At 45.2% G+C, this 144,179-nt stretch overlaps 1 protein-coding gene across 2 annotated transcripts; it reads right to left on the bottom strand.

Moving 5' to 3' along the window:
* Positions 1–59,777: 59,777 nt before the first annotated feature.
* Positions 59,778–131,806, bottom strand: SCYL3 (SCY1 like pseudokinase 3). Of its 2 annotated transcripts, XM_063426980.1 has the most exons (13): positions 131,632–131,806; positions 130,859–131,190; positions 116,172–116,357; positions 102,225–102,338; positions 97,375–97,477; positions 96,869–96,974; positions 92,197–92,274; positions 90,942–91,081; positions 90,528–90,715; positions 89,171–89,342; positions 66,964–67,152; positions 60,238–60,908; positions 59,778–60,028 (listed from the first exon to the last, which is right to left on the bottom strand). In XM_063426980.1, exons 2-13 carry the CDS (start codon positions 131,021–131,023, stop codon positions 59,966–59,968), a joined length of 2,175 nt encoding a protein of 724 aa, XP_063283050.1. In that variant the 5' UTR covers positions 131,024–131,190; positions 131,632–131,806; the 3' UTR covers positions 59,778–59,965. The 2 variants fall into 2 exon arrangements, with proteins under 2 accessions (XP_063283050.1, XP_063283051.1); XM_063426981.1 differs by lacking the exon at positions 131,632–131,806 and having other exon boundaries at positions 130,859–131,267.
* Between the last annotated feature and the right edge of the window lie 12,373 nt (positions 131,807–144,179).

Here is a 144,179-nt window from a genome sequence, read left to right as displayed (position 1 = left end):
ACCTTGGCCTAAAAAGGGGAGGTGATTCAACAATTAAAAATCTCTGCCATTTACACGTCCACTGATAGGAGACGCGGAAGGTATTAAACTGATATGAACAATACTAAACTCACCACTCCTATCTGGTGGCACATTAGCTTGCCCGCGCAGTGCCCCAAATTTCAAGTAAGAGGACCGACCAAGCATCTTCTTCCATCTCCCTGTTACATAAATCAATGCCATATCCATCGAAAGTGTAGAGAATATCCAGGATAGTTTTACAGGGCCAAATCATGTCGCCTGTTGAAAGAGGTGACCTTGCTCGGGTCCCAGGTGTGCGGTTCCTAAAATGGCTGCCATATACATGTCCACTGATAGGAGACGCAGAAGGTATTAAACTGATATGAACATTTGCTAAACTCACCACTCCGAGTGCTGTTATTTATTTAATTTTTTTGTGGTGAGGCTTTACAGGACAGAGTGCTTCTCCACGGGACATGTTAACTCACGGGCAGCTGGCTCATCAAGGAACCAGAGCAGCTTGAACGAGGTGACCTTGCTCGGGTCCTAGGGGGGCGTTTCCTAAAATGGCTGCCATATACACGTCCACTGATAGGAGACGCGGAAGGTATTAAACTGATATGAACAATACTCCACTCCTATCAGTAGGTCCGTCCCATTGTGATTTATGCCCCCCACCCACCGCGCAGGGATGGGGGCCCGGGGGGAGGAAAGTAGACCCCCCCATTGTGATTTATGGCCCCCACCCACTGCGCAGGGGTGGGGGCAGAGGGGGGGAGGACAGTAGGTCCCCCCATTGTGATTTATGGCCCCCACCCACCGCGCAGGGGTTGGGGAGGACAGTAGCTCCCCCCAGTGTGTATCATGGGCTTTGAGGACAGGTGTCAATCCATACCTGCCAAGTGACCCTATGTAGGGGTAACAGTCCCTATTCTGCTCTGTGTCAGTGTGTATCATGGTCTCTGTGGACGGGGAACAGTCTCTATTCTGCTCTGTGTCAGTGTGTATCATGGTCTCTGTGGACGGGGAACAGTCTCTATTCTGCTCTGTGTCAGTGTGTATCATGGACTCTGTGGACAGGGAACAGTCTCTATTCTGCTCTGTGTCAGTGTGTATCATGGTCTCTGTGGACGGGGAACAGTCTCTATTCTGCTCTGTGTCAGTGTGTATCATGGTCTCTGTGGACAGGGAACAGTCTCTATTCTGCTCTGTGTCAGTGTGTATCAGGGGCTTTGAGGACAGGTGTCAATCCATACCTGCCAAGTGACCCTATGTAGGGGTAACAGTCCCTATTCTGCTCTGTGTCAGTGTGTATCACGGTCTCTGTGGACGGGGAACAGTCTCTATTCTGCTCTGTGTCAGTGTGTATCATGGTCTCTGTGGACGGGGAACAGTCTCTATTCTGCTCTGTGTCAGTGTGTATCATGGACTCTGTGGACAGGGAACAGTCTCTATTCTGCTCTGTGTCAGTGTGTATCATGGTCTCTGTGGACGGGGAACAGTCTCTATTCTGCTCTGTGTCAGTGTGTATCATGGTCTCTGTGGACAGGGAACAGTCTCTATTCTGCTCTGTGTCAGTGTGTATCAGGGGCTTTGAGGACAGGTGTCAATCCATACCTGCCAAGTGACCCTATGTAGGGGGAACAGTCCCTATTCTGCTCTGTGTCAGTGTGTATCATGGTCTCTGTGGACGGGGAACAGTCTCTATTCTGCTCTGTGTCAGTGTGTATCATGGTCTCTGTGGACGGGGAACAGTCTCTATTCTGCTCTGTGTCAGTGTGTATCATGGTCTCTGTGGACAGGGAACAGTCTCTATCCTGCTCTGTGTCAGTGTGTATCAGGGGCTTTGAGGACAGGTGTCAATCCATACCTGCCAAGTGACCCTATGTAGGGGGAACAGTCTCTATTCTGCTCTGTGTCAGTGTGTATCATGGTCTCTGTGGACGGGGAACAGTCTCTATTCTGCTCTGTGTCAGTGTGTATCATGGTCTCTGTGGACGGGGAACAGTCTCTATTCTGCTCTGTGTCAGTGTGTATCATGGACTCTGTGGACAGGGAACAGTCTCTATTCTGCTCTGTGTCAGTGTGTATCAGGGGCTTTGAGGACAGGTGTCAATCCATACCTGCCAAGTGACCCTATGTAGGGGGAACAGTCTCTATTCTGCTCTGTGTCAGTGTGTATCATGGTCTCTGTGGACAGGGAACAGTCTCTATTCTGCTCTGTGTCAGTGTGTATCAGGGGTTTTGAGGACAGGTGTCAATCCATATCTGCCAAGTGACCCTATGTAGGGGGAACAGTCCCTATTCCGCTCTGTGTCAGTGTGTATCAGGGGTTTTGAGGACAGGTGTCAATCCATATCTGCCAAGTGACCCTATGTAGGAGGAACAGTCCCTATTCTGCTCTGTGTCAGTGTGTATCAGGGGTTTTGAGGACAGGTGTCAATCCATATCTGCCAAGTGACCCTATGTAGGGGGAACAGTCCCTTTTATGCTCTGTGTCAGTGTGTATCAGGGGCTTTGAGGACAGGTGTCAATCCATATCTGCCAAGTGACCCTATGAAGGGGGAACAGTCCCTATTCTGCTCTGTGTGAGGAGGAGGAACGGGAAATGAGTAGCTCGGCATCCAACCTTGTGCAAATGGGGTCTTTCATGCTGTCGTGCCTGTTGAGGGACCCTCGTATAAAAAGGCTGAAGGAGAACAACCTGTGCTGGGTGTCCACGCTACTAGACCCCCGGTCTCTATTCTGCTCTGTGTCAGTGTGTATCAGGGATCATTAGGATAGGTGTCAATCCATATCTGCCAAGTGACCCTATGTAGGAGGAACATTCCCTATTCTGCTCTGTGTCAGTGTGTATCAGGGGTTTTGAGGACAGGTGTCAATCCATATCTGCCAAGTGACCCTATGTAGGGGGAACAGTCCCTATTCTGCTCTGTGTCAGTGTGTATCAGGGGTTTTGAGGACAGGTGTCAATCCATATCTGCCAAGTGACCCTATGTAGGGGGAACAGTCTCTATTCTGCTCTGTGTCAGTGTGTATCAGGGATCATTAGGATAGGTGTCAATCCATATCTGCCAAGTGACCCTATCTAGGGGGAACAGTCCCTATTCTGCTCTGTGTCAGTGTGTATCAGGGATTTGACTATCTTTATTCAGATTGAAAAATTACAATTCCAGGAAAAATGTAACAAACATTTACAAGAACATGTTATGCACATCATAGAAACAACGTGAACCTCTTTAAAGCCACAAACTTAAGACAAAAAATATGTACACACAATGTGTAAGGGTTTGAAAGAATATTCTGAATCCTTACATGTTTACTTTATCGTTTGTTTGATTTTTGTGAACCATATATAAACTACAAGCAGCGTGAAAACTGATCAAATTAAATAGTATGCTTTACACAGCGTATAAGGGTGATGTCACAGCACAACGGGATTCTAACAGGGGAAGAGGTGAAAGTCATCCTCCCCCTCCCACGACCCCGCCATATCTGCCAAGTGACCCTATGTAGGGGTAACAGTCTCTATTCTGCTCTGTGTCAGTGTGTATCATGGTCTCTGAGGATGGGGAACAGTCTCTATTCTGCTCTGTGTCAGTGTGTATCAGGGGCTTTGAGGACAGGTGTCAATGTTAGGTGATTTCTGCCCTTTATGGATTAAAAGCAGACTCTGCATCAACTGTGTAATTTTCCATGGGAGTTTTGCCATGGATCCCCCTCCGGCATGCCACAGTCCAGGTGTTAGTCCCCTTGAAACAACTTTTCCATCACTTTTGTGGCCAGAAAGAGTCCCTGTTGGTTTTAAAATTCGCCTGCCCATTGAAGTCAATGGCGGTTCGCGCGGTTCGCCGGTTCGCGAACATTTGCGGAAGTTCGCGTTCGCCGTTCGCGAACCGAAAATTTCGGGTTCGCGACATCACTAGTGCTCCTTACAACAAGAAGTTAAACAGTGATCCCAGAATAACTTCTAATCCAATTCATATATGATTGTCAAGATCGGTACTAGAATCACCAATTGGCTGTTGAACAGGGCTGTTGTTCCATAACAAAATTAAACAATCTGCAATTGCTTAATTACAATTAAAACGGCACCATTGGATTGGCTGCCAGTTAAGGACCCATGTGGGGCTTCAAGTTCAAAAGTTGATGCAGAGTCAGTGTATCTCTTTTCCCCTGACGAAGTTGTACACGCAGTACATCGAAACGCGCGTTGGGCTATTTTCTTATCTCACAGGGTCACTTTGGTGTACTATACCATGCATATTTAACATGGTATAATTTTAATAGCACTTAACCTTTCTTTTCTTTTTCTAATCTCTGACTGTCTAGTTACCTTAACAGGGAGAGAGGCTGTATCTTATCTCTATGCTGCATTTTCTTTAACTAAAAGTGCTGCTTTAGACATTACTAAACTAAGATACTACTATTGCTGCTTTAGATATTACTAAACTAAGATACTATTATGTGGTATATGCCCAATGGCAAATATCCACTATCTTTGATGTGCATCAGCCTTACTTATATCCTTACTTATATACACATATCACAGTGAACATTTAGTATTGAAACTGACTATCTCCCTTTACCTTGCAAACTGGACTCAATTAACCCTTAGGATGCCCCATAACTTGGCCAATTCACAATAAAGCCTTTATTGTAGGAATCCTAATTGAGTTAGTTTACAGCCAGACAAAAGCAACTTTGATTTAGCAATTACCCGTACTCTTATACTTTTGGTTCTAAGTCAGATCAACATTGTGTTAAGCTTTCCACATTATCCAGACTATATCAGCATTTATAGGCAATCTGTTGGGATACAGGAATGTTACAAGAGATCAACCAATCATAATACAATGCATCGTTTGAATTTGTTACCGCCCAGCTTGGAGATAATGAATCCAACGGCTTTGACAATACAATTATCTCCAAGCGCCTAAATACCAAGCGCCTTGTTTCTAGTACTGGATACAATCTTGCTGCAGAGCCTCCCTATTTAGCTCCTGGGAGGTCTGCTTAATTTCCAAGTTCCTGGTATCCGCATAAGCTGATTCAGGGTCTTGGTATGTGGCTGCACAAATGCTGGTGCTCAACACCAGGGGGCGTGCAGTTACCCTGCACCAGACCCTGCTAATCCACCTCCACACTGTGACTCCTCCTCTCAACATCAGGCATACTGGGTCCCGGTCCTGCTCCGCCGCCTGGACACTGTGTTCCGGACACCGGACCGCCACCCTGACACAGAGTTGTGCACGAATCCCCGCTCTCTGGCTGGATGTTTCAGATGTTCGGGAGCCGACCATAGACCGCCGTGAAGGGAGTACTTAACATGCGGTTAACCGCAACATTCCACATTCTAATTGAGGCCACACGCCAGGCTGTAGGTGGTCCCCGTTCGTGACTCTTTCGGTAGTTAGATGATCGGGAGATAAGGCACGACCGGGAATGCCCTGAGGCCGTCAATTAACCTGCGGTTAACCGCAAACCGCAACGCTCTGGGCGATCAATTGGTAACACACTCCTCCAGTATGGTGGTCGACCGTTCGGCAGTAGGAAAGGTGACCGGGGTTAAGTGGCGGCACACGCCAGGGACCGGGTGGTCTGTTGTTCGTTTCACGAATTGGTGCACATAATCCTTTCGTGAGTACAGTATAAAGTGTAAAGTACCGAAGCCTCATATAACAAAGAATATCACAATGTTGGTCTGTAACGGTTTTGTGACAGTGCTCCCTTTTTGTGGAACACTCTGGCAGACACCGTCTGACCCCTCTTCGGTGCAGACTAAGGCTGTCCAGACTGATTGTTATGCTCAGGGCCGTCTTTAACACAGGGCAAAAGGGGCAGCTGCCCCGGGCCCAGTTACTCCTGGGGGGCCCAAAGCAGCTGCCCTGTGGGCCCACACTGCCCACAACAATTTGGAGGGGCCTATCAGGTGGCTCATGCATTTAGGGCCACCCGATGGGTATCATTGAACAGGGACCCGGTGAATGGCTGCAGCTCGGATAGTTTTTAGAAAAACCACCCCACTCAATGCCCCTGCCCTGATTTCCCCCACTTACTGCTTATCTGCTCTGTGCCCCCACTTACTGCTTATCTTCTCTGTGCCCCCACTCTCTGGCCCTGCCCTGCCTTCCCCACTCACTTTTTCTCTCCTCTCTGCCCCTGCCCTGCCTTCCCCCACTCACTTCTTCTCTTCTCTATGCCCCCACTCTCTGGCCCTGCCCTACCTTCCCCACTCACTTCTTCTCTTCTCTGTGCCCCCACTCTGTGCCCCTGCCCTGCCTTCCCCACTCACTTTTCCTCTCCTCTCTGCCCCTGAACTGCCTTCCCCACTCACTTCTTCTCTTCTCTGTGCCCCCACTCTCTGCCCCTGCCCTGCCTTCCCCACTCACTTTTTCTCTCCTCTCTGCCCCTGCCCTGCCTTCCCCCACTCACTTCTTCTCTTCTCTATGCCCCCACTCTCTGGCCCTGCCCTACCTTCCCCCACTCACTTCTTCTCTTCTCTATGCCCACACTCTCTGCCCCTGCCCTGCCTCCCCCCACTCACTTCTTCTCTTCTCTATGCCCCCACTCTCTGCCCCTGCCCTGCCTTCCCCCATTCACTTCTTCTCTTCTCTGTGCCCCCGCTCTCTGGCCCTGCCCTGCCTTCCCCACTCACTTTTTCTCTTCTCTCTGCCCCTGCCCTGCCTTCCCCCACTCACTTCTTCTCTTCTATATGCCCCCACTCTCTGGCCCTGCCTTGCCTTCCCTCTTACTTCTTCTCTTCTCTGTGCCACCACTCTCTGCCCCTGCCCTGCCTTCCCCCACTCACTTATTCTCTTCTCTATGCCCCCACTCTCTGCCCCTGCCCTGCCTTCCCCCACTCACTTCTTCTCTTCTCTATGCCCCCACTCTCTGCCCCTGCCCTGCCTCCCCCCACTCACTTCTTCTCTTCTCTATGCCCCACTCTCTGCCCCTGCCCTGCCTTCCCCACTCACTTCTTCTCTTCTCTGTGCCCCCACTCTCTGCCCCTGCCCTGCCTTCCCCCACTCACTTCTTCTCTTCTCTATGCCCCCACTCTCTGCCCCTGCCCTGCTTTCCCCCACTTACTGCTTCTCGGTGCCCCCACTCACTGCTCCTGCCTTCCCCCCTCACTGCTTTTTGTTTACCCTGTGCCCCCACTCACTGCCTTTCTACTATGTGCCCCCACTCACTGCTTTTTTTTTTGTTTCGATGAGTTTTATTATTGCTGCAGTTGCATTTAAGCACAGTGTTTATTTTATGTTTTAATTCTTTTTTTTTGTTGTGCATTACATATAACAGTACCAGCTTGCCTTGCCACAGCAGCATCAGCATTTACAAGCTTTGTGCCTCCTCCAACTCTGCTTCTGCCCTGCTGCAAACATAAAAATTATCACATGTATTTCAGTGTGTGTGTATGTGTGTGCCAGTGTGTAACTGTGTCGGTGTGTATCTGAGTGTTTATGTGCCAGTGTGCATATCAGAATTTGTGTGCATGTGCCAGTGTGTGTATCTGTATGTCAAGGTATGTGCATGTGTCAGTATGTTTATATGTGTGTTGATGTGTATGTAACTGTGTATGTGTATACATCCCAGCAATCAAAAACAACATGCAAACACATCCCTGATAACACAAACATTGCAGACAAACACACCCCTGATTTCAAACTCCAAAATTATATATAAAACACACCCTTTACTCAAACACTAATACTATACACAAATGTTTAGAAGACAACACTACATCCTATAACTACCCTGAAGGCAAATATTACATACAAACAAAACCCAGTATTAAAATGCCAAAATGATATGCACAGTGGCGTACACACAACCCATGGGGCCCCGGTGCGAAAACTGATCCGTGGGCCCCCCCGCGCGCGCGCTTACTCTGCGCGGGCTGGGGCCACAACACATGGCGGCGGGCACCGGATCGCAGGGCTGCGACCTGTGTGACCGCGGTATGTACGCCAGTGCATGCATAAACACATACACTTAAAGGACCACTACAGACACCCAGATCACATCAGCTCAATTAAGTGGTCTGGGTGCCAGGTCTCTGGTTTTAACCCTGCAGCTGAAAACATAGAAGTTTCAGAGAAACTGCTATGTTTCACTGAGGGTTAATCCAGCCTCTAGTGGCTGTCTCATTGACAGCCGCTAGAGGATTTTCTGCGATTCTCACTGTGAAAATCACAGTGAGAAGACGCTGAACGTCTATAGGAAAGCATTGAGTAATGCTTTCCTACAGGGAGTGCAGAATTATTAGGCAAATGAGTATTTTGACCACATCATCCTCTTTATGCATGTTGTCTTACTCCAAGCTGTATAGGCTCGAAAGCCTACTACCAATTAAGCATATTAGGTGATGTGCATCTCTGTAATGAGAAGGGGTGTGGTCTAATGACATCAACACCCTATATCAGGTGTGCATAATTATTAGGCAACTTCCTTTCCTTTGGCAAAATGGGTCAAAAGAAGGACTTGACAGGCTCAGACAAGTCAAAAATAGTGAGATATCTTGCAGAGGGATGCAGCACTCTTAAAATTGCAAAGCTTCTGAAGCGTGATCATCGAACAATCAAGCGTTTCATTCAAAATAGTCAACAGGGTCGCAAGAAGCGTGTGGAGAAACCAAGGCGCAAAATAACTGCCCATGAACTGAGAAAAGTCAAGCGTGCAGCTGCCAAGATGCCACTTGCCACCAGTTTGGCCATATTTCAGAGCTGCAACATCACTGGAGTGCCCAAAAGCACAAGGTGTGCAATACTCAGAGACATGGCCAAGGTAAGAAAGGCTGAAAGACGACCACCACTGAACAAGACACACAAGCTGAAACGTCAAGACTGGGCCAAGAAATATCTCAAGACTGATTTTTCTAAGGTTTTATGGACTGATGAAATGAGAGTGAGTCTTGATGGGCCAGATGGATGGATTGGTAAAGGGCAGAGAGCTCCAGTCCGACTCAGACGCCAGCAAGGTGGAGGTGGAGTACTGGTTTGGGCTGGTATCATCAGGCTTGTGGGGCCTTTTCGGGTTGAGGATGGAGTCAAGCTCAACTCCCAGTCCTACTGCCAGTTTCTGGAAGACACCTTCTTCAAGCAGTGGTACAGGAAGAAGTCTGCATCCTTCAAGAAAAACATGATTTTCATGCAGGACAATGCTCCATCACACGCGTCCAAGTACTCCACAGCGTGGCTGGCAAGAAAGGGTATAAAAGAAGAAAATCTAATGACATGGCCTCCTTGTTCACCTGATATGAACCCCATTGAGAACCTGTGGTCCATCATCAGATGTGAGATTTACAAGGAGGGAAAACAGTACACCTCTCTGTACAGTGTCTGGGAGGCTGTGGTTGCTGTTGCACGCAATGTTGATGGTGAACAGATCAAAACACTGACAGAATCCATGGATGGCAGGCTTTTGAGTGTCCTTGCAAAGAAAGGGAGCTATATTGGTCACTGATTTGTTTTTGTTATGTTTTTGAATGTCAGAAATGTATATTTGTGAATGTTGAGATGTTATATTGGTTTCACTGGTAAAAATAAATAATTGAAATGGGTATATATTTGTTTTTTGTTAAGTTGCCTAATAATTATGCACAGTAATAGTCACCTGCACACACAGATATCCCCCTAAAATAGCTATAACTAAAAACAAACTAAAAACTACTTCCAAAAATATTCAGCTTGGATATTAATGAGTTTTTTGGGTTCATTGAGAACATGGTTGTTGTTCAATAATAAAATTAATCTTCAAAAATACAACTTGCCTAATAATTCTGCACTCCCTGTATAGGCGGTTTGAATGCGCGCGTGGCTCTTGCCACGCATGCGCATTCGTAGCTGAGAGGCGGATCGGGGCGGAGAGATTCCCAGCGCCAAGGGAGTCCGGCGCTGGAGAAAGGTAAGTGCTTAAGACACACACACTCTCATGAACAGGCGCACACATTTACTGACAGACACACACTCAGTTACAGACATACATACACACTCACTAACAGATGCACACAAACATACTCAGTAACAGACACACACACACACTCACACTCTAACACACACTCACACACACTAACATACACTCACACTCACACACTAACATACACTCACAAACACACACACTAACACACACACTAACACACACACTAACACAAACACTAACACAAACACTAACACACTCACTAACACACACACTAACACACACACTAACACACACTCACTAACACACACACACACACACTAACATACACTCACACACACTAACACACACTCACACTCTAACTCACACTAACTCACACTCACAAACAATACCATATACTCACAAACACACACTAACATACACTAACACTCACTAACACACTCACTAAAACACTCACTAACACACACTCACACTCTAACACACACTCATACTCTAACTCACACTCACAAACACACACTAACATACACTCACACACACAAACACATTTTTATTTAATCCCCCCAGCCTCCTTACCTGTGGGAGAGCTGAGGGGATTCCCTGGGGTCCAGTGGTGTTGCTGGCCCTGCTGTCACCCGGCTGGCCGGTCCTGCGGGCGCGCGAGGGAGCACTGTCTCCTGGGTGCTTCCTCTTCAGCTCCCTCGTGCGCCGCGTACTGATGCCGGAACCGGAAGATGACGTAATCTTCCGGCTCCTGTATCAGTGCGGTGCCGGCTCCTGGGCCCCCCAGGAGAAGAGGCTGGCCCAGTGACATACATACCTGGTCGCAGGGCGGCCCCGGTATGTACGCCACTGGATATGCATACACCAACTCTACTCACAGTTGCTCACCTGCATTTAAAAGTCCACCATACATACAAACACACACACACCACTGCATTCAAACGCAAACATTACACACAAGTACACCTCTGCATTCCAATTGTAATAGTAAATACAAATACACCTCTACATGCACACATATACTCTATAGAAAAACAGGCTTACATTCAAATGCACAAATACAACCCTACAAGAATGGGCAAAGTATAGATCCCTAGCATAGCATTGTGGGAGTTGTATGACAGATGGGGATGTATCTTTTCGCCACTCTTGTGCTAGAGGGGGAGGCCCAAACAACTTTCTTGTACCAGGGTTTCTCTGCATTAGTTCTGCCACTGGGTTGGAGTGTAAGGCATGATTGCATGCCAGGGAGAGGGAGGGCAGCAGGGTCCAGGGGGCCCAATCAAATGCTTGCCCAGGGTCCAATCACTATTAAAGACGGCCCTGGTTATGCTGGGCTGAGGTCTGTTTGTCTGGACAACCCGTCAGTGTTGCCATTCTGTTTTCCAGGTCTGTAGGTAATGGTGAAGTTAAAATGCTGTAGTGATAAACTCCACCGTAAAAGTCTGCCATTATCCCCAGAGACCTGCTTTAGCTACAACAACGGGTTATGGTCTGTAACCAGGGTGAACTCTTGTCCATACAAATAGGGAGTCAATTTCTTTAGTGCCCACACCAGAGCCAAACACTCCTTTTCTACCGCGGCATAGCTGACTTCGCATGGTAGGAGCTTACGGCTGATGTAGGCAACCAGGTGCTCCCCTCCATCTTCACCTACTTGGCTGAGGACAGCTCCCAGCCCGAACATGGAAGTGTCTGTATGGATGATAAAATGTTTGTTAAGGGCTGGGGCCACCAAGACAGGAGCATTCACAAGTGCACTTTTTAGAGCCTGAAAAGCTGTTTCACAGTGGGGAGACCACAGGACCTGTCGGGGTAAGTTTTTCTTCGTTAGGTCAGTCAAGGGTTTGGCCAGTGTGCTGTAGTCCAGTACGAACCGTCTGTAGTACCCTGCAGTACCCAGGAAGGCTAGGACCTGGGTTTTAGTGGTGGGGGTGGGCCAATTGGCGACGGCTTCTGTCTTAGCCGGCTCTGGTTGCTGTTTCCCACACCCCACTCTGTGACCGAGGTACTGTACCCCGGCCATCCCAAAGTGACATTTTTCTGGCTTCAGAGTCAGGCCGGTGGACGGAATCTGGTCCAGAACCATTCCCACATGAGCTAAGTGGTCCTCCCAGGACTCACTGTGAATCGCTATGTCATCCAGGTATGCGCAAGCAAAACTCTGGAAGCCATCCAGGAGCCTATCCACCAAGTGCTGGAATGTAGCTGGGGCATTCTTCATACCGAACGGCATTACCGTAAAATGGTATAAGCCGAACAGGGTAACGAATGCCGACTTGGGGATAGCCTCCTGTGCCAGGGGAATTTGCCAATAACCTTTGCATAGGACAATGGTAGTTAGATAATTTCCCCTGACTATTCGATCAAGTAGCTCGTCTACTCTGGGCATAGGGTACGCATCGGTCACGGTTTTCTCATTGAGTTTCCGATAGTCCACACAAAACCGGGTGGTCCCATCTTTCTTGGGTACCAGAGCCACCGAAGATGCCCATGGGCTATCGGAAGGCTCAATGACCCGTAGTTGGAGCATCTCATCAATCTCCTTCTTCATTTCTGTCCATACTGCCTCTGGGATTCAGTAAGGGGCCTGCCGTAAGGGGTTTTGCCCTGGGGTATCCACCTGGTGGGTGGTTAAGGTAGTGTATCCAGTTTTCTGTGAAAACGTGGGGCTTTTGGCTTGAAGTAGCTGGTGAAGCTGCTCCCTTTCAGTGGGGCTAAGTCGGTCCCCTATCTTAACCTGCAACACTATGTCTGTGTGGGAGCTCTTTTCCAATAAATCTGGTATGGGTAAACTGTCTGGGTCTTCCTGAAGAGGACAGCATACCGCTGTCACATTCTCTGGTCGCTCAAGGTATTCCTTGAGCATATTTACATGGAAAGTTTTCCTAATACTGTCGTCGTGACAGCTAGCTATCACGTATGTGGTGTCCCCCTTCTTCTCTACTACTTGGTAGGGCCCCTGCCATGAGGCTTGGAGTTTGTCGGTCTTGACCGGCTTGAGTACTAAGACTTTTTGCCCTATAGTAAAAATTCTCTTCCGTGCCCCCCGATCATACCATACCTTCTGTCTCCTCTGGGCCGACTGGAGGTTAGCCTGAATGGATTTGGCTAATTGCTCCATTCGGTCCCAGAGTTCCAGTACATACGGTACAATGGGGACGCCGTCAGTCTCCATCTCTCCTTCCCAGTGCTCTCGGATCAGGTTTAGGGGTCCTTATACCTTGCGTCCGTATAGCAACTCGAAGGGAGAGAACCCTGTCGTTTCCCGAGGCACCTCCCGATAAGCAAATGTATTCCTGGGTGAACGTTTTGAGCATTTGTTTGAGGGTCCCATTGAACCTCTCACAAAGCCCGTTCGTTTGGGGGTGATAGGGGGAACTCAGGAGGGACTTAATCTTGCAGACTTGCCATAGCTGCTGTGTCAATTCGGTTGTAAACTGAGTGCCTCGGTCAGATAGGATTTCTTTTGGGAATCCTATCCGAGAGAACTCCTGAACCAGCGCATTAGCTACCGTATCTGCTTGGATGTTAGATAGGGCTACAGCTTCTGGGTACCTGGTAGCATAGTCCCCTACGGTAAGGATGTATCGCTTACCAGAGGGACTAGGGGTAGCCAGTGGTCGCCTCTCCTCCCTACTCGCTGGCACACATCGCATGTATTACAGTAGGTTCGGACATCAGCGTGTACCCCTGGCCAGAAGAATGTGTGAGTGATGCGGTGTAGGGTGCGGGTTGTCAGGGTATTTATATCCGCACACATATTGTGCTATGATAGAAATTAAAGTGTATATTGCCTAAATCATTCTGAACAGAGCAGACTCCATTTTGTTATCTTCAAGCTAACAAAAGACACAAGATTTCTATCCCTTCTGTAAAACTAACCACTTTGCCAGAAACTAAGGAATGCTTTGTATATACAAACCAAATTGATAAGAAATGAGAACGGGGGATGGACAGACTGTCTAAACCCAGACATTTATGACAGAGAAGATTAAATAATTTAATTTTACTTTCGATATTGTATAACGTCCCATTGTAATTTAGAGGTCATATTAAGTTTCTAACTGTCATATTAGAAATTATAGCAGAATTTGCCAGACATATAGTCTGAAGAAAGCCCAAAGAAACTCTTTGAACTGACAATAAACTTAAATTATAAATAACCATAAAGATAAGCTAAATGACATCAAAATAACCATCAGGAAAAGTTAACTCTTTCCTGGATAGGAATGTTTAGTGGGACGAGACTGCCCTCTATAGACCAAATACTTGAATTGCTATCTGGATATTGCTATCTGGAAGGTAACCACACCTCCAGTTTTCTATCGGTCTATCACCTAGTGAATTTTCCCTTTAAAAAGTTAAGACAAAGGGAAGAGAGGGGATGCAAAGGAAGCAAAAAAGCAAAGAGGTGAGCAGTCGGGGGCAATGCAGAGAAATCCATGACAGATATAGAAATAGTGGACAATTCTCAACTGTTTACTATTATTATCCCATAAATATCCCCACAGGGTCACAGCTAGGTGACCTGCTAACGGAATGTTGGGCCCTACCTTAAGTATCTCTTGGCGGTATTTGTGTGGCACTACTAGTTGTCGCCTATGCTGTCCCTTTTTCTCGGTCAAACAATACAGCTTCCCTTTTTCCCATAAGAAAGTTTCATTATCTAGCCCGCCCCCTCCGGTCTCTGCCCTTTCTCGGTCTTTTTGTAATGTCGGGTCTCCCTTAGATTCGGTCTCAAAGGTAGCTGGGGTGTCCCAGGGGATGGGGTCTAGAGGATCAGTCCAGGTAAGTCTTACCTGTGTCTCCCACACTGGTGAGGGTTCTCGCTGCATCTGTGCTTGTGCTCGAGTAGTCACCGGATTCGCCTCATTGTTGTATACTGGAGCAAAGGCAGAGGTCATGGGGCCCAAATCGTTGCCCAGTAATACTTCCGCAGGCAAATTGTCCATTATGCCCATGTTCACGGCCCCTTTCCCTGCTCCCCAATCAAGATGCACTTTAGGAATTTTATAGACATCTCCCCCCGCCACTCTAACCGCCACAGTCTGTCCTAATCGTTTGTGTTCTGGTACCAAATGGCTCTGGACCAGCGTAATGGTAGCACCTGTGTCCCTTAGCCCCTCGGTAGAGCGACCCTCAAGCCATACCTTCTGCCGGTGATGTTGGCGATTCTCTGAAGCAGTATATACAGGATCAGCTTCATGTAGTGGTCCCAAATATTCCTCCATAGGGGCCTCTTGGTTAACACAGAGGGCCCTGGCAGGGCGGGATGACCCGGGCGGATAGTTATAATTCCTGGGTGTTTGATGGGAATTGAGCGGGCAGCTTGCCATGAGATGCCCTGGTTGCTTGCATCTGAAGCACGTTGGTCGGGACGGTCAGAGTGGTTGTTACCGGGTGGTCCCGAGTACCGTATCGGCCCAGCGGGTACCGGAGCTCGGAAATTGGTAGCTCCGGTAGTTGTCTTTGTGTTCGACTCATGCCGCTGTTCGGTAGTTCGTAGGTTAGTGCAAACGGGAATCGTAGTGTTCGTCGGCTAACTTAGCTGCTTCTTCCAAGGTAGCAGGTCGTCTGTCTCGCAGCCATTCCTTTCCCTGTTGTTCCATTCCATTATAAAAATGTTCCAACAAAAATAATTGTAATATTTCCTCTGTGGTCACGGCTTTACTCCCATGCATCCAGTGGTTGGCTGCTCTTCGCATTCGGTGCGCCCATTCCATATGCGTATCATTGGGCTTCTTTTTCGTGCTACGAAATTGTCGGCGGTACGTGTCGGGAGTTACAGCATACCGCCACAGAAGTGTGTCTTTAACCAGCGTATACTGGGTCACTTCCTCAGTACTCAAAGTCCGAAACGCTCCAGTGCTTGCCCGGATAACTTTCCAGACAATATCGTTGACCACTCTTGGCTGGGGATCTGGTGCAGTGCACATTGCCGCACGAAATCCGCCAAATACTCATCAATTCCTGTCTCGTTCTCCAGAAAAGGTCTAAAAGCTGCATAGGGTATCTTTGGCCTCCCGGTGTTCTCTGCAGGAATTACGATTGGCACTGCTTCGGCGTTGCGGTGTGCAGTCACTAGACTGAGCTCGTGGGCTCTAGCCTTCCGGATGTCCTCATCTGCTTCTGCCATCACTTGCTGCACTAGTTCCATAGAGGGGTTCGGCCCATATAGCGAGAGCCTCTCCAGAACAATCCTGGTCTTTTCCTCACTACTCGTGGTCGGGGTTTCTGCCATCGTGAAGCTCTGATCCAGTTCAGTTAATTCTGCGATCAGTTCCCTTCTCGGACGGTTGCTGGCGTTCCCCCCCCTCGGCTTTCGAGTAAATCCTTTATGGTCGTGCGTTTCAATTTGTCGTAAGCGCTCTCCAGGACAATCCCGCCGCTGCCACCAAATGTTACGGTTACTCCCAGGCTAGCTGGAAGCTGGTCCGCTTGGATAATCTGGATCCCAGTGTAGAGAGTGAGAAGAGCCGCTGCAGCTAGTAGTCCATACGAATCCTGCAAATGTAGAATGTAACGGATCACCTTCCGTTGACGGATGCTCCTAGCGCTTCCTGAGGACTCCACGCACTGCAGACGACACCACAACCACCGCAGACTCCACAACCGCCGTAGCTTAACTTGAGCCACGCCGTCTTCCTTCCACCCTGAATGAACCTCCAGCATTCAGGACCGTGTGGGAAAGACCTCTCCTCCAAGGAGAGCGTAACAGGAACAAGAGTTAAGTGATTAAAGCTCAAGGGAGTATGCAGAGCATAGCAATCCCCAGTGTGATATAGCAGTTCCCTCTAATAATGAGACAAGGCTACGTATTGTCTTTGTCTTTTCTTTTCCCTATCTTGTGTCTTTTGCCTTTTTACGTTAAATCCGTCCATTCTAAGGCCCGGTAATACGTCTTAGGTGTTTACTTTATATCTACTTAAGTTCTGCGTGTTGGGCGTCTACAGTAATCCTGACACTATGGCTGTGGCATCTGTGGGGCCTGCAAGAATACTAGTAGTAATAAGTGAGTCATTTAAAGAGTTTTCACACCCAAAAAATAAAAATAAAAAAAGCTATAAAATCAAGGATATTGGGGGCGGAGCAGACACGGGTTGTGTGAGCTCCTGCCCGATGGGCGCAATCAGTCAGAAAAGCGGGGATTAAAAAACCTAAAGACATCTCAGGGTGCACTGCCCATGCTGGGGGGTGCACCACAGAAGCGAATGCCGCAATCCCGACGCCCGTCGGAGATGGGGGCGCTAAACGCATTCCAGATAAGCGTCAGCATATAAAATACATAAAAGGGGGAAAAACCCAATGGTGCAATAACGTAGGTTAACTGCAACTACAGACTACACTGAGGTCCTAAGAGTGCCAACTTACAATTGGGAGAGCTATAACCAGCTCTGAGTAAAACCGCATACAGTGGTATTTAAACTCCCCACATGTAGGATATCCTTTTAGCGATGCTTGCAGTGCCGGTCTTATGAAAATAAAATCACAAGAGAGGGCCCATAGTTTTTACCGTATAAAAAATAGCAGTAAAAGGTAAAATGAAACGTACTTACAGTGTTCAGAGCAGCCACACTGCTCTATGAACCAGGCGTAGGTGGAATAATCCCCACCAGGGATTTCTTTTGTAGTACTGGATCAGCCAGGATAAAACAGCAACAAATAAAAGTAAGTGTGCAAAATACTTTTATTGGATTCTTATAAAAACAACGTGTTTCGCCAAAACAGGCTTTATCAAGTGACTGCAAGCATCGCTAGCATTGCTAGAAGGATATCCTACATGTGGGGAGTTTAAATACCACTGTATGCTGTTTTACTCAGAGCTGGTTATAGCTCTCCCAATTGTAAGTTGGCACTCTTAGGACCTCAGTGTTGTCTGTAGTTGCAGTTAACCTACGTTATTGCACCATTGCGTTTTTCCCCCTTTTATGTATTTTATATGCTGACGCTTATCTGGAATGCTGTAAGAAGTCTTGAGGATACACCTCCAAGTGTCCAGTTATATCCTACATGTGGGGAGTATTAAATACCACTGTATGCTGTTTTACCTAGAGCTGGGCATAGCTCTTTAAATTGTGAGTTGGCACTTCTCTACTTCTATGTTGTGCGTGATCCAGCTTTCCTAAAACGGTTTTGCACTATTGATCTCTATTTTTGCTTTTGTATTTCATATTTACCACTGAGGATTCAAATCAAGGACTGAAGAATATACACTCCAGGTCTTCGCTGTACTTTAAGAGACTCTTTATATTATTGCTGATTTTTGTTAATTATCTCTCATTGTCCTACTTAGCGCACCCTGTATTTGTTGTATCTTGTTCTCTCCATTCTTTGAAGGGTTTGAGGGTTACCCTTCCCCTCAGGTGTGCAGCTCTATTCTCCCCTGTGATCAGTACTGTAGCGCTGTTCCTCTCCTATTTTTTTTTCTTATAGCAATGCCTAATAGGAATGCTAAGCTAGGTATCCTACTTACTATTATTTACTATAGCCCACTATAACAGACAGGCACACATACATACATACATACATACATACATACATACATACATACATGCACACAGACATTCATACAGACACATACACACATACAGACCGACACAAGACACACATACAGACAGACACACACATAAGACCCACATACATAAGACACATACACAAACATACATACAGACAGACACACACAAGAGCACATACACAAAGGCACATACACAAACACACACACAATATTTTAGTTACCCTCCCATTTCCCTACATTTTAGGTGCAGGAAGGTGACTTTCCCTGGGGTCCAGTGGTGGCTCAGGTGGATGGGAGTCAGAGTTCCCACTCTGAGTCCCTCTGCTTTCTCCCGCGCGGTCTGTGTGTTAGCTGGGAGGAGTGACGTGCAGTCACTTCCTCCCAGCTCACCGGGCCTCCTTACAATCCACATCCATCTGGTGGCCCTGACAGCATGGGCCACCCGATGGACCCCTTGGACGGTGGCCTCAGCGGCAAGTGGTGATGGCGGTACCCGGTCGCAGGGGTACCGCCGGCTCGCACTCGCCCGCCCAATCTCTAAACAATGACTTCAAACTTTGCCACTTTTTATGAGAAGTAAAAAGTAATTTATAAGTTTCCTATCTTGATTAGGTATTGTGATATGATATTATTTTTATGTATATATCTTTATGTATATATTTTAATTATTTTTTTCTTTTATGTGTCCTCTTCCCAGATAACTGGCTTGTTATAATCTACACTTCTGACCTCACACTTATAATTTCACAATAGTGCTCTGTCTAATATTCCTACATAACTATGTATAGCACAATAGTGCTATGTTTATTACTGCTACATAGCTATGCACTATTCCACTCTCTTTTCTGTTTTCTGAGTATCCGGATTTTCACACAGAAGAAGATTGGTATTATCTGTAAATACCCCTGCGTTTGTGACTTGAGCCTATCCTCCTCAGGCTCTAAGCCATGTGAGTTTGTTGCCTATAGATTTCCACATTATCCATTTAATTCAGACACACTGAACCATATTGTGTCTATTTGTCTCTTTTTCCTAGATATCTGATATATAACTTGTTCCCTTATTTTAAGGGTAAGTGTTTTAAAATCAGCGCTCCACTGGGTTTTTCTTTGATATGATAGATCTTTTTCACTCAAATCACTCCACATCTGAGTACTTGACTGAAACGTGTAATTGAGCTGCAGGGGAAAATGAGCATGTTAATGGACTTGAAGCTTGCAGCTTGAAGGTGATCCCATGGAGGAATCTAGAGGACACTGTTCTACGTAAGACAGCCATTCAATGTGTGAGCTCACCATTCTTAAATGTGGATTCTAACTCAGTGAATTAAACTTGTTTATATGTTCCGCTCCTCTCTTTCTGCTCTCCCCCTTCACCCATGGTACCTGAATAATGCCGTGCATTTATGGGGACTTGACTACTAGCTGCAATGGTCCTGCCTCTATGATGTTAGCCAGTTCACAAATTTACAGTGACAGAGGGTAAAGAGCCTCATAACATTTTTAGAGTAACCGATTAGATATATTTTAAATTGCTTTTGTAAATACAGTATTACTATAGGTTGGTTGTGTGGTGGTGTGTTGTTTTTTTTAGCTACCGTATATGCATTTCAAACGAGAGATTGAAGATCAAGAAGAATCTGATAATTGAATACAAGTATTTTTATCATGACTGAAGCACACAACTTGTAATTCTGCCCCGCTAGAGGGCTTCTGTATAAACACATGTATCAAACTCAACAGCATAGGTTAAATAGGTAATTAGGAACACTGTATTATACAATATAGTATATAACAATCTAAACGTTTTAAGGTTATCACCACATTGAGTCAGTTCTTTCATTTGGATTTCCAAGAGACTGATTTGTTACCCTCTACATTTTGTTTCATTTAGGTTTATATACACAATGAACTGAATGCGTTAAAGGAATACTCCAAGTACTATAACAACTGTAGCCAGTTGTAGTGATTATTGCTCCAGGAATGCCCGGTACCATCCCGCTGTAAGATGTAAAACATTGAGCACAGTTTGAAAATTTACTTGGGTCCATCCAAGTGCGGGTATACGCAAGCAGTGTCCAGTCTTTTTCAGTGGGAGAAGCCAGATGTCTCTGTAGAGTAATGCACAGCAGTTATCAGGACCATACTCTGCCAAGAACGGCTCTCCTGCTTTGCTCTATAAAACAATCCATCTTTTCCTGGAAAAGACCAATTACCGCTGACATGCTGCTGTCACCAGCTAGGTAAATTGTCAAACCATCTAAGCACGGGACGACGCCATGGCAATAACCACTACAGTGGGCTAGAGTGGTTATAGTGCTTGAAGTGTATTTAATGTTTGTGCACTTGTTTTATGTTTTGATATTTGTTTGTTGTTCTTTAATTGTGAGAAGTGTAAGCTGTGTTTCTCTGTCTTTGTGACAAAATCATTGTTGCTCTGTACTTTGTACCATAGGTCTGTAGAACAATGAACAAATATGAACACATGTTTTAAAAAAGTTACCATTCTGTTTTAACTTTTACATGATGTTTAGCCAGGAAACTCACAACTATAATTGCAGTAATATTCCAATACCTTTTATCCATAACAAACGCTGAACGCTCATGCGTGAGATGTATTGCGTAAACTAATAACTGATATTGATTCTCTGGAAAGAGTTCAGAGAAGGGTTACTTAACTGGTTCATGGACTACAGGAAAAAAACATGGATAGCTTGGAGGAGGAAGGACAAGACACGTGGGATATGATAGAAACATTTAAATACATATTTAATATAAAACTATTTTTAAAAGAAGAAAAACTACCACAACAAGAGGACATGGTCTTAAATTAGAGGGACAAAGGTTTAAAAATAATATCAGGAAGTATTACTTTACTGAGAGGGTAGTGGGCGCATGGAATAGCCTTCCAGCTGAAGTGGTAGAGGTTAACACAGTAAAGGAGTTTAGGCATACGTGGGATGCAGGCATAAGGCTATCCTAGCTATAAGATTAGGCCAGGGACTAATGAAAGTATTCAGAAAATTGGGCAGACTAGATGGGCCAAACGGTTCTTATCTGCCGTCACACTCTATGTTTTTATGTAAAGACAGACAGTAAAAGAATGAATGGCTAACATTCAGACCCAAGAAGCGTATCTGGATTGGTGGAAAATGGTTTGCAATAGATTAATCTGCAATGTCAGGTTTCATAGAACAAAATTCTGAAAATCCATTGCTTTTAGAAACTGTTTGACTTTTCTCAAACTGGCGTCAGAAGTCAAGTCACAAGTCTAAGTAGATAATGCTTAAAGCGGCACTGTCATGCCGAATTTACCTTTCCTCAATCTCTTCCTCTTCTCCCCCTCTCTCAGGATCTGTTCTTCTTTTCTTCCTGTCTTCTTTAGTTTTCTTTAAAACCATAAGACAAAGTAGGGACTCTTTGTCTTATGGGATTCCTCCGCTTGACCAGCTCTGACCAGCGGAGGAGCAAAGTGTGCTTCATTTCCGCTGGTCAGAGCAATTTTCCCATGATCCCTAGCTTTCCTCCCTGTTCCCACAATGCTTCCTGTCAGTATTGCCGAACGTCCTGTCACTTAGACAGAACGCCGGCAAAACTGCCGAATTGCATCCTAACAGAATGAGCACTGTTTCTCCATTGGTGTTAGGATGCAATTCGGTACTTTGTTTGTATCGGAATTTCATTCTAATGAATAAAACTCCGATCCTATTCATTGCCGCGGCTGCATCTTGCAGCCGCTTAGTAGATAACTCCCTAATTCCCACGGTATCAGGGAGCTATCTACTAAAAGGCTAAAATACCTGAATTGGTCTTTCAGCCAACTTTACTAATACTAAGTGTTAAGACCTGCAGGGGAGATGTTACTGCAGTCCCTTGTTCCTTTTTCAGCTGCGGAGTATAAGTGACCATAGCTCCAGCAGGGGGTAGAGATGAATACAGCTTCACGACAATCCTTCCCAGTAGTTAGAGTATCCTTTCCCCAAACATGAGCCAAGACTTCATGAAGGGTGTAACAGAACTAAAGCTTTATTGAAACAGGCTGGCTTTTATGGGGGTCCTCATGCAAGAGGACCTCCCAAAACAAACAAACATATTACCAATCACTGTACAGTATTTTCTTACTACACGCCCCTTCCTCTGCCTGGAAGATAGTGAGATAAGTTAAAGGTTAAATCAATTATCTCCAGGCAGAGGGCACACATTTTACCCAAACATTGGAACACCCCTTTCCCCACCAGGTATCCCCACAAAATACATATCCCCTGATAGCCCCGATCTGGGAGGCAAACATATCCAAATTTCACCCAGATCGGTTCAGGGGTTCTTAAAAAGTGTGGAAGTCTTAGTTTACCGACCACACACGAGGCTCCTGCCCAAAATAGTTCCACGAATTCCGTGTGTGGGGTCGGTCGCTTGGGAAAAAGGGCGAAAACTGTCAAAAGTCCCGAAAATACCCTCCTGGCTCATAGGTGCGATTGTTCCCCTGGTCCATACGGATATAACTACCGAATGCCGCTCTTCTGGGTGTTCGGCAAGTTGGAGAACCGGCCGTCCGGTAGTTTTCAGCGGTACTTCGCACGGTCGAGTGTCCGATTTTAGTTCCAGACACTCGACGACCAAGTCCCGCTGACTCGCCTCGTGCGGACAAGATGGCCGCCGTTTTCTTTTCCTCGTGGCGTGCGGCTATACAAACAACGGCCACCCAGGGAACACTTAATTGTCGGTGATGCAAACTGCCGAACGGATAAGCTATTGTTGGCAGAAAAAAGGGAATTAAACACAAAACATAGAAGAAAAGGGTAGCTGGGGTCTCTTTTCTTCACATTACTCCCCCTTAGTTCCATGGGTCGGCATACCCGCCTAGACCCTGCCGGGTTGGCTAGGGGATGTCCGGGTGGTAGCATTAAGAGTCCGAGTCTGTCTGACGGGAAAGTCCATCCGCATTACCGTTCTGTTTGCCCGGACGGTACTGCAGTGTAAAATTGTATGGTTGCAACGCTAAACTCCAGCGTAACAACCGGGGATTGTCTCCCGAGACTCGGTTGAGCCAAATGAGAGGGTTGTGATCAGTTAGTAGCGTAAAAGCTCGGCCGTAGAGGTAGGGTTGAAGCTTCTTTAAGGCCCATACCAACGCCAAGCATTCCTTTTCTACGGTGGCATAGCTAACCTCCCGAGGTAGTAACTTCCGACTGAGGTATGCCACCGGGTGTTCCATGCCATCTTCCCCCACCTGGCTCAGCACGGCTCCCAGCCCAAACATAGAGGCATCTGTGTGAACGAGAAATGTCTTATTAGGGTCTGGGGCCGCCAATACTGGAGCTTTGCTCAGAGCTGCTTTGAGACTTTGAAACGCTGCTGCACACTCCGGGGACCACGATACCTGCTTGGGTAGGGCTTTTTTGGTTAGATCGGTGAGGGGCTTGGCTAGGGTGCTATACTCGGGGACAAACTTGCGATAGTACCCTGCTGTGCCTAAGAAAGCTAGGACCTGAGTCTTAGTGCGGGGTTGGGGCCAATTTGCTATGGCCTCTATTTTGGCGGGCTCGGGCCTCTGTTTACCCGAACCTACCCGATGCCCCAAATACTGGACTTCTGCCATGCCCACATGGCACTTCTCGGGTTTCAGGGTAAGGCCGGCTTCCTGTAATTTGTGGAATACCAAAGCCAAGTGCCCCAGGTGAGCTTCCCATGTGCCGCTGTAGATGGCGATGTCATCCAAGTAAGCACATGCGAAGTCCTGCATTCCTTCCAGAAGTCGGTCCGCCATCCGCTGAAATGTAGCCGGGGCATTCTTCATCCCAAACGGCATAACCTTAAATTGGTATAGCCCGAATGGGGTGACGAAGGCTGACTTAGGGATGGCAGCCGGGTCTAGGGGAATTTGCCAATAGCCTTTACACAGATCTAAAGTAGTCAGGAAGTGTCCACTAGCCATGCGATCGAGCAATTCGTCGATCCGCGGCATAGGGTAGGCATCTGTGATTGTCCTGTCATTTAGTTTCCGGTAGTCAATACAGAAGCGAGTGGTGCCGTCTCGCTTCGGTACTAACACTACCGGAGACGCCCAGGGACTTTGGGAAGCCTCAATAACCCCTAGTTCGAGCATTTCCTGGAGTTCCTTCCACATGCTCGTGCGTACTGCTGCTGGTATACGATAGGGCTGTTGTCTCAAGGGGTTTTCCCCCTGGGTCTCTACCCGGTGTACTGCGGCGGACGTGTATCCGGGTAGAGAGGAGAATAGCCCACCGTATTCCTGGAGCAGGTGCTTAGCGTCGGCCTGCTGAGGGGGGTCTAGCTTGTCTCCTAATCCCACTTGTTCTACCGTCCCGGGGTTAGCCGCTAGTAGGTCTGGTAAGGGGAGTCCCTCACTATCGTCTGTAGATGGGGCGCATATGGCAGCCACATCTTCCGAGCGCCCGTGATAGGGCTTCAACATGTTGACATGAAAGGCCCGTCTTACTCTTTCATCCGAACATTTGGCCACGATATACGTGGTGTCACTAATCTTCTCGACTATTTTAAATAGCCCCTGCCAGGCTGCCTGGAGCTTGTTCTTTTTGGATGGTCTGAGGGCTAACACCCTTTTCCCTATGTCCAGGTTCCTATCTCTGGCCCCGTGGTCATACCATTGTTTCTGGCGTTTCTGGGCCGCCCGCAAGTTCTCCCGAACGGACTCGGTGAGAGCTTGTAGGCGGTCCCGAAACTCCAGCACGTATGGCAGGACTGGGACTCCCTCCTCTCCTGTGTTGCCCTCCCAGTGCTCTCGTATGAGGTTCAGGGGTCCCCGGACTTTTCTCCCGTAGAGGAGTTCGAAGGGGGAGAACCCAGTGGACGCCTGAGGCACTTCCCGGTAGGCAAACAGGAGGTGAGGTAGAAACTTCTCCCATTGACCGTAGGACTCTGTGAACGCCGTGAGCATTTGCTTAAGCGTGCCGTTAAATCGTTCACAGAGGCCATTGGTCTGTGGGTGATAGGGGGAGCTGAATAAAGGTTTAACCCCGCAGCTCTGCCACAACTGTTGCGTTACAGTTGCCGTGAACTGGGTCCCTTGGTCGGAAAGTATTTCCCGTGGAAACCCTACTCGGGAAAAGATCTTAACTAGGGCCTCTGCCACCGTCTCCGCCTCAATGTTGGAGAGCGCCACCGCCTCAGGGTATCTGGTGGCATAGTCCACCACCGTGAGTATGTAGCGTTTTCCGGAGGAGCTGGGTTTGTTGAGAGGCCCCACCAGGTCTACTGCTACCCGGTAGAATGGCTCGTCAATGATAGGTAGGGGTCTTAATTTGGCCCTAGGGTGATCCCCCCTTTTCCCTACTCGTTGACAGGTATCACAGGTTCTACAGTAAGACTGCACATCGGTGGATATTCCTGGCCAGAAGAACGTCTGGGTAAGGCGGTCCTTAGTTTTCTTGATACCCAGATGTCCGGCTAGCGGGATATCATGGCTGAGCCTTAGAAGCTCCGCCCTGTATTTCCGGGGTACTACCAGCTGCCTCTTTATCACTTGTGCTGCCCCCCTCCCCACTCCCCCGGTAACCCTGTACAGCAACCCCTTATCCCATTGGAATCCCTCGTGGTTATTCCCTTCTCTGGGTGTCCCTACTGCCTTCCTGTAACCGGCTAAGGTGGGGTCTGTTTGTTGGGTTTGGCCAAAATCTTGGGGGGTACCCCAGAAGGGGATAGGGTTAGGGGCGACTACGGGGTTTTCAGTTCCTACCTGTGGTTCCTCGGAGTGTGTTGGTCCAGCTCGGCGGGCTTGCGCCCTAGTGGTCACTGCGCAGGCTCCGGCAGGTTCGGATTGTATCAGCTTTGAAGTTAGGCACCCTAAATCATTCCCCAACAAAACGTCGGCTGGTAGTCCCGCCATAATGCCTACTTCCATCGGCCTGTCACCATGGCCCCAATTCAGCTGTACCCGAGCAGTGGGTATCTTGTGGATGGCACCCCCGGCCACCCGTACTGCTACAGTTTTGTTGGTGCGAGCCTTGGCAGCTACGGTATGCGGCTGTACTAGTGTAAGGGTGGCGCCCGTGTCTCGGAGCCCCTCGGCTTCTTGACCGTCTACGGTGACCAACTGTCGGTGGTGGACTCGATTGTCTATTTCAGCTTGGGCTAGGTCTACCTCATGTAGGACAGCTCACTGTTCGGAGTCGGGTGTTGGCTCGCCCACCGGGGTGTGCTGATAGTGGTGAGCGGCCGCCCTCGGAGTTTGTGGGGGCCGTTCCCAGCTGGTTCGGCTCCGCTGAGGACAGTGGATCTTGAAGTGCCCGGGCTGATTGCACTGGTGACATACCGGTGGAGGTTTCCGTACAAAACCAGGTTGGGGTGTGGGTGGTCTGGGGTTGGTCACAGGTCCTGGTGGTGGAGCACTGGACCTTACCAGAGGACGGTTCCCACTAGCTTCCCCCTTTCGGCCTTCGTGATGCTCGTCCGCCAGCTTGGCTGCGGCTTCGATGGTAGCCGGCTTTCGGTCTCTGACCCAATCCCTGGTGTCTGTCGGGGTGTGCTCAAAAAAATGTTCAAGTAAGAAGAGCTGTAGTACCTCTTCCAATGTGGTGGCTAGGCAGCCTTGTATCCAGTTTTGGGCCGCTCGATATAGCCTAAAAGCCCACTCAGTGTAGGAGTCTCGGCCACCTTTCCGTAAGGCCCGAAATTTCTTTCTGTAAGTCTCTGGGGTCACAGCATATCTAGCAAGCAGAATTTCCTTTACCTTGGCATAGTCATGTATGGCTGTGTCAGGAACTGCTCTGTAGGCCTCGGCTGCACGGCCCGTGAGCTTGCTGCTTAGGATCGATGCCCATTGCTCTGATTCCAGACCCTCCAAAGCGCATTGACGTTCGAAATCCTGCAGATATGCGTCAATCTCTGTTTCTCCGTCCGCAAAGCTTTTAAATGCAGCATAGTTAATTTTCTTTCGCTGTCCTCCATTTATAGATCCTGTTAGTGATGCGTTGTCTGCTTGGATCAAGCTGGCCTGTAGGGCACTGCGTTCTGCATTCACCTGTGCCAGGATTTGCGTTATCGCCTCCGGTGGTGGGTTTGGCCCATATAAATTTAGCCTCCACATCACCTTCCGCTGGAACTCCGCTTCCTCTCGGCTGACGTCCGTCACGCTGCTGGTTTGGTCGCCCTCCATTAGTTCGGCTATGAGGGTAGCTTTTCTTTTGTTGCTTGCCACCTGGCCTCGGGCTTCCAGTAGATCTTGTAGCGTCGTCTTTTTTAGTTTCTCGTACTGCTGGGCCATTCATCAGTTGTCTTTCTGCGTTCCATTCAATCCCGTCGCTTGTCACCAGTTGTTAAGACCTGCAGGGGAGATGTTACTGCAGTCCCTTGTTCCTTTTCCAGCTGCGGAGTATAAGTGACCATAGCTCCAGCAGGGGGTAGAGATGAATACAGCTTCACGACAATCCTTCCCAGTAGTTAGAGTATCCTTTCCCCAAACATGAGCCAAGACTTCATGAAGGGTGTAACAGAACTAAAGCTTTATTGAAACAGGCTGGCTTTTATGGGGGTCCTCATGCAAGAGGACCTCCCAAAACAAACAAACATATTACCAATCACTGTACAGTATTTTCTTACTACACGCCCCTTCCTCTGCCTGGAAGATAGTGAGATAAGTTAAAGGTTAAATCAATTATCTCCAGGCAGAGGGCACACATTTTACCCAAACATTGGAACACCCCTTTCCCCACCAGGTATCCCCACAAAATACATATCCCCTGATAGCCCCGATCTGGGAGGCAAACATATCCAAATTTCACCCAGATCGGTTCAGGGGTTCTTAAAAAGTGTGGAAGTCTTAGTTTACCGACCACACACGAGGCTCCTGCCCAAAATAGTTCCACGAATTCCGTGTGTGGGGTCGGTCGCTTGGGAAAAAGGGCGAAAACTGTCAAAAGTCCCGAAAATACCCTCCTGGCTCATAGGAGCGATTGTTCCCCTGGTCCATACGGATATAACTACCGAATGCCGCTCTTCTGGGTGTTCGGCAAGTTGGAGAACCGGCCGTCCGGTAGTTTTCAGCGGTACTTCGCACGGTCGAGTGTCCGATTTTAGTTCCAGACACTCGACGACCAAGTCCCGCTGACTCGCCTCGTGCGGACAAGATGGCCGCCGTTTTCTTTTCCTCGTGGCGTGCGGCTATACAAACAACGGCCACCCAGGGAACACTTAATTGTCGGTGATGCAAACTGCCGAACGGATAAGCTATTGTTGGCAGAAAAAAGGGAATTAAACACAAAACATAGAAGAAAAGGGTAGCTGGGGTCTCTTTTCTTCACACTAAGTAAAGATTACTTAGTATTAGTAAATAATATGCCCCTACTCGCTATACCGCGAGTAGGGGCATGTCTAGTAAGCAGTGAGCAGCCTGTGGCTGCTCACTGTAAAAAAAAAAAAAAAAAAAAACTAATAAACACCCCCCCTCCCCTGTGCGGGGGTTAAAGATTGGGGGGGGACCTACTGTCTTCCCTCCTGGCCCCCACCCCTGCGCGGTGGGTGGGGGCCCTAATAAAACAATAAGGGGGGGGACCTATTGTCCTTCCCCCCCCTGGCCCCCACCCCTGCGCGGTGGGTGGGGGCCCTAATAAAACAATAAGGGTGGGGGACCTACTGTCCTCCCCCCTGGCCCCCACCCATGCGCGGTGGGTGGGGGCCCTAATAAAACAATAAGGGGGGGGACCTATTGTCCTTCCCCCCCCTGGCCCCCACCCCTGCGCGGTGGGTGGGGGCCCTAATAAAAACAATAAGGGTGGGGGACCTACTGTCCTCCCCCCCGGCCCCCACCCCTGAGCGGTGGGTGGGGGCCCTAATAAAACAATAAGGGGAGGGGGACCTATTGTACTCCCCCCCCTGGCCCCCACCCCTGCGCGGTGGGTGGGGGCCCTAATAAAAACAATAAGGGGGGGGGGACCTACTGTCCCCCCCCCCCCGGCCCCCACCCCTGCGCGGTGGGTGGGGGCCCTAAATGAACCCCCCCCATCAAGGTGACTAGGGGTCCCAAGCCCCTAGTCACCCCCCACCCAAAACATTCTATCCCCTACCTACCCCCCTCACCCTAAAAATAGTGAGGGGGGAATAAAATAACTAACCTGTAAAAAAAAAAAATTAAACTTGCCATTTGACGTCTTCTTTTTTCTAAATTCTTCTTACTTCAGCCCCCCAAAAGGCCAAATAAAAATCCATAAACCCGTCGCACTTTAAAAAAAAACAAAAAAAAAAAACGAGCGCAAACAAAAATTAATCCATCTTCACCCATGGAGGGCACGCCGCGTACTGAGCTCCGCAGTGCGGGTCAAGGCTTATAAAGCCTTGCCCCGCCCTGCAATTAGGCTTAGAACACAATGATTGGTTGGTTTAAGCCAATCAGAGTGCTCTGTGTCATTTTACACAGCGTGGGAAAATTCAAAAGAACTTTCCCACGCTGTGTAAAATGACAGATCACTGTGATTGGATGGTTTTCAAGCCATCCAATCACAGTGCTCTGTGTCATTTTACACAGCGTGTTTATGGATTTTTATTTGGCCTTTTGGGGGGCTGAAGTAAGAAGAATTTAGAAAAAAGAAGACGTCAAATGGTAAGTTAAATTTTTTTTTTTTACAGGTTAGTTATTTTATTCCCCCCTCACTATTTTTAGGGTGAGGGGGTAGGTAGGGGATAGAATGTTTTGGGTGGGGGGTGACTAGGGGCTTGGGACCCCTAGTCACCTTGATGGGGGGGGTCATTTAGGGCCCCCACCCACCGCGCAAGGGTGGGGGCCAGGGGGGGAGGACAGTAGGTCTCCCCCCTTATTGTTTTATTAGGGCCCCCACCCACCGCGCAGGGGTGGGGGCCAGGGGGGGAGGACAGTAGGTCCCCCCCTTATTGTTTTATTAGGGCCCCCACCCACCGCGCAGGGGTGGGGGCCAGGGGGGAGGACAGTAGGTCCCCCCCCCTTATTGTTTTATTAGGGCCCCCACCCACCGCGCAGGGGTGGGGGCCGGGGGGGAGGACAATAGGTCCTCCCCCTTATTGTTTTATTAGGGCCCCCACCCACCGCGCAGGGGTGGGGGCCAGGGGGGAGGACAATAGGTCCCCCCCCCTTATTGTTTTATTAGGGCCCCCACCCACCGCTCAGGGGTGGGGGCCGGGGGGGAGGACAGAAGGTCCCCCCCCCTTATTGTTTTATTAGGGCCCCCACCCACCGCGCAGGGGTGGGGGCCGGGGGGGAGGACAATAGGTTCCCCCCCCTTATTGTTTTATTAGGGCCCCCACCCACCGCTCAGGGGTGGGGGCCGGGGGGGATGACAGAAGGTCCCCCCCCTTATTGTTTTATTAGGGCCCCCACCCACCGCGCAGGGGTGGGGGCCGGGGGGGGGGGGGACAGTAGGTCCCCCCCTTATTACCATTTTTTTTTTTTTTTACAGTGAGCAGCCACAGGCTGCTCACTGTTTAGTGGACATGCCCCTACTCGCGGTATAGCGAGTAGGGGTATTGGGGAGATTTTAATCTCCCTTGTGCTATTATGGGGGTCATATTGACCCCCATAGAGTGAGGGGGGGACATGGGGGGCTTAGGAAGTGGCGAGGAGCACTGCTCCCTGTCGCTTCTATAGTTACATATTACAAGGAGGGAGCTGCACGCCGGTAGCTCCCTCCTTGTAATAAACTGAACGAACAAACTAACACTGATACACAGTGTTAGTTTGTTCATCTGATTTTTTCTATTCATTCATTCGTCTGTCTGATGAATAAATGAATAGGTGAAATTCCCGTTCGCATGTCCAGGTGTTTCACTGGGCATGTGCGGGAATCTCACAGTCTGTGTAGTGTGGGTAGATGACGTGTCCCACAGGGACTTCACCTACCCACACAAAGATGGCGGCGCCCTGAATATAGATCGGGGAAGAAGATAAAGAATTAAAAAGAGGTAATGTGGGGGGCTTAGGGGCATTTGGGGGTGACTAGGGGGTCGATTGGATGTAGTGGAGGCGGGAGGGGGGTTAAAAAAAAAAACGGGATTCGGCATGACAGTGCCGCTTTAAAATCAGAAATGGTGTCATTAGTTTTATGTAGTGTTAATTTTAACTTTTGTGCCTATACAATCTTATAAATAAACGTATTACTTAAAAAGAAAAATAGGAAAAATAGCCACATTGGCAACTTTTCAAACCGTGCAGCTACCCGTACTGTATGACAGAAAGGTGATTAGTTATTTTTATGCATGATCTGCTTTAAAACAAGTTCAAATTTCACTTTTGTGAAAAATACTTCTAATTTGCTGCAGAGGGAAGGATTTATGTTTTATTGAGGTTTTTCCAGATGTAAATGAGGGAGGGGAACAGAAAAAAGAGAGAGGGTGGGTTGGGGTTGGGGGTATGCATCTTTGCAGTGCGTTACATGACAGCATAATATTTGAGGCTTTAAAGAACCTTCTTATTTGGGAACCGGATGGCAGCCCTTGGGGGGAACCCCATGCGTGCTCGACCGTAGTACGTTTCAGAGTAGCCGAGGAAAACCTTTCGGCAATATTCTCAAAATATTGTCTGATACTTAACAGACATTTTCCTTTGTTACCATTTCCTTATGTGCACATTGCATTGTCCCCTTTATACACCCTCACCAGATCTCCACGTCGTGCTCGTGCCCTTTTAGAGTGTGTGAGATTGGGAGACTAGCGGTATGCTAGAAGTATGTTTCCGGCGTAATGGGTCAACAAGCCAATACTGTGTTTTCAGTTTTCAACTAGAATAAGAAGTTGAGGGTAATAACTTGTTCTGGCAGGTCTGGTCCTCAAATGAAGATTCATGGATAGGAGAGAAAATTACTTTTCTCATTCTAAGGTAATAGACCTGGGTCTGTCAAGGCACAGAGATGGGTTTACACTCAGTGGGTGGTATTCTAGGCTAGATGTTTAGTTTTAGGCGCTCCGCAGGGTGTATTGAGATATACCTGTAGGATCATGCAGTAAATCTACCAGAGAGGTCTGCTTGGGTAAGGCCGGCATGCCCTGTGGGGGTAGTGGGGGAGGTTTGTATGTCCCAATATTCTACCCATGGTGTCCAAAAAGTCCGGAAGCGTGCACTTTTTGCGGTGGTCATGCGTTCGTATATGTAGTATTGTTGAATTTTGGACAGTAGTTGGGGTTTAGAAGGACATTGCGGTTTGTAACGGATCACCTGGCACCCCGACTGGGTACCTCTGTTGAAGGATGCTCCTAGCACTTCCTGAGGGCTCCAAGCACTCTAGCAGACACCATAACCACCGTGGACTCCTTTAGAGAACAGGACAGGAACAAGCTCTTACAAGAGCTTAGCAGTGAATATAGCAAGAGAGTATGCAGAGCATTGCAATCCCGTGTAGCAGATTCCCCCAATAAGAGACGGCACTCCAAATTGAGGGTGAAGTAGAACTGACTGTACTGGCCCATAAAGCCTCTTTTATTCACATTGTACAAACATAGTACTGACCACAGGGTTTTGAAGAACAACCAATAAACACGTACAATACACTCAGACACTCCCACACAAAATCCTCCCCTCTGCCTGTGATACAATTACCTTACACAATGGGTTAATATAATTATCACAGACAGGAAAATACACAGTTTTACACAATATTCATAACTTTAAAAGTATGCATCACATTCACTTTCATTTTCAGAATCAGCATACTCCAAATACCAACATACGTCAAAATCATACAAATTGGTCCAGTGGGTCAAAAGTTAGATTAACGTCCTTTGTGACTAAATGAAGCATGGATTTTCTGCCCAAAACCAGTTCCACAGAGTCTTCTATCCTGGAGATAATTGGGAAGTAATCAAATTATCTCCAAGGACAGAGGCAAAACTCCATTAGCCACATGGTAGCAAAATACAATAAAATACATAAAAATATATAACTGTGCAGCTATTGCATAAAACCGGTACATTCAACATATCCCCAGATAACTTAGATCTGAGCGCACATTATTACTGAATGGCGCTCAGATCACATACATACAGTTCAATTGCCATGGAGCCAAAGTCTTTCCCATAGTCTTTCGTTATACGAATGGGCTCCATGGCATAGCTATCTGGGGTAACACTTCTCACATAGGGAAAGTACCGAAAGACCTGGCTTTCGGGTCTTTGCAGAGGAAAATCAAGCATTTCAACATGGGGCCATAGTCACAGGGCAGGAGGCTGGCAATCAGTCTTCTCCAATGCCCAGTGGCGAGGCTGGTTCCACCACACGGTTGTTTCCACTGATTCACGATTAGGTTTCTCGCCGCCACTGCAACAATTGCAATTATGCGTTTTGTGGACACCAGTGTTGGTCGACGGTAAGTGAGGAACAGCCCTGTGTTTATGTCAAGGGGTGGTTTAGTAATGCCGATGACCTGCAAAGTGTTCTGTGCCTCTTCCCATAGTGGACAGATAAGTGGGCAGGCCCACCAAACATGAGTCATTGTGCCATTGTCAACCCCGCATCTCCAGCAGTACAGTGAGACAGCTTTGTACATCTTGTGGAGTCTGTGGGGTGTTAGGTACCACCTGTAAGTTAACTTCTTGTGCGCCTCAACATGGGAATAACAGTGTGTGAGACCTTTGAGGGCGGTAAGGGACGATATCGACAGAAGTTAAGTTTCCAGGGACCGTACAGGTGGTATTACGCTTTTGAGTTGCATGTATGGGAACACGGAGGAGTTAGGTAGGTTAAATTCTCTCTGCATGTCTGGGAATGGCTTGATGCAATTGAGGTGCATAACCCGGTCTAGCGTAGATATTCCCAGTGTGACCCAGGAGGTGAGTGAGAGCCAGTGTGATACTGCTCAAAGGGCCATTAGTGGAGAGCGTGGGTAAAATTTGAATGTGGTGCCTTGCCTGAGGTGCAGTATGTCCCAATGGTGAAGAGCTAGGGTAGTGGTGGAAAAGAGGGTTGTATCCTTAGGGTGCAGTGTCTTAGGTGTCCACAGGAGATTGACCAGGGGTGTATTAGCGGATTTTGTGTTCTCCATGTCACTGCCGTTTCTAAGTTGGCTGCTTTGTAATAGGTGTAAAGGTCTGGTAGGCCTTTTGGAAAGAGAATAATTTTTATGGTATTGATTTCTGCCCAACCATGAGAGTTTTACCGATTTCCAGCAGAGGCATTCTGATTTGCAGAGGTTGAGTAGTGGCTTGTAGTTATGGTTGAATATTTGGTCAATTGGGGTGCGAATTTTACCCCTAAGTAAATTATATAATCATCTCTCCAATCAAAGTTATATGTTTGTGTAAGGTTTCGAGTGAGGGCAGACGGGAGGCCTAAGGGTAGAGCTTGTGTTTTAGTTTGGTTTCATTTATAGTATGCTAGTTTGCCATATGTTTCCAGGAGCCGTAATAACGCGGGCAATGACGAGGGAACGTCGCTTAGTGTTAGCAGAATATCATCCGCGAACATGAAGAGTTTGAATTCTGTTGTGCCTAGCTTGATGCCCTTAATGGTGGGGTGGTGTCTGATAATGTATGCCAGTGGTTCCAGAGACAGGATGAAGAGTAGTGGGGATAGGGGGCACCCTTGTCTGGTTCCATTAGAAATGTTGAATGGGGTGGGCAGGAAGCCTGCATTAGGTACCTGTGCTGTTGGGGCATTGTAAAGGGCCATTATGCCAGAGATTATTGTTGGAGTGAAGCCAAAAGCATGTAGGACGCGTTGCATATAGTCCCAGTTCAGTCTATCAAAGGCCTTCTCTGCGTTGAGCGCTAGGAGAAGACCCTTGCTTCGTGTGGTATATATACATGTCAGGATATTTAGAATTTTCCTGGTATTGTCTGAGCCTTGTCTTATTCGGACGAAGCCTGATTGGTCATTGTGCATTAGTCTTGGGAGGATGTTGCACAGTCGGTTTGCAATAAGTATGGCGTAGACTTTGACATCCCCATTTAGGAGGGAGATGGGTCTGAAGTGTTGGCGTTGTGTCAGGGCCTTGCCTGGTTTTGGTAAAGTGGAGATGTGGACCTGTAGCATCTCTGGGGGCAAGGTTCCTTTCGAGAAGCAGTTGTTGAAAAGCGTAGTTAGATGTGGGGATATGATGTGTGCGTAAGTTTGGTAGTATAGGTTAGTTTAGCCATCTGGGCCAGGTGCTTTGTGTTTGGGTACGTTTTTAATTTTCATTTGGAAGCTAAGTGTATGTACGTTATCTTTGAGTGGTTTGTGCGTGCTTTGAGCTGTGCTGCCAGCAGTGCTCCTGCTCGATTTCCATGTGCAAAAAAGTTATGTTTGTAGCGTCTAAGCATGTATGTCGTTTTCTCTAACTCTAAGTACCGGAGCTTGGTGTGGAGCATGATGAGTTTATTTTGAAGGTCTTGTGTAGGGACTGTTTTATTTCTATGTTTAAGGTCTGTTATATCTGATATTAAGTCAGTGTACGTTTTAAACCGTTTTTTAGCATAGATGAACAAAAAAGATAGAGCTGTGTAAACCAAATTCCAAAACTGGGATAGGAACACAGAGGTCAGTACGGTGGTACCAGATCCACCAAATGGGCTTGAACCCAGAACAATAAATGTAAACTTCCCCCACTACAGGCAAAGGAACATGGAGACTTAATAACTCCCTGCTAAAAGACCCGAAAATTAGAGCAGATCTCACCTCCTACTTCCACACTAATACGACCCCAGACATCGACACAACCACAAGAGGCCTCCTAATCAAAGCAGGAGGCTATGCTAAAAAACGTAAGTAAAAAATGAATGCACCCCAATAATAGGAGGAACTCAATGCTAAAAAGAGGGGGAGAGTGGAAAAGAAAACTGCAACATATAATAGCTAACTTAGAGCTGAGGTAAGTGGGGAAAGAATTACAGAATCCTCAGCTATATGTTTTCCATGGTATCTAAAAAATCAATACTTTATTAGGTATAAACATTGCAAAAATGATACAACTGGAAAAGCTGCTGGGAAACCAAGATAAAAGGAAAGTGGTTATGTATCATTCACAGTCCCATAATCCTAGTTTAATGGCTAAAAAATTTCAGCCATCCTCAATAGGGGCTATAATCAAGCTTAATAGTGGCTGCTAAGCCCAGATAAACTGGATTGCTACAAGGGAATATTGACTAGGTAGTGAAATAGCTGATACATAGAAACCTTGGAGGTAAGTGATAATAGCAAAGCTATAATTATATATACATAGGGATAAACAGCTATGCTATGATTGCTGTAGGGTATAGACACCAAAAGCATACATAGGTATAAAATTCTTCCTATAGTGGGAAACAATGCTGTAATCAATATGCTATTGCCCCTTAAATATAGCTAAATAGCTATAAACTGTTACAAAGATGATGGATAAACAAATGAGGAAAAGGAGCTGGTGTCCGCATACACCACTTAATGGTCAACAGGTCTGCAGTAACTTTAAACACTATTCCTACTACTCCTAAAACAACACCTTCGTGGGTGTTCTGAGCTAAAGTCCCTAAAGTCTATATGATACCAGCCGTTACCTACAAAATACCCCACGAAACCAAAAGTCTAAGAGAAAATAAACATAGTGCTAAACACCCTGTGCCTCCATAAGTGAATTAAAATACAAAATAGGAAATTACCCGACGCATGTTTCAGTGCATATAGCTGCACCTTCGTCAGGGAATAACCTTACATCTATGTGAGTGAAGTATATATATCCCAACGGGCCAATCTGCAAAGTGCCTCGTTCCTCTAGATCAGATTGCTATCAGGTGTGGAGGTGGGGACGGAATGGGGGCGGTGGAAGCCACTGCCCAGTCAACCCGGAGCTCTTCCCATCCTCAACCATCCTACTCCGACAGGTTCACTATTCCTGTGATGTAGGTGTCGTCATTAGTAGGTGTGTCACAACTCTGTCATTAGGTCCGCATTTCCTTACACGCCCTCTAATATGTATTATCAAACCGTATCCTGTAGAGAGGACGGAGTGTGTGTGAAAAGCACATCCGCGTTTAAATAAGTGCTTAACAGTTCTGCGCAAATACCGCAAGGTGAGGAGGAATATGTTACAATGCCATGGCGTGGTGGAGCACGGATCTTTTCTGCTAGGGCTCAGTGGGCAAGGGACCCTGCCCAGGCAGTATGGTTAGCGTGCGTCAGCCCATGGCTACTCGGTCTATTGTTAACCATAGCGGAGAAGTGTAAGGGGGTTAACCCATGCCTCCCGTATTGGGGATTGTAACCAATTGGGGGGCTATGGCTCCTGTACTGTAGGTTAGGAGATGTGTGGACTTGAGCATAAAGTAATTTTGTCACTTGTGTAACCCTGTGATGTTGAGTACACCCAGATTGCCTCGGGGTCAGTGTGTGGGGTGGGAGGTGGAAAGGGGGACAACAGAAGCATACAGTTAAAGAAAACAAGTGAGCAGTCAGAACTATATACAGAAAACCGATGGTGGAGGGGACTTGTGGCTTGGACGGTAAGGACACGACTCTAGTGAGGAGATGGTTAACAACGGGTTATCCAACCCTTAGTAGTTTAAGGGACTCGTGTATTCCCCAGTCCTTTGCGTTTCCCCAACGCCCGGGCCCAATGCTGGGGCCCAGTCCATGCGGCAAAGCCCGGAACTATCGGCCAATTAAATTGAACATATGTTGGTAGGAACAAAAAAAAACTGTCAAATTGTCCGGTGATCCTAACTGATGAGGATAATGGGCCGTCAGCCTTTGGTGTGTAAGGTATGATTATCGTGTATGTAGTAAAGTCGCTTAGCTGTGGAAACTATGCTCCACTCGTTCGGTGTTCTCCACTAGTTCTTTGGTGTTCTTTCCCTCCGATGAGGTTGTGCTGCTGAGTTATGGTAATGTTCCATTCTTTAAGGAGTCTCTTGCTGTCTTCCACATTAGTGATGTGGCGGTCTGTACCATTGCGTCGAATGATCAGGTGGGCTGGGAATCGCCATTTGTATAGGATGTTAGCGTCTCTCAAAGCTTTTGTGATGGGAGTTAGTTCCTCTTTTCAGCAGTGTGGATGCTGAGAGGTCGTTGAAGAGATGAACTCCTGGGAATAAAGCCGGTGTATTCCTGGAGTCTTTCATTATTTTTTCTTTAGTCGTGTAGTAATGGAGCTTCGTGATTGTGTCTCTTGGGACTGAAGCCGGTAGGGTTTTCGGTTTCAGTAACCGGTGTATGAGGTCAATAAGAAAATCTTGGTGTGTGAGGTCTGGCATCAAGGTTTGTAAGAGGCATGTAGCGTACGCCTGGAGGTCTTGAGGTAGGATGTCTTCCGCGAAGGCGTGTTATTACGCCTGTCAGTAAGGCGTTCTAGTTTCGCTTGTATCTCGGTATAAGAATAAGCATTGTTTCAAAGTGGACAAGTTCCTCACTCTATGAATTTTGATTTGCCATAAGTAGAGTTGAGCGGACACCTGGATGTTCGGGTTCGCCAAGTTCGGCCGAACTTCGTCAAAAGTTCGAGTTCGGGCTCGAACTTGACCCAAACTTGACACCGAACCCGAACCCCATGGAAGTCAATGGGGACCCGAACTTTTGGGCACTAAAATGCCTCTAAAAAAGTCCTGGAAAGGGCTAGAGGGCTGCAAAAGGAAGTAAAATGGGGGTAAGAGGAGGACAAGTGCCCTGCAAACAAATGTGGATAGGGAAATCACTTAAATAACATAAAATACATAAAAATTAAAAATACAGCTGAGCCATAAAATAGGACTAAATGGAATCTTTGATTTTAGCTTTGAAAGAACATAAATCAAAATCTAAAGCATGACTGTCAGGGGGATCACCAGAATTATCCATTTGAGAGAGGGTTGGAGTGCAGGGTATTCTCTTTCATTGTTCAAACTGAGCTCAACTCCTGATGCATGGAGAAAAGGCCTCTGCTATTATGTACATAGTTTATACTAAGTGACCCATAGGTTGAGGAGGCAGTGACCGCGGAGGTGTAGGTGGAAGCGGCAGTGGAGGAGGAGGAGGTAGTCAACACTTTTATTTGTTTGTTTTGTTTTTTTAATTGGGGTAGCCCCTAAAATATTGGGACATATAAAAAAAAGAAAACAAAGAATAAGTCCACTTGAGTAGAACAATGGCTGGGTGAGGCCGGTATAAATGTCCATTCTGCACAAGGTACAGACAAGTCTGGTGGGATCCATGCCTGGTTCATTTTAATAAACGTGAGCTTGTCCACGTTGGCTGTGGACAGGCGGCTGCGCTTGTCTGTGATAATGTCCCCTGCCGTGCTAAACACACGTTCAGACAATACACTGGCTGCAGGGCAGTCCAGCACATCCAAGGCATAAAGGGCAAGCTCAGGCCATGTGCCCAATTTGAAGACCCAGAAGTTGAATGGGGCAGACCCATCAGTCAGTACGTGTAGGCATGTGCACACATACTGTTCCACCATGTTGCTGAAATGCTGCCTCCTGCTAGGGCGTTCCATATCAGATGGTGGTGCTGGTTGTTGTGGCTTTTCCACATTTTGGCCATGCTAACCCTGCCTTCTGAGGTGCTGGCGGTGCCCCAGCTGCGTTGGCGACCTCCTCCTCTGCCTTCGCCTTGTGCTTCAATTGAGCCTCCGGAGTCAGTTGGGAATGCCCACAGCAGCGCGTCTACCAATGTGCGCTTGTAGTCGCGCATCTTCCGATCACGCTCCAGTGAGGGAATTAAGGACGGCACGTTGTCCTTGTAACGGGGATCCAGCAGGGTGGCCACCCAGTAATCAGCACAAGTTAGAATGTGGGCAACTCGGCAGTCGGTGAGCAAGCACTGCAGCATGTAGTCGCTCATGTGTGCCAGGCTGCCCAGAGGCAAGGACAAGCTGTTCTCTGTGGGAGGTGTGTTGTCTGTGTCCTCCGTATCCCCCCAGCCACGCTCCAGTGATGCCCACGAGCTGCGTTGGGTGCCACCCTGCTGTGAACACGGTTCCTCCTCCTCCAGAACTTTGCCCTGGCTGGACAATTGTGTGCCTGGCCTATGCTGGTGCAGGAACCCACCCTCCAAGCCGCTTGTGAATGACTGGCCTGATGACTGTGGAAATGACCTGTAAGGAAACCAAGTTTAGACAAACCGCGTTCGGTAGTTTCCTCCCGAAAGGTCAGAGTCTAAGGTAGTGCGAGCTTGCTGTGATAGTTACAGGAACCGAAATCCATACGGAATAAAACAGCTGCATAAGATAATTCCCTTGTTACAGCATACGAATTCCAAATAACAGTCAGAGTCCAGGTTCAGGATACAAGTAGAACTAACGTTTATTCACACACATGGCTTTTTATGCAGGTCCCCATGCAAGGGGACATCCCACAGGGAGGAGTAACATTTATCCAATCCCGAACAGTAAAAATATCAAACACACCCAATACAAACAGGCAGTTCCCTCCCCTAGTCCTGGAGATAATCAGGTCTGATATAGTAACAACCTAATTATCTCCAGGCTGAAAATTCACTATTTTCCCCAATTTCTGGAACACCCCTTTATACCTGGGGTATCCCCACAAATGCTATATCCCCTGATAGCCCCGATCCGGGTGACCAACATATCCAAATTTCACCCGGATCGGTTCAGGGGTTCGCAAAAAGTATGGAAGTCCTTTGTGACCGGTCCACTGGGGGCGGACTGCCCGAAATAGTTCCAGAGGTTCGTGTGGTTTTGCCGGTCACTTCAGAAAAAGGGAAGAAATGCATAAAAGTACCGAATGAATTCCCCTGGCTCCTAGCAGCGATTGTTCCCCTCATTCGTGTGCGTATTTGTACCGATTAGCGCTCTCCTAGCTAATCGGTATCACTAGTTCCAGCGTTCGCATGATGGGGACCGGTGATTGGGAAGTCGAGTGTCCGATTTTAGTTCCAGACACTCGACGACCAAGTCCCGCTGCCTTTGTTTGGCGAAAACAAGATGGCCGCGGTTTTCTCTGCCACGTGGCGTTCGACAGTACGAACGCTGACCGCACACATAGAGGGTGAAAGTGATGCCGGCTTTGAAGTTAAGTGAGCCAGGGGTGGTCTCTGTTCGGCAGTCCCATCTGCCGAATGAAAAGTACACAAAAAGGCAAGGACTATGCAACAAAATATCTAATAATATAGTCATTTCTTCACACTGCTCCCCTATAAGTCCATAGGTCGGCATACCCGCCTAGACCCTGTCGGGTTGGCTTGGGGATGTCCGAGAAAAGTAGCGGTTTAGGAGTCCAGTTCGGTCTGGCGTGACAGGCCATCCGCATTACCATTTTGTTTTCCGGGCCGGTACTGCATAGTAAAATTATAAGGTTGAAGGGCTAGGCTCCACCGTAATAGCCTGGGATTGTCTCCAGCTACCCGGTTAAGCCATACCAGGGGGTTGTGGTCCGTCATAAGGGTAAATGCCCGCCCATACAAATAGGGCTGTAGCTTCTTGAGGGCCCACACGAGGGCCAAGCATTCTTTTTCTACGGTGGCATAGCTGACTTCTCGGGGTAACAGTTTACGGCTGAGGTATGCCACCGGGTGTTCCATGCCGTCTGTGCCCACTTGGCTTAGCACGGCGCCCAGTCCGAACATGGAGGCATCTGTGTGTACAAGAAATTGTTTAGTGTAGTCGGGTGCTGCCAACACAGGAGCCTCACTCAATGCCGCTTTAAGCTTCTGGAAAGCGTCCGTGCACTCTGGGGTCCAGGAAACCTGTTTGGGGAGGGCCTTTTTGGTAAGGTCGGTGAGGGGTTTGGCCAGGGCGCTGTACTCTGGGACAAACTTTCTATAATAACCGGCCGTCCCTAAGAAAGCTAGTACCTGGGTTTTGGTCCTAGGTTGGGGCCAGTTCGCTATGGCCTCTACCTTCGCTGGCTCTGGACGCTGTCTACCGGAGCCCACCCTGTGGCCGAGATACTGTACCTCGGCCAGACCTACGTGACATTTGTCGGGTTTTAACGTGAGCCCTGCGAGGTGGATTCGTTGGAGTACCCTGGACACATGGCCCAGATGATCTCCCCATGTGCGGCTGTAGACGGCAATATCGTCTAGATACGCGCATGCGAAGTCCTGAAACCCCTCCAGGAGCCTATCGGCCATCCTCTGAAAGGTAGCCGGGGCATTCTTCATCCCAAAGGGCATAACCTTGAATTGGTATAGCCCGAAAGGGGTGACGAATGCCGACTTGGGGATGGCCGCAGGCTCCAAGGGGATCTGCCAATAACCTTTGCACAGGTCCAGGGTAGTCAAGTAGTTCCCCCCCGCCATACGGTCTAAGAGCTCATCTATTCTGGGCATGGGGTAGGCGTCTGTTATGGTACGATCGTTAAGCCTCCGATAGTCTACACAGAAGCGCGTGGTACCGTCGCGCTTCGGTACTAGTACTACCGGGGAGGCCCAAGGACTTTGCGAGGGTTCTATTACCCCTAACTGTAACATATCCCTTAGCTCGGTGAGCATACTCTCACGCACTGCTTCCGGGATCCGATATGGTTGTTGCCGCAGTGGCGTCTCTCCCTGGGTTTCCACGCGGTGTACCGCAGCGGAGGTATAGCCTGGTGTGGCTGAAAACATCTCTTGGTATCTCTGCAGCAGTTGCGTGGCCTCACCTTTCTCCAGGGGGTTTAAATTTTGACCCAAGCTTACTTGGTCAATAGTACAGGGAGCGGTGTCTAGTAAATCGGGGAGGGGTAGTCCCTCACTATCTTCTGTGGCGGGCGCACACACGGCGCCCACATCCTCTGTTCTCTCAAAGTATGGTTTGAGCATATTCACATGGAAGGCTTTGGTCAGCCTTTCATCTGAGCATTTGCTCACGATGTAGGTGGTCTCGCTAACCCGTTCTACCACCTTAAATGGTCCCTGCCATGCGGCTTGTAGCTTATCCTTTTTAACTGGCTTCAAAGCTAACACCTTCTGCCCTAATTCTAGTACTCTATCTTGGGCTCCCCTATCGTACCATTTCCTCTGGTCCTCCTGGGCCGTCTGCAGGTTCTCCCGAACCGATGCGGTGAGCGCCCGCAGACGGTCCCGGAACTCCAGAACATACTGGACGATAGGGACTCCCCCCTCGTCTGTATTGCCCTCCCAGTGCTCCCGTACGAGCTCCAGTGGGCCCCGAACTTTTCTCCCATACAGGAGTTCGAAGGGGGAAAACCCAGTGGAGGCCTGGGGCACCTCACGGTAGGCAAACAGAAGGTGGGGGAGGAATTTTTCCCAGTTCTTGTGGGACTCCGTAAATGTTTTTAGCATCTGTTTTAGAGTGCCATTGAAACGTTCACAGAGCCCGTTAGTCTGGGGATGGTACGGGGCGCTGAACAGGGGTTTCACTCCACAGCTCTGCCACAATTGTTGTGTCAGGGTAGCCGTGAACTGAGTTCCCCGATCGGATAGGATCTCTTGTGGGAAACCTACTCGGGTGAAAATCTGAATAAGGGCTTCGGCCACGGTCTCGGCCTCTATATTGGTGAGGGCGACTGCCTCCGGGTACCGAGTGGCGTAGTCGACCACGGTTAGTATGAACTTTTTGCCCGACTGGCTGGGTCGGCTGAGGGGTCCTATTAAATCTACCGCTACTCGGTGAAAGGGCTGTTCTATAATAGGCAATGGGTGAAGTTTGGCCTTCCGAAGGTCTCCCCTTTTTCCCACCCTTTGGCAGACGTCGCACGTCCTGCAGTAATACTTGAGGTCCTGGGTGACCCTGGGCCAGAAGAAGGTTTGGGTTAACCGGTCTCTTGTCTTTTTAACCCCTAAATGTCCTGCTAGGGGAATGTCATGACTGAGTTTTAACAACTCAGCCCGGAATTTACGGGGTACAATTAATTGTCTTTTGATGACCTGGGTGGCCCCCTGTCCCACCCCCTCGGTCACTCTATACAGTAACCCCTTATACCACTCAAATTTTTCGTGCGGGTTGTTCCCTGGGGTAACGGCCGCTGCCTTCCTATAACCCTCTAATGTGGGGTCGGTACGCTGCTCTTGTTCAAACCCCTGGGGGGTATCCCAGAAAGGAAAGGTAGGATCGGGTAAGGGGGGTATTTCGACTCTTACCTGGTTTTCCTCAGAGTGCAGCGGAGCTTCCAGTCTGGCTTGAGCTCGGGTGGTAACTGGGTATGCCTCGGCAGGGGGGTCTCGGGCCAGTTGAGAGGTCAAGCATCCTACATCATTCCCCAACAAAACCTCGGCGGGTAGTTCTTGCATAATCCCCACCTCCAGCTGTTTGGACCCGGAACCCCAATCAACAAGGATGGGCAGTTTGTGAATAGCGCCCCCAGCCACCCTCACAGCGACTGTGCGTCCGGTGCGAGCTTGCGCTCTGATCGTGTGAGGTTGCACCACAGTCAAAGTAGCCCCAGAGTCTCTCAGAGCCCGGGCCCCCACGCCATCTACGGTAATCCATTGGCGGTGGTGGTCCCGGTTGTCACCCCCAGCTTGAACTGGGTTGACCTCGTGTAATACACTCCACTGTTCTTCCTGGTTAGGAACACCGGTTGTGCCTTCCTGTTGCACACAATGAGCAGCTGCCCTGGGTTGTTGTGGGGGTTGCCTTTCCCAGCTTCCCCGGTTTAAGCGAGGGCACTGATTCTTGTAATGCCCTGGTTGCTTGCAATAATGGCACACTGCAGGAGGACGTGGTGTGTTTGCTGGGTTCGGTGAAGGGTTATTCATGGAGGGTCTAGGAGGGGTAGGGGTTGTTGGAGCCTGGTAGTTAGGCTTAAAAGGTGGTCTGCTCACCCCTTGCTCCTTCCTCCTATTATCTTGATACTCATCCGCTAGCCTGGCGGCTTCCTCCACAGTTTTTGGTTTTCTATCTTTAACCCAGTCTTTTATGTCCTCTGCAGAGTGATTAAAAAATTGCTCCAGTAACATAAGTTGCAAAGCATCCTCCAGAGTGGTTGCTTGGCAGCCCTTCATCCAATTGCGGGCCGCCCGTTGTAGCCGAAAAGCCCATTCCGTATGGGAATCTCTCCCAGTCTTCCTCAGCTCTCTAAATTTTTTCCGGTATGCCTCCGGAGTTACAGCATATCTGGCCAACAAAATGTCTTTTACTTTTTCATAATTATGTATGTCCCCCTCAGGTACTGCTCGCAGCGCCTCGGCTGCTCTACCGGACAATTTACTGCTAATGACTGCAGCCCATTTTGTGGAGTCTAATCCCTCCAGCGCACATTGACGTTCAAAGTCTTGCAAGTAACTGTCAATTTCCATCTCATTGTCATTAAACGATTTAAAGGCTGCATAATTTACCTTCTTTGGTATCTCCCCAGTACTTCCCGGGGAGTGTAGTAAATCTCCTTGTGCCGGCCTATCCCGGTCCTCTCGTTCTTTTTGCGCTTGTCTGGCTTGTGCCATGACCTGCAAAAGCGCCTCTGTAGTTGGGTTGGGTCCCAATAGACTGACCATCCATCGGATGTCCTTTTGCATCACGGTTTCTTCCTCTTGATCCATCTCCGTATTACTGGTATTATCGCTCTGTATTAATTCCGCAATTAACGTGGCTTTTGTCTTGTTACTTGCCACTCTGCCTCGAGCTTCCAGTAAATCTTTTAGTGTGGTTCTTTTAAGTAGCTGGTACTGCTGAGCCATTCATTCCCTTGCTTGGTTTGTAACGTCCATTCGGGATTCGAATCCCTCCGCTTGCCACCAGTTGTAAGGAAACCAAGTTTAGACAAACCGCGTTCGGTAGTTTCCTCCCGAAAGGTCAGAGTCTAAGGTAGTGCGAGCTTGCTGTGATAGTTACAGGAACCGAAATCCATACGGAATAAAACAGCTGCATAAGATAATTCCCTTGTTACAGCATACGAATTCCAAATAACAGTCAGAGTCCAGGTTCAGGATACAAGTAGAACTAACGTTTATTCACACACATGGCTTTTTATGCAGGTCCCCATGCAAGGGGACATCCCACAGGGAGGAGTAACATTTATCCAATCCCGAACAGTAAAAATATCAAACACACCCAATACAAACAGGCAGTTCCCTCCCCTAGTCCTGGAGATAATCAGGTCTGATATAGTAACAACCTAATTATCTCCAGGCTGAAAATTCACTATTTTCCCCAATTTCTGGAACACCCCTTTATACCTGGGGTATCCCCACAAATGCTATATCCCCTGATAGCCCCGATCCGGGTGACCAACATATCCAAATTTCACCCGGATCGGTTCAGGGGTTCGCAAAAAGTATGGAAGTCCTTTGTGACCGGTCCACTGGGGGCGGACTGCCCGAAATAGTTCCAGAGGTTCGTGTGGTTTTGCCGGTCACTTCAGAAAAAGGGAAGAAATGCATAAAAGTACCGAATGAATTCCCCTGGCTCCTAGCAGCGATTGTTCCCCTCATTCGTGTGCGTATTTGTACCGATTAGCGCTCTCCTAGCTAATCGGTATCACTAGTTCCAGCGTTCGCATGATGGGGACCGGTGATTGGGAAGTCGAGTGTCCGATTTTAGTTCCAGACACTCGACGACCAAGTCCCGCTGCCTTTGTTTGGCGAAAACAAGATGGCCGCGGTTTTCTCTGCCACGTGGCGTTCGACAGTACGAACGCTGACCGCACACATAGAGGGTGAAAGTGATGCCGGCTTTGAAGTTAAGTGAGCCAGGGGTGGTCTCTGTTCGGCAGTCCCATCTGCCGAATGAAAAGTACACAAAAAGGCAAGGACTATGCAACAAAATATCTAATAATATAGTCATTTCTTCACATGACCCCTCTTCCTCCTCCTCTTCCTCCTGTGCCACATCTTCTTCCATCATAGCCCGAAGCGTTTTTTCAATGAGACATAGAAGCAGGGTAGTAAGGCTGAGAACGGCGTCATCGGCACTGGCCATGTTGGTGGAGTACTCGAAACGCAAAATGGCACACAGGCCTCGCATGGAGGCCCACTCATTGGTGGTGAAGTGGTGCTGTTCCACAGAGCGACTGACCCATGCGTGCTGCAGCTGAAACTCCACTATCATCTGCATGTGCAAGGTGGAGTTCCACCTTGTGGGCATGTCGCATATGAGGCAGTGAGCGGGAAGGCCGAAGTTACGCTGCAGCGCAGACAGGCGAGCAGCAGCAGGGTGAGAATGCCGAAAGCGCGCACAAACGGCCCGCCCTTACTGGGTAGTTTTTTAGGAATTTCTGCACCACCAAATTCAGCACAGGCGCCAGGCTAGGGATGTGTGTCAAACCGGCTAGGCCCAGAGATGCTATGAGATTTCGCCCATTATCACATACCACCAGGCTGGGCTTGAGGCTCAGTGGCAACAACCACTCATCGGTCTGTTGTTCCATGCCCGTCCACAGCTCCTGCGTGGTGTGGGGTTTTCCTCCCCCAAACATATGAGTTTGGGCTGTGCTGAAGTTCTATTTGAGTCGCAGATATGAAGTGCAGGCCCCAAATGTACTATTTAGCACCTAAAAAATTAGAATTTTTAAAACTGCGCTGTGACCACAGTATTTGACAGTTCTATTTGACTCGCTTATATGAAGTGCACACACCAAATGTACTATTTAGCACCAAAGAAATGTGAATTAGTCTAACTGCAATGTCACAGCAGTATTTAAATCTCAGATATGAAGTGCAGGCCCCAAATGTACTTTTTAGCACCAAAGAAATGTGAATTCGTCAAACTGCAATGTCACAGCATTATTTGACGGTTCTATTTGACTCTCAGATATGAAGTGCATGCCCCAAATTTACTTTTTAGCACCAAAGAAATGTGAATTTTTCAAAGTGCGATGTAACCGGTTCTATTTGACTCTCTGATATGAAGTGCGCCGCAAATGTACTATTTAGCACAAAAAAGTGTGATTTTTTTTAAACCAACAATGTAACAGTAGTATTTAAAGGGACTTTTCAGGCACCCAGACCACTTCTGCCCATTGGAGTAGTCTGGGTGCCAACTCCCACTGCCCTTAGCCCTGCAACTGTAATTATTACAGTTTTTTATAAACTGCAATAATTACCTTGCAGGGTTAACTCGTCCTCTAGTGGCTGTCTACAAGACAGCCACTAGAGGGCACTTCCTGCTTCATAGCACAAAAAAACTGTGCTATAGCATCGCTGGACGTCCTCACGCGGTGAGAGGACCTCCAGCGCCGCTCAATTCCCCATAGGAAAGCATTTTCAATGCTTTCCTATGGAGAGCTCTAATGCGCATCCGCGGCATTGCCGCGCATGCGCAGTAGGTCTCCTCAGCCGGCGGGCAGGATCAGTCTCCCATGCCGGCTGACGTAATGAAGAGGAGGAGCGGCGGCGACCCGAAACCACCGCCGAGGGACATCGGCGGGGGTCTCAGGTAAGTGACTGATGACGTTTTCACCCCTTCAGCAACCGGGGATGGGTGGTGGGAGGGATAAGGGACCTGCAGTGCCAGGAAAACAGATTGTTTTCCTGGGACTGGAGAGTCCCTTTAAGGGTTTAAAAGTTAGATTTTTTTTAAAACAACAATGTCACAGTAGTATTTAAGGGTTTTATTAGACTGCAAGAAATGCAGCACGCAAATGTAATATTTAGCACCAAAAAAATAGCAGTATTTAAAAATGCCTAGATGTTGCCCACTGAGCTACCAGAACAGGATTAAAGTAATGTGCCTGGCACACATGCAGTTGCAAGTGCACTGCACTCTCTGTGGCACTGGGCTCAGGGCAGGGTACACAAATGTAGTCTAGCACCCACAAAAATTAATCGCTGTAGTTTGCAGATTCAACACCAGAATTCTTTCCTAATCTGTCCCTCACAGATGCAGCATCCTCTCCCTACACTAATAAGAGCTCATGTGACATGCGGCGCTACGTGACTCCAGCTTATATATAGAGGCTGGGTCACATGCTGCACTGGCCAATCACAGCCATGCCATTAGTAGGCATGGCTGTGATGGCTTCTAAGGGCACACGAGTCAAACGCTTGTTGATTGGCTGCCCTGCAGCCTTTCAAAACGCGCCATTAAATTGCCGACCACCGAACTCCAACCCGAACATACACTGAAATGTCCGTGTTCGGGTCCTGGGTCCAAAATACATAATGTTCGGTATGAACCCGAACTTTGCAGTTCGGGTTCGCTCAACTCTAGCCATAAGGGGTCACAGTGATAAAGTAAAAAAAAAAAAGAAAAGATACACACAATATATCAAGTATAACTTCGGTATTTGCTTTGATCCAAAAACACAAAGGTGTAAAAATACTGTTGGCTATTGAGTAACTTCCTCTCTCTAATAGATATTAAACTATTCCGAGATTGCTCTGTGATTACATGGACAATAAAGTTTTGTGAATATTTGAATACATGAAATGGAACGCAAGCCGAAAGTATAGCAGCCACATGGAGGTATACATGACGGAGATTGAGAAGATTACGATCAGCAGTGTGAAGGAGAAACAAGCTTCAGTGATTGGCAAATTAGAAGACACCACCCACGAACACACCAGAAAGAACCCTATTTAAAAAGGGGATGGAAAGGGAAGGGTAGGACATTAAATTGTAGACATTTTTCTATAGAAACGAAACGCGTAGGACCGGTGATATACCACCAATTTTAAAATAATTTTTATTCAGTTTGTTTGTAAAAAATCATTTTTTACCGACCTACCTGATTCCTGATTTGGATCCAAAAGCACCATTCTGACTGAGAAACCAAACCTCCCCTGGGGGGAAGGCAACCTTAATGCGTTCTTTTCATCTGGAGTCTGTGAGTTCCATATAAAGTAGGGGCACGGCAAACCTCCTCCAATAGTGTTGCACTATTATTTATTTTTTGTTTTAGATATCCAGCTGTATCCCATTTTCTGTATTTTTTTTTATCTCGGTATAAGCATCTGCTAGTGTGCTATGTGCACATGTGACTTCTTCTGTTTTATCTGTGACATTTGTCGTTCTGTCTCCCAGCGATTGGATGTCTGTTCGGATATGTTGCACCATTTACGTGATCCATAATGAATAGAGAAAGCAAATCCACAATGACAGGTTAGAATTCTCTAACTGGTCTCTAACAGCCACTTGCTATGGTGGTGCTTGGGAATCATGGGAGTTTGTTTAAGTTTTACTCAAAAGAGAACGAGGGTTGAAAAGAAAAAAAAAATCCATCTAATTTTCTAACACTACAGATCAGGATGGTGCAAATTTCTAGAAGTATTTCTACCATAGCTTCAGCTTTCTTGGTTATTTGTACAAAGAGCTAATGAGAAGTTCCAACTGTCTTAATACCAAATGGATACTCATGAGCAAAACAAAGAGGGTTATTCACTAAAGTGAGAATTCACAGTGAATTAAAAGCCAAAATAGCAGAACTGAAAGCATAGATGACTTGGAAGAATTTATTTTCCAATTTGGCTATTTTTGGCCCTAAATTTGAAATTCTCCTTGAATTCTCAGTTTAGTTTGACCAACATGCTTTATAAAGTAAAGAACTATTCATTGCTTGTGCTTAATAGCTTACCTTAGGCCACTGTGCCCAAAAAGTAGAGCACCAGATGTTGTAGAACAATAACTACCATGATGCTTTGCATACATTTAGAACCACAAAGCATCATGGAAGCTGTAGTTTTAAAACATCTGGGGATCTACCTTTTGGGCACCCCTGCTTAAGTCAGAGTTCGTAAAAAAACAAACTTGTTTAAATGGTAAGGTGGAAAGCAGTCTACCGCAGGAAAAGGCAACCTTAGGGACTCCTGGTGTTGTGGACTACATCTCCCCTGATGCGTTGTGAAAATGATGGGAGATGTAGTCTACAACCCCTTTGCCCACTTCTAGACCAGCATTGGAGGTGAACTCTCAGCATGTCCTCTAGCAGATTAGCAACTTTGGTGCCAAGCTGCAGCAAATGCAAATAACTAAAACACAAAATTGTAATGAACTGGGCCAATAAAGCTAGAAAAAAATAAATAAAAAAAATTACTACAATCACAGCTTGGCTATTTTTTTTTTTGAAATTGACAATTTTTATTTTGGTATACATACAATGGGAGGGGTACAGAAAGAAGAAGAAAGGAGGGAAAAGGTTACAGGGATACAATGCATCGTGAGGACTAGATACCCGTTATCAACTTGCATCGGAGCTTGATGGCGGTGTAGCCTCCCAGGCTACTAAGCGGGATCTAGTGTAAACATGTATAAGCTTAGTGGATAATGTACCCCGTCAGGCCTACAACAACAGATCGGACATATAAAAACTTGAACTAGAACTTATTTACAAGGAAGGCAAGTACTATGCTCAAAACTATGTGTGTCTTACGCTCTGTGGGCAAGTTACGGGTTATTGGAAAAGAAAAGGAAAAAACGGCTAAGTGCATGGGCTAGCAGGCGTTCTGGGGGTTGTCTATAGTGAATGTTCCCCTAGTTTGGGGACTTCGGGACCTGTATTGCAACCACAAGTCATATGTACGAACCGCTGTGTGCCCTGTGGTCTCATGGGGCATTGCAAACCTTTCATAGGCTACATTTGTGGAGATTAGACTCAGCAGTTCCTCCACTGTCGGGGCTGCGTCAGACTTCCAGTGTCTAGCTATTAACGTTTGTGCTGCTATCACAATTAAAAATATTAGTTTACAAATAGGTTTTGGAAGAAAAGGTGGCATAATGTGGAGCAAGTAGGCCTCTGCCGTTAATGGGACGTGCATTCTGGTGCTGTGTTTGATTATAGTTTTCACTTTTTCCCAGAAAGGCCGGGCACCCCCTGGGCACCCCCACCAGACATGTATGGTATCCCCGGGAGTACTCTGGCATCTCCAGCATTGGTTGCTAGTAGAATGGTACATTTTAGAGAGCTTGCTAGGTGTTAGATACCATCTATATAATAATTTCCTTGATGTCTCAAGGTGTGATGCGCATAGTGAAGCGCCTTTATGAGCAGTGAAGGCCCTTTCCCACTTCAGAGTTATCAGTTCCCTTCCCAAGTCTTTATGCCATTCTTTTTGAAAATTCCATCGCTGGAACTGTGAGTCTCCATTGAGTGTGTTGTAGCAAAATGAGAGTGTCTTCTTTTGGGGTCGGGGGTTAGTGCATTTACCCTCAAATTGTGTCATGCGCCCTATCTTTTCGTCCCCCGAAAGTCGGGGGTGGTCTTGTCGGACCGTATGGGATAATTGTAAATACGAGAAGTAGGCCCTTTGTGGTAAGTCGAATTGAGCTTTCAGGTCTGTGAAGCTCCTCAGGGCGCCCTGGTGTGTGAGCTGGTGTAAATGGGAAACATTATGAGAAGCCCAGATCTTATAATTAAAAGACTGGTTCAGCGCATGTAGGGTTTTCAATGGGGTCACTGGCGACCACTCGGATGGTGAGCACACCCTATGTCTGTTCCTATCCCATAGTGATAGTAAAAGCCTGGTGGATGGCAATATCTTGGGAGTAATGATTCTGTGCTCTTTGGGAGCCCACATGAGGTGGGTCAGGTGTCTCCCCTCCAGTCTGGAGGATTCCAGCTGCACCCATTGTGGTGTCTGCGGTTGGGCATGACAGCCGAGAATGTTAGCCAGATGGGTGGCACTGTAATAGTCCCTAATGTCAGGGAAACCCAATTCTCCATTTCTCACTTTGCGAGATAGGAGTCGCCAGGGGACCCTAGGTCTCTTGTGTTGCCAACCAAATTGCAATAATGTTGTCTGTATGGATTTTAGGAATTTAGTGGGGACGGCAATTGGTAATGTGCGGAAGAGATACAAGATCTTTGGCAGAATCATCATCTTGATGGCAGCACATCTGCCTACCCAGGACATAAATGTACCTTCCCATTTCCTTAATGTATTACCTATGTCTATGTGTAGTTTTTGATAGTTCATACGGAAGAGATCTTTGTGTGTGCTGGTCAGTTTAATCCCTAGAAAGGTGAGGTGGTCCTGTCTCCAGTCGTAGTTGAACGCCTTCTTCAGTCTGTCCATGTCGTCTTTCCCTATCCCTATTCCCATTGCTTGAGTCTTTGCAGTGTTGAGTTTATAGTATGACTGTGCACTATACTTTCGAAGTTCGTGTTGGAGATTTGGGAGGGAGACGGTGGGTTGGGACAAGGTCAGTAGGACATCATCAGCGAACAGGTTTATTTTATAGTCCCGGTCGCCTATTGGTATACCATGTATGTCGGGGTTGCGTCTAATCGCTTCAGCTAGTGGTTCTAAGGCCAGAACGTAAAGGAGAGGGGACAAGGGGCATCCCTGTCTGGTGCCGTTTGTAATGGCAAATGGGTCTGAGTGGAATCCCGACATCGACACCGCTGCATTTGGGGCACTGTATAGGGCTTTAATCGCCATTAAGTATGTTTGTGGGAAATCATATTTTTGGAGGACAGCGTCTAGAAAAAGCCAGTTGAGCCTGTCAAAGGCTTTTTCTGCGTCCAGGGAGATTAGGATGCCTTGTTTTTTGTCCATGTGCAGAGTCTGTAGAATGTCCAACACTTTGCGCGTGTTGTCTGAGCCCTGTCGTCCCTGGACAAAGCCTACTTGGTCATCTGCAATAAGCGTCGGAAGGATGTTTTGGAGTCGAGTGGCCAAAATCTTGGCATATAGTTTGGTATCCGCGTTCAATAATGATATTGGGCGGAAATTCTGGCATAGAGTTGGTGGTTTGCCCTGTTTGCGGAGAGTTATCACCCTGGCCGCTAGGAATTCTGAGGGGAACGACCCTGTCTGTAGTGCGTGGTTGAAAGTGGTAAGAAGGTGTGGGGTTAAGAGGTGTCTGAATTTAGCGTAGTATCCGTTAGTGTACCCGTCGGTTCCTGGGGCTTTCCCCTTCGGTAGGGAGTTGATGCAGTCCCTTATTTCCGTTTCTGTGATAGGGGCCTCTAGGCATTTTTTTGGGGGTTCTGTCAAGGATGGTAGGGGGATATCCACCAAGTATGAGTGTATGCTCGCGGGCGAGGGGTTTGGGGTATTTGGGTCATCCTTTAAATTATACAGTTTTCCGTAGTATTGGGCAAATTCTCTGCAGATCTTCTCTGGAAGGTGAATTTTATGGCCTGACTTATCCAGTAGGTGAGCGATACGTGTTTGTTGTTGTTGTTTTTCTTTCAAGCGTTGGGCTAGAAGCTTACCGGCTTTGTTCCCCTGAATGTATGCATGGGATTTCATTCTGTGGAGCATAAAACCGAACTTGTGTAGTCTGATCTCCCTGAGCTTGTCTTGCAGGGCTCCTATCTGTTGCTTGTGTTCTCTTGTTGGGTGAGTTTGATTTTCCCTGTGTGTTTGTTCTAACTTCTTTTGGGTTTGAGACAAATCTTTATCTGTTTGTCTTTTGATGTATGATGCCCTGCTTATCAGTGTGCCTCTGATTACTGCTTTATGGGCTAACCAGAGCATATGTGTGGTGTTTGTGTGGAAATACTGGTTTAGTTCGTTTTCCAATTTTGCGCAGAATTCTGTGTCTCTGAGCAGGCTCTCATTGAGGCGCCAGGGGCTTCTGTGTTTGAATTCATAGGTGCTCGTGAGTGTCGTTATGATCGGGGCATGATCTGACCAGTTAATAGCTTGAATGTCACAGCCCAGTACTTGGGTCATAGCGGAATCGTGCATTAGACAGCCATCAATTCTCGAGTACGAGTTGTGTACTTTCGAGTGATGTGTATATGTTTTTTCGTTAGGGTGAAAGGCTCTCCATACGTCTCGGAGCCCGAAGGAGGCCAACATTGATCTGAGGGCCTTGCTATGTTTCGTTAGAGTGCTATAGTATGGTGTGGAGGGAGGCCTAGTGGAGTCCATGGTGGGGTCTAAGCCATGGTTGAGGTCTCCACAGACCACTAGGGTCCCTTTTCTTATTTTATCTGTTGTCGTGAGGACACTATGGAGGAAGTTCCTCTGGTTGGCATTTGGCGAATATATATTTACCAGAGTGAATTCTAGGTCATTAATAGTACACTGCCATATAATGTAGCGACCTCCTGGGTCTATGATGTGTGTATTTGATGTCACTGTTAGGTCTTTGCTGAGGAGAATTGATACTCCATTGGATTTTTGTGGAGTCGTGGCGTGAAGTTGGTGCGGTATGACCGGGTGCCTATCGGTGGGTGGGTGTCAGTCCTGAAGTGCGTTTCTTGCAGATAAATGATGTCTGCTTGTGTTTTTCTAAGTTCCCTTTCTAGGGCATGGCGTTTGTATGGTATATTGAGGCCCTGGACATTATGGGAAGTATAGTTTTAGGGTGAATTGGAAGGGTGGTTAACGCTTATAATCTCTGTGGTGAATCGAAAGTGGGGTCCAAGGGATACTTGGGTGGAGCCCATCCTACGCTGGTTCATACACTCGTCTGTCCGTGAGACCCTCGTCTCGGTGGTTCCCCCCAGCCCCTTGCGCTAGTCCATGAGTGTGAGTCCCCATCTGTGCGAGTTGCCCTATTTAATCTCTTGCCAAAGCGGTGATATACCTTTGCGTGTGTGAGCATATACCTTGCCAAAAAACATATAACATATATACATAAACATAAGTATAACAACGACCCCCACATTGTGCCCCAAAGGGGTCCTGTGAACCCTCTACGGGGGTGAATGGATCCGGGTCTTAGCTCCAGGACATCCCAGTGACCCAGGCCCTCGTGCCTTCGGCTCTATCCTGTGCTCCCTGTTGTGTGGGTTAGGTTATAATTAGTGAAGTCCCTGTGTTTATTGGGTCTAAGGTAAACGTTTCTCATATCCCCAGCTATGTCTCATGGCCTCAGGTACCGTAGTGTTGCCAGTATGCAGAGTCCCCTAAGTGAGTTGGGCGCTATATTGCTTTCTGGTGGGGTGGGGGGGTGAAGGCGGCAGCGGATCAGATGCTGCCTCAGGACAAACCCAGCCTGGGTCCGCCTCTTGGGATGACGTCCCCTCAGTCGGCCCAATCTCTAACTCCACCTCCCACACATCCCCCCCTTTGTTGTGTAGTGGCTACCTGTGGCTTAGAGCAGTGATATACATAGGTACAACAGCATGAGAATTATATTACCCAAGTTGTGACACAGTCCTGTGGGCTTCATAACCCATAAGTCCAAAGGGTCTGTCATGAGTTTACTGACCGTGCGGTGTATACAGTGACAAGGACCGGCAAGTTCTGACCGGAATCGGTCGACCAGCCGCCAACCAGGTTATGCTTTATTCAGTCCAAGCAGAGTCTTCCCCGGCTTGGACTGTTTGGCCGCTTTCCACTCCGGTTTGGGTTCCGGTGATCTGGGATGTTTCTCACTTGAGGAGGCTGCGTGGATTCCCCAGTTTCTTAGCAGACGGGTACCTGCTGCTACATCTACGGCTGTATGAGTCTTCCCCTCTTTCGATATCAGCAGTTTGATGGGGAAGCCCCAGCGATATGGGATGTTTCTGTTTCTTAGCTCCGCCGTTATGTCCCTGAAATCCCGTCTCCGCCTCAGAGTGTCCGCAGAGAGGTCCGCAAAAACTTGAGTAGATCTGTATTGGTCGGGCAGGTCTTGTGGGGTTCTTCTAGAGCGGAGGATGACCTCTTTTACATGGTAGTAGTGTACCCTAGTGAGCACATCTCTAGCTGTAGTGGCTGGTAAGTGCTGCGGTTTCGCCACTCTGTGTGCTCTGTCCAGGAGCAACATGTTTGGCGGGATATCAGGGGCCAGAGCTTGGAATAAGCCCGTCAGGTCTGCTGCCTGTATATCTTCAGGTATTCCTCTGACCCTCAGGTTCTGGTGCCGGGATCTGTCTTCCAAATCTATACATTTCAGTTCTTGCTTATTCAGTCGTTCCTCCATTTCTTCCACCCGTTGTGCCATGCTGTTATGTGCTGCAGCGTAGTCTGCCATTTCGTTTTCTATGTGAGCTGTGCGGTCGCCGAGATCTTGTATGTCGCGTCTGAGTTCTGCAACGGCAGATTGTACCGTCGCTTGAATTTTAGCAGCCATGTCATCCAGCATTTTCTGGAACCGCTCTCCCTGGATTTGGAGAGTGTCTTGCGGGGAGTGCGGCCTTGACAGATCCCAGTCGTCTCCACTGCCGTCGCCATCTTGTTGCGGCTGTGCCGGTGTTTTCTGGCCCGGTTTTGCGGCAAAAAAAAGTGTTTTTCTCTGGCTTCTGACGTTTTCCTTGCTCCTCTCTGTGCCATCACGGATACCCTGGTTTTTTTAGTGCGATTTCGTGCTTTCATTGTGCTGTAAATACTGCTTTAGAAGCAGTCGGCCGAGGAGCTCTGTTCCTACGCGTCCATGCAGCTCGAGCGCAGGCTCCGCCCCCCCACAGCTTGGCTATTTTAATCAAAAATTTATTTTAGGAGAATTTTTCCAAATCAGCTATTCCTGGCCAGTTCGGTTTTTCAGTTTTTAATTCAGCACAATTGGTAAAGGTTATGTAGCTCTAGGATGTTTCACACCATACTAAAATTTATTTACTTAAGGATTCAATATTAGTTAAAAGAAATTAGAAATCATTTTAGGGTAGCAGATGTACAGGAGTTGCTGTTGTGTTCTAAGTTTTTTTTCCATTTAGTTAAAGGATTACTACAAGCGCCATGATTACTCCAGTGTTTGGAAGTGGTCATGGTGCCTGGCGTCTGTAAGTGCAGTGTTTCTCAACGAAACAATACACCAAGCATGTCAAACTTGCAGCCCACAATGAGTATCTTTGAGGCCCACCAGCCCTGGGGCCACTTTGTGCTGTGGCTGCGACCAGCCGCAAGACAGGAAAGATTATTTTCATCCTGTTTCCTGTCTGCCCTGTCACAGGCATTCACGTGCTCCGGCAGCTGCAAGAACACTAAGCATTAGTCCACGCTGGCAGCCGGATATGTGCATACAACATGTGAAGTCATATCCGGCTGCTGCGCAGCGGCAACGCTATAGTTCGCAGAGGAGCAGAGTGCTTAAGCATAGAAGAGCAGAGCTGGAACTGGAGGACGGGCGGCTCAACTTAAGGTAGGAGAAGAGGGGCTTGGGGAACCTTCCTGTGTAATGTGTTAAATTGGGGGGAAGGCAGTGTATTAAATTAGAGTGGCAACAATGTATTCGATTGAGAGGAGGGGGCAGTGTATTAGAGTGGAGGGGGGGGCACAAAAGGCTGTGTATTAGTTTGGGGGATTGAGGGAGGCAGTATATTAGATTGGGTCTGCATGGAGGTGCTGAACGCTCACCATGGAGATGCTGATTGGCCGCGCAGCGTTTTGCCACACATGCACAATAGCCTCTCAATGCTCTCCTATAGGAAATGATTGGATTAGCTGAGATCATCAAGTTTGATGATCTCAGTCAAAGTGAAGAACACACTCATAGGACTTCAAAATCAACACGATAACATCATTTGTTTTTTACAGCTGGGCAAAAGCATACATTCACTATTTCAGTCCCATTACCAAACTTTTCCTAATATGTCAAGGTAGGTGGACTGAAACATTGGTTATATGCAAATGCACATCTCCTTAAAGTAAATTTGTTCTTTTGTTTGCTTTAAAGCCGTGCAAGCGCGAGGATGTCCAGTGTCAGTTAGGCAACTTTTTTAAACTGTACTTTTTTAAATAAACCCACGTTTCTATGAAAACTTAAGTTTATGTTGGCATCAAAAAAACTAAAACTTCAATCTTGTTTATTTGGTCCGTGTTAGTCTTTGAGATTGACATGCTTGCTCTACACATACAGAGTTTAACTTATTTGTTACCGGAGGTGTAACTCTAGCTCCGGCATTGTCATTAGCCTGTATGAAATTAAGAGTTTTGGGCTGGGTAATGTCAATTCTGTGCATATTTCCCTGCACAGAATTGCATTCATTGGCTAAGGGCAGTCAGTTGATGCTCTCAGACTGTGAATGGCGATGGGATCGGCACCTGGCTTTTGCAAAAGCTGGATGCACGTCAACAGCCATACAGGACCCGGACGGGACTCAGGTAAGCAGGCATACTATTGCAAGACGGATTGCCCCTTTACCATGAAACCAGATCAGGATCCTCCTGGCACTCCAACCACTACAGTGGCCTAAAGGGGATATGATGCTTGCAGTAATCCGTTAATCCCTTAAAGGACAACTATAGTGCCAGGAAAACACTATTTCCTGGCACTATAGTGCCCTGAGGGTGCCCCCGACCTCAGGGTCCCCCTCCCTCCGGGCTCTAGGGGGAGGAAGGGGTTAAACTTACCTCTTTCTCCAGCGCCGGGCGAGGAGCTCTCCTCCTCCTCGGCTGAATGCACATGTGCGGCAAGAGCAGCGCGCGCATTCAGCCAGTCTCATAGGAAAGCATTTACAGTATTTTCACAGTGAGAAGCACGCAAGCGCCTCTAGCGGCTGTCAATGAGACAGCCACTAGAGGCTGGATTAACCCTAATATATATTATGTTTATAGAAAAAAGTGTTAAACCTAGCTGGACCAGGCACCCAGACCACTTCATTAAGCTGAAGTGGTCTGGGTGCCTATAGTGGTCCTTTAAGGACACATCTTCATTAGTAACATGCCAGCATGACATCATGTGTCCCGGTTTCCGTCACATGACCTTAATGGTTTGTGGTAAACTGGTTTTGTGACCAGTCACATAATCATTCACACAAAAAATATTTAAGACCACACTGGCATTCTTTTTTTTTTTTTTCAGTGCTCACCACAGGAACTGTTGACTTGAGATGATTTTAATCAGTTCTTAATTAAAATGCACCAAACTTTGCAATAGAATTACAGTCACTTGGCAAAACACTATATTTGTTATAAGTTAGAAACCCCCTATACATTCAGATTTGCACAGCGTGGCTCATATACAATTATACAATAAATAGAATAAGATCTTGGCCAGATAAATGTTCATCAGTTTGTAGAATCTTCTTCCCAACTGAAGTCATTTTCTTCTCCCCAACCCTCTGCCTCCACCTGCAATACACAACAGGAGAAAAATATCACTCTCTAATCTTAGTTTGGGCTATGACTGGCATTGGGGGGGGGGGGGGGGGGGGCGGAGGAAATTAGGGGGGACTCATCAACAACTTTGCAAAACAGCTTACACAGTACCCATGATAGAGTACAGAAAGGAAGCAAAAAGGAAAAAAAAAAATAACAGTTTCTGGATTAATTTTACTTACTTCTGTAACTTCTGTTGCAGCAAACTTCGAAGAAAAAGCACGAGCTTCAGAACTAGAGGAATCTGTAAAGTTCTGAACTTTGTTTGATACATTGTCACCGAGTTCAGAAAGGGACTCTGCACCAAATGTAGACCCATTAAAGGGAACAGAAGAGGCTTTAATTTCTGGAGTCATGTCAGCAAACCAGTCTAGCTCGGGATCTCTGCTTTTGCGTGTAACCTTTATCGTAAACTCCTCGCCCAGCCCAGCCCCTAACTTCTTCTCTGGAGCTTTTTCCTGCAAAGCGTTTACATAAGTTAAAACTAGTTTCTTGGTTTCTTTAATGGGTTTTGTAATGTCTGTTGTCCAGTTTTGTGAGCTATTGTCCAAGCTAAGGACAGGGTCAAAACCAGAAGCACTGGCATTAGCTAGATCCAAATGTGCAGATTTTGAACAATTTGCCATTTCACTAGATGAGCCAAAGTCATCCCATGGCTCTGTATCCACATCATCCGTAACCTCGCTGTCCATCGACTTCACATGTAACTTTCCAGGCTTCTCACTGCTAACATCTGGTTCATTCCAATCTGGCCACTCTTCGGAGGGTTTCGGTCCATGGTTTATGCGAGTACCAAAAGTATTCGGAAACTGCGTAACTCCATTCAATGATGGTGTAAGAGACAAGATGGCACCTGAAGGAGCAACAAAACAACTAGTAAACAAACAGAACATGGAAATTGAATTCACAATTAAAATTTTAGTGACTGACCAATTGAATTTAAGATTTAAGGGCACAAAAGCAGAATTGAAAACAGATTTGGTCACAAATCCCCCAATAAAGCCATTCTAAAATCAGGACAAATTACAGACTATGGAAAAACACACACAAAAAAAAATTTAAAATACAATTTTACATTTTACAATACCGACCGCATCTCTGGAAGCAATTTAAGCAGTAGGTATTACAGTCAGCATGTTGGTCTCTAATGTTGAAATTAGTATGGGACCCACCAATAATGGGGTACTGTGACATAGTGGTGGGCTTAACACAATATGGCCATATGGTGCAACTGCATCCTCATATTTGGTTGCCGAGATAGGTGAATTTAAGTAGCTTTGTAAAATTTAAAACTGTATTTTCCTTGTGTGTGCTATTCCATAGTCTTTATTTTGTAAATATTTTGGTCTTTATGGCAGCGCCAGTGATTAGAAACGCATGTTCTGGGTGTGCCCCCAATTCCCATTATTCTAAAATCAGGAGCCTGATGTATCAATATGTCATTTCAACAGTTCCACAACAGCTACATCACACAGTACTAAGAATACCCAATCCCAAATTTTTACTAGTCAATGCCAGTGCCCCACACTTCTGAGCTGGGGCTATTTTGCCCAAGATGGAAGCCAGTTCTGAGATAAGCCCTTGTATTTTTGCATGCTCAAATCTGCATAGTGTTTGTAAAAAATAAATTCTGCACTTGCTTACTTGATGTCACAGCTCCCTTTCTATCACTTCCTCCGCACTTTCAACAATTTTCCTACTGATCATGTTCAGTTAACAGCTTCCAAAAGAGGAAGCCCACAAATGAACTACAAACGTCCAGAAAATCAGGCTCAGAGGAGAAATTAGTCTCTGCACAATGAGAAATAGTAAGGCCTACACAGTGCAAATTACCCCATCTATTAAAGAAGCACTATAGGGTCAGGAACACAAACATGTATTTCTGACCCTATAGGGTTAAAACCACCATCTAGCCACCCTGGTACCCTCATGCCTACCTAAATATAGTAAAATTTTACTTGTAGTCAAGTCTGAAGCTGCTGGCTTTGTCCCGGTTTCCTTTTGACCTGCCCACCGTCTGCTGACATCATCAGAAGTGGTAGCCTGATCCAATCACAATGCTTCCCCATAGGATTGGCTGAGACTGACAAGGAGGCAGATCAGGGGCAGAGCCAGCACAATTCAAACACAGCCCTGGTCAATGTTTGGATGCATTTTAGGCAGCCATGACCCAGGAAGGATCTCTAACAGCTATCTGAGGAGTGGCCAGTGAAGTTATCACTAGGCTGTAATGTAAACACTGCATTTTCTCTAAAACAAGCCGTGTTTACAGCAAAAAGCCTGAAGGTAATGATTCTACTCACCAGAACAAATGCAATAAGCTGTAGTTGTTCTGGTGACTATACTGTCCCTTTAAATATTCCACCATTGAAAATCATCTTGGGTAATTTGTATGGCCTCATAACATCAGTAATTATTTCCCAAGCCTTATAAGGGACACCTTAAAGCTGACCGTTTTCAGCCTATCACAGCCATATAATTCAGACATGAATTAGTTTGCCTACGGAGGTGTGTAATCTCTGCCTTTGCCATACCTCCAATGGGGGGCCGTGCTGGCCAGGGACCCTCATTCAGGGTTATACTGTTTGAAAATGTCAAACACTGTCAATGGACAATGTCAAATGGAGGGACAGTGCCAGGAGACTCCAGGCACTCTAACAAATGGGATGAAATGCTTATAGTTCCTACAGGGTCCCTGCAGTGGTTTTGGTGCAACAGAGCTTCCTCCTTAGGATCTTTAAAAAAAAAAAAACAAAAAAAACACACAAAGGTCTTCATGTTCACGGTCATCAATTTTTCTTTTTAAATCACAGTTTATCTAAAACACTATAAGGAGTCCTCCAACATCAAAAAGTATTTTTTTTTCTCCATACTAATTATTCTTGACTGTTACAAATCGCTATTTGTAACTGGCCCTTTAAATGGAAAATTGCCCTGCTTCCCTGGATTGTGGAGAAGCCTATTTCCCAGCCTCCTTCCTCATGACTATGGCCCCTGGAAGATTAAGCCCCTGAAAACTTATTAACTTTTATTGGGTGTGTATGGCCCTTTAAGAACAGTGGGGACATATTGTGACTTTGCTGAACAATACCCCTTTAAGACTATGTCCCCAGACCTGTAAAATAACTTACCCCTGGCTCTCTCCCACTTGGTTCAGTAAATAGGGCTTACTGAACCAAGTACCACACAGGCGGACCACCCAGGAGTTAAAGTGTGCAGGCAATTTACCTCCCAGGCTGTGAGGTTACTGCAGGTTTATTGCACGTGGCGGCGGCCATCTTTGTTCAGTCGAATGCGGTCAGCGGTGTATGCTAAAGATTCTGTGGAACTGAAATCGGCTACACATTTTACCGAACACCGCTGACCCTTACCTTCTCCTACACTTCGTTTTTCAGCTCCATAGACTAAGTCCCGTTCGAAATGGGACTTAGTCGTTTTTCCGCATGAAATTGACCGACCACACAGCCCAAATCTATGGAACTGTTTTGGGCAGGAAATTGTGCTTGCGGTCGGTCATAAAGGGACCTCCAGCTAACTTTTGATCCACTGGAGGGATTTGGCTGATTATTGGAAGTGTTTATGTTTGATGTATGCTGAGTTCAAATATGTAGTTTGGAGATTGAATGTATAGTTTTAAAGTTACAGTGTATGTGTGAAAACTGTACTTTTACTGTATGCTACATATGTTATATGTTTATCTGAGGGGAGGAGACGTGGGGGTGGTACCATGTATGTGATTGGTTAATTTCAACCTCCCCCTGGGAGTGTCCTGTGTGTACCTTTTTGTAATAAAAAGCAGGCTGGTGTCCCAGTCCTCAGTTCTTCTAGACCTCTTCTGACCCTCAATACGTAGCCTCGTCTCGTTATTGGAGGGAACTGCTATATCACATTGGGGATTGCTATGCTCTGCATATTCCCCTGAGCTTAATCACTTAGCTCTTCTAAGAGCTTGTTCCGGATACGCTCTCCTGGAGGAGAGGTCTTCCCCACACGGTCCTGGAGGACAGAATCCGATCCAGGGTGGAAGGAAGACGGCGAGGCTCCAGTTAAGCTACGGCGGTTGTGGAGCCTGCGGTGGTTGTGGTGTCGTCTGCAGTGCTTGGAGTCCTCTGTAAGCGCTAGGAGCATCCATCAACGGAGGGTACTCGGTCGGAGTACACGGAGCTTCGTTACATTGACCTCTCTGCTGCCTTTGACACAGTTGATCATGCTCTCCTTCTTCAAACTCTTCCATCACTGTCTCTGTGACTCTGTCCTCTCATGGTTTTCCGCTTATCTCTCCCAACGCTCATTCAGTGTCTCCTTTTCTAATGATACCTCCTCCCCTCATCCGGTCTCTGTTGGAGTCCCCCGAGGCTCTGTACTTGGTCCCCTTCTATTTTCTCTTTATACTGTCTCTCTTGACATATACTGTCTCTCTTTTGGATTCCACTACCACCTGTATGCTGATGACACTCTCTCTCCTCCCTGGACCTCTCCCCTGCCATCTTGCAACATGTCACTGCTTGCCTTTCTTCCATCCCTTATTGGATGCCCCCCTACTATCTGAAACTCAATCGCTCCAAAACTGAGCTCCTTGTCTTTTCTGCTCCTAATACTGATCCTCCTCTTTCGCTATCCCGGCAAGTTAGTGGTTTCACATAAGTCCATCCTTGCAAGCGCGCTGTCTTGGCGGCATACTTGATTCTGGCCTCATCTTTGAGCCTCACATTCAGTATATTGCCAAATCCTGTAGATTCCATCTTAAAAACATAGCCCGCATCCGCCGCCCCTTTCTTACACAAGATGCTACCAAGGAGCTTGTCCAGGCTCTAGTAACTTCCTACATGTATTATTGTAACCCTCTCCTAATTGGTCTTCTCAAAAGCCATATTGCCCCGCTACAGTCTGTTATGAATGTTGCTCTCACACCTCACCCCTCTGTCAGTCCTTACATTGGCTTCCTGTATCCTATAGGAGTCAATTCACAGTGCTAACCCATACCTATAGAGCACTGAACAATTCTAGCCCCTCTTACATCTCTTCACGGATCCAAAGGTATGCCCCTTCTCTGTCTCTCCGCTCTGCCCTTCTCCTGTCCGTTCCTCGCATCCGTATGACCAACTCACGCTTGCAGGACTTCTCGCAGGAGGCTCCCTTTCTATGGAATAGTTTGCCTAGTGCCATCAGACTCTCCCCTAGTCTTCAATCTTTTAAGAAGTGCCTTAAAACCCAGCTCTTTAGGAAAGCTTATGGCCTCCCAGAGTAACCGCTGCCTTACATACCTGTCTCCTGCTCTCTCCTAAAGGGCAGCACTCTACTTTCTCCTCCAGCTCTGCTTCACTCCCACTGTATTTGATTGCTATTTCCTGTCCTGTGTTTTATTCCCCACCTCCTATAGACTGTAAGCTCACTTGAGCAGGGTCCTCTTCAACCTATCGTTCCTGTACATTTTCTTGTAATTGTCCTATTTATAGTTAAAGCCACCCTCTCATAATATTGTAAAGCGCGACTGTACCTGTTGGCACTATATAAATGGCAATAATAATAATAATAATAATAATATTTAAATTTTAAGGTTACAGTGCTGTTTAATTGGAGTAAAATGTTCATTTTATCTGATTGAGGAATGATGGTGACAAGTCCTTATTAAATAGACAATAGATTTATTTAACCAATAATTGTTAACAGTGGTCCCAGAAGATTGGACGTTAGCTAATGTTGTGCCCAATCACAAGAAGGGTAGTAGGGAGGAGTCGGGCAACTATAGGCCAGTAAGCCTTACCAGTTGTGGGGAAAGTAATGGAAACCATGTTAAAGGATAGGACTGTTGAACATCTAAAATCACATGGATTTCAAGATCAGAAACAACATGGGTTTACTTCAGGGAGATCATGCCAAACTAATCTAATTGATTTTTTTTTAAAAAGGTAACTAAAATAATAGATCAGGGTGGTGCAGTAGACATTGCTTACCTAGATTTAAGTAAGACTTCTGACACTGTTCCACATAGAAGGCTTATCAATAAACTGCAATCTTTAAGTTTGGATTCCAATATTGTTGAATGGGTAAGGCAGTGGCTGAGTGACAGTCAACAGAGGATTGTAGTCAATGGCGTATATTCGAAGCATGGTCTTGTTACCAGTGGGGTACCTTAGGGATATGTACTTGGACCCATTCTCTTTAATATTTTTATTAGTGATATTGCAGAAGGTATTGATGGTAAGGTGTGTCTTTTTTCTGATGATACTAAGATATGTTCCAGGAGGGATAAGTCAAATGGCAAATGATTTAGGTAAACTAGAAAATGGTCAGAGCTGTGGCAGCTGACATTTAATGTGGATAAGTGCAATATAATGCATCTTGAACGTAAAAACCAAAGGGCAGAGTACAGAATATTTGATCGAGTCCTATCCTCAACATCTGAGGAAAGGGATTTAGGGGTAGTAGTTTCAGATGACTTAAAAGTAGGCAGACAATGTAATAGAGCAGCAGGAAATGCTAGCAGAATGCTTGTTTGTATAAGTAGAGGTATTAGCAGTAGAAAGAGGGAAGTGATCATGCCATTGTACAGAACACTGGTGAGACCTCACTTGGAGTAATGTATGCAGTACTGGAGACCGTATCTCCAGAAGGATATTGATACCTTAGAGAGAGTTCAGAGAAAGGCTACTAAACTGGTTCATGGATTACAGGATACAACTTACAATGAAAGGTTAAAGGATCTTAACATGTATAGCTTGGAGGAAAGTCGAGACTGGGAGGATATGATAGAAACATTTAAATACATAAAGGGAATCAACACAGTAAAGGAGGAGACTATATTTAAAAGAAGAAAAACTACCACAACAAGAGGACATGGTCTTAAATTAGAGGGGCACAATAGACTAAAAGGAAGACATTAAAATAGCAAAAGAGAGCACACTTACTTGGAGTGGACAAATTAGGCCTCGTTTCCTTCAAAGGTTCTTTATTTTTTAGTTCTTTGTTAAACAAAATTTTTTGATGAACAGGCTCCGTTCCTGGTAAATGACCTTTATCGAGTACTGTTGGAATGTTGCTCCTGACTTCTTGGTTCAAAAGCATCCGGTAATTATTGGCGGCATGGACAGGAGAACCTGCAATGGATACAGGCGTTGGTTACAGAAAGTCACAGGTAAATGAACCCACTAATGGAAAAAACTGAAGATGAACAATTTACATAGTTTAACTCAGTGGTGTATCCTGGTTTTGTGCTGCCCTAGGCAGGACAAAACTCAGGCGGCCCCCCTCCCGCCCGCGCCACCCCCACCCAACCCTTCCCCCGCCTTCTAAATACACACACACACACACACATTCGCTGACAGATACGCATACACTAGCTAACAGACACACACACACTGACACACACACACACACACTAACAGACACACACACACACTAACAGACACACACACACTAACAGACATACATACACACTAGCAGACACACACACACTAACAGACATACATACACACACTAACAGACATACATACACACTAACAGACATATATACACACTAGCAGACACACACACACTAACAGACATATATACACACTAGCAGACACACACACTAACAGATACACACACACACTAACAGACATACACACACACACTAACAGACATACACACACTAACAGACATACACACACACACTAACAGACATACACACACACACATTTTTAACACATATTTTTTTTAAAATGTAACCCCCCCAGCATCCTTACCTTTGGAAATGCTGGGGGGGAGGGGGTTCTCTTCCTCCCTGGTGGTCCAGTGGTTGCTGGGCGGGCGGCAGGCTGGCGAGGGAGCACTTCCCCTGAGCTGTCTGCTCAGCTCCCTCGCGCGTTGCAGAGTGAGGCTGGGAGCCGGAATATGACGTCATATTCCGGCTCCCAGCCTCACTCTGCGGCGCGCGAGGGAGCTGAGCAGACAGCTCAGAGGAAGTGCTCCCTCATCGGCCGCCCACCAATGCCGCCCGCCCAGCCTAGCAGCCCGCCGGCATGTCTGTTAGCCGCAAGGCTTTTTTTGCCGCCCCCTGGAAAATGCCGCCCAAGGCAAATGTCTTGTTTGCCTCGCGGCTAATACGCCCCTGGTTTAACTTTCAATAAAGGAAATAATTGAGTCAACATATACAAAGCCATACTAGAAGTATATATAACACAGTAAAATAGTTCTAAAGAGGTTTGTGCTCGATAAAGGATGAGACCCCTTAATAGATTTGTACATTTCTCTTCAAACATCCCCAATAAAAAACTAAAATGCTTCAAAAAGGCCAGTGCAATAAGCAATCAAAAGGCACCAAATACAATATTATTATAATGTTGATATTTAAAGGGACACTAGTGTCACCAAAATAACAAATTTGTTTTGGTGAATAAATCATCGAGAACATGGTTATCAGCAAAAATCAGCACGGTTTTATGAAGCACAGGTCATGTCAAACGAACTTGATTGCGTTCCACGAAGAAGTAAGTAGAAGTATAGATCAGGGTGTTGCAGTGGATGTGATCTACTTGGATTTTGCCAAGGCATTTGATACAGTTCCACACAATAGATTAGTGTTCAAACTCAAGGAAATCGGTCTAGATGAAAATGCTTGTTCTTGGGAAGAACATTGGCTTACAAATAGAGTACAAAGAGTTGTCATTAATGGTAAAGTGGTGTCCCTCAGGGTTCTGTTCTGGGACTCCTATTTTTTTTACATGTTTATAAATGATCTTGAAAAAAGCATTGAAAGTCATGTTTCAGTGTTTGCAGATGACACAAAACTTTGTAAAGTAATACAATGTGAGCAGAATATTGCTTTGCTGCAGAGGGATTTGGATAGATTGGGGGATTGGGCACTAAAATGCCAGATGAAATTTAATGTTGAAAAATGCAAAGTTATGCACTTCAGCATAAAGAATGCAAAAGCAACGTAGAGCCTTAATGGAAGCAAATTAGGGATAACAACACACGAAAAGGACTTGGGAATTGTTAAAGACAACAAACTATGCAACAATGTGCAATGTCAATCAGCAGTGGCTAAGGCCAGTAAGGTATTATTGTCATGTATGAAAAGGGGCATACATTCTAGGGATGAGAATATCATTTTGCCTCTTTATAAATCACTGGTAAGACCACCTATTGAATATGCTGTGCAATTTTGGGAACCTGTTCTAAAGAAGGATATTATGGCACTAGAAAAAGTGCAGAAGCGGGCTACAAAATTAATAAAAGGAATGGAACATATCACCTATGAAGAAAAGTTAACAAATTTAAACCTCTTTAGTTTAGAAAAATGTCGCCAGAGAGGGGATAGGATAACATTATACAAATATATTCGGGGCCAATACAAACCATTATGTGGAAATCTATTCACAAACCGGATATAGGACACAAAGTCATGCGTTTAGACTACAAGAAAGAGGATTTTGTCTAAGGCAAAGAAAAGTTTTTTTACTGTAAGAACAATAAGGATGTGGAATTCTCTGCCTGAAGAAGTGGTTTTATCAGAGTCCATACAGATATTCAAACAGCAATTCGATGTATACTTGCAAAAACAGAATATTCAAGGATATAATTTTTTCAATGTAGGGTAATAGCTGCTTGATCCAAAGATAAATCTGCCATTCTGGGGTCAAGAAGGAATTGTTTTCCTAGCTTGTTGCAAAATTGGAAGTGCTTCAAACTGGGTTTTTTGCCTTCTTTTGGATCAACAGCAAAAAAACAAATGTGAGGAAGGCTGAACTTGATGGACACAGGTCTCTTTTTAGCTATGTAACTATGAACATCATGCACCCACAGAATCACTGCTCAAAACTTTGTCAATTAGGAGTTATCATGCTTTGTTTATGCAGCCCTAGTCACACCACCCTGCATGTGACTTGCACAGCCTTCATACATAATTTCTGTTAACCCCTTATGACCGGAGGGCGTACTATTACGTCCTTTTAAAAGCGGCTCTAAACGCCGCAGGGCGTAATAGTACGCCCTCCGTTTTTTTTTTTTTTTTTTTAATTCTTTATTTTTTCTGTGCAAAGCATAACAGTGTGCTTGTTATAGCCACGACAGCTGTGACAAGCCAGATAATAACAGTGTAATACGTCATTGTGGCATACATGTGACGGCACAATTTTATAGTACATTAATGATAGCAAGCTACAACATCATAATAGTATTAACAAGCTTACATGTAACATGGATAGTATCACCCTATTGCTCGGTATCAGCCGTGCTGTGGTCTATGCCGCTAAGGACCAGTGTACACTGGGAAGCTAGGCTAGTTATATCTGCAAGCTTAGACTTAAGGGTTAAAAACAAAGATATGGGCCAACGTGCAGATTTCAACGCAGCAGATGCGATGCATTTTATTAACTGTGAGATAGACGTTGGTGCCCTACGAACAGGGACAAGGAAAACATGCTATATGTAGGTAGTTTAAGCTAGCGGCCGGGAAGAGAAATGACCAAGCTGTTTAGAAGAGGTCGTCTTAGATTCTTATGCTTAGGTTACAGGAGTGTGTTGCTCCTTGGTTCTTTCCCTACTAATAGGGGGCAAGCTTTACCTGTGACATATGACCGGTTGGGGAGCCTGGTTTCGGGTTCCCAGAGTAATGGCCAGAGACAGGGAACGGCCACTATATGCAAGGGCTCCATAACCCTGGAGTCCGAGGGGGGGGGGGGGGGGGAGAGGGAGGCGTGTGCCTGGACCAAGCAGAGGACCCGTATGGCCGGAACACATTAGTTTTAAGTGCTCACGTATCGGGTAAGAGCCTACCGCTGACTAGGCGCTGACAAAAGGATGCACAATTAGTAAACAAAACGTAGTAAACCAAAGATAGACATGGTTAAATAACATTCCACAGGATCGGTGGGGGAAGTTGCACTGGACAGTGTAACATGAACGGTGCTAGTGTCTAGGAAGGATAGAACCAGCCGGTACATCCTTTAGTTCTTTGCGTTGGCGAGGTTTTCCCCTGTTAAGTGCTGGGTGGGTGTGTAGTGCCGCTGCCAGCAGGAGCCGCCGGTTCCGACGGGGTGAAAGGCTGTATGTTGGCGACATCCCATCGGTGAGTCGTTGCTTTCTTGGTCCCAGCTGTCGGGCGGATGCCCAGAGCGTGGAGTAACTGGGGTGCCTCTTCTGGTGTTGTGAGCTTGTGTTCTCGCCCGTTTCGTGAGGCAATCAACGTGCGGGGATAGCCCCATTTATATGGAATGTCCGCCGCCCTTAACTGCGCAGTGGTGTCCTTCAGCGTTGCCCGACACTGTAGTGTCTGGCGGCTCAGGTCTTGAAAGAATTGTAGGCTATGGTCTTCAAAGACATATGGGGTTTGGCCCCTGACTGCCCGGATGAAACCGTCTTTATCTGAGCGGGTTCTGAAGCCCATGATGACATCCCTTGCGGAGGCTTGGACGTTGTTTGGGCGCCCTGGTAGACGGAATAGGCAATCCAGGGTCAAACCTTTGGCCTGTTTGGCCGGTAGAACGGTTTGCAATAGTCTTTTTATGAGAGCTGGAAGTTCGTCCGCCTTCACACTGTCAGGGATTCCCCTCACCTTGATGTTTCTTTGCCGCGCCATGTCTTCTAGTTGCCCCACCCGGGCGTCCAGTTGAGAACATGTGGCCGTGAGCCCTAGCATTTGCTCCGTCGTGGTAGCTTGTCGGGCGCTCAGGTCCTGTGTCGCCTCCTCCGTGGCACTCATGCGGGCTGCTAGCGTGCTCAGCTCTGTCTTGAGTCCCGCCATTTCAGCCGTGAAGAAGGCCTTTAAGTCAGCCACCATGCTTGTTAAGTCGGCCTTAGTCGCTAGAGGTGGGTTTGACTGCTTCAGTGGAGCTGTATGGTGCTTCTTTTGGGGCATTGTAGTCGGCACATCGCTCATGTAGTCGTCCTCCGAGACAGAGAGTGACTCCAGCCCCATGTTGTGGAGGACGTCCGCCATTTTGGGCCTACAGGCCTGGGTCAGGAGTTGCCCGATGTCCCGGGTATGTCCCGCGGGCGAGCTTCGGGGCTTTCGGGAGTGTTTGCCCATAGTGTGCTGGGTCTTTAGCAGCTTTTTCCCCGGTTTCTGGAGGTAAAAATCAAGATTTTGAGGCGTTTTAGCTTCAGTTTCGTCGGAGCTCGGGATTCATGCGTCTTGCCGGCTCGGCTGCTAGCTCCGCCCCCCCACGCCCTCCGGTTTTTAGTAACTTACCCGGTCGCCGGCGGTCCCACGCCGGCGATCGCGGTTGGGGGGACTCCCAGGGAACCCCCCCGCGGCACATCTTCCTCCTCCGGTCCCTCCCGGTCATGTGAGAGTGAGGTCCTTGCGAGGACCTCACAATCACATGGCCGGGATAGCTGGCTTCTGTATTGCCAGCAGGGGGACCAACTGTAATGACAGTTGGTCCCCCTGCTGGCTGAAAATAAAATTTAAATAAGTTAAACAAGTGTAAAAAAAAAAAAATATATATACTTATACTTGTCCTGCTGAATTTTGACCCTGAAGAAGGTCCCAAACGGGGACCGAAACGTTGGTCGTAGCTTTTAATCAACTTTAATAAAAATTTAATTTTTTAAGTCCGGAGAGCAGCCTATTTCATTTGGATCAGTTATCATTTTGGAGCTTTGGACTGGCGCCCGGCATTGGCTTATGGTACACGTGAGTGCTGGGGACTTTAAATAATGTTTATATATATATATATATATATATATATATATATATATATATATATATATATATATATATATATATATATATATATATACACACACACATAACGTCTAGGTGTATTTTAATATTAATATATATATATATAATTATATATATATATATATATATATATATATATATATATATTAATATCAAATTACACGTAGACTGATACTGATTAAATATATATATATAATTATTGTTATATATATATATATATATATATATATATATATATATTTATAAATATTAAAAAAAAATGTAAATACGTAAAAAAATAAAAAATAATTATTAAAAATAAAATATTAAAAAATATATAGATGTGTTTTATTTCGTTCTAACTGTATTGTGATATTAATATATATATTTATATCAAAATACACGTAGAACGAAATAATATATATCTATATACATAAATATATACGTATATATCACTATATATAATATTTATGTAATAATTTTACATAATTAGGTATCCTAATTAATTACAATTAGCGGGACCTGCCTGACCACCCATGCCGAAAGTATAGGGAATTTAATTTGCTAGCACTATATTTAACCCTATAACTTTCCAAGACACCATAAAACCTGTACATGGGGGGTACTGTTTTACTCGGGAGACTTCGCTGAACACAAATATTAGTGTTTCAAAACAGTAAAATGTATTACAACCATGATATCGCCAGTAAAAGTGACTTTTTTGCATTTTTCACGCACAAACAGCACTTACACGGACGATATTATTGCTGCAATACTTTTTACTGTTTTGAAACACAAATATTTGTGTTCAGCGAAGTCTCCCGAGTACAACAGTACCCCTCATGTACAGGTTTTATGGTGTTTTCAAAAATTACAGCGTCAAATATAAGGCTTGTGTTTCATTTTTTTCACATTAAAATTCGCCAGATTGCTTACGTTGCCTTTATGACCCTATGGTAGCCCAAGAATGAAAATTACCCCTATGATGGCATACCATTTGCAATAGTAGACAGCCAAAGGTATTGCAAATGGGGTTTGTCCAGTCTTTTTTAGTAGCCACTTAGTCACAAACACTGGCCAAAATTGGCGTTTTTTGCATTTTTCACACACAAACAAATACTAACGCTAACTTTGGCCAGTGTTTGTGACCAAATGGCTACTAAAAAAGACTGGACATCCCTTATTTGCAATACCTTGGGTCGTCTACTATTGCAAATGGCATGCCATTGTGGGTGTAAATTTATTTCCTGGGCTACTATACAGTCTCAAAGGCAACGTAACCAATCTGGCGAATTTCAATTTCAAATGTAACGCGTTATATTTGACCCTGTAACTTCCCAAAACACCATAAAACCTGTACATAGGGGGTACTGTTTTACACGTAAGACTTTGCTGAATACAAATATGTGTATTTTATTGCAGTAAAAGCAAACAGTATTATGACATTGACAGTTAAAATGTCATGTAGAACTAAAAAAAATTAAAAAAAAATCTTATTTTCTCCCATTTTTTTCATATTAAATTATGTTTCATAGCTAAATATTTGATATTAAATGAAAGCCCTGTTTCCCCTGAATAAAATTATATATAATAAGGGGGGTGCATTTAATATGAAAGAGGTGAATTACGGTTGGACAGACATTTAGCGCAAATACCAGGTTTTGTTTACGTTTTGTTTCGTTCACAACTTGTACATTTGGCTGCGGTGTTAAGGGGTTAATAGTCATCTAATGTTTACACTTCCTTTATTGCAAATTCTGTTTAATTTGCTATTTCTTATCTCCTGCTCTGTTAATGGCTTGCTAGGAGCTTCTTGTATGTAATTAAAGCTCAATTTACAGAGCAAGAGATACAAACTTTTAAAGCAAGTCAACATCTGATTGAAAATAAATCCATTGTGTCAGTCACAGCCAGAGGAGGTGTGGCTAGGGCTGCAGAAACAAAAGCGATTTAACTCCTAAATAGCAGAGAATTGAGCAGTGAAACTTCAGAAGCATGATCTCCACACCAAAACGGGTACATTAAGCAAACGTTGTTTTGGTGCCTAGAGTGTCCCTTTAATGTCACTGTTCTCCTGTGTATCAGGTTTTAATGTATAATGTAAATATAGCCGACAACAAAAAGACAGGTCTACAATTTCAGCTGTAGTTCTATAAAGATTTCTAAACTACTGTATGATATACCACTTTTCACAACTGTTACCCAAGACATTCAAAGCAGCTATTCCACAAAATAATGTATGTGTGCTGCTTTCTCATAAAGGAAACTACAGTCATTAGGCATTTATGGGATATTTATGGGATGTTTTCTCCCAGAATGCCATTTCCTGATCTTGCAAAGCCCCCTGCAGAAGCTGCAAATCCTGACAATTTGTTGAACTAAATCTCTTGCAAAAGAAATGAAGGCTGACTACCCCCTACAGCAAGCATGTCAAACAAAGTCTGGCATGGGCCACATAAACAAAATGTAAGTTTATGTGGGCCACAAAAAAAAAAAATAGAAATGTAGGTTTATTTTAAAAAGAACAGTATAAAAAAAAAAACACACCGCAGAACACTTAAGCCGTTCACCACAATGCTCCGGCTCCAAAACATTGAATATCGCTGGCGTTCCTCCAGGGCGCTGACAGTAGCACAAGGGACGACCACACACATCATCCAAGACATACAGGAAGCCCAGGCCCTACTGCGGACTCTGGGACTGCATCATATACCTCTCACCCAGGGCGGGCCGGCTAATAACACCCCGGCTACCCACACCTGGATACCGGACAAGACCTATGCGGCAGTCACCTCTTAAGGGCAAGACTTCACTCACTCCAAGGTAAATATGATACAACACTGAGCACTGGGAAGAAATCTATACATAGTACCCACAACAGCCCACAATACCACATTTTTGCCCGACCAACTACCAAGACAGCTTCAACAGTCCTATAGACTGCCAAATCTGACCCCAAACCACAGCCAGCCGCATGGCTCTCATACAGACTGCCAAAGTTAACCCCGACATATAGAATGCTGCAAGTCTGTGTTCACAGAGGCTTTTAAATCCTAATACCTCTAGCAGGAGTTGGATGACCGGGACACTTGTCACCACAGATGAGATAAGCACCCCACATTTCCCACTGTTTTTATTTGTGACTGTTTCTGACTTATCTCAGAGGACTTTAGGTTACTTTTACATCACCGTGCTTCGTGCTGGCCACAGTGACATCTATGATATAGCAACCCATGTTCACAGGCCTAACGAAATGACAACGATACCACTGTGTTTTTGCTTATAGTCTAACACCCACATAATGTTTGGCGGTGCACAAACTTACAAACGTCAGGGCTAGTTTATGAAGCGGAATATTGTCTCAATTGCAGTATATTCTTATTATTTAACCCTTATAAATAGCTGTTTCAGATAAGCTTGTAAAATACAAAGTTAATAACTGATTTTCTGCTCTCCAAGTTAGCGTAATAACTATATGTTCGCTAGTCAGCGATGATCTACAGTCAGAGATTTCTTATGGGGCTACGCGGATTCCGTATCATACTAAGTACAATGTTTCTCTTGTGACAGCCGACAGTAACTCGCTGGTAGGCAGGCTTCTATGCGGAGGTGTCTTCTAGCCTTCATGTGCCACTCTCGCATGCAACATTTAGCTTTCCTAACAATGCGCTGCACTTTAGATTGTCCCCAGGGACTCTGACTCCAGAATACTGAACCAGCGATATAAAGGCACAAAAGTATAAAAGCGTATATATTTTGTTTTAGTTTAGGCTCGTTGCCCACCTATGCTACATACCTCTTCAATGCAATAACTTGCAGCCGACCAGCAAGCTAATGTGGAGTACCTAGAACCAGCCTGTATTACTCACTTAAATGTATAAATATGCATAAGCTGAGATGTCAATAGACAAACACTACTCAGAACAAGCATAGATGTTTAACCCCTTAAGGACCAAACTTCTGGAATAAAAGGGAATAATGACGTGTCATACATGTCATGTGTCCTTAAGGGGTTAAAGACACAAGCCGGGTGATACCATTGTGACTATACATGTTAGTAATACTAACCCAGCGGGCGACGTGCCGCAAATCGCTTATTCACTTTATTATGTATAAATGGTGTGAAAAACGAGGCAAGCGAATCTTATATTAATGTTTTCTTATTAGAATACAAGCCTGGTGACTTCACCGTGATGCCACAAACCAGTTATGCTAATTTAACTTAAACCATTTTGCTTATAGCTTGTTTACTGTATTGTTTACTGTATCGTTATCTTATTCATTTAAAAATGTATGCATACTCAACATGCCACAACTGTTATAATATGACTATGAAAATCGAGCCTGCTGATGCCGTTGGGGCGAAACAGGCACTGTTGTACGTACCTGCATACCAAAAAAAAAAAAAAAACCAGCACCCCCCCTCTACTAAATACCAGTCCCCCCCTCTACCAACCTGTGCCAAATCTGATCCTCCCGCTCACACACACACATACTTACTGACAGACACTCACACACACTTTTCTTTATTGCTCCCTACCTTTTGGAGCCGGTGTGGGGCATCTCCCTGGGGATCTTCTCTCTGCTCCTCACTGTTTAGTGATGCCGGGTGCCGGAATATGCCGTCATATTCCGTTGCCCGCCTTACTACAGACGACGTGCGCGAGGGAGCAGGAACACTGAGCTCCCTCGCTAGCTCTCCTCCCCGGCGGGTACGTTTTAGCAGAGTAGGCATCTGCAATGTGGGGAAAGCAGGTGCCTACTCTGCTATAACACCAGTCTATACTAGCAGCTCGCTGGGCCGCAAAGATGGTCCTTGTGGGCTGCATGCGGCCCATGGGCCGGGAGTTTGACATGCTTGCCCTACAGCATCCCTTTCACACACACACACACACACACAAATAAATAATTGTGGGATTTTAGAATTTCCATTTTAATTCGGTCTATAATAAAAAACATTGATACACAGAAACTATCAATTGCACATCAGCAAAATCTTAATAGAAACATCAAAAACTCACATTTTCATAAAATATTACGTGAGACGTAAAAATAGTAGCTTGAAGTGGTTTGGGTGCAGGTAAAACATTGCTAAAATTTTCTCTAGTGGCTGTCTACTAGACGTGCTTCCTGCACATTCACAGTTTGTCATTGGCACTGGAACCAAGTAAGTGAATTACTTTCTTGAATAGGGACAGAGGGACAATTTGGTGCTAGGGATACATTTTTGTATTCCTAAAACTAAAGTGTTGCATTAATGTTGTGTGGTGAATAAATTTGTAACATTTTAGAAGTGGCGACATTTATCTTGATTAATCATCCCAATGTACACAAACTATGTAGAAATTCTAATCTAATGCAAGTTACAATGTTTAATAAATAACCAGTCCTTCCCCTGGCGCTAAATAATAAAATAAATTATTTTTAGTTTGCTAACACACAGTATGAAAAGAGAAGACACAATTACATGAACACAAAACAATGCAAAATCTTTTGACAAAATGTGCGTGTGCGCCCAAAATAAATACACATCCAGTGAAAATCTGTGTTTAGACTGATGTAACTGAGAAATTACCCTAATACCCCATATTTGGCATAGTTCTTTGATTCAGTAAATTGACTGACCTGGCAACATTTCAGTCCAGTAAGGTTAGTTGTCCTTACAAATAACCTTGCCAAGTCAAAATACTGCCAGGACATTCATTTGACTGAATAAAACAATTTTACCACAAGTAGCGTTTTGGAGTAATTTCTGTTGGATTGTTGGGGACATAAGACAGAGATCCTGTCCTCACGAGTAATCCCATGATTTATCTGATCGTTAGGCATTGTTTAAAGTAACGTCACGGTCAAAACAGTACTTGTCTACCAAGTTCACGAGTAATCTATAGATCAAACATCACATAAAAAAGTGAAGCAAGAAGGAGCAATGTAGAAGAGAAAATGACTTATGGTCCATTCATAAGATGTTCCGGCAGATAACCAACAATGCAAGCAACAGATATTTTTGATTGGAAATGGAATGGAAGAAGTCAGTATCCAAGAACTGCACGATGGCATGTCTTAAGAGAAACGTGATTAGGTAGTTCTTCAGAAAAGCAGGAGGATATTTATAGAATAGCATTTCAGTGGATGGAGTAGAAACAAAGGGAAGAAAATGACCGTCTTGTTTAGAGAAGATGAGACGTTCTATGCATATCAGACTACGAGACCAGGTAAGAGGTCATACAGTTTCAGTGCAATTTCCAGCATAAAGTGGAGATACTCTACAGAGTAATGCTGAGGGGATGAAATGGTGACACATGATGAGATAATGCCGAGATGTAAAGACGTCCCATTGATCCATAACATGTAATTGCTTTTCAAGGTTCATACACTTATATCCAGTCTGGAGGAGAATGAACAGATGTACTGGGAATACCTTCAAAGAAAAATCCAAGATTCATTTTAGTGCTGCCCTAAAATGGACCCTCAACCATGCTAAATATACTAAACAACAAGACCCTGAAATCATATATCAACAAACATTAAATAATAATGACCTCACTGCCCACCAATTATTGTTTCATGTCTTACGTATGATACCATGGTATGAAATGAAAGTGTGAAAGTCACATAGGAGGACAAATATTTCTACAGTTAATATATTTTCTAGACTAAATGCATTATAAAACAAATTAAAGGAACACTATAGGGTCAGGAACAGCAATATGCATTCCTGACCCTATAGTGTTAAAATCACCAGCTAGTCCACCCTGGTCCTCCCTAAATATAGTCAAATCTTACTTGTATTAAAGTCTGCAGCTGCTGACTCTGCCCCTTATCTGCCCGTTTGGCCCGTTTCTCTGAGCCAATCAAAATGATTTCCCATACGATTGTCTGAGACTGTCAAGGAGGCAGCACAAGTCAAACATAGCCCAGCATCTTCTCCTAGAATCAATGCATCACTATGAGGAAAGTTCAGTGTCTCCATGGAAAGGGTGGAGACACTGAATGTCAGTGCTGCACACAGTGTTTACAGCAAAAAGCCTGAAGGGAAGGATTATAGTCACCTGAACAACTACAGCGTATTGTATTTGTTCTGGTGAGTATAGTGTCCCTTTAATGTTAATTTAAGCATTTTAGTGTATAGACCATGCCCCTATTGTCTCATTACTCTATTCTCTGCCATTAAGGAGTTAAATCACTTTATGCAGCCCTTGTCACACCTCCCATGCATGTGACTCACACAGCTTACATGAAAAAATGGTTTCATTTTCAGCCAGATGTGACAACACAGCGTGCTTGCATTCAAAGTTTTTAACGCCTGCTCGGTTAACAGATTTTTTACCATAGCTTGAATAATGCTTTCCTATAAGGGGAAATCCTAATGGGCATTGCCACTGGATTCAGGTAAGTGATTGAAGGGGTTTTAACCCCTCCAGCACCGCGCGAGGGAGGGCGCGAGGTAGAGGGGCATTGCAGGAGCCTACAGTGCCAAGAAAACGTGTTTTTTTTTTTTCTAGTACTATAGAATCCCTTTCAGCAAAAGTTGTTTTTGTGCTTAGAGTGCCCCATTAGTATCAAAATAGCCCTCATCACTCTTAGCCAATCCACAGTGTATACCATTGGACGAAGCACAGATTGATAATGTGGAGGGGCCAACTAACGTGAACAAGAGCTTTCTCCTCTGCTCGGGAGAAAGCAATTAACAATTCCATTCATGAAACTGAACAGGAAGAAACCATATACTAGAATGAGAGGTTCCTGGTTGGTTGAGAGGAGTTATCTGGCATATTTTACTGCATTTTGTGGGGTCTGGTAATGACACATTAATCAAGGAAACTGAGCTTAACCGAGGCTTCGCACTTTGTCAACTTTGTTTTAAGTCCATCGAGTTCTACCTTTCGTATTCCTATTGCTGATCTTAAAGACAAAAATAGGTCAAAATCGATAAAAAAAACCCTAAACCTTAATGAGATACTCCAAGCTGGAGCCGTCTTTTTTGTAATGCATAAATAACATAAGGTATAAATAAAATAAAAATAACAGATCTATTTGCTGCAAATCACTGTCCTGTGCAGCTTCTGCAATGTGGAAGTAAATAAACCAATCATTTAACTTTCTGCTGACTATATGACCTTAAATCACGGCAAACAGTGCATTATGGGCACAGTAAATTGTTCCAGAGAGATCTTATTAGGTTTTCAGTATTTTTTATAATGCTTTGTCCTGTTCTTATGCCCCTCGTATACAGTTTAAAAGACTTCAATAAGGAAATTAAGGAACCAATTGGCACTTCTTAAAGAACCACTATAGTGCCAGGAAAACAAGTATGTTTTTCTGGCACTATAGTGCCCTGAGGGTGCCCCCACCCTCAGGGTCCCCCTCCCGCCAGGCTTTTTTCCAGCGCCGGGCTCCCTCGGCGCGGGGAACTCTCCTCCTCCTTTTCCTATGGACGCTGGCGTCTTCTCACTGTGAAAATCACAGTGAGAAACGCAGAAGCGCCTGCTATGTTTACAGCAGAAAGTGTTAATCCTAAATGGACCTGGCACCCAGACCACTTCCTTAAGCTGAAGTGGTCTGGGTGCCTATAGTGGTTCCCTAGATTAACCAGTTCTCACAGATGACATTACAGCTGGCAGAACTCTGCTATGAATACATCTACAGAGCCAGTTAGCATTCTGATACTGCATTCATGGAAACAGGACCAGGGTTTCAGGATTCTTTTATTCTTAGAGTAAAACAGAAATATGTCAACTCATTCCATGTTTTATCTGCGTTATTGCACCAGCTGCTGCTCTGTGACTCAATGCTTCTCTACAAGAGATTACTGGGCTCCCAGTAGAGCCATTACCAGGACAAATCTAAAGGACTGAAATAAACACAGAAAAGTCTTCTGCATGAATGTTTACTAAAAACAGCCTGGGTAATGGATGCAAACAAGACTATTTTTATTATTTTTTCATTTATCTATGTATGTATGTAAAAAACAGATACAATTTGTATCTTGTAATACCTTTTTTATTGGACTAACAGAATTTCAGGAGAACCTCCCTTTCTCAAGTCTAAAAATTATATATATATATATATATATATATATATATATATATATATATATATATATATATATATATATATATATATATATATATATATATATATATATATATATATATATATATATATATATATATATATATATATATATATATATATATATATATATATATAGTTTTGGCCATGTTGTACGTTAAGGACCAGAGCTGTTTTAACACTTTTGTGGTGTTTGTGTTTAGCTGTAATTTTCCGCACTCTCATTTACAGTTCCCATACAAAATTATATATTGTTTTTTTCAGGACAAGAAGGGCTTTCTTTACCTACCATTATTTGTATCATGTCATATATTTTATTTAAAAAATATTTAAAAAAAATCTTTTACTGATCTACAAACGCTAATGAAAAAAAAATGGCTAAATAGATTCAAAATTTTATCCTTTAAAAACACCCAGTGTTTACATGTTTTTTTTTTTGCGCAAGTTATAGGGCTAGAAGTACAAGTAGGACATTGCGGTTTCAAAATATATATTTTTAAAATTTATCAATAGTGACATTCTAACACTTATCTGTCATAAATCCTGAAATCACACCTTACATGTACATATTTTTTTAAAGTAGACAAACCAGGGTATTCAATATGGGGTATGCCCAGCATTTTTTTAGTAGCCACTTAGTCACTAACACTGGCCAAAGTTAGCGTTCATACTTGTTTTTTGCATTTTTAACACACAAACAAATATAAATGCTACCTTTGGCCAGTGTTTGTGACTAAGTGGCTACTAAAAAAGGTTGAACAAAAGGTTGAAAAGGAAAATCAAGCCTTATATTTGACCCTGTAACTTTCAAAAACCACTATAAAACCTCTACATGTGGGGTATTGTAATACTCAGGAAACTTCACTGAACACAAATATTAGTGTTTCAAAACAGTAAAACATATCACAACAATATCATCAGTGAAAGTGCCGTTTGTGTATGAAACATGCAAAAAACTTCACTTTCACTGACAATATCATCACTGTGATAGGTTTTACTGTTTTGAAACACTAATATTTGTGTTCAGCAAAGTCTCCCGAGTGAAACAATACCCCCCATGTACAGGTTTTAGGGTGTCATAGAAAGTTACAGGGTTACACACAGTGATAGCAAATTAAATTATCTAGACTTTCGGCCTGAGTTGTCACGCAGGTTCTCCAAATTGCAATCAATAAAATTACTGAATTATGTAAAAATATAACATAAATATGCACGTATAATTGAAATATATATACATATTTATATATTTGAAGTCTGTGTATATTTATGAAATTATTTATGTAATTATGTAGGTGGCCCATATTGTTTTATGTTGGTTTTACTACTATTTACAGTCACATTATAGGTACTACAGGATTGCTATTACTCTCGTAGGTATTACTCGGGTTTCATCTACTCTTTTTTACTCTATATTCATCTGATAGGTGTACCCAGTGGTTGTTTTACTTCCCCCCCCTCCCCGTCCTGCAACTACCACTAGGGTTAGACTTTGTCTACTGGCTGATAGGCAAGACGGCTAGATAAACTAAATAAGTGGACTCTGAAACCTAAGTCTTAGTGGTCCCGCGAGGCCAACACCCATCCTCATGCTTGGAGGTACTCGCACCCAACGGCCACCTCATTGTTAGTCACCTCGCATGGTGGTATAGAGAGGGCCTCCCCCTGTCACTCCCGTGCTATCTTTTGCTTTACTGGTCACCGAGATTCAGCTACCCCGCCACAATTTCAGTGGCCACAAAATCCCCTCTGGCCAACGCATAGCTGGAGCCTCTCATGCCACTTGGCAATTAGTAAGAGCTCCCCTCTCAATTATTAGATAATTTTTTCGCCACTTGGCATTATATAAACTAGCCAGTACGTTATCACTTTGGTTACTTATGAATCTTTTGTCCTATTCTAGCATGTCTTAACTACCAGAAGCTATTGAGGATTTGTCAATTCCCAGCACTCCCGCAAGGTCCAGCTCTCCCTCTCATGGAGGGGACAATGCTAGCCTGTCTTTCCTTAGGTCCGGGATCCTCAGATCCTAGGATCACGGCCAAATTAAGAGGCAGGAATTGTCTCTACCCTGCCACTGCCAGGAAAGCAGAATTCTATAAACTACTCAATACCAAAACGGATAATACCAGGGCTGGCAAGGGCCCCAGTGGTGCCCAGTCATCCGACCTCCAGGCCGTCCTGTCATCAGTCTTGACCTCATTGGGACGGATCATGGATAGGCTGGACCGTTTGGATGCTAGTGATAGGCCAGTGGCACCATCTGGATTGGTTACTTCAGAACCTACTGGTCGCTCAGGCACCCTGACTGGTAAATGTATTGGTCTACTACAGAACCCTAATATCATCAACCTAGCTCACTCAATTAATGTGACTTGTTTCACAGACTTACTACAGAACCATCCCTCACCCCACTTGGTGGAGATTTTGGTGACGGGATTCACGGAAAGGGTTCCATACGGGAATCCTTTACATGCCATTCGGCATTGCAGAATGTAAGAACCTACTGTCCTCCCTTGTCAATCCAATAGCGGTAAACGATCTGTTGCAGATTGAATTTGATCATGGTCTCCTACGTGGGTAATTCAATTACCCACCTTTCTCAGTATGGAGAACTAACCCTATTGGGGTGGTCTCTGGTAAAAGTTCAGCCAAGCAAAGGTTGATTGTCCACCTCTCTGCTCCCCGCTCTTCCATGACCCCCAGTCTGAACTCTCTCATTCCTTCGGAGGAATTTCCCTGCAGTATGCTACTATTGATAAAGTCTTTGACGCAATTATGACAGCAGGGAAGGGGGCATGGCTCAGTAACACGGACATCATTAACGCCTTCAAGCTCCTCCCAATCCATCCTTCTTTGTGGCATCTACACAGTGTTAAGCAGCAAGGTTCTTATTTTTCACTCGTCTCACTTTTAGTGCAAAAAGTAGCCCCAGGATTTTGTATACCTTCCCTGAGACTTTATGCTGGCTATGGCTCACTGTCTGTAGATGCCCCACAGTTATTCACTATTTAGATGACTTCTTGACTATTGAGAGTAACGTATTTCCACCTAGTAGCCTGAGAACCACAATCCAGCTATTCCAATACCCTTGGGGTCCCAGTCTCCCCCCTATATAAGACAGAAGGACCCGACACATTGATTAATTTCTTGGTTATCACACTAGATTCGGTTAATATGCTTGCCAGTTTGCCTAGAGATAAGATTGAGCGCATCCTATCCAGCATCGATCTATATCTCTCTGCTGGATCTTGAAATCGTACAGAATTACAGTCTCTACTAGGCTCCTTCAACTTTGCCATGGAAATTATCCCATAGGACAGGGCTTTCATTTCTAGACTACTCAATCTGTTTCCCGGCTTTTAGTCTGGTATTTTCCGCATTTCACTAGACGTTCCGGCTACCTCGGATTTACGCATGTGGCAGGAATTTCTCATGAGAAGGAATGGGAAAAGCATGTTTATCCCTTTTATTTACCTCTGACTCCCTTACAATTCTTACAGATGCAGGTCAGGCTTTACGGCTATTTTTGGTGATAATTGGCTTTGGGGGGGGTTTGGCCTATAGAAGTGTACAATGTACCAGGTTTTTCCACCACTTCTGCCCTGTTCGAGCTCTATCCTACTGAAGCTGCTGCAGTAGCATGGGGAACAGCATGGTCAGGTCAGGCGGTGAGTTTATTTTCGGACAACTTAGCCACCTGCCATATAATTAATAAGGTCGTTCTAAATCTCTGATCATGATGAGCTTCTGAGGAAATTGACTTAGCTGGCGGCTAACTATAATTTCTTCTTGGTATGTGTGCATATTCCTGGCATTCAAAATGTAGCAGCTGATCATTTGTCTCACTTTCAATTTCACGAATTCCACAAAGCATTACCGCCGCCAGCTCTGGTGGCTACCCAGGCTCCGTCATGGCAGGACATGACGTGGGATTCGGAGATCTGTTAACTCATGGCAGACTCCTTTCACAATTAGCTTTGTCTGACAATACTTCAATACGAGAAGTCATACGACAGGGCATTCTGTATTTAGAACAGATTCTTGTTGGACTTTCAGGTTGTAAATAAACATTCAATTGAAACTATTGTAGCTTTCACTTCTTTTTGCCACCTTAAATTAAAGTTATCTTACAATACCATCAAATTATATACAACACCATATACTTACACTTTGGCCAAACAACCAGTTTTCTATCATCCTATCAAATCACAACCATACTAAAAGGCATTAAAAAAATCAAACCCCATACCACCATCTTCTAGATCACCTAATCATAGTCCACTCTTCCAATCATTAACCTCAGACCTCATGGATACAACCCCTTTTCGCTTTCTATGGGTTCCTCAGACCCAGAGAGTTTACCACTACAAACATCACCTCCTAAGATGTCTTTAAGAGATCCCAGACTGTCAAAATACAAGATCACTACATACTATACCTATCCCTCAACCACACTAAAACCACACTGAGGTATCAACTGGTAAATGTCCCCTATTACCCTACTAGCAACAAATGGTGCCAGGTACAAGTACTAGATAAATTCCTAACCATTGTTCCAGGTTCTCCTGACCAACTTTTGTTTACCTTACATGGCAATGCTTTCGCCACTAGTAAAGTCATGCTCTACATTAGAGTATTGCTGGCTAGGTCAGGTCTTAATCCATCCCACTACTCAAGACACTCCTTCTGCTTTGGAGCAGCCACCACTGCTTCCAGCAGAAACATACCGGTACATATTATCAAGACATTGGTACGATGGAATTCATCAGCATATACCAGATACATACCCCATCCAATACAGGAAATTTGTGAAGCTTTTTGTAACATGAACATGTGATATATGCTATATGACTGTCATTGTAGGCTGTATAAATGTTGTATGGTATACTCTTTTTGCCCTCTTTTATTACAGGCCTACCGCATCGTCGGTTTCGGCACACCACAACCGACTGTTTCATATTTTCTTTTTTTTTTTTTTTTAAATATGGTATAAGTTATATACTGTCATTACGGTTTTCTATGCCCTGAACACACCCACAAAAAAAAAAAAAAATATATATATATATATATATATACACACACACACACACACACACACACACACACATTTATATTTTACTTCTTATATAGATTTTTTTTTAGCTGAGAGGCACATTCATCACTGTAGCCCGATCTGCATATCGTGGATTTAATAATCTTGATAAGTTTCAATAAAATGCTTCTCAAAGATGAGAAGCACTCAATCTAAATCTTTTTATAGAGAAGAATTGGACATACACCAAGTGTTCGCATACTTTGCATTAACATTGGATCTGTTTTCGTCCGAAGTCAGCCACTAGGGGCGTGAGAAGTTCAACATGTACAGAGTAACTTCCCAGAAATGCATGGTTTCCATCAACAAGATAGATTGGGCAGCAAGGAGAACTTTGCCTAGGCTGGGGATCGCAGGGGAGTTTTCTTATATATAATTTTTTTACTAAAACTAACTTTTTGATTGGAGCAACCCTTTGTTTATTTTTATTCTTTTTTTCTCCTATAGAAATAAGGTTATGGGGAGAAATAGAGAAATGATTTTCCCACTGCTAAATAAGTCTTAAGTGTTGTCTCAAATTGATCAAACCCTACCGTTATGGCAATTTGAGGTGGGAACCACATTTATCAAAATATATTAATGTTGCAATTAGAAAGACAAACCAAGTTTATTAAAACACAAGAGATACTGCTACTCTGGAACTGCACAGGGATTTGTTCAAGTCTACAATCTATTCAGATCTAGAGAGTGTATTTGTACACATATTAGATGTGCCTGTTTACGACAGAACAAAAATAGTTGCATTATTTTCTAAGACGCATGTAAAATGGTGACAATGTATTTGGACATTAAAACATCTTCAATATTTTAGCTCCACGTTTTTTTCTGCTCAAGCAATCCGCTTAAGTTCAACCATAAATCTATTATCACAATCTTCAAGGGACATGCCAAACACCATAATCAGAAAAGCTTAGGTGAGAACTCCACCTCCCCAAGCTCCAGTCTTACTGCTTGAGATACTTGATGTTTCAGTTCCTCGTCATCTGTCCAAAATATTTTTTACACGGTATGCAGGATTTGGCAATGCCAAGTTGCCTTTGACTCTTTTGGTGCAGCCGAACTGAGACAGAATATGGACAATCATTCCTCCCTTGTCTTACTTGCCCTGGGTGCTTCTGCGGACATGACACCTTTGGCCATATTGGAAATGCAAAAACCCAGCAAATAATAGTGTAGCTTTAAAGGAACACTCCACTGGGGAAAAAAAATAAATAAAAAAATAAAATAATTTTTTTTTTTTTTTAACAATTTCTTAGATATACCCCCCATAAAAACATGCACGCATTTATGCATGTTTTTTGAGTATATATCTAAAAACAGCTTGCAAAAGCTGCAGATATGGTCTGCAGCCTTTGGAAGCCCTCCCTTTTTTCCATCCTAGACTTTCAACCTGGGCTGTGAAATATTCCAATCATCGCACATGCTTTCTTCTTCACATGCTTCCAATAACAGCTTTCTTCTTCTCAATGAGCTGTAACACAGCTCATTGAGAAGGGGGAGAGGCAGGTGCTCTTTAGCTTAGCTCTGCATACCTCTTAGAAGCATAAGAAATCCTCCTAGTTTGTCTGATTGACAGCCAGGGAGATGTTTCTTCCTCCAAATATAGTGACAATTTCTGTTGTCTTTGGCACATTTCTAAACTGCTTTACATGTGTGTAGTGTTACTTTAAAAGATCAACAAGGTTAGCGTTAATGAGAATATGTACAGTACAGAAAGAATTACTTATCCTAAACAAAAACAAATACAAGAGGGGGGAGCAAGTAACATAAAAGAAAAACACAACATAGTAACAAAAACATCATTAGCTAATTTTCAGCCTGATTCGGCTGTGTATCATGCGAGAATGTTTAGTACTGATAGTTACGAAGAAAATTTAAAATTCACGTTAAAGCACATCTCCAAATGCGGCAATAATACCTTTCTCTTGAATAGCAGCAACTATGTCTGTTTGCCTGTGTTTCCTACCTCCACATAGACAAACAGTAACTCTTAGAATGAGCTTTGGAATATTTTTTTCTTATAATCATAAAAAAAAATAAAAAAAAAAATTAGGAAGAATAAAAGAATGAATTTAAAAAAAATAAATAAAAAAAAATAGTGAATCCAACAACATACATAGAGCAGCACAGTTATTCACTACAGTATGAATAGGATTTCAAAGTAACATTACACATTTTAGGCAAAAAGCATAGCTTCATTTTTCCTGTTTGGTTATTGTGGCGTAATATTTGAAATTCACTTTTAATTCCCATTGTTTCATACTAGAGTGAATAATCACTTGTCTTTCATACCAGTTACCTTCTGGGGTGATGTCTGTTGTTTTCGTGAACCCTGGGGTAGAGCTTTTGAAGATTTTAACCCTTCCTCCTCCAACCACCACCTCTGGGCCAAGCAGACACACTAAAGCAGCAAGGCCACGCAGTGTGACAGATACCAACAAATCACTGGTGTCTCTCAGGCCCAGAAGAACCTGCAACAAGAAAAATATTAATAAAACATTTTTTGACACCTTTTTATCTGTCCTAAGAAGCCATTAGCTATGCTATGCACCCATACTGTTTTAATAATGTTTGTACAAATCGCACATTGAAACGCTAGTACATTTTAAAGGTTTGAGAATAAAAAGTTAATGCACACACTGTTGGGGATACTCCCACTAAGGTGCCTCCAAATGGGGAAGGCCAATCCCAAGTAAAGTCAGTCTTCAAAATACACAATGTTTGGGCACACCTGTGGTTTCCTCATAAGGCAGTCTTTAATCCTTCAATCAAGACTAGCTTATGAGGAAACCACGGGGTGCAGACATTGTGTATGTTGAAGTACATTTTAAAGTGTCAGATTGAGCACCATCACAGTTTTGCCCTATTGCAGGTTGATGGAGCATAAAGCACACTGAGCAAACTCAAATGTAAGTTTGCCCTACGGGGTTTGAAGACCGATACCTTTCACCAAATCAGGACAAAATAATAACAGCTGCTCACTTCCGATTCAACCAAAGAGTTTTCAGCTTACAAGGGCTCTTTAACCAGCATTTCATATCTCTCTAATGACCCCGACATGCTAGCTTTACTGCCAACACACGAGCACCAGATGTTCCCCAGCAACCAAAGGACTCTCTATTCTATAACGGAGAATAGGATAACGGCCGATAGGAGAGTTGACTTAATTTTCCTCGTCACTCAGTTATCAGAAGACGTGGGACTCCAACTTAATAGAGATTTTTTATTTTAAATATACAATATATACATGCAATATATTTTTATTTATGTTATATACCTGAACCGTGGTTTCCAAAACAGTTCTTAAGCCATGCCTACGAGTCCAGGATTTATGGATTACCCAGTTTTGTCTAAGGTGTTTTTAGTAGAAAAAACAACAACAAAAAAACACCTTGACACAAATGGGTAGTCCCTAAATCCTGGACTGGTAGGCGTGCCTTGAGGACTGGTTTGGAAATTGCACTAGAGTCATATCATAGGGAGAGCTACTGTAACCAATTCACAACCAGTAATGTAAATAGAGAAATTATTTTAATTCACGCAATAGTATCCCACGTATGAAATCTGTAATATAGTTTTCACTCTGTCCTAAGAATCTTCACCTCGAATGGACTATTCTGTCAAAATGTTTTCCCCCAAGCCCTGTGTTTTCTGACCTGAGGAAGAATGATGTCCTTCAACTCCTTCAGAGTGAACAACTCCCCATATGCATCAATATGAGTAAGGAGAACAACACGGACATGTTCCTCGTGGACCTCAAACATTTTCATCAACATGGGAATGACTCTGGTCTGGAACAAAGCTGGGGACAGCAGGCAATCTTCACGATTTCTTCCCATAATATCTATTCACGCAAACACAAGAAAGAAGGAAAACAAATCTAAGAAAAAAAATAAAATAGTTGTTTTTAAAAGACTACATTCTCTGTGGGAAAAATATTGAGCACAAATGAAACTCTGTATCCACCAGACATGTTGAGAATGTGGCCAAATCAACGGGAGCGGCTTAAACCAGTAAAAAAAACTATTTTTGTACGCCATAAGGAATTTGCAAAGATATGTCACAGTTACCTCGTTTTGGCCTGAGAAGATGAGGCAAAAAGCATTTTACTGCCATGGGCTCAGCAAACACCAGCTGATTCAGGAGAAGCGGAACAAGTCGGGAGGAAATCAGCTCTTCTGGCAAAGGAGACACTTTATCCAAGAGACATCTGAACAGACACAGAATGTCAAAAGTGCATCATTCGCTGTACTATCCTTAAAGATTGTGAAATAATCTCTGCTGCATGCATGGTGCTTGTACTCAAACAGGAGGACTACTTAAAGAATTCCTGATGGCACAAGGGCTTAGTTTGTATTTCTGAGTAGATGCCCAAGGGAACTTAACACATCAGAAGGACCCAAAGTCTCCCACAAACACACAGGAAGCTGCTACAGGCTCTAGCAGGCCATCGACAATGCAGGAGTTTATAAATTTAAAATTCAAATAGACAGTGCAATAAAGTAAGTTTAAACATTAGATCTCTCTTTAAAAGAAATGTTTAGGAAGGCTGTGCAGGTCAAGGAGGTGTAAAAAGGACTACATAAACAAAGTGATTTAAAAGGACACTCCACTGCCCAAATACAAAATAAATAAAAATCATTGTTTAGTCGATATACCCCAATTGAAAAACATGCATTGTTTTATTGGGGGTGTATCTAAAAGTTCCCACAGGTCCTCTGCAGAGCCAACGTCACTGCAAGAGTACTGCACTGAGATCCAAGGAGGATCCCTCGAGATCCTCCGTAGACTCAGCCAGTTGACTGCTGTTGGGATTGACACTGTACCTCCGCTCAGAGTCTAAGAAAGTCAGACAGAGGAGGAATACAGAAACAGCAGTCCCTATTTATCTCTTGACTGGTTTGGAACGTCAGTGAAATTTCAACAGTCAAAAATTAGTGTTTCGCCGCTTTGAAACAAAGTTTCTCCCTGAACAGACAGGAGCAGGTACCACGGGCAGACCTCTTTTTTTTTTTTTTTTATTAAAACAGAGCACTGGCGGCCATTGTATCAGGCAGCATGCACTACGTATCCTACAATCCTCTGCTCAGCTCTGGTTTACAGGATACGCTCAGCTCTCACATGGAGAACAGAGAGAGGGGTGACAGGACTGCAAGAAAAATTCCTGCTTCCTCTCATCTGGGTAATGCTCACTGCAGCAGCTGCCAAGCTATTTTATTTTACTATATATTTCATGCATTAATAAAGTCATCCTGAAGTACATCCCAATTTATTGACAACATCCCCCTCACCTGAACAAAACAAAAAGATAAACACAAAACTTACTTGAAAAATTCACTCTTCTCGTCCTCGCTCTTCACAGTTAAGCTTTCTAAGAAATTCACAACTTCCAAAAAATCATTCCTATAAAAGGAAAGAAGACATCATACAGGTGAATCTGTCATCCACAAATCAGACAAACAATATATTTACAAATAGCTGCTCAAACTGAATGTACAAGAGGCTTGCAGCTTTACTTAAAAAAAAAAAAAAAAAAAAAAAAAAGTATTGGAAGGGAAAGACATGCACACATATATACAATTTTATAGGACACTGACAATTGACAAACCCATGGTACCAGGTTGTGAATGAATTCTGTCCCCCTGCCTATCAGGGGAGATCAAAGCATGATAGTAGAAGCTGAATATGGTCTCATTCGTTCTCTTCGACTTAAAGGGACACTACAGACCTCTAAAGCACTTTAGCTTGTGCTTTAGCTATGTGGGACGAGTGTGTCCTCTTTTTTTCATTTTGGAAATAGTGCAGATTCCAATAGAAATTGACACTTTTATAACTTACCGTATATACTCGAGTATAAGCCGACCCGAATATAAGCAGAGGCCCCTAATTTTATCCCAAAAAAACTGGGAAAACGTATTGACTCGAGTATAAGACTAGGGTGGGAAATGCAGCAGCTACTGGTAAATTTCTAAATAAAATTAGATCCTAAAAAAAATATATTAATTGAATATTTATTTACAGTGTGTGTATAATGAATGCAGTGTGTGCGTATGTGTGTGTGTATGAGTGCAGCGTGTGTGTATGAGTGCAGTGTGTGTGTGCATGAATGCAGTGTGTGAATGCAGTGTGTGCAGGGCCGGTGCAAGGATATTTGCCGCCGTAGGCAAAAAAATGTTTGCCGCCCCCTCCCCCCCCATATGTCCTGACTTCCCCTCCTCCTCCCTCAGTGGTCCTTACCTCCCCACCCCCGTGTTCCTTCACTCCCCCCCCCAGTGGTCCTGACTCACCCCTCCCCTAGTGGTCCTTACCCTCCCCTCCCCTAGTGGTCCTTACTTCCCCCTCCCCTCCCATAGTGGTCCTTATCCCACCCCCTCCCTCTCATAGTGGTCCTTATCCCCTTTCTCCCTCCCATAGTGGTCCATATACCCCCCCCCCTCCCTCCCATAATGGTCCTTATACCCCCCTCCCTCCCATAGTGGTCCTTATACCCCCCCTCCCTCCCATAGTGGTCCTTATACCCCCCCTCCCTCCCATAGTGGTCCTTATACCCCCCCTCCCTCCCATAGTGGTCCTTATACCCCCCTCCCTCCAATAGTGGTCCTTATACCCCCCCCTCCCTCCCATAGCGGTCCTTATACCCCCTCCCTCCCATAGTGGTCCTTAACCCACCCCCTCCCTCCCATAGTGGTCCTTATACCCCCCCCCTCCCATAGCGGTCCTTATACCCCCCCTCCCTCCCATAGCGGTCCTTATACCCCCCTCCCTCCCATAGTGGTCCTTAACCCACCCCCTCCCTCCCATAGTGGTCCTTATACCCCCCCCCCTCCCATAGTGGTCCTTATACCCCCCCCCCTCCCATAGTGGTCCTTATACCCCCCCCTCCCATAGTGGTCCTTATACCCCTTTTTTTATTTTATTATTAATTTTTTTTAAATTTTATTTCTTATTTTATTTTTTTTCGTCCCCCCTCCCTGCTTGATATATGGCAGGGAGGGGGGCTCTCCTTCCCTGGTGGTCCAGTGGCAGTTCAGTGGGGGGGAGAGGGGGGCTGGCAGAGCTGTACTTACCTGTTCTGCAGCTCCTGTCAGCTCTCTCCTCCTCTGCGCCGTCCGTTCTGCTCTTCTGTCAGCTCCCAGTGTAAATCTCGCGAGAGCCGCGGCTCTCGCGAGACTTACACTGGGAGCTGACCGAGGTGCTGAACGGACCGGCGGAGGAGGAGAGAGCTGACAGGAGCTGCAGAAAAGGTAAGTACAGCTCTGCCAGCCCCCCTCTCCCCCCAGTCTGTATTATGGCAATGCAAATTGCCATAATACAGACTCTGACTCGAGTATAAGCCGAGTTGGGGTTTTTCAGCCCAAAAAATGGGCTGAAAAACTCGGCTTATACTCGAGTATATACGGTATATGGATTACACCCCCTGGCTTTTTTGAGCAGACAACAGGTCCTGTTTCTTCGTGGTTCCATTACCTTATTTGCACTGAACTTAAAGGTACACTCTACTGCCCAAATACAAAGGGCTTGCAAAAGCGGCCACTCTCTTGTCTGCAGCCTTTGTAAACCCTCCCCTTCTAACTGTCTGTGAGCCTCAGTTGGAAGTCTGTGATTGGACAGCCAATGAGAAGTCTTTGCAAGGAAGGTGCTCTGGGCAGTTGCTGGCCTTTAGAGTTTAGCTCCACTGAGCTAACAAAACCAGGAAGTAACATGAGCTGTTGTCTTCTTGAAAGCTAGGGGGGGTGTAACCAGGTTTATTGTAAACAAAATAAAAATAATAAAAATAGGACACACTCTTCACACATTTAGGGGTCTGGAGTGACCCTTTAAACTCCACTTCCAGGGATCTTTAAGATTATGTTTGCTTACCCTTTTATTTAAGAAATACATATTTGCGAGGTGTGAAAATTAATAATACATGTGGAAATCAATAACTCTTTATCCTGCAACTGGATGCCTCAATCTTAGCTCTCTATTAGTCATTGTTATAAACTCTTTCCTTTGAACCTGACAGTCAGCATAGAGAGAGCATACAGAGAGAAGGAGAAATGAAACAATGTTTATTATTTTCCTCCTCATTTGCAAGGCTTTGTCTTGTGTGAACTGGATTTTGATGCAACGTGTTAAAAATTCAGTATACACTTAAAGGGCGTTTTAAATATTTTATCAAGTGGTGTAAAATGCAAGAGAAGGGACATTTCCTCTTTAAAGGGACACTATGGGTATCAATACAAAGTAAGTAGGCTTGTGTTCATGCTATATTTTTCTCCACTTTCAAAGTTCTTTAGTAGAGAATAAAAAAAAATAAAAAAATAAAAGTTTTGCAATTTTTTACCTCTTAGCTATTCTTGCTTTTTTTGTAACAGGACTTCCAGATTAGTACACCTTGCACACACTCAGCGGATCCAATCAGAAATGGGTGTGAGCTGAACGGTTAACATGACTGTGCCACACAGCCATCACATGCTCATCCTTATTATCTGCAACCCTTTCCCGTTAGCACTGTGAACTCGGCATTCAGATACCTGCAACAGCAGTGACTGACTGGAAGACTGATGTCACTGCTCTCTTCATATAAGCAGCATATGCAAACTGAGTAGTTCCAATAAGGAAGAGGTTTTGTGAAAAAAGGGTAGTGTGGCCAAGGGGCAAACATTTATTTGTGTTTATTTATTTTTTAAGTAGCAAAACTTGAGAAAAAATAATTTGGAGAAAATTCAACATGGATATAAGGCCAAACCTATCAAAAGCACATACGTTTGTGTTTGATTGCTCCTCTAGGCATAATGTAGTGACAGAATGATCCCCTGACTATTTACAGGCATGAAAGTGCAAGGAAGCCCTGGAGCCATCTCTGCTGCCAGTGCCGTAGTTCCCTCCCAGGTAAAGAAATTGAACTGTTTGCACATGGTCTGACAACTTACCTGGGGTCCGCTGGGCACTAGTTCCGTGAGAAGCTTGGAGCTCCGGTTCAGAGCTTTTGTTAGCTGCCTTGAGCCAAGTCATTGCCTGTGAGTGTCAAATGATCACGCTCATCCAATGAGCTAAGCCCTGCACTGCCAGGTTATCTCAACGCAGAAATCTTGGAGGAGACACCCAATGGAGGACATGGGAGTTGTCAAACCATTAATAAACTGTTGCCATGGAACTCCTAATTCACAATATTTAAAGGGACACTAAGCACCAAAAAACATTATGCTTTATAGTCATTTTGGTGCAAATAGCCTGGGTTTGAAGTCTAACAGATTTTTAGTGAAACAAAGATTTATAATTATTGTTAAATATATTTACTTTAAAAAAAAAATATATATATATACATATATTATTATTTATGGAATGAGCAGTGAAGGTTGTACATTCATCAATAGTTATCATACAAAAAAAAGAGAGACCAGTATTTTTGAAGGTTTTTACAGAAGAATCTTAAACTGGCTACGACGTATGCCATGCTTGAAATACCCGTTGCTAATACTAATTCCAACCATAAAGTAAAAACAAAGGAGAATAAGAACAGAAAAAGAAAAATCAGGGGAAGAAGGGGGTGGGATAGTGAGTGATCAGTTAGGTGCAGGAACCATTTGGGTAGCGTACGCCAGTGCTAGGAAAAGGTATTGTTTTGTGCAACAGTTAACAGGTTATGCAAAAGCATAAGGTGGTTTAGTAATTAGTTATCTGGAATTTTAATTTCGTGATTTTTACCATGTCAATTATTTTTGTACTGCAGCAACTTTTTAGTGGGGAAGCGGTGTTGTTTTCTTCTGTTGGTTTTTGCGTTATACAATTTCAGAAAGTATAGAATCCATATGGAAAAAGAGAGAGTGAGAGGGAAGGGACTTATCTGCCTTGCGTTATGAAGACTAATGCACCAAGCATATTTACTTGGTTCCTTTAAATAAGATATGGATGAAGCACAAGGGTGGTAAAGACTTACCTGGGAAAGTTGTATTTCATCTACAAAAGAAAATACAATAAAGCAGAAACTATATAGAACTGTGAAGGAACATACCTAAAGAAGCCATGAGATAGTAAAGTGGAAATGGCAGGTCTGAGTTCAGGTTCTGGATTCAGGAGGGAGTTCTTAACAGTGCTCTTGAAACTTGAGAGTGCTTCATCTACAAATCAAAGGATGGAGATTGTTCTCTTAAGTCAGTCATTACTCCAGTGAGACACAAAACAATTATCACAATTAGAGAGCACGCTCAACATTAAACCTTCCTACTCAGGACATTTAATCTTAAAAGAAACTCTGCGTACTTGGACAATTTAGAATTTATAGTCAAGGTTGGCCAAATTTGCAGCCAGAATCAGCGCTCTGAAATAAGGGCGAGACTCAGACTCCGCTCACTCAAAAGGGAGGAAGAATTCCGGACAGGAACCTGGTCGGATTTTTCCCAACAAAGCCAATGGACAGTCTCTGCTGGTCCTGCAATGGGGCATGATGCTAATAAAGTGGCACAAACACTAATGGGTTGTGCCTACTGATTGAATTTGTAAGGTGAGAGAGGGACTTACTTTGATCTTTTACGTGCGCCAGAAGACTCTCAGCAAGCCGACCAAATGAGAAGGCATCCCGGGCATGACTTAGCGATATTGGTATAATTCCAAATTCCGCTGACTGTAAAAACACACAACCAATAGCAGAGAATTCAACATCATTAATGCTAATCAATGCTTATGGACTTGGAAGACATTGGTGCATACATTTTTGATAAATATCAGAAAGGTTTAACACAACTTGTTTTTAAGTATGCCATGGGAATCATAAATAACTCTAAATTATATATATAAAAAAAAAAAACGCCATAGATTTGACCTGCTTGGCAGGGTTTTATGAGATAAGGGACACGCTGTCACAGAAAGCAATGGGATGGCCAGGATTAGTTACAGTTTTGAGATGATAACCAGAAATCCTGTATTATGTGAGCAATGAATGGGAGGGACAGGGCATACATGAACTATGAACTGAAGTGTGTGTAAAGTGGCACTGAATTATTTGTAGTTAGTGCGTGCATGTAAGAAAACTGGCAACTATTTTAAACTTTACCAATGACAAAACAGCTTTTCCCTTCAAATATAGTCACATCTTAGTCTCTTTACTACCAAATACTTTCCATAAATAAATAAAAGTAAAATTGCATAACATTTGACAGAGAGACAGGATTAAAACAGCTTAGGGCAGATGTGAAGTCAGTATTGGAGTGGGAGAACAATGAGCAGGGTACTGGAGTATCAGTACTGGAGTGGCTGGGAGATGAAGGTACTGGAGTGGTTGGGAGAAGTTGAGGAGGTTACTGGAGTGGCTAGGAGAAGATATGTCAGCACTGGAGTGGCTGAGAGAAGATGAGGGTACTGGAGTTGCTGGGAGAATATGAGAAGGGTCCTGGAGTGTCAGTAATGGAGTGGCTGGGAGAAGATGAGGAGGGTCCTGGAGTGTCAGTACTGGAGTGGCTGGGAGAAGATGAGGGGGATCCTGGAGTGTCAGTACTGGAGTGGCTGGGACAAGATGAGGAGGGTACTGGAGTGGCTGGGAGAAGGTGAGCAGGGTACTGGAGTGCCAGTACTAAAATGGCAGTGAGAATGATGAGGAGGGTACTGATGTGTCAGTAATGGAGTGGCTGGGAGAAGAGGTGTCAGCCTTGCAGTGTCAGTACTGGAGTGGCAGTGAGAATAATGAGGACAAAAGAGAGGACTGGAAAAGAGAGAGAGACAGGACTGGATAGAAGAGGATGGACGGAAAAAGACAAGGAAGGTTTGGGAGTAGCTGATGAAAGAGGGACATGAAGGGGACTGGAGTGGATGGAAAAGAAGATAAAAAAAAGTTTAATTGTCTCTCTCATTCACAGCAAAACTTTATTGTGATAGGCAACATGAAGTTAAATGAGAGAGCATGAAGCTTCAGGTTTCTAGCAGGTGCAAAGAGGCAGATAAATTAGCCATTAATTACATTCATGTTAACGCAGCAAGCTAGATAGCCTCTTGAGACTAGTTCTACACAAGGAAAGATCTCTCGAGAACAACAAGTCACAACTGTGCCTGCAGCAGGAGATATTACACAAAGGACAGATGGAAACAAACAACATTAGATCTCAAGAAAATACCAGGAACCGCGACTGTACGTTGCCATACAGGTTAAAGGAAAATATGTTTAAATAAAGGTTTATTTTTGCCGTGTCCAAGAAAGAAAGAATTCTAAAATTATAAAAATAAAAATATTAATAATGATGATTAAATAAACTGGTGAATTGCAGCAAGATAAAAAATTCTTCCACCATAAAGTAAGACCAAAACTGCAGCCTTAGGGAAAAAAAAAAAATATATAATTTATATAAACTATATTATATAAGTTTGTTGATAAAAAATACCAGTGAATGTAACATTTTAGGCCATAATAGGTAATCTGAGACACAGCTCAGTTAAAGCATGTTTCTAAATCAGATATTTTGCAATCAAATTTGAATTCCCCTACTTAATTCCCTAACTGTGTAGTGATTATGTGAACTTTTTTTTTTTTCCCTTGATAGGTTCGGCGGTAAAACTTTATTTGAAAAGGACTTTGAACTTGTCATGTAATTATTTTCCAGTCACTATTTATCATTTGAATTCTGTAATTGAATAAGGTACCCACATGGCATTGCTTAGAGAGGTTATAGATCAGTCAATATGCAGCATTGTTTCTTTGTACTGGAAAAGAACTAAAGCTTCTATATAAGTCTGGATATTAGTGCATTAGTATTTAACATCACATCTTAAAATAGGATTCCCCAGAGTTAAGTAGATTTCCCCTACGGTATGTCATTATCCGGAGAATGATGCAACGAGTGTCATGCTTGCCGCATGAAACAAGAATTCATTTATTTTTATTGGAGTAAAAGCTCTTTCATTTCTTCAAATCATGGGCAAATATAAAACGAGTTTCTATATGTAAGACTTCCAGTAGAAATTGTTAAAAAGTACTGATTAAACACAGTTACTGCTATTATTCTTTATTATGCTGTATTTTGCTATGATTTAAAGGAACAAGAAATCAAATCACCGATGAAGGGTTATTCCGTGTACCATGACTACTTCAGTGAGTTTGTATATGCAGCGTCCCGTTAAAAAACACTGCACATACGGAGTTTAATGCCTTTGCTGCCGGTGGTGTAACTACGGCTCCAGCAGCGTCACTGGTGCATCATTAGCCAGTCATGAACAAGAGTTCTGGCCCGGCCAATGTCAATTCTGTCCACATCTCTATGCACAGAATGTCATTTATGAAAGAGCGGAGACTCTGCAGAAGCTGTATGTTGCAAGGCTGCTATAATGGAGACAAGATAGGGGGTAAGCTGTTACAAAATGGAGCCAGTGTAATCCTAATATTTTAACCACTATAATGTCTTGTGTAACAGTTTACCATCTCATTACATTTAATTGGCAAAAAAATGTTGATGAATACCAACTGAGATTCTATTACAAATTAAATGTAATCGCAGACTCTATTTACTAAACGTTTTTTTTTTTTTCGATTTATATTTTTTATTGAGTTATCATGTATAAAGTACAACTTTTCCAGTTTATATATATAGTTAACAAAGGTAAAGCAGACGTAAACTATAACAGTGTTTATATGATAAGGAGCCGTTTCATACTCTTAACTACTACTGTCGGATGGCACATATTGAGGGGTATCGCTATAGTGCTCTAACTTTGTCTGTAAGTCTTTGATATTCCACTCTGAGACCCGGGCAATAGTCGAGGTGCAACCTGGCCCTGGTTCGTGCTTGTCTCTGACTCTGGGCTGGGTGAGACCCTGCTAGGGAATGGGGGTGCGAGATGTAGTCTCTGGATCAACGCCGGGGGGTATTCCCCCCTAGTGGCCTGGTCAGCCTCTGTGCCGTGCTGGTGTCAGTCGCTTTTCCGCCCGTTCGGTGTTGTTTGGAGGGTGTGCTTGTCAGATTGTGAGGGTGCATGTCTAAGTGTTTGTATAGCTCTTCGGGGTCATCTGCCGATGTCAGTATATGGATTGTGTCACCGATCGTTACTTCCAAGGTCCCTTCAACTCCCCAGCGATATTTTATAGAGCTGTCTCTTAGTTTCTTTGCTACCGGTACTAGTTTACGTTTTTCCACTAGCACAGGGAACGGGATGTCACCGTATACTGCCACTTTGTTCCCCTCAAAGGTTATGTTCCCCTGTGTTCTAGAGAGGGTCATGATTGCGTTCCTGACCGCAACATCACGCGTTACTGCAATGACATCTCTGGTGGTTCCCTCTGGCGCTGCTGGGGATTTCCTGACTCTGAACGCCGAGGTGATAAGTGGTAGGGTGAACCCCTCTCTGATGCCTAGCGTGTCTATGAGGCATTGTGTGTATTGCAGCAGCTTCTCTGTGGCAATCTCTTCTGGGACTCCCCTGAGGCGTATATTCCTTCGCCTGTGGCGTGTTTCCAGCATTGTCACTGTCTGGTTCAACCTCTGCACCTGCGAGACCAGTCCGTCCATTTGTGACCTGGTTTCCTGCATCTGACTGTCTCTTGCCATTTCTTTTGCCTCTATAACTCTGACTTTGTTATGCACAATCCCCACCTCTGCCTGTACTTCTTGCAGGTCCTTTTTCCATACCTTTCTGAGGTCCAGCAGGAGTTTCTTTATGTCCCCTTTCGTGGCTGGGGCTGAGTCCTCGTCTGACTCAGATGAGTTGGACTCCCTGCCCGACTGTGGTGTGGGGGATTCTTCCTCCTCGGGAGAGTCGTCCGACATCTCCTGTTCCGAAGTTACTTCCGGCGCCATCTTTGTTGGCGGTCGCGGCACCGGCCTTTCAAAGGAGAGACGAATATCAGGTAGGCGACGTACCTCCGGGCGCTGAATCTTTTTATTTTTTCGCCCCATATCTTCCCAAGGTGGGGGGTGAGTTTTCTGATCCGTCTCGGTTTTGTTTTGCGGCAGCCGAAGTCCGCTAAAGTTTCGTTAACACGGAGCCTCACACAGAGACGTCCGCTCAGTCTCTCCTACTAAACGTTTTTTAAATGGCATGGATGGAGCCTAGTGACTCTAGGTATGAACCAATGTAATGAGCTGACATGATATACAATATACCGAGCTGTAGTTTAAAGAGCGTCTTTATGTATATATTTAAAATATATATATTTTTTTTAAAGCACAAAAGGGTAGAAGAAAAACAAAAAACGAAAATTCGACATAAAAAATAAAACACTTTGATCTGTGGTGATTGTGTCACCAGAAAGCTGGCACCTTTTGGATAGAGGCAGTCTGGAGTTTAAAGCAAATAAAATAATCCACATTTCACTAGCAAAGAACCGTATTATGTACCACAATTGATCTACAGCCATGTGACTACTAACCCAGTTTATGTGGCTAACATACCTCAGGTACCACTTCAGTAAGCTTGCAGACCATCTCCATGCCACCCAGCTTCCAGTGCCCATCTTCACTCACAAACACAGAAGATAAACAGACATTGTTGTGAGAAACCATCCCCTGAAATGAAAACAAATAAATCACAAACCTGAGACAAAAAAAAATATATATAAAAAAAAAATGTAAAATAAATGTGACGATACAGACTACCGTATATACACTCGAGTATAAGTCGACCCGAATTTAAGCAGAGGTACCTAATTTTACCAAAAATAAATAAAAAATGGGAAAACGTATTGACTCGAGTATAAGCCTAGGGTGGGAAATGCAGCAGCTACTGGTAAATTTCTAAATAAAATTAGATCCCAATAAAATTACATTAACTGTTTATTTACAGTGTGTGTGTGTGTATATAATGAATGCAGTGTGTATATAATGAATGCAGAGTGTGTGTGTGTGTGTGTATGTGTGTATGAATGCAGAGTGTGTATATAATGCAGAGTGTGTGTTTGTATGAATGCAGAGTGTGTGTATATAATGAATGCAGAGTGTGTTTGTATGAATGCAGTGTGTGTTTGTATGAATGCAGTGTGTGTTTGTATGAATGCAGTGTGTGTTTGTATGAATACAGTGTGTGTTTGTATGAATGCAGTGTGTGTTTGTATGAATGCAGTGTGTGTTTGTATGAATGCAGTGTGTGTGTGTGTAAACTGGGCAGGGGGAGGGCATTTTTATTATTTTAATATTTTTGTTATTTTAATATTTAATTGTTTTTTTTTGGGGGGGGGGGGGGGGGGGGTTTGTCCCCCCTCCCTGCTTGTTGCCCCGTAATGAGCCCGGTGGTCCTGGTCTGTATTATGGCAATGTAAGTTGCCATAATACAGACCCTGACTTGAGTATAAGCAGAGGGGAGCTTTTTCAGCACAAAAAATGTGCTGTAAAACTCTGCTTATACAGTAATATTGTCCGTGGATACTTCCACTAACTTGCAGAGCTGATCACTATACTAAGTGCTATGACCTGGGCTTGGAGTCCCCTTTTCCACCAGCATTCACATTAAAGCAGATCTTGGATAGTTACAGCAAGGAAAGAGACAACCAGCTTCTTTCTTGGTACAAACAGAAACTGCCTTTATTTTCAAACAGCATCAGGATATACAAACTACATTTCCCCTTTGTTGACCCACAGCTGCATAAACAGACACACACACACTGCTCTGTGTGTAATACAGGTACACAATACAGCGATTTCTAGATACATGGAAAATAGTCATAGAAATGGTGCCGCAAGCTTGTGGCTTGCGCCAAACAAATCCGCCCATCCATCACATCAAACAAATTACAGTTTATTCACAAACACTATATGAGTTCTAAAGTGAGAATGCAAAATCTCTAAGTCAGCTAAACTTTCAATTAGTCTACTCTTTAATTCTTACTTTAGCAAATATTGTATTTTTAATTCCCCATTTAGTACTGGATTCTAAAGTATTAGTGAGCTGTGAAAAATATAATTTTATCACATGACAGGAGGCTTCGTATTTTGCATTATATTTCTTTACTAACTCCATAGCAGCAAAGAAAAAGAGTGACATAACTGAGAACCAATCACAATGCAGTATAGAGTATAAGAGGTGTAACGTATGACATAATTTCCTCTTTCTTTGCGGCTCCATCACAAGATAAGTACAGATCTGGTTTATCCTCTCTGTCCTTTTATTATTACTGTATTTCATTTTAATTTTATAAACTACTGTTACTATTACTATATTGCTGATTATTTCCCATATTCCTTTGGGGACTTTCCCCTCTATTCTGGGGTTCTTCCCCTGACTCTGGGAACTTCTATTATATCCCTTTCCCTTTATTAGAGGTCTTACCGGCTTTTTCGCCACCTTCACCTCTAATTCCCAGTGTCGTTTGTATTTGCATTCGTTTGTTGTTTTTCGTTTTTCGAACGGCATTTTGACCGTTCATTAGTTTAATTCGTTTCTTCTGCCGAACGCCTAGCGTTCGGCAAATTTCATGCGTACGCCTTGTATTAGGCGCTTGGGTTCGTTTAAAGAGCCAAACGCTCGCGCCATCTATTGATTCGCGTTCGACTAATTCTTGCGCACGAATGCACACAATTCGTGTAAATCCCTTTTTGCCGCCTTTCACCTGGGAGAGGTACTAAAACCTCCCATTTCAACTGTCCTTAGTCCGGCAGCCATTTTAAAATGGCTGATACTGCTCTGTTGCAGACTCCTGCTCATTCTGCTCTGGAATATTATCTTGAAGCCAGGTTTTCTCTCTCCGCTCATTGTGGGACCAGTATAAGGTTAGTGCTTTGCACTTGGGGTCGGTTTAAGCCAGTTGGTGTATCCTTATTCTGGCAGGGGTGAGCCCCTATTTATGTGCTGCTGAACGGACCTGTTTATGCAGGATTCCAAATTCCTGGGTGAGCCCCAGTGACAGCACACTATGGGGCAGATTCTGAGGACTCCGATTCCTCCAGGGAGCGCTCCCGCCCCCCTAAGCGCCATTGGAAAGGCGAAGCCATGGGACCTCGTAAGTCCAAAGGAAAAGCCCCTGCTAAACGCAGTAGAGACACGAGCAGGTCATCTCAAAAACCTCCTCGGAAGAAGAGGATGCAGGACCGTCACACACACTAGCGGTGGTGGACGAATGGCAGGCGGCTGCCAATGACCAGGAAGAATCCGACTGGGACTCCGCTGCCAATTCTGACCCTTATCTGGTAAGGGAACAGACCCTGGGTGAGCCCCAGGATTCTGTGGCCACATCTGTAGATGCTCCACAAGAGGGTTCAGAAAAGTTTCTGGACAACTCTGGCCACCGAATGTTCGACCCAAGGAACATTCGCCATCCCCGTTCGGAAGAATGGACACCACCCGAACACTTGACCAGATTCATGCACTTCTGGCTCCGGAAGTCTCTCGGTAAGGAAGTGAGAAAACGCATGAGATCGGAATGTCCTCGCCCAAACCTACCGGACAAGGTAGCACATACTCCCGAGTTCGATCCGCATTTGACCAAGTTTATGTCCCGCGGGGGTCGGGAACCACGCAAGGGAGTGGAACGTGGCTTCAAGGGAGCCCAAGATAAACTATTGGATGCTATCGGTCCATTGGCAAGAATTATGGATAAGGCAGATGATGCCTATGAAAGGGCTGATGATTTCACCCCAGATATGGTGCGTGAGTGGGCACGAGATACCCGAGAGTGGGCACAGAGGTGCTTCTGCTTCCTCGGGAACACCAATGTGGCCCTCTCTTCGGAGAGGTGCCGAGCAGCACTATTCAGGATTGATGACAAGCTTGTCGAACTGGGGGATAAGGAATTAGGCCCTTTGGCACAGGGCAAACTGTTTGGAGAGGCCTTCCTTACTGAGCTCAATAAGAGGGTGAATATCTTTACATCCCTCAATAAGGCACAAACGTCCATGCGGAAAGTATTCCGTGGATCCAACACTCGAGGTGTTTTTGGGAGGGCTGGTCAGCAGAGGGGCCGTGCCGCCAGCCGTTTTTGGCCATCCGGGCCAAAACTACCAGGACACAGCCATGCTACACGGACTCATCTGTCCGCCATAGATTCCACCAGTTTAGGGGATCGCACCGTGGCGGTCGAGGACGCTCCAGAGCGAGATTCTCCAACGGTAAGTCACCATTCTATCGCTAACCCCCTGCCGTATCGCAGGACGTGTTTCTCTTTTTTTCCAGAATTGGGCAGACCCATCCTGAGACACATGGATACTGCGGACGGTACGGGGCTATCAAATAGAATTCGAGACGACGCCGCCGCTCCAACAGACTCCACCTCGCCCGATTCAACTATCTCAGGCAAATGCTGGCGTGATCGACGCAGAACTTCATGACTTACATTCCAAGGGTGCTATCCAACCGGCTCCGGATCCCTCCGGATTTATCAGCAATATTTTCCTGGTCAGGAAAAAGACAGGAGAATTCCGACCCGTCATCAACCTCAGGGAGCTGAATTCCTACGTGGTATATCGCCACTTCAAGATGGAAGGTATCCATCTCCTACGAGACAACGACTGGTTCACGCGTCTAGACCTCAAGGATGCATACCTTAAAATCCCCGTGCACGCAAGGAGCCGATCATATCTCCGTTTCTATTGGCACAGGACGCCTTGGCAATTCACTTGTCTCCCATTTGGTCTCAGTTCGGCCCCATGGTGTTTCACCAAAATTATGAAACCGGTAATGGCAAAGCTGAGAGCCCAAGGCATAAGATGCATCGTCTACCTCAACGACATCATCTTGATATTCGACGAGGATGCAAGGATCCTAACGAATCACACAACCTACACTATACAACTACTCGAATCTTTGGGCTTCGTTATCAACGGCCCCAAATCATCTCTGATTCCCGCTCAGGTGATCGAATTCCTAGGGTTCGAGATAGACTCAACATCGTGTACTCTACGCCTTCCGGCCACAAAGATTGCCACCATCCGCAGAGAAATTCGGAAAGTACTTCATAGAATGTGACGGCAGATAAGAACCATTCGGCCCATCTAGTCTGCCCAGTTTTCTAAATACTTTCATTAGTCCCTGGCCTTATCTTATAGTTAGGATAGCCTTATGCCTATCCCACGCATGCTTAAACTCCTTCACTGTGTTAACCTCTTCCACTTCAGCTGGAAGGCTATTCCATGCATCCACTATCCTCTCAGTAAAGTAATACTTCCTGATATTTTTAAAACTTTGTCCCTCTAATTTAAGACTGTCCTCTTGTTGTGGTAGTTTTTCTTCTTTTAAATATAGTCTCCTCCTTTACTGTGTTGATTCCCTTTATGTATTTAAATGTTTCGATCATATCCCCCCTGTCTCGTCTTTCCTCCAAGCTATACATGTTAAGATCCTTTAACCTTTCCTGGTAAGTTTTATCCTGCAATCCATGAACCAGTTTAGTAGCCCTTCTTTGAACTCTCTCTAAGGTATCAATATCCTTCTGAAGATAGGGTCTCCAGTACTCCAAGTGAGGTCTCACCAGTGTTCTGTACAATGGCATGAGCACTTCCCTCTTTCTACTGCTAATACCTCTCCCTATACAACCAAGCATTCTGCTAGCATTTCCTACTGCTCTATTACATTGTCTGCCTACCTTTAAGTCATCAGAAATAATCACCCCTAAATCCCTTTCCTCGGATGTTGAGGTTAGGACTCTATCAAATATTCTGTACTCTGCCCTTGGGTTTTTACGTCCAAGATGCATTATCTTGCACTTATCCACATTAAATGTCAGTTGCCACAACTCTGACCATTTTTCTAGTTTACCTAAATCATTTTCCATTTGGCTTATCCCTCCTGGAACATCAACCCTGTTACATATCTTAGTATCATCCGCAAAAAGACACACCTTACCATCAAGACCTTCTGCAATATCACTAATAAAAATATTAAAGAGAATGGGTCCAAGTACAGATCCCTGAGGTACCCCACTGGTAACAAGACCATGCTTCGAATATACTCCACTGACTACAACCCTCTGTTGCCTGTCACTCAGCCACTGCCTTACCCATTCAACAATATTGGAATCCAAACTTAAAGATTGTAGTTTATTGATAAGCCTTCTATGTGCAACAGTGTCAAAAGCCTTACTGAAATCTAGGTAAGCAATGTCTACTGCACCACCCTGATCTATAATTTTAGTTACCCAATCAAAAAAATCAATAAGATTGGTTTGGCATGATCTCCCTGAAGTAAACCCATGTTGTCTCTGATCTTGAAATCCATGTGTTTTTAGATGTTCAACAATCCTATACTTTAACATGGTTTCCATCACTTTCCCCACTACTGAAGTAAGGCTTACTGGCCTATAGTTGCCCGACTCCTCCCTATTACCTTTCTTGTGAATGGGCACAACATTCGCTAACTTCCAATCTTCTGGGACTACTCCTGTTATCAATTATTGGTTAAATAAATCTGTTAATGGTTTTGCTAGTACACCACTAAGCTCTTTTAATAGCTTTGGGTGTATTCCATCAGGTCCCATTGACTTATTTGTTTTTACTTTTGACAGTTGAAATAGAACCTCTTCCTCTGTAAACTCACGTGTAATAAATGACTCATTTATCCTTTTTCTTAACTGAGGTCCCTTTCCTTCATTTTCATCTGTAAATACCGAACAAAAATATTCATTGAGGCAGTCAGCTAGACCTTTATCCTCATCTACATACTTTCCTTCTTTTGTTTTTAATCTAACTAATCCTTGCTTTACTTTTCTTTTCTCATTTATGTATCTAAAAAAAAAGTTTTGTCCCCCTTTTTTACTGACTGTGCTTCGACTGACGTCCATACCTTTACGACTATTGGCACGGATCGTGGGCCTTCTCTCCTCCTCCATCCAAGCCATAATTTACCGGACCCCCACATTACAGAGCCATGCAACGCCTCAAGACGAAGTTCCTTCGCAGAAATCAGACTTACGACCAACCGGAAGAATTGCAATGGTGGCTGAACTGCATGCAGGCTTGGAACGGCCGGGCCATATTCGGCAACCAACCAGACTTCATACTGGAGTCAGACGCCAGACGCTCAGGCTGGGGAGCAATGGACGGCACCTCCTCCACGGGAGGAGTGTGGAATCCCCAAGAACTCTCCATGCACATCAACTGTCTGGAGCTCTTGGCAGGATCGTTCGCCATTCACAGCCTAGCGAAGGAACGATCCAACTGTTGCATCCTGCTCCGGATGGACAATGTCTCAGCGGTAAGATACATCAACCGACTCGGAGGCACCCGCTCTCAGGCACTAGTAGAACTCACGAAGGAAATCTTCGATTACTGCCTTCCCCGCAACATCACATTGTTGGCGGAACATCTTTCAGGGGAATCCAACATGACAGCAGACTGGTACTCACGCCACCGACGGGACGCCAGCGATTGGCAATTAGACCCTCAGGTTTTCAAGATACTGGACGCACAAAGGTGTCCTTTCTTCCTGGATTTATTCACCTCCCGTAACAACCGTCAAACGAAAGACTTCTTCAGCTGGCTCCCAGACCCAGAGAGTCTAGCGACGGACGCTTTCCTGCAACAATGGCCACAACACAGAGCCTATGCATTCCCGCCATTCTCGATGATAACGAGGGTTCTACACCGAATCCGGACACAGAGGGTGACATTGACCCTCATCACACCACTGTGGCAGAGTCAGCCGTGGTTCCCGGAGCTCCTGGAACTGTCGAAGAAGGATCCCCTCCTCCTGCCAGATACTCCGACCATTCACAGGAACCCGATGGGACATCCCCATCTACTGGTCAAGGAAGATCGGCTTCCTTTAGTGGCCTGGACTCTTTCAGGGGTTCCTGGCGAACCAAAGATTTATCGCAGGAAACTAGGGATCTCCTATGGGATTCATGGGCACCAGGAAGAAGGAGGTGCTATTTATCGGCATGGCACTGTTGGACAACTTGGTGTCTGGGACGGAATCTCAATCCCTTTACGGCACCTATTCCCTGCATCATGAATTTCCTCACATCCCTTTTCACAACGGGGAAATCGTACCGATCCATCAACGTGGTACATTCGGCAATCTCGGCCAGAACCCGCTCATCTGTAGACTCCTCCTCTGGCGCCCTCCGGAACCCAAATACTCTAGACTCTGGGACGTTGGCATAGTTCAGCAGTTTTTAAGGGACTGGCCTCCTAATGAAAAAAAATGTATCACTTCGACAACTTACGGCGAAATTCACTTTTCTTCTCTGTCTAGTCTCCTTTCGTCGGGTCTCTGATGTACGCACTTTCGACGCCAACGCATTTACCTTTTGTCCAGCGGGAGTAACCTTCCAGGTTTCTCGGCTCACGAAGTCGGACTCTTCCTCCGTTTTCTATCCTTTTTTCCCCTCAGAACCCCAACTCTGTGTGGTCTCTACTCTCCGTCAATACGTGGAAGCTACCGCGACATTGCGGAATACTTCCAATCGTCAACTTCTTATCTCCTACGTCTGCCCCTACGCTCCAGTCTCGGTCACTACGTTGGCCAGATGGGTTAGATGGCTATTGGCCCTTGCTGGGATAGACCAGGATTTTGGAACACACTCGGTTCGAGGAGCCGCAGCCTCTTCCGCTTATGCGGCAGGGGCCTCCCTTCCAGATATCTTGCGAGCGGCAGACTGGACTAGGGAATCCACCTTTTGCTCTACTTTCTCAGCGTTAAAATTGCAAAATACGAAGCCTCCTGTCATGTGATAAAATTGAAGATTATGCTAGCTTTAGTGTACAGATAATCTTAATAATGACAGTGTTATGGGCAAATGCAAATATTACAAGTTTTAGAATTAAATGTTGTATTTATCAAACTGTGTACTTTGTCTTTAAGAGATATTGCAAATTGATAAGGTGTTAGAAATGGAACATATTGTTTTTCATAGATGTTTCTTTAAGCAATAACCTCTTAGCTACCTTCAGTGCATAATATGTTTGCGCCATTTTGTCCCAGACGAATTACAATAACAATAATGCATAAACAAGCTTCAAGGCTATACTACGACTCTTTCAGTACACAATATACTGTGGTAACCACAAGTTAATGGAACTTCCCCAAATCCGGGAATCTTCCACGACTGTGCACTTACGTCTTAGTATAAACAACAGATAAGCTATTCAGACTTTAAGATGCCATCTTGAACGAAGTCAGGAAAATTTCCATGACGTATGCACCCTTAGTTATGGCCTTGTATCTTTGCAAAAATTAAGGGAGGTCCTAAATTGATTTAAAGTAGACAAGTTACTTTTTCATATATGAACTATGGTGACTCTAAAATGTAGACACCTAAGGTATAAATAGGTGTACTTTTAAATGTTACGGGACAGAGGAGAGACTTGGAGACAGACGCTGCTCCATCTTAAAATGACAGAGAGGCTGACATGATGAAATGTTCAGAAGGGTATGTTAACCTATTAATGATATTTGCAAGCATTTAATTTCATCTTATAAACTCTGCTATAATGGATTTTATAGGTCTATATTTATATTTTTATATAATAAATATCCAAAAAGACAAAACTATTGCTTCCAAGACAATCCTTATTTTATATTGTATTCTCAATTATTTATAGATGTTAAATAGAGGATCTCTTACTAACTATATAAAATTATGGCTAAGATATCTGTATGGTTAGCCCTACTAAGTTCTATGCTTTAAGACCTTATAGTGGTAAATAAGGGAACCGCCAGCGGTTACAACAGGAGGCGAGTATTTTCCCTCCCTCTGTTTCATGCATATTATATCTCTTGCTTCATTTTATGATTGCTATGTTATCTATGATGAGTTTGTTGCACATTTAATATATGCCGTGTGGGTGGGATGTTAGTTAGCATCGATAGATGGGAGGAATGCATTCACTATGTTTAATACTAGTTTATCTTATCTTAAGGGGTAAACAGTTCATTGTTTTTGACCCAACCACTATTGGAACCTAATACCTATTTACATTCTCGTTTCAGTTTAAACAGATGAAACAGTACATTACAGACTTCATTCAAGGTGTCATCATCGCCTTTCCAAGGAAGATCGTCTCTCTACTGCAATCTTCCTTTGGAGTCTATCTGCTTATGTTCGATTGTTCATGTTTTGAGTTATCATTGATGTTATTCTGCATTGTAACCTTGTGATGTTGCATGTTTTAAAGAGGAAATTATGTCATACGTTACACCTCTTATACTCTATACTGCATTGTGATTGGTTCTCAGTTATGTCACTCTTTTTCTTTGCTGCTATGGAGTTAGTAAAAAAAAGGATAATGCAAAATACTCGCCTCCTGTCATTAAAATTAAGATTATCTGTACACTAAAGCTAGCATAATCTTCAATTTAAAGGGACACGATGTGTACTATAAACATTTCATCTCACTGAATTGGTTATGGTACCTGGAGTCCCCTGACTATCCCTCCAGTCAGTCTTAAACCACTTTCAAGCAGTGGTGAGATATCTCCACCACCGATGGAGGTGTGGATAATGCAGAGATTACACGCTTCCTTGTAGCCACACTGACCCATACCAGCAAGGAGCGCTGTGATAGGCTGAAAATGGTCAGCTACCACTCTCAGCCAAACCAGCCGCCCACTGATGTTCAGGCTAATGGTTTCTCATTAGACCAAGCATTTGAGAGGGGATGGGCTGCTGGAGACTCTTGTTTAGAATTAAATCATTAAAAACAGTCTAATGTTGAATGGTAGAAGATGAAGCAGTTATGATGCTACGTTGTACAGTGTCCCTATAAATGTAGATATCCACACCTCTTTACCCTACCCCTGGGTACCTGTCATACATTATTATTCATTGCACCTGTCAATCAGCATGGAGAAAGCATACAACCCCCATGCAATGTACGCTCGGCAGTGCTGTGTGTGTAATTTGAATACATTTAAATAAAAATAAAAAAAACAGAGCATCTCATCTAAAAGAGAAAAAAACATATATAGTTAACATATGTTATAGATGATTTTCAAATTTGAAAAATGACAATGTTTCCCTTAACGATCAGGAAATCACACAATGGGATAACCTCTGCACCCTGGGGGTACTAGTCTAGAACAAAATATTTTTGAGATATGATTAGGGGTTAACTGGAGGGCAAGCTGTTGAGGTATCTCTAAGCTTTTGCCTGATCTCATTTGTTCTGCATCTGTTGCAATGTGTATTTGTCACTTACAATAATAAGCAAAGAAAAGAGTTACTTGCTGGGGCGAAACGTATGTCACTGAATGCCATGCCAAGATGTACCCACCCGCTTGTCCAGTCACATTGAACCCCCAAGGACTTGGACTGTGGACTCAGGGGGGGTCCAACCAACTTGTTGCAGTCCCCTCTTGGGTCTGGACACAGGTCTGTCTATTTCTAGGGGGGAAGATATGTGACGGATGGCCTGATTTGTTTGGCGCGGGCCACAAGCTTGCGATGACATTTTTGTGACTGTGTTACATGTGTCTGTATATGCAGCTGTGGGTCTCTCCCTTCTTTTTATTGAAATTTTGTTTTTATCGTACCCATGCGGGTCATGAAACACATGAAACGTATAATACACATAGTTATGAAACGTATGACGGCATAAACAATAGCGCTACTGCACTATTATGTACTAGGGAATGTGGGCCTGCAGTGGTACATTATCAGGAGTGTGTGAACTGCTTCGGGAGAATGGGTGAGTGGCAATAGTGGGCTTAGGGTAACCCTAATGGGTTTTCGAGTTATGGCCTTCTTCTATGTGTACCCAGATCCCAGGAGGGCCTGGGGGGGGGGGGGGGGGGGTAAGTAGACTTGGAGCGGTCGCTCCCTCTTTTCAATGGGGGGGGGGGGAATGAGTGGGCTAGGTGTGGCTCTAGACCAACTGGTCATGTGTAGCTGTAACTGTGCAACATAGATCATGTTGGTATAGTCTCTGTTGCTCCTAGGGAGGTCAGGCCTCAGGAGTGGATCGTTGGACGGTGTCCTGGGCGGGTGCGGGGATGCCCAAAGCGTGACAGAATGTCGGGAACTCTGCAAGCGTGGAGAGCTTGTGGACAGTTCCGTGACGTGTGACCACCAAGAATCTGGGAGACCTCCAATGGTATTCTATTCCCGCTTCTCTGAGGGTGCTGGTGACTTGGTTCAGCGATCTACGCCATTGTAGCGTGGATCTGGTGAGGTCTTGGTAGATGGTGAGCTGTGCGCCTTCACATGTTAGTGGCGTCTTGCCCCGGAGAGCAGTCATCAGGATTCTCTTGTCTTGGGAGGTAGCACAGCGAACAATCACATCTCGGACCAAGCTTGGAGCTGTTCTGCCTGAGGGTGGCAGGCGGTACATCCAGTCTGTGTTAAATTTCTTGGCCTGTGTAGGTGGCAGCCACGAGACGTCTCAGATAGTGAGGTAGTTCGTCGGATGAGACGGCGTCTGGCACTCCCCTTATCTTTATGTGGTTTTGCCTTGTTCTGAAGTCGAGGGCGACATAATGGAGGGAGAGTGCTTGCTGTTGGGTCTGAAGGGCCATTACGGTGTCTTGCAGGGTTGTTAGTCCCTGTTTGATGTTAGTGACATCGTTCTCCGTGGACTGCACCCTGTCAGCCACAGCCTGCACGTCAGTCTTAATGGCTGCTATACTGGTCGCCAGGAGGTTTTTTATTTCCCCGATTAAATGTTGGAAGTCCCGCTGGGTGACTGGGGCAGACCCATCTGTGGTTCTCCCGGGCGTTTGTGCCTGTTCTGGGGGTTGGGCAGGCGGAATGGGACCCCTTGATACCTGCATGGTGTCATGTTCCGCTGCTCCCGCCATTTTGGCTGGCGGCCGTTGTTGTTGCAGCATGGTGCCTATGTCCCTGGACCCTAGTGGCGTCTCCGGTGGGAGTTTTTGGGACCGACGGCCCATTTCCGCCTGGTTAGGTAAGGGTGCCGTGTGGGGGTCGTCCACTGCCGGATCCTCAGGCTGTTCAAGTCCGTCCAGGAATGCCGACCAGTCGAGGGCTGCTACAGGCTTGTAGGCCGCGGGTCTGCGCTTCCGGCGGTTCACCCGTGCCGGACACACAAACGGCATGGGAGGCTGCAGGGCTGAGTACAGATGGTGCCCCTGGTCAGGAGTGAGTCAATTGGGGGTTTTATTCCCCTCTTGTCAGGCTTTGTTGCGGGTTTCGGTCGGGAGCCGTGCTGGTTTGCGACCGCTCCGGCTCGTGGTCAGGCTCCGCCCCCCGTGGGTCTCTCCCTTCCCCTTCTCTTCTAGCAGGACATTGCCATAGAGACCCTGCCGGTTTAACCTAAATGCTTTGTCTTTCCTCCCTCCTCCTTCAGCTTCTTGGGATTGAAACCCCTGATGTCTAACGTTGGAGACACCATGTAGGGGTCTGTGTCTGTAAAACCATGTGTAACAAAATAAACAAAGTCATTCCTGTTTAAGCACAGTATTTAAATTTATATATTAACATATGTTACATAGGCTGAAAAGAGACATGTGTCCATTAAGCTCAGCCTTTCTCATATCAGTTTTTGCTGTTGATCCAAAAAAAAAAAAAAAGGCAAAAAACCCAGTCTCAAGCGCTTCCAATTTTGCAACAAAGTAGGAAAACATTTCTTCTAGACCCTAGAATGGCAGTCAGATATCTCCTTGGATCAAGAACCTATTACCCGATAAATAAAAAATGATATCCTTTTATATTTTATTTGCAAGTATTTATTCAATTGCTGTTTAAACATCTGTGTACACACCGATAAAACCACCACTTCAGGCAGAGAATTCCACAGCCTTATTGTTCTTACTGTAAAAGAAACCTTCTCTTTGACTTAATCTCCTCTTGTTCAGGTCTAAAATGCATGATCTCGTGTCCTATGTATAGCTATGTCTGTGAATAGATTTCCACACAATGGTTTGTATTGGCCAAAATACATTTGTATAATGTTATCAAATCCCCTCTGAGGCACCGTTTTTCCAAACTAAAGACATTTAAATTTGCTAACCTTTCTTCATAACTAAAATGTTCCATTCCTTTTTATTAATTTTTAGCCCACCTCTGCACTTTTTCTAGTGCCATAATATCCTTCTTTAGAACAGGTGCCATAAATGGCACCCTATATTCAAGGTGTGTTCTAGCCTAACCGTGCTGATTGGGCGTTACAGTGGCAGCTGAAGTAGCTGCTCTTCAGTGCAATAACTCCCACTAACCTCAGGTAGCACCTGGACTTTCTGTCTAATGAAATTTACTAGCCATAAGAAAAAAGGTTGGTTAATTTCACCCTGGAGTCCAAAGCTAAGGACTAGAGGTTAAGCAAATACTTTGATATCATGAAATGACAATTTCATTAGTAGAGGGGGATGCAGTTTTTTGTTTTTTTTTACTGTTCTACCGGCATTTTTCTAAAAATTCAAAACTGTAGTGTAAACAGTGTAGTTATATTTCCTGCAAATAACGTTTCAATGAAATAGCTCCCCAAGCGAAGTATAAACATAACCAAATGGTCACGTACCCGTTCATGAAGGAATACCAGAGCCTGCAAGACATCATAGACCCCAGCACAGATTTCGTCTGTAGACAGCTTCTGGATTAAGATTTCTAAAGGCTGGACCCGCTCGGTCACTAGATAGATGCCATCTTCCTCCACTGTGCATGACAGGAATCGCAGGAGACATGGGTGACGGAGGGTTTTCAGATGCTGAGAGAAAGATATAGCAAAAGTTATGAATTAACATCAAAAGGCAAATTGGCTTGAGAACCCTGTAGTGGTTATGGTGCCATAAATGCATGAGCTTCCTTACAAACTAATTTGTTATACCACTCTAAAACGCTTTCCAGGTCCCACCAGGTGACCTTGGCTGCAGCCTTGCTTCCATATTCTCCATGTAGGAGAATCTGATTATCTCCACTGAACTGGGCCGGGCCGTGTTCAGTTTAGCACTGACAGTGAACAAGAGCAGTCCTGTACCTGGCCTGCTTTGCTCCTGCAGTAGAGGACAGGATGCAGCACATGCGTACAGTACCCAGGTAAGTTGTCACACTGTTCTAAAATAACTCTGAAAGGGTACCATGGAAATTGATGCGGATGTCAGAGACTCAAGATATAAACGTATATAAGAAGGAGTTTAATGGAGGAGAATCTGATTTATTGTTTATTTTAAACAGTTTTTACTCAACCCCTTAAGGACGCATGACTGACCCAGTCCATCATGCTGGGGAAACACTTAACGACACGACGGACCTGGTCCGTCATGCGGTAAAATTAACCCCCGATTGCCGTGGTCCCTGCGATCACAGGGTTAGTGATGTTGCTGGTTGCCGGCCATCTTGTTTGCACGAAAGGAGGCAGCGGGTCTTGGTCGTCGAGTGCCTAGAACTAAACTAAGTGCCTGGACGCTCAGCTTCCCGAAAACTGGTCAAACTAAAAGAGAACGCTGTTCGGTAGTTTGGTTCCCACAAACCAGGGGAACAATCGCTACTATGAGTCAGAGGGTTCCGTTCGTGCATTTGTTCGGTTTTGCGATTTGTCGAAATAGACCAACCACGCAGCCTAAACACATGGAACGGTTTCTGGGCAGGAGCCTCATGTGCGGCCAGTCCAAATGGGACTTCCATGAAATTCGAAAACCCCTGAACTGATCTGGGTGATTTTGGGATATGTTGGTCACCCAGATCAAGGCTTTCAGGGGATGTGACATTTATGGGATCCTGTATGTTTTGTGGTACTTTCTAAGTTGTGGGAAAATTATGTTTTTTCTGCCTGGAGATAATTAAGTTATTACTTTATCTGACCCAATTATCTCCAAGTAGAGAGGAGGGAATTACTTGTTTGTATTGGGAGTGTCACTGTTTGTCACCACACTGTTATTGGCTGTAATAAGTTGTGTCCCTGTCCTCCACATGGTCCACAGGGGAGTGCCACTTGCATGGGGAATTGTATAAAAGCCAGTATGGCACCAATAAAGCTTCAGTCTTGTTACACCCTTCATCAGGTTTCGGCTGATGTTTGGATACCTGTTCGCTACCTTGGGAGAATCTGCTGGGAAAGCTGGATCTGATCTGGAGAAAGAGACGAATGGAAACCCAAACTGCGAGCTATAATCACTCATGCTCTTAGCAGTTCGGGTGGCAACAAACTAACCGATAGCTACCACATCAGGATTTGTTACATTTACCCTCGGGGGTTAAATTTGATTATTTTTTTATACCTTTTTATAATTGTATTTGATCAATTTGTGATTTAGTTAGTTAGGGTGGGTGGGTGGAATTTAGTGGGAATTGGGGAATTTAGTGATAAGCTAGTTAGGGGTGAAAAGTAAAGTACAAAAAATTATAAGTTTAGTTATAGTTAAAGTTTATTACTGTGATACACAATGTTTAGAAAGTAAAGCGCTGAGGAGGCTTATGCCCTGTTAGTGGCCGACTCAGTGGCGACAGACACTGTCTCAGAGAGTGATGCAGGGGACAGAGACTATATGCCAGATAAAGCAGGACCATCAGGAGAAATCGCTGATTTCCCCGATGCTGAACATGGCGCAGATGACTGGGTACCAACTAATAATTTTTCACCAGACATCCCAGAGTTCACTGTCAATCCTGGCATACAGGCTGATCTGTCTGGCGATAATGCGTTGGATTGTATGCAGCTGTTCTTGGGGCATGATATTTTAGGGAGATTGTAACCCAGACTAGTGTGTACGCTGAGCAGTATCTGGCACACAATCAAGAGTCTCTTATCGCCAGGAAAGAGAGATGGTACCCCGCCAGTGTGCCAGAATTTAAACCATTCTGGGCACTGAATGCTAATTGGGATAATTAAAAAGCCCACCATTAGAATGTATTAGTCTAAAAAAAACAAAAACAAAAAAAAAACAACATGGGCGATAGCCTCATTTTTCCCAAGACAATGTGTAGGCCAAGATATGAAGACATACTGCGATTTATGCACTTTAGTGACAATAAGAAGTGACCCCCAAAAGGTCATCCGCAGTATGATCTATATAAAATACAGCCATTGAGGCCTACACACGAGGCGGACATGGGGGAGACGGCTGCTCTCCCGCCGCCCCAAAACACTGCAAGGCACAGCTTTAGCAAGCATTCCCCCCCCCCCCCATGGACCGGCGGGAGTTATCCTGGTCCGCACCAGGCTGAAACCACTACTATACCTGGTGCCTGTCGCGCAGAGCACAACCCAAGATGGCGGAGTATCCAAACAAACCCACGCTAGAGGACCACCTAGCAGCCACGCAAGCGAAGCTGGACCTGATCTTCAATAGATTCTGGGTGCAACTGGCAGAGCGACAAGCGAGCGCACCGAACCCAGACCAGCACATGACAGAACCAGCAAATACCCAGACCGGCCCGTGTGGACCCGCAAACTGCCTCAAGCTACCAAATAGCCAGACAAACCTGCGACACCACCGCATGAGACCAAGACCGCGGAGACCACACGGACTGGACACCCTGCAGAGGACCGCGCCGGTAGAACAGTAAAAAAATAAATAAAACTGCATCCCCCTGTACTAAATTCCAGTCCCCCCTCTGTACTAATGCACAGTCCCCCTCCCCCCTATACTAAATCCCAGCACTCCCCTCTACTAAACCCCAGCCCTTGTTTAAAAAAAAAAAAAAAAAAAAAAAACACAACAATATTAGCCAACAAGCAGACTCCACTCACATTGCCGCTGCCAGTATGTGACTCCGGTATACCTCCAAGGGCGCTGTCTGCACCCTGTGCCAAATGGATCCTCCCGCTACTCCTTGAAAACCTGCAAAGGTGGAGCACGTTGACGTGCACCTCCAAGTCCTCCACTGTCCAGCCGCACCCATTGCAACACTGACCAACACACACACTCACACATTTACACATTCTTGCACACTCTTGCATCATTTTTTGTTATTGCTCCCTTCCTTTGTTAGCTGGTGTGGGGCCTCTCCCTGAACTTCTCTCGGGAGCTCAGTCTTCCTGCTCACGCACGTGCACAGTTTAGTGATGCCTGGTGCTGGAATGATGTCATATTCCGGCACCCAGCATCACTACAGAGGGCGCGCCAGGGACCTCTCCTTCGGCCAGTACTGGGTAAATCTTTAGCAGAGTAGGCAGCTGCAATGTGGGGAGAGCAGCTGCCTACTCTGCCTTAGTAAACATAGCAAACTGGCGGCTCGCTGGGCCGCAAAAATGTTAATTGTGGGCCGCGAGTTTGACATGTTTGGTGTATACAAAGGAAGGGGTAGCCACCTTGATCCCTGAGGTTGCCCAGATATAATAGGGACAAGTGGGAAGTTGGGGGTTTAGTGTTAGGTTAAGTTAAGTTAGGGCTTATAAAAAATGAATTGCCCTTGGGAGGGACCGCCTGGCACCCCGACTGGGTACCTCTTTCAATCGCTGCTTCCTTGTAATCCTTGAGTACCATAAGCACAGCACTGGACACCATAACCACTGTAAACCCCACAAACCACCACAGCTTGGTTGGAGTTTGGTTGTCCTTCACCCACCCTGGACCCAAGACCAGGATCCGGCTTCCAGTGGGTAGACCTATCCTAGTCCAGAGCAAAGGCTGCTCTGATAAGTGCAAGTGTTGTGATCCAAGGGAGTATAGTGATTATAGCAATCCCCAGAGTGTGAATATAGCTCTCCAATCCCCCAAAGACTAGACTTCACGAAGGGTAAAACAAATCTCTTTAATGGCAGCCACAACTGGACTTATATGCAGGTCCCTCTGGACCTGAGAGTAGACTACAGTAAAAACAAACATACACATGATTACATTGGCTCAACCCTTCCCCTGTGCCTGAGAGATAATTGACTCAGCACTGTATTAAACTCAATTATCTCCAGGCACAGAAAAGATACATTTTTACAAAACTCCCAAAATGCCTTTAAACACACAAAATCCCCACAAAAGTTACATTCCCTGATAGCCCCGGTCTGGGTGACCAACATATCCTAAAATCACCCAGATCCGTTCAGGGGTTCAGGAATTTCCTGGAAGTCATAATTTGACCAAAATACCCAAAAAATGGCTCCCACAAACAGCCACGAGCCTCCCACCCAGAGAAATCAATGGGGCGTAAAAACAAGAAATTCTGCCTCCCGGAGACGCCTAAAATCCCTGATATTCGGCTCACATTTGTGAGGCCTTCTCCAGTGGCTCCCGCCAAAATGGCGCCTGAGGCACTAGCGAGACCTCAGACGACTCCCATGAGGAAAGAGAAAGCCTTAGCTCGCCTCCGGCAGAAGATAGGGCCCACTACCAAGCCTCAGAATCTAAAAAAGAATCCTAGCCAGTAACAGAGGGGCACAAGAGACCTCGTAGAAGAAATGCGGGAGGTGTGGAAAGCAGACCTGCGGAGCACTAGAAAGGTGATCTCCAGCACCGGCTTACAGCGGTGGAATCCAGAGAGAATGCAAGGGACCACCAGCTGCAGCAATCCAGAGACACGGTGCAGGACCAGAAACTCACGCGGATGGTCACGACAATGGAATCCCGGCTTAGACGGCGGAACATCCGCATCAGAGGCATCCCAGAGAGTGTTGGAGGAGAAGCCTTATTGCCACCGGAGTAAACCATAGGTTTCCAGACACAGAGGTTTGCTTCAACATACTATCCAGGTCTCCTCTACTTATACACATACAGCAACATCTGAGATTGACAGAACCAGAGAATATATATCTCTCTCCTCAACATCAGGTTGGACTTCCATTCTATTTTATAAAAAAAAATCTATTGTCAATTTTTACTTTTTTTCTATTTTAATCTAGTGCTGTTTATACTTTTCCCCATGCATATATATTTTTATCTATTCAATATATTTTTTCAAATAAATAGAAGTGTGCACACTTATAATCTTATTGTATTTAAAGGGACACTATAGTCACCTGAACAACTTCAGCTTAATTAGGTTGTTCAGGTGAGAACTATAGCTCCCTGCAGCCTCCAAAAGAGGACCACCTCTTCTTCTTCTTCTTCTTCCTCTCTCCTCCTCTTCCCCACCCTCCCGTCCTCCCCACACACATACCAGACTCACACCAAACACGACCACAACTCCTAGAGGGAGGCACACAGACATACAAACATAAACCAGATCCCAACTAACAACATAACCTACAATTTTAACCAAAGCACAACCCCATACACTGCCTACGAGCATACCAAGACTCAGAACAGACGCTACGGACTGAGCCACAAACACGCTCCCACTATCCCAAGCTATATAGAACGGTTGAAACCGCTAACACCGGAACAACAGTCAGCATAGACCGCCTAGACACAAGAAACGATATACTAACATACTGGCCGCACCTGCTGACTAGCCGGGTACAATTTCAAACCAGATACACAACGTGCGATACCTCTGGCAGGCGCCAAAACCACTGAAGGCGACATATAGGCCGGGACCACGTAGGGGACAAGCACACATAATCACAACAAACTAACCAACCCAAGATTACTACAAGTATCGTCTAGCACTAAGCCGCTCCGCTAGCTAGCCACCACAACGCACCCACCCAAACCAGCTAACATGAGGCGACTATCCAAACCAGAGGACAAAAAAAAAATAAAAAAAAAAAAACGATATACACAAACCAGTTAACACAAGACAACTGCGCAAACCAACTAACACAAAACAACTACACAAACCAATTAAAACAGGACAACCACATAGACAAATATTACTTTGGGCAATACCCACCTAGTTAATGTATCTTGAAGTACGCACCTACTTAATTAAACTAAATACGCATGTTCAATATTTCTGTTTCAAAGTTACCGCCTCTGCGTAGGCGACCGTATGCTTTTACAATACTGCGTTTGAATTCCACAAACAGAATGTGATGACAATAAAACCGATTTAAAACAAAGTTTTAAAAAATGTTAAGCTAAAAATGTTAAGCTAAACTGTCCTCTGCGCAGGCAACCAAATGTCTACACTGTTTTAAACCAATGCTTAAGCCCCTGCGTGGGCAATCACTTGCTTCTCTATTTTAAAAGTCAGTTTGATACATGCATTTATATTGTGAAAACAATAAAAACATTTAAAACAAAAGAGGACCACCACAGTCCCATACAGTTCCTGCACACAGAGGTTTTTTACATCTGAGAAAATACAGTGATTGAAAGCTAGGAACACCTCCAGTTGCAGTCACTCAGAATGCCACCAGACGAACTTCCGAGTTGATTGAGGCATAAAACTCCTCAATCCACTCAGATCTGCGGTCAGCAGAGCACAGGGCAGCACTGTGTCTCCTCCATCTGCATGCAGACACTGAACTTTCCTCATAGAGATTCATGGATTCAATGTATCTCTATGAGGAGATGCTGATTGGCCAGGGCTGTGTTTGAATCATGCTGGCTCTGCCCCTGATCTGCCTCTTTGTTAGTATCAGTCAATCCTATAGGGAAGCACTGTAATTGGATCAGGCTACCACTTCTGATGAGGTCAGCAGATTTTTTTTTTAGGCAAACAGCATGCAGAGTTGCAGCTTCTGGCTTGAATACAGTAAGATATAGTAAGCTATATTTATGGAGGCATGAGGAGCCCAGGGGGGCTAGATGATGGTGTTAACACTATAGGGTCAGGAATACATGTTTGTGTTCCTGACCCTATAGTGTTTCCTTTAACTATTTACTTATTCCAATATTGTAATCTAGCAATTAATTAGAATGTATATATTTCTTTATTACCTTTATGTCTCAACAAGACTAATAAATGTGCTTATTTTTAAAATATGTGTAAATATTAAGTATTTGCGCTTATCATTATTTTTGTTTATTGCCCCACATACAATGCCTACTCACAGTGATGGGCATTGGGGGGGACGCCGAGCCCGGCCTGATAATGTCCGCATACAGAATCCGCAAACCTGCAATAGCGCCAGCGGATACGCCCAGAGACACTGTAGCGGTCATGAGAGACTTGGCGACCCACTCCGCTATCATGTCCCGCTCCAGAGCCTTAGGCACAGTACAGTTGGATGGTAGTACTGTGGCCTTCTATGGGGATCTCCCATTCGCAGCGCTTGTGGAAAGGAGACAACTGACGCCTATAGCCAAAAGACTAAGGGAAGCTGAAGTCAGATACCGGTTGGGTGCAGACGGATTCATGGCGGTACCACGGGGAGACCAGACACTTAACCTGTCCTCCACAGACTACCAGGAGCTATGCCTCCGGAAGCTGAACCTACAAGATGCGGAGAAGGAAGAGGACGGTGGGGGTGGCAACCAAGCGCAGTGTCAGCCAAAGAGCAACTAGTGGCCGAAGAAAAAACATCTACGTGCCGACTCTAACAAAGAGACAGTCCTAAGCATTAGCATGTAGCAACCACACTCCTCCTGATGGACTCCTGCAGATCCTCGCAGCCGTAAGGTACTGCGCACAAGAGAGCAGCCTTGGGTCACTCGTTCCAAAAGAGGACCACCACAGTCCCATAGTCCCACAGTTCCTGCACACAGAGGTTTTTTACATCCTTCTGGGTAGCAAAACAGTTACTGTACAATGTTTCAAAAGTTGACGGTGACATATACCCATGTTAACCCCTGGTAATCGCCTGCTACATAGACAAAAACCTAATATAACTAATGCCAGATGTTCATTAGATGATGTTGGTGCAAAATTGACCTCATTCACATACCATGTCTAAGTTGTATTTTGAGTATTTAAACTCCAATGAAATACAATTAATAAATAAATAATAAAACAAAACAAAAAACTTCCTTTATTGCAAATTCTGATTAATTTAGAAATTATTATCTCCCGCTCTGTCAACAGCCTGCTAAAACCTGCAGGAGCCTCCTGTGTGTAATTAAAGTTTAATTTACAGAGCAGGAAATAAAACCTTCTAAAGTAACTGTAACGGATCGCTTGGCACCCCGACTGGGTACCTCCGTTAAAGGATGCTCCTAGCGCTTCCTGAGGACTCCAAGCACTCTGGCAGACACCACAATCACCGAACCGATGCAGCATATGAATCTTCTCAAGCATAGTAATGCTGTAGACCGTTGAATAGGAACCATACGAATAGGCTTACACTCCTAGCAGTCAACTGGAACAGCATGCAATAAATCCTTCCCCCAATAATGAGACGACACTTCACTTTGAGGGTAAAACAGGAACTCTCGACTGGCTCATCCAGCCTGGCTTTTATTTCCATCTCACACATACAGGCCACACCCAGGGGGAGGCATAAAATAACCAATAGTAACACGGGTGCAACCCACACATCCCCTCCCCTTAGTGTGACACATAATCCCATTATGCATACAGTTTAAAATATACTTTTACACAACTTTCATAACTTTAAAACCATACATCACATTCACATAAAAATCACATATTCAGACTTAGCATACTTTAAACATAAACACTTCCAAAAATCAGGCAAATCCCTCCAGTGGATTAAAAGTTACACGGAAGTCCTTTTATGACCGACCGCCAGCACATTTTCTTGCCCAAAACAGTTCCATGGATTTGGGCTGTGCGGTCGGTCAATTTGTGGCATAAAAACGGCTAAGTCCCGTTCGAAGTGTGCCTGTACTTCGACTTTAATCGAAGTGTCGAAGTGGAGTTGATGTTAAGGGTCGGCAGTGTTCGAAGTTAAAATGGCCGCCGCCACGTGGTCCTTTGTCCGATACCAGCCACTTCGACGACTTCGGTAGCTTCGACAGCTTCCGAAGTGCCATATACAAAAGTACCAATCTGTCCCCAAAGTATTTAAAGGGCTAGGGACAGTATTATACAATCCACATGCCCACAAGTAGTTCTTAAAGGGTCAGTACATTATGGTAGCAGTCCATAAGCCCCAATTCAGTCCCTTAAAGGCAATATCTCGGGGCGGCGCTTGACTACTGAAGCGACTGGTCACATGTGGCATCACTCAGGGAGGCCTTGCAGGGCCTAGACGGCAGGCTAAGGGTGGTGGACACAACCTTAAAAACCCACGGCGGCCAAATCAAGGAACTGCAGCAGGCTGTTGCAGAGCTTAGACAGCAAAACGAAAAGACTGAGTTGAAACTCGCCACGATGGAAAACAACCGTCGCCTGAAACATTTGAAGATCAGAGGCGTTAAAGATGATATACCTGATGCTGAACTGCCCCACTTCGCACGCAGGCTCCTCTCAGCACTGCTGACCCCGAAGTCTGCTAAGGCAGTGATGCTGGAAGGCCTATTCCGCATCCCAAAGCCTGCAACAGCCCCGGCCACAGCTACTAAAGATGTGATCCTTCAATTCCAAACCCAGAGGGACAGGACCGCAGTCCAGACAGCTGCCAGAGAACACCCAACTTACCTTTTTGAGGACATGAACCTTGAGTTCTATGCGGATCTCTCTGGGGCCACCCTGGCTTGGAGGAGAGCCCTGCGGCCATTTACTGCCCACTTGCGCACACACCACGTGAAGTACCGCTGGGGCCCTGCGCACACTCTGCAGGTTAACAAAGGCGAATCCATGCACACCATTAGGTTCCTGCAGGAAGCAACGATGGCCCTGAGGCACCTAGGCTTACCCCTGGACATGCCTAACTTGTCTAAGCCTCCGACGAGTCTCCAACAACCTCCACGCTGGGCAACTGCTACCGCCCCGGAATTTGTCCCCAGGCGGCCATCGGACTTACCGGCAGATGCGGCCACAACCTGAACTTCAACGAAGACTGAAGGTCCCATAACCCAGGGCTCCGGCTCGTACCCACAGGAACTCTAACCCGAACAACTACCTGCATTTCCGAGACTCTTATGTTCACGGTCCCGAAGGTTCATGTGACTGCCTATGGACGACCACTACCAGGGCAATTACCGCCCTATCATATACTTAGCTCCTCAGGACAGTTGGCTATCAGCACCCGGTGCTCCCAAACACGACACCCATCACGCTGAGCCACGGACGGACCTATCTACCTAAGCAAGCGGATGACATCAGGAGACGGCTTGCAGCTCCTTTTATTTTTATTCTTATTTTTATTATTGTACCAGCGCCCGTCCGGGCGAGAGAGCGGGACTTATTAAGTGCATATGTAGTTTTTTATACGCTGCATACCTAGCGATGGATATGCTCCCTTATATTTGTCCTAGCTGTAGGACAGCCTGCCACCACACATCTCACACTACCCCCTTGCTTGGGAAGCCGGAGGTACCTCATGCACTTAACACTGCAGGCCCAATCCTTACACGCCATAACCTGGCTATTGCTTATCCCGTCCTAGGCTAACGCTTCTCACGAGCTTATTGTAAATACCTCTCACTACATTACTAGCCTAGCTGACCGATCCCCGGACGTCATAGCCTAGTTAACGTCAGCTTGCATATGTCATATAAACACACAAAGCTTCTCATGCAGTTGTTCCACTGCCAAAGACCATCCGGCAACACTTACACCTGTCTTACTAACATGCTTGACATGCCATCTACCCTCTTCCTCACTCTCCCAGACAGGGCACAGCAACACTAGCGTTAACAGCACGACTCACTACCCGGGTTCAGACGTTCCCATCCACCTACACTGTACTTGAGCATTGTGATAGCTGCCCTTACTACTATTATTTTACTAATTTTCTTACCCATTACGAATTGTATATATGCTTTTCTTTAACTTCTGTGTATAACCATTCAACGTTTATGTATTGACTGTTTACCTCTCAATCTACCAAAAAAAAAAAGTGCTAGTATTTAATTGCCATACCTGTGAATTGCTGTAATACTTTACGACTTGCAAATGCTATTGTGGCATGGTGAGTTGCTATGTTTATGTTAGCACACAAAAATAAAGAATTAAAAAAAAAAAAAAAAAAGGCAATATCTCCCAGGGACCATAATCACTGGGCAGGAGGCTAGCAACCAGGCTTCTCCAGTTCTCAGTGGCGAGGTTGGTTCCGCCACAGTAACTTAATGCAGGACATGACAAATGTTCTCTAAATCTTGAAGCCAGTTAAACAAGCTAGGAGCCAGGGTTCTCTTCCAATGACAAAAATATACAAATTCTAAAAAGGACACTATAGACACCAGAACCACTACAGCTTAATGTAGTGGTTCTGGTAGCTATAGCCTGCCGCTGCATGTTTACACTACTGTCTAGTAACACGTCTAGTGGCAGTCACTCAAACTGCCACTAGAGTTGCTTCCTAGTCCAGTGCACAATGTGCAGCACCTAGGTTCAGCATCTCCATAAAGACGCTGAACTCTTGCCATAGAGTTGCGCAACAACCTCCCAATGCTTTCCTATTATCTCAGCCATGAAGGAAGTGCCAGCTGCGACAAGACTGGCATGGTGTGGGAAAAAAGGTGAGTTAAAAAAAAAAAAAAAAAAAAAAAAAAAACACCTTTTCCATGCAACTGAGGAACAATTCACCTAAACAGGCACACTAACTTACAGTCTCACAAATTATTATCATTTGTTTTAATTCATTCAATCTAGGTCCACCCAGCTTCCCTACCTTTGAGAGAGCTGGAGTGGAACCTTTCCCTAATGTCCAGTGTGGCTGTTATCTTCCTGCTCTGCTCCCTCGTGCACTGTTTACGGATACTGGGAACAGAGTGACGTCATTCAAGCTGCGAGCATTACAGCAGGGCACGTGAGAGAGCAAAGCAAAGCAAAAAGAAAGGAAGATTACAGCTCCCTTGTCGCCTGCCTTCACTCCGCACGGCCACCCGCTATGGGACCCTAAGGAGGCCATAGAGGATAAACATCCATGTCCCAGGACAAAATTCCTGGTTGCCATGGCGCACTTAATATTTCAATATTTTGGCATGTCAAATGTACAGCGCTGTGACATACACTGGCGCTAAAGTATAATGTATGGTGTTGGTGTTTGATTTAACTGACACACAAACACACACAAATTCAGATAGACACCAACACATACACACCTTGACACACGCATACACAGATGTATACACACACACACACACACACAACCTGACAAATACAGATGCTCAGTCTAAAATACTGATGGATACCCTGCTGACACACACCCCGACATATACACACACCCAGATGCACAAACACACTGCCAGACAGATACACACCTTGACACAGGAAGAAGGGCTGGAAGGTGTCTGAGTATAGATTGTGTGTGTATGGGTCAGTGTGTGACAGTGTGTGTTGGAGTATAAGTCATTCTCCATGAATCTAGTGCCATGCACCCCCGCCCGTTGTAACCATGAAACTTTTTTTTTATTTTCCCTGCAGGTGGGGGACGGTCACATAAACCACCACCAAAGGAACTATAGCATTCAGAACTCATATTTGTATTCCTAACATTATGGTGCCCCTTTAATGTATGCATATTTACATCATAAGCATCACATATATGCATACAACACTCAAACTGTAGTGAATTGAAATATGAAATACATTACTTTAAAAATACAGCCAGCACACACACCACAAATACACACTACATGCAGCCAGCACACACACTACAAATACACACTACAGCCAGCACACACACTACATACAGGTAATTCACACAAAAAAAAAAAAAAACACTGTCCCCTCCAGATTGCACAGCCTGGCCCAGCCTCTGTTATCACTAAATACAGCCTCCATCAGTCTCCTCTCTCCCTGAACAGCCTCTACAGCTATTGACACACAGTGCAGAAGTAATAGCTTTAGTCTAGAATGCAGCCTGCACATCTGCAATCTAGCCTACGTTCTGAATACTCAGCAGGTGCTTTACAGGTATTGACACCAATACGCAAACAAACTTTCTGCTTTGTTTACCGAATGCCCAATGCTTTGGGATATGTTGCAAGAATGGCCAGCCCAGTATCCGGACTTGCCAGCATGACTGACTGCAAAAGACTGAATCAGCAACTTGCTCTGCAATTCAGCAAGAGAGTAAACATTGTGCAACAATCACAAATCTGAATCCCTTCTCTCACACAAACAGTGCTACCTTCGCTCTCCATTGTTAATAGGTGCACAATTTATTAGTGAGCTTGTCATTGTTATCTGTCAGATATCTAGAAAGTTACAGGACGACTGTACACCACACCTCTTCCCCAAATTACCCACATGGCAATGCCTAGGGGAACTTTATGTAGTTGAGGTGTTAATTGGGAGGCAGAGGCTGCAAAATAGCACCTTACGAATGCCAATGTCATGTCAGCAAAGACAAAGGTAAAAAAAATAAACAAACATACAAAATTGATCTATGTGCAAGGAGAACAGATAAAATAAATGTGACCCCATGAAGTGGCTCTGTGGCCCATTTAAAGAAATACTATAAAGGTCAGAAACACAAACATGTATTCTCGACTCTATAGTGTTAAAAAAAAAAAAGAAAGAAAACATTCATCTAGCCCCCCCTTGCCTCATTAAATATGGTAATTGTATTCAAGTCTGCAGCTGCTGGTTCTGCCCCTGATCTCCCTGCTTGGCTGACATAATCAGAAGTGATTTTCTAAGCCAATCCCAATGCTTTTCCATAGGATTGGCCGGGCCTGTCAAGGAAGCAGGTTAGGGGCAGAGCCTGCATAAGCCAAACACAGTCCCTGGCCAATCAGCATCTCTTCATAGAGATGTATTGAATCAATGCATCTCTATGAGGAAAGTTCAGTGTCTGCATAAAGAGGGTGGAGACACTGAATGTCAGTCACACTGTGCAGCACTGCCCCAGGAAGCACTGCATGCTCAGAAACACTTAAAGTAGAACTGTTACTTCTATAGAAATTATATAATTCAATAAAACTTTGAAAATGACTTGTGTGAAAAAAATGTAAATTAATTTCTGTATTTTATAGTGTCAGGAACACAAACATGGATCGTTTAACACCCCCTATTTAGGTATCTGGCTTTAGTGTCAGAGCAGTGAAAAGGTGATTTTACTCACCTTTTCTCCCACGCTGTGCCAGTCTCACAGCGGCTAGCCCCACCTTGCACTACCGTCATAGTTGAAAACGTTAGACTTGATGATCTCAGCCAATCCAATGCTTTTCCATTAAAAAAAAAAGTATTTGCAGGTTTTTTTTGCATTCGCGGCAAAACGCTGAGCTGTGTCATTCAGCATCTCTTCATAGAGATACATTGAGTAAATGCATCTCTGAGGAATGTTCACCACCTCTATGCAGAGCATGAAGATACTGAACGTCACTGCTGCACATTGTGCATGTCATCATGGGTCCCCCATGAGCTGGCTGTTTGTTATAGTATCACGGGACCCCAGGAGCTGTATGTTACAGTGTCAGGGACCCCGGTTCCTACCTTGGCTGCCTTGTCCACCATGCTTTGGTTCTCAGGCTGATACACGAACACGGAGGCCGGGCGGCTGTCGGCCAGGAGGGCCGGGTAAATGGTGAGTCCGGACGGCTGGTTCCAGGGGGGGTCCTGGAGGGTGAATCCCCGCAGGGAGCTGCTCTCCGAGCCCATGATACGGCAGCTGGGGATCCTGGGGACCCTGAACCCAGCCAGGGGAGCAATGACTGGGGGGAAAGACCTACTGACAGTACAGGATCTCAGCACAGGGGGCAGCCATCACACAGAGACCACATCCTCACCAACATGAGCCCTGTGATCAGACCACACTAATAAAACACCTATCAGACCTCGCTAATAAAACACCTATCAGACCTCGCTAACAAAACAAACACCTATCAGACCTCGCTAACAAAACAAACACCTATCAGACCTCGCTAACAAAACAAACACCTATCAGACCTCGCTAACAAAACAAACACCTATCAGACCTCGCTAATAGAACACCTGTCAGTCCTCGCTAATAGAACACCTGTCAGTCCTCGCTAATAGAACACCTGTCAGTCCTCGCTAATAGAACACCTGTCAGTCCTCGCTAATAGAACACCTATCAGTCCTCGCTAATAGAACACCTATCAGTCCTCGCTAATAGAACACCTATCAGTCCTCAGTAATAGAACACCCATCAGTCCTCAGTAATAGAACACCCATCAGTCCTCAGTAATAGAACACCCATCAGTCCTCAGTAATAGAACACCTGTCAGTCCTCAGTAATAGAACACCTGTCAGTCCTCGGTAATAAAAACAAACACCTATCAGACCTCACTAATAAAACACCCATCAGACCTCACTAATAGAACACCTATCAGACCTCACTAATAGAACACCTATCAGACCTCACTAATAGAACACCTATCAGACCTCACTAATAGAACACCCATCAGACCTCACTAATAGAACACCCATCAGACCTCACTAATAGAACACCCATCAGACCTCACTAATAGAACACCCATCAGACCTCACTAATAGAACACCTATCAGACCTCACTAATAGAACACCTATCAGACCTCACTAATAGAACACCTATCAGACCTCACTAATAGAACACCTATCAGACCTCACTAATAGAACACCTATCAGACCTCACTAATAGAACACCTATCAGACCTCACTAATAGAACACCTATCAGACCTCACTAATAGAACACCTATCAGACCTCACTAATAGAACACCTATCAGACCTCACTAATAGAACACCTAGAAGCGTATTACATCTCCCTTAACCAACACCTATCCCGGGATCAGACCTCACTAATAGAATACTTATCCCTGTTTTAGACCTTACTAATCCTCTGCCTATCCCGCGATCAGACCTTTCTAATCCCCCACCTATTTCTGGATCAGACCCCCCAGGCTGTATCCTGCTCCCGGTTTGCACGGTGTCAGTCCCCGGCAAGAGCTCTCCCAGCCGCCCGAGCAGAATCCGGAACTAAAAATCCAGCCTCCCCCTGACCCGGAACCAGCAGCAATACTCCGCGTCCCGTGACCCGGAAATGGTTTTAGACCTGTCAGCAGTGACAGCTAGACCAGCCGTTGTTCTATCAAAATCCCCTACACCGTCCGTAACGCCATCGTGTCATGTGACAGGAGAGTTGTCACATAATCTGTAGGAACGCCTATCTACCGCCCACTGTGACCGTACCATTACCTGGCGTGTAGGGGGAATCACTAACCCCGAATAAAGTGAGCGAGTACAAATGGGATCTCCACGATATTGCAACACCCCCATAGCGAATAATCTCCCCCATTCCCATGTCAGGCAGGACATGATAGACAGATGTTCTGCAGAATGTACCATTCACTATGAGGGGGGATCCAGGGTCTTAAGTCACTAATTATACACTCAGTTGTTGTGAATTGATAATCTGATTTACTACATTTCATAACTGAGCTTTTTATTTTAACATGAACTTTTTTTATTTTAATTTATGGGAAATGATTTCCTCCCTATAACAAGTTCTCTAAAGGATTGGGCCATCCACCATGACCACTTTAGTGCTTGGAGTTCATATAAACAGCGTTTTACTAGTAAACGTTGCACATTCAGAGAGAACGCACTCCACCAACAGCAGCGTAAATTGGAGAGAGTTTCTGGCTGACTAATGTTAATTTTGTGCATGAAATGTGTCCGTCGTCCGCGCTCACAGCATGCTGACAATGGAAGACCAATGGCGGCCCAGCCCTCCCCATGCAGCCCCAAGTCCTCACTCAGTCCGGCCTCTGGGATGTTCCGTGCAGCGAAGGGAGTGACTGAAGGCAGACTATGTCCGCTACAGGGAGAGCCTGGCCTTGGCGTGAAATCCTTTTCTTATTTTGTGTGTGTTTAACCCCTTAAGGACACATGACATGTCTGACATGTCATGATTCCCTTTTATTCCAGAAGTTTGGTCCTTAAGGGGTTAAAGGAGAAGACCATGACAGTGACGCTTACTCCAACCAAAAAAAGCGTTTGTGGTTGGAGAAACCCTTTAACCATACCCCAAATTTGGTAGTTAAAATGAGAAGGAGGTATGTGGGTTTAGAAGGTGTGTGCTGGTGATGCAAATTACGTTAGTGGTGGCACCTATAATGGGTGTTCCCTCACAGAAATGGGGGACCCACAGACCAGACTTGTCAGCCTGGTGTGAACGTATGCCAGATAGACGGACAGTCTCTCGCCAGCCCACTTATTTATTATGTATTTATAAAATATTTTACCAGGAAAGATACATTGAGATTTCTCTCGTTTTTGTATATCCTGGGTCCACAAAACATTGCATTGATACAATAGGTTACATTTAAATACAAAAACAATATTAGTACACAAAATTTAAAACAGGTAGGAAATATATAATCAACCATGACATGTGCATGTTTTGAGGTATGTAGAGAGGGATCTCTTAACCCTTTTGTGACCAGACCATTTTTCTATTTTCTTACTGTTAAAGGGACACTCCAGGCACCCAGACCACTTCTGCCCATTGGAGTGGTCTGGGTGCCAACTCCCACTGCAATAATTACCTTGCAGGGTTAACTCCACCTCTAGTGGCTGTCTACTAGACAGCCACTAGAGGGCACTTCCTGGTTTATAGCACAGGAAAGTCGCTGGATGACCTCACGCTGTGTAAGGACCTCCAGCGTCGCTCATTTCCCCATAGGAAAGCATTGAAATGCATTTTCAATGCTTTCCTATGGGGAGCGCTAATGCGCATGAGTGGCATTGCCGCGCATGCGCATTAGGTCTCCCCGGCAGGTGGGCGGGATCAGTCTCGACCACCGGCCGACGCAATGCAGAGGAGGAGCGGCGGGGGAGGAGGAAGCAGCGACGTGGGACAAGGAAGCAGCTGCCTCTGGTAAGTCACTGAAGGGGTTTTTCACCTTCAGCAACCGGGGTTTGGGGGGAGAGGGGACCTGCCGATTGTTTTCCTGGCACTGGAGTTTCCCTTTAAGTACCAGGGCTCTTTTTACATTTCTGCTGTGTTTGTGTTTAGCTGTAATTTTCCTCTTACTCAGTTACTGTACCCACACATTATATAGTGTTTTTCTCACCATTAAATGGACTTTCTAAAGATACCATTATTTTCATCATATCATATAATTTACTATAACGAAAAAATATGATGAAAAAATGTTTTTAAAAAAACACACTTTTTCAAACTTTGACCACCAAAATCTGTTACGCATCTACAATGAGTTTAGAAATACCCAATATTAACATGTTCGTAGCTTTTTTTGGAAAGTTTTAGGGCTATAATTACAAGTAGCACTTTACATTGTAACACTGATATCTGTCAGGAATCCCTGAATAACCCTTCACATGTATGTATTTTTTAAAAGAAGACAACCTAAGGTATTAAACTTGGGGTATTTTTACTCTTTTCATGCAACCATTTTACCACCAATCTATGCCAAATAGTGATGTCGTGAACATAAAATTTTCGGTGATGTCGCGAACCTGGCGAACCGCCATAGACTTCAATGGGCCACATATGGGCCACAATAGTGATGGAAAAGTTGTTTCAAGGGGACTAACACCTGGACTGTGGCATGCCGGAGGGGGATCCATGGCAAAACTCCCATGGAAAATTACACAGTTGATGCAGAGTCTGGTTTTAATCCATAAAGGGCATAAATCACCCATAAAGGGCATAAATCACAATGGATATGGATTGACACCTGACATATGACATATTGACACCTTGACATATGGATTGACACCTTGACATATGGATTGACACCTGTCCTCAGAGACCCTGATACACACTGACACAGAGCAGAATAGGGACTGTTCCCCCTACATAGGGTCACTTGGCAGATATGGATTGACACCTGTCTTCAGGGACCCTGATACACACTGACACAGAGCAGAATAGGGACTGTTCCCCCTACATAGGGTCACTTGGCAGATATGGATTGACACCTGTCCTCAGGGACCCTGATACACACTGACACAGAGCAGAATAGGGACTGTTCCTCCTACATAGGGTCACTTGGCAGATATGGATTGACACCTGTCCTCAGAGACACTGATACACACTGACACAGAGCAGAATAGGGACTGTTCCCCCTACATAGGGTCACTTGGCAGATATGGATTGACACCTGTCTTCAGGGACCCTGATACACACTGACACAGAGCAGAATAGGGACTGTTCCCCCTATATAGGGTCACTTGGCAGATATGGATTGACACCTATCCTAAGGATCCCTGATACACACGGACACAGAGCAGAATAGGGACTGTTCCCCCTACATAGGCTCACTTGGCAGATATGGATTGACACCTGTCCTCAGGGACCCTGATACACACTGACACAGAGCAGAATAGGGACTGTTCCTCCTACATAGGGTCACTTGGCAGATATGGATTGACACCTGTCCTCAGGGACCCTGATACACACTGACATAGAGCAGAATAGGGACTGTTCCCCCTACATAGGGTCACTTGGCAGATATGGATTGACACCTATCCTAAGGATCCGTGATACACACTGACACAGAGCAGAATAGGGACTGTTCCCCCTACATAGGCTCACTTGGCAGATATGGATTGACACCTGTCCTCAGAGACCCTGATACACACTGACACAGAGCAGAATAGGGACTGTTCCCCCTACATAGGGTCACTTGGCAGATATGGATTGACACCTATCCTAAGGATCCCTGATACACACTGACACAGAGCAGAATAGGGACTGTTCCCCCTACATAGGCTCACTTGGCAGATATGGATTGACACCTGTCCTCAGGGACCCTGATACACACTGACACAGAGCAGAATAGGGACTGTTCCTCCTACATAGGGTCACTTGGCAGATATGGATTGACACCTGTCCTCAGAGACACTGATACACACTGACACAGAGCAGAATAGGGACTGTTCCCCCTACATAGGGTCACTTGGCAGATATGGATTGACACCTGTCTTCAGGGACCCTGATACACACTGACACAGAGCAGAATAGGGACTGTTCCCCCTACATAGGGTCACTTGGCAGATATGGATTGACACCTATCCTAAGGATCCCTGATACACACTGACACAGAGCAGAATAGGGACTGTTCCCCCTACATAGGCTCACTTGGCAGATATGGATTGACACCTGTCCTCAGGGACCCTGATACACACTGACACAGAGCAGAATAGGGACTGTTCCTCCTACATAGGGTCACTTGGCAGATATGGATTGACACCTGTCCTCAGAGACACTGATACACACTGACACAGAGCAGAATAGGGACTGTTCCACCTACATAGGGTCACTTGGCAGATATGGATTGACACCTGTCCTCAGAGACCCTGATACACACTGACACAGAGCAGAATAGGGACTGTTCTCCCTACATAGGGTCACTTGGCAGATATGGATTGACACCTGTCCTCAGGGACCCTGATACACACTGACACAGAGCAGAATAGGGACTGTTCCCCCTACATAGGGTCACTTGGCAGATATGGATTGACACCTGTCCTCAGGGACCCTGATACACACTGACACAGAGCAGAATAGGGACTGTTCCCCCTACATAGGGTCACTTGGCAGATATGGATTGACACCTGTCCTCAGAGACCCTGATACACACTGACACAGAGCAGAATAGGGACTGTTCCCCCTACATAGGGTCACTTGGCAGATATGGATTGACACCTGTCCTCAGGGACCCTGATACACACTGACACAGAGCAGAATAGGGACTGTTCCTCCTACATAGGGTCACCATATTTAGCCCAAGGCAGCTCATCTCATCAGGCCTTTTTTAGTCGAATGTATCGCCCACTGTCAGCCCCTTCAGGATCCATCCCTCATTCATCTTAATAAAGGTGAGGTAATCTAGACTTTTTTGACCTAGGCGACTTCTCTTCTCAGTGACAATACCTCCTGCTGCACTGAAGGTCCTTTCTGACAGGACACTTGAAGCGGGGCAGGCTAGAAGTTCTATCGCAAATTGGGATAGCTCAGGCCACAGGTCAAGCCTGCACACCCAGTAGTCAAGGGGTTCATCGCTCCTCAGAGTGTCGATATCTGCAGTTAAGGCGAGGTAGTCTGCTACCTGTCGGTCGAGTCGTTCTCTGAGGGTGGATCCCGAAGGGCTGTGGCGATGCGTAGGACTTAAAAAGCTCCTCATGTCCTCCATCAACAACACGTCTTTAAAGCGTCCTGTCCTTGCCGGCGTGGTCGTGGGAGGAGGAGGATTACTTTCACCTCTTCCCCTGTTAGATTTCCGTTTTGCTGTGACATCACCCTTATACGCTGTGTAAAGCATACTTTTTAATTTATTTTTCAAATGCTGCATCCTTTCCGACTTGTTGTAATTTGGTAACATTTCAGCCACTTTCTGCTTATACCGGGGGTCTAGTAGCGTGGACACCCAGTACAGGTCGTTCTCCTTCAGCCTTTTTATAAGAGGGTCCCTCAACAGGCACGACAGCATGAAAGACCCCATTTGCACAAGGTTGGATGCCGAGCTACTCATTTCCCGTTCCTCCTCCTCAGTGATCTCAATGAAGGTATGTTCTTCCCTCCAGCCACGTACAACACCACGGGTACCAGATAGGTGACAACGAGCACCCTGGGATGCCTGTTGTGGTTGGTCTTCCTCCTCCTCCTCAAAGCCACATTCCTACTCTGACTCCTCTTCCTCACAATCCTCTTCCAGCGTTGCCGCAGGTCCAGCAAGCGATGCTGATAAGGCTGTTTCTGGTGGTGATGGTGACCACAACTCTTCCTTTTCCTCTTCACGCTCATCTACGGCCTGAACCAGCACTCTTCGCAGGGCACGCTCCAGGAAGAAAACAAATGGTATGATGTCGCTGATGGTGCCTTCGGTGCGACTGACTAGGTTTGTCACCTCCTCAAAAGGACGCATGAGCCTATAGGCATTGCGCATGAGCGTCCAGTAACATGGCAAAAAAATTCCCAGCTCCCCAGAGGCTGTCCTAGCACCCCGGTCATACAAATATTTATTAACGGCTTTTTCTTGTTGGGGCAGGCGGGCGAACATTAGGAGTATTGAATTCCAACATGTCGGGCTGTCGCAAATCAAGCGCCTCACTGGCATGTTGTTTCGCCGCTGGATATCTGCAAAGTGCACCATGGCCGTGTAGTAACCTTCCTGGCCTGCTTCAGGATGTCCTGTAAGCCTGTGTACTTATGCACAAAGCGTTTGTAGCGGATTGGTACCGGGCTGTCCCACAACATGTATGAGAATAATTGTATTTGGTCATATTGCTGGTTTAATGTGTGTGAACAGGTATAGAAAATCATGGTATCCGGTTATATGGACAGTTGAATGTATGTAAAGAACTGTATTCCTCTAGTTGTTCGGTAGAATCATTCATATAAAACCAGGGAATGAAACTACCGAACAACCAGACCACCCTGTGTAAAGTGTGCCTTCAATTACCGTTTGCAACAATGTTGCAAACGGGTAATTACCTATTCGTGCAGTGTGGTCTTTGTCCTCTGGGTGGCCGCCATTCGGGATACGAACACGTGGCGGCGGCCATCTTAAACTGCCGAACAGCGGTGTTTTGCCGTCGAGTGTCTGGAACCGAAATCGGACACTTGACTAGGCAACCACCGCTGAGACCTCCAGACTCCTAATACTTCGTGGGGAAACTACCGAACGGCCCGCCGTTCGGTAGGAAGAACCCCACGAACTAGGGGATTCATCCGACTCTCCGTCAGGCCACTTAACAGCAATATTTCACCCATTTGTATTCGCCTGTTTGTGACCGACCGCAGGGCCAAAATGCATGGAACTGTTTTCGGATACTTTACCTCTGCGGTCGGTCCAAACTTCAAAGTCCCATAACTCCCGAACGCTTTATCCGAATGGGCTGATTTTAAAGTATGTTGGTCCCCCAGAATAGAGCTATCTGGGGATATTAGATTTGTGGATGTACCCCAAGTATTTAGGGTACATCCAAAACTCGGGGGAAACTATGTACATGCTAAGGGGATTATGATGCTAGAGGAGGGGAGGAGATCTGTGGGAGGTTACTGCTTGTAGATTGGATAATGTCTTAAGTGATAGAACCTCCTCCCTTGCATGGGAGAGGGCTTTATAAGGAACTGTGAAATAAAGCTTGTCAGTTCTACTCCTGAAACTGTGTGTCGTCCAGTTATTGGGATTGCGATGGGGATATTGCTGTATTACTCTACCTGCTGGAAACCTTGCCTGTGGACTGATCATCACCTTGTTCCTGAGCCTCACTGGGATCTCTAGTGGAGAATAGCTGTGCAAGATCGGCTCTCCGCTACAGCGTTGTACGATCAGATTACACACATGTGCCATGCACGGCACATGTGTCAACTTGCACAACTTCAATGACGCCAACAAATTTGTTCCGTTGTCACAAACCACTTTGCTGATATCCAGTTGCTGCGGAGTCAGACACTTTTCCACCTGTGCGTTCAGGGCGGACAGGAGTGCTTGTCCGGTGTGACTCTCTGCTTTCAAGCAAGTCAAACCCAAGACGGCGTGACACTGCCGTATCCGGGATGTGGAATAGTACCTGGGGAGCTGGGGGGGTGCCGTTGATGTGGAGCAAGACGCAGCAGCAGAAGAGGACTCAGCCAAGGAGGTTATGGAAGAGGATGGAGTAGGAGGAGTAGAGGAGGTGGCAGCAGGCCTGCCTGCAAGTCGTGGCGGTTTCACCAACTGTCGGGATCCCGCGGGCGGCTGCGAGGGGAGGCTGCACTCTGCTCGCAGTACTCACCCTCCAGCCGTCCGCGGTCCCCTCCTCCACGTGGGCTCGGCGAGCGGCATCCCTCCAGCCTCGGATGCCGCCCGCATCTTCCTCCACATCCCCCAGCGGCAGCATGCATGATGCTGCACGCTGGGAGACCGCCCAATATATGACACGCCGGGGTCAGTCACCTGACCCGGCGTTAAAGGCACAGTGCCTCAATCACAGTGGGAGGTTTAGATATCTCCCATGTGTGATTGTTAATTCTGATTGGAAATTATCCAATCAGAATTAACCTTATGGTTTAAATACTCGCCTTTCCTGTTCCTGCCAGCCCTGTTGTGGTCTTTGCTTGCTAGTATTGCTACTGAAACTTGTGTTTCTGGTTACGTACTCTCTGGCTTGTTAATCTGACTTTGTGACTTTCTCCTACCCTTTGACCTCGGCTTGTTTCTCGTTATTCTGTCTTCTGGTTCCCCTTACTCGGCTTGTCTCCTGACTATTCTGTGTGTGCTTAGCCCGGCCACTCTAAGGTCCGGTACTGTACCTTTTCTGTGTGTGTGTGTGTGTGTTAGCGTGTTGGGTTCCCCGAATCGTGACACCAACTCCTCTGCAGAGCCACGCATTCCATGCTTGGCAGCCATCAGCAGGTTTACCCAATGCACAGTGTAGGTGATATACCTGCCCTGACCATGCTTTGCAGACCAGGTATCAGTGGTCAGATGGACCCTTGCCCCAACACTGTGTGCCAGACATGCCATTAATTACATTGCCTTTTGCACAATCGAGTACAGGTTGGGGATTGCCTTTTGTGAAAATAAATTTTGTCCAGGTACCTTCCACTGCGGTGTCCCAATAGCTACAAACTTTTTGAACGCCTCAGACTCCACCAGCTTGTATGGTAAAAGCTGGCGGGCTAATAGTTCAGAAAAGCCAGCTGTCAGACGCTGGGCAAGGGGGTGACTTTCTGACATTGGCTTCTTACGCTCAAACATGTCCTTGACAGACACCTGACTGTGGGCAGATGAGCGGGAACTGCTCAAGGCGAGAGACGGAGTGGCGGATGGTTGAGAGGGGGCAAGGAGGACAGCAGTGGTTGACGTGGCTGAAGATGCTGGACCAGGAGGACGATGGCGGCTTTGAGTTTGTGTGCTGCTTGTACTCATGTGTTGATCCCATAGGCGTTTGTGATGTGCGATCATGTGCCTACGCAAATAGTTGTACCTAGGTGGGTATTGGACTTCCCACGACTCAGTTTCTTTTGGCACAGGTTGCAAATGGCATCGCTGTTGTCAGAGGCAGACACACACAAAAAAATGCCACACTGCTGAGCTCTGCAATTACGGCATTCTGGTGGTGGACACAGCATGCGTTGATTGGCGTGCTGTCGGGCTGACCCCGGGTGCCGATGCATGCTGTCTGACTGTGCCACTAGCTCCTTGCAACGACCTCCCCCTGCTTCCAACTCGTCTCCTCCTCCTCTCTGTCTCCCCATCTGAACTTTCGCCCTGTTCTTCTTCTTGCCTAGCGGGCACCCACGTGACATCCATGGACGCATGGTCATCATCAACCGCTTCACTTGTATCTGACAACTCAGCAAAGAAAGCAGCAGTGGGTACAACATCATCATCATCACACCGTACGTCCATGTGTGTAATGTTGCCTGACTGAGACATATCCCTGTTATCTACATCCTCTGGTAATAATGGTTGCGCATCACTCATTTCTTCAAACAGATGTGTAAATAACTCCTCTAACAGATAAAGTGAAGCAGCTGTGGTGCTAGTGTTGGTGGTGGCGGCAGGCGGGTGAGTGGTATCTTGAGAGTTGCCCGAAGCTAAGCTGGAGGAGGATGGTGCGTCAAGGTTCCGAGCGGAAGCTGTAGAAGATTGGGTGTCCTGTGTTAGCCACTCAACTATGTCCTCAGAACTTTTCAAGTTCAGGGTACGTGTCCTCTGAAAATTGGGCATTATTCTAGGGCAAAAGGGAATCACAGCACCACGACCACAACGGCCCCTGCGGGGTGGCCTGTCTCTGCCTGTCATTTTTTTTTGGATTAGTGGTACTATGCGTGCAAGATACTGTGAGACCAGATATGAGTGGCACTGTGCAGTGGCAGAGGTTGGCAGAGTACACGCTGTAGGCCTGACACCCGCTTGAAGACAACTAACTGCTATTCAATCTATAAAAGTGAAAAAAGTTTTTTGGTTTTAAATGCACGCTATTGTGACACCAGATATGAGTGGCAATGTGCACTGGCAGAGGTTGGCAGAGTACACGCTGTAGGCCTGACACCCGCTTGAAGAAAACTAACTGCTATTCAATCTATAACAGTGAAAAAAGTTTTTTGGTTTTAAATGCACGCTATTGTGACACCAGATATGAGTGGCAATGTGCACTGGCAGAGGTTGGCAGAGTACACATTGTAGGCCTGACACACAGATGCTTGCAGACAACTAACTGCTATTCAATCTATTACAGTGAAAAAAAAAATGTTTTTAAATGCAAGCTATTGTGACACCAGATGTGAGTGGTGGCACTGGGCAAGTGGGCACAGTATCCACTGTGAGCCTTACACAGAAGCTGGCAGGCAGTCAACTGCAATTAGATGACACAGGAAAAAAAAGCATACTGATTTTCTATGGGTGCTGTCCTTACAGCAGAGATCAGATGAGTCCTTCAGGACTGTAGTGGACACTGAATACACTAGCCTAGCTATACATTTCCCTATCAAATGAGCAGCAGCTACACTTTCCCTCCTCTATCTAAGAATGCAGCTTCAGAATGAATCTAAAATGGATGCTGTACAGGAGGTGGGAGAGTCTGAAAGGGAGGGTCTGCTGCTGATTGGCTGGAATGTGTCTGCTGACTGTGGGTCAAAGTTTACTCAATGATGACGAATAGGGGGCGGATCAAACCGCGCATGTGTTCGCCCGCCGTGGCGAACGCGAACACGCTATGTTCGCCGGGAACTATTAGCTGGCGAACAGTTCGGTACATCACTAATGACAAATTTTCAAAAAATAAAATAATTGGTGATTTTTTTGACACACATAGCATTTTAAGAATACATGTACTGAGAACTTTAAGGGTTACTGCCAAAGAACACCCCAATATGTGTCCAGCAACATCTTCTGAGTACAGTGATACCCCCATGTATAGGTGTGTCGGGTTCTCTAGGGGCTAAAAGATCTTATTTGGACGGTGCATATTCCAGTTTTCCAATTTGGAATTTTAACAGCTGGTCATCATGCACCCATTGTCACGGTTCTCACCGCGACATACAGACAGCCAGACGTGGTCGTCCCAGGAGTGCCCAACAGGGGATTTGTACCGGGGGAACTTTGCAGTCCTGGTCCTGCTTCCTACCTCTGAGCCACAGCAGCTTTGTTTCTTTTCAAGCTATTCCAGTTCTGTTCTTCCTGGCTTGTCTGCAGCAGTGGGGGCTGGTCCTTGACAATAGCTGTGCTTCACCTGACCCTGATCAGTTATCAGCAGGGTATATAACTCAGCCTCGCAATGTGAACAGGGTCAAGTCTTTGATCCTGTTTTGTGTTCCGTACCAGTGTTCCTGTCTATTGTTACTCTGCTTCATATTGACCCTGGCTTCTGACATCGTTTACTCTGACCTCTGGCATCCCTTGACTTCGGCTACTCCTTGTTGTTCCTGTCCTCTGGCATCCTTTGACCTGGCTATTCCTTGACGATCCTGCTGTTTGAGTCCTGGCCTGTGCTGTGACTTGGAACTTCATTCTGCACAGCCCCCGTGCACAGACCCACAGGCCAGGTGAATTCTTACCTGACCACCTTGGCCTGTGGCTATCTGCAAGGGTGAGCAACATATCTGCCCTACAGACTCCCAACTCAGGTAAGACCCTGACAGCCATGTCCTATTTGGGACATTTTTGAATCCATATATTTTTGAAAAGAAGACACCCTAGGGTATTTCAAATGGTGGTATTTTAACACTTTCCATGCACTAATTCTACCACCAGTCTTTGTCAACCTTTTGGTTAGTCTTTTTTTGTGTTATTTTTCTCTCACATTGTAATTTAGTCATGGATTCTCTGTTCCTGTTATGTGTTACTGACAA

This window comes from Pelobates fuscus, chromosome 7, assembly GCF_036172605.1.
Source record: "Pelobates fuscus isolate aPelFus1 chromosome 7, aPelFus1.pri, whole genome shotgun sequence".
Taxonomy (NCBI): Eukaryota; Metazoa; Chordata; class Amphibia; order Anura; family Pelobatidae; genus Pelobates; species Pelobates fuscus.
Note: the sequence above shows the minus strand (reverse complement) of the source record. Positions and strands in the feature narration are given on the sequence as shown.

Coding starts and splice junctions, on each gene's coding strand:
- SCYL3 (XM_063426980.1), bottom strand. CDS start 131,023: ATGGGCTCGGAGAGCAGCTCCCTGCGGGGATTCACCCTCCAGGACCCC. Junction 67,153..89,170: donor AACAGACATCACCCCAGAAG/GTAACTGGTATG, acceptor TATCCATTGCAG/GTTCTCCTGTCCATGCCGCC. Junction 60,029..60,237: donor CTGCAACAGAAGTTACAGAA/GTAAGTAAAATT, acceptor TGTGTATTGCAG/GTGGAGGCAGAGGGTTGGGG.